General features: G+C 48.5%; 1 protein-coding gene across 1 annotated transcript; it reads left to right on the forward strand.

Moving 5' to 3' along the window:
- Positions 1 to 585: 585 nt before the first annotated feature.
- On the forward strand, positions 586 to 92,651 carry DYNC1H1 (dynein cytoplasmic 1 heavy chain 1). The gene is made up of 78 exons (XM_025393104.1): positions 586 to 1,005; positions 11,981 to 12,068; positions 15,935 to 16,108; positions 16,346 to 16,601; positions 16,909 to 17,095; positions 19,560 to 19,831; positions 19,923 to 20,150; positions 22,464 to 23,540; positions 24,239 to 24,418; positions 25,334 to 25,483; positions 29,456 to 29,602; positions 32,409 to 32,549; positions 32,913 to 33,089; positions 33,224 to 33,334; positions 33,419 to 33,538; positions 35,267 to 35,506; positions 37,974 to 38,129; positions 38,270 to 38,383; positions 38,921 to 39,031; positions 39,111 to 39,320; positions 39,502 to 39,648; positions 40,496 to 40,662; positions 40,751 to 40,924; positions 42,150 to 42,315; positions 42,717 to 42,905; positions 42,997 to 43,191; positions 43,843 to 44,125; positions 44,966 to 45,066; positions 46,136 to 46,295; positions 47,806 to 48,049; positions 48,556 to 48,739; positions 49,011 to 49,223; positions 50,452 to 50,690; positions 51,188 to 51,344; positions 53,980 to 54,207; positions 54,723 to 54,953; positions 55,217 to 55,357; positions 55,619 to 55,852; positions 55,941 to 56,147; positions 56,236 to 56,357; positions 57,171 to 57,336; positions 58,660 to 58,823; positions 60,925 to 61,054; positions 65,185 to 65,318; positions 65,784 to 65,898; positions 66,000 to 66,161; positions 66,236 to 66,450; positions 66,554 to 66,758; positions 68,144 to 68,317; positions 68,424 to 68,543; positions 68,752 to 68,872; positions 72,555 to 72,750; positions 73,295 to 73,412; positions 73,499 to 73,714; positions 74,207 to 74,419; positions 74,545 to 74,672; positions 77,026 to 77,179; positions 79,651 to 79,797; positions 79,889 to 80,039; positions 80,189 to 80,442; positions 80,560 to 80,694; positions 80,787 to 80,881; positions 81,368 to 81,542; positions 81,719 to 81,794; positions 82,651 to 82,811; positions 83,084 to 83,195; positions 83,299 to 83,359; positions 83,455 to 83,578; positions 83,677 to 83,790; positions 84,918 to 85,088; positions 85,315 to 85,532; positions 85,636 to 85,739; positions 89,279 to 89,490; positions 89,977 to 90,130; positions 90,929 to 91,071; positions 91,203 to 91,371; positions 91,578 to 91,705; positions 92,290 to 92,651. Exons 1-78 carry the CDS (start codon positions 750 to 752, stop codon positions 92,416 to 92,418), a joined length of 13,941 nt encoding a protein of 4,646 aa, XP_025248889.1. The 5' UTR covers positions 586 to 749; the 3' UTR covers positions 92,419 to 92,651.
- Positions 92,652 to 106,338: the final 13,687 nt, after the last annotated feature.

Genomic DNA, 106,338 nt, shown 5'->3' on the forward strand with positions numbered 1-106,338 from the left:
TACACTGCCCTGAAGGCCCCCTCCCCACTTGTCCCTTTCCAGCCTGGCAATGGGACCCTCTGAGCACGCCCCTCATCTCCTCCCCCTCTGAAAAGTATCCTCAATCTCCCCGTCTATATCTAATAACACATCTGTCGTGCCTATATTTTGGTACCTGATATGTAGTCATTCATTCATTGAGTGAGAGAACATTCAATGAGAGGTTAAGGGCTTAGAACAACACCGGGCACAGGCTAAGCGCTCATTAAACGTTAGCTCTCGCCAATAACATCACTCATTCACTATAAAGTTTCTCTGGCTGTGTGCTATTCGCTGAGTCCACAGCAGTGAAGAAGACAGACACGGCCCCGGACCAACCTCGCCGAGCCCAGGGACCGAGCCAGGACGTTGAGCCAAGTCCGCATCTCTAGAACTCACAGTGCGGTGGATGCGGGCCCCGCCCAGCGCGGAGACTACAAGTGCCAGAAAGCTGCGCGGCGGCATCGCCGGGCCCGCCCCCTGCGCATGCGCGACGCCGTGACGCCAAGGCCGCGAGCGAGCGCGGGTGGCTGCGGCGGCTGCGCCGGCGGGGCGGGGCGGGGCCAGCTGGCAGTGGGCGCCTTTAGGGCGGAGCCGGCTCCGGCTTTCCTTAGTCCGCCGTGGGCTAGCGGATGGTCCTGCTTCCGGCGGCCGTTTCTGTCTCTTGCTCGCTGTCTCGCTGAGTCGCGGCCGCCTTCTCATCGCTCCTGGAGGGTTCCGAGCGCGGCGCCATGTCGGAGCCCGGGGGCGGCGGCGGCGAGGACGGCTCGGCCGGCCTGGAAGTGTCGGCGGTGCAGAATGTGGCGGACGTGTCGGTGCTGCAGAAGCACCTGCGCAAGCTGGTGCCGCTGCTGCTGGAGGACGGCGGCGAGGCACCGGCCGCGCTGGAGGCGGCGCTGGAGGAGAAGAGCGCCCTGGAGCAGATGCGCAAGTTCCTTTCGGATCCGCAGGTCCACACGGTGCTAGTGGAGCGCTCCACGCTCAAAGGTGCGGAGCCGCGGAGGGCGGGGTCGCCAGGGCCAAGTCTCGCGGAGGGCAGGGCCTGCCAGGTCCTCCGGGGCCGCAGATGTCCCTGGGATGGGAGAATCCCGACGGCTGCAGATGACCCCGGGATGGGCAGAGCCCGGCGGCCGCAGACGTCCCGCCGGCCGGGTCCCCAGGGCCGCAGACGCCCCGCAGAGGCCGACGCGGCGCCCGGGGCTCGCCCTCGCCACACGCACTGCCAGGCCCGGAGCCCCCAGGGCGCCCCGCTCCTCGTCGCGGGGAGGGGAGAGGAGTCCCCGTCTGCCGTCACCCAAAACAATGGGGTCGCTTTGTCTGCTCGGGCCTCTCAAGATGGCCGAGTTGGGTGGAGACAGCGTCTCCCTGGGCTGAGCGCGGGCGAGGCCGCATCCCTGCCTCCAATGTCACATGAGCTTTTCGGTTTCGATTTGTGTCCAGGCCAAGCGGCCTTCAGGAGGGATGTGTCGGGGGCAGACCTGCGGAGCCGGGGGCAGCCGGGGTTCTGGTTCTGGAGGAGGTCGGGTGGGTGTCCCAGCCGTGCCTTGTGGGGACCAAGAGGCCGAGGCCCACAGAGCGACGGTGCCAGCCCCGGGCCTGCGAGCATCACTGTTGTAGGTAGATGCTCTCACAGCATCCTTGCTGAACAAGTGTATCCTGATTTTACACCTGAGAAAACTGAGGCTCAGGTTAAGTGATTTCACCCAAGGTCACCAGCTAATCCTAGTCCTGAGACTAGACTCAGTATCTCAGTTCCCTGTCCATTGCTTGTTTTCACTGATCATACCTCATATTTGTTTAATGCTTCGATGATCCTAATGATAACCCTGTAATATTTGAGTCTAATTTTACAGATTTAAAAAAAAGGTTCAGGTTAGGCTTCTAGCAGGGGGAAGAGGCAAGAGTTAGCATATTCCAACTGTCTCCTCAAATAATGATCGCCCACCAGCAAGATTACATTCATCTAAGTCTGGGGCTTGCCTGCAGGCAGGCTTTCTCATGGTTTCATTACAACCACTTTGTAGCCCATTACAGCCACTTTGGGTGTGGCATGTCCATCTAAGAACCCAAGGATGATGTCCAAGGTTAGCCTCTAAGGATTGGAGATTGTCTAAAAATGTTTGCCAACAAGCTTCTTAAAATTTCAAAAACCTGTGTGGTTCTGTCAGTAAGAGAAACTGTATTGTCTGCCCCATCCTTAACACACACTGTGTTTCTGATAGTTTGTTTCTTTCAAAGGCTATTCTTACTGAGAAGATGCTTCCCTGTAGCCTTGGTTTCCTGCCAGAGATTAGCAGAGTGTAAAAGAATATTTTTTTCTTATATCCACATGGAATGTTCAAGGCAAATAAACCATTTGAGCATATTTAGAGTATTAATGTTGTTGAGGGTGGTTTACTGTGATGTTTGAGGTTATGTATTCCTGAGTGGAAGCCACAAGAGTTAAAAAAAAAAAAATTAACTCATCTATTCTTTTTTTTTTCCCAAAAAACATACATAGTCATTGTAGAAAATGTAATATACAGCTAAAGTAAAAATCACTGGGAATTGTTTGACCCAGATGTGATCACTGTCAGCATTTTTGGTCTATGTCTTTGTGGTCATTTTTCAATGCCTATTCGTTATTTTATTAAAATATATTTTAATCTGCATTTTTAAAGTTAATTGTATTTTGAGTAGCTTGACCATGGCTAATCCTTGATATTTTTATTGCATAGTTTATGTGTTAGAATCAGTGATTTTATTTTATTTTTTTACCTTGCGTCACCGTTTCTTTTTATGAAAAAAAAAATTTAAGTTTTATACTTTGCTTCTCGAGTGATCACCAGTAATTTGCTTTTTCCAGGCATCTTAAAATTGGATGTTGCTAAAATTATTGGGGTGGGGGACTATGTTTATGTAGTACACTATCTAGACAAATTGTCTCTGTGTTTTCTTATGGGTACCTTTTTTTCTTTCAGCGAAACAAATATGCAGGTATCCAAATCTTGGCTCCATAATGACTTGCACTTTTGAAAGTTGACTAAGGAATGAGACTATCTAAAATTGAAATCCTACCTCATTTCTGTATTTATAACAATCCTTGAAGTATTTCTACCAATTCAACCTGTCTGTAGTTTATTTTTCACTTACAAAAACCTAAGGAAAGATTTTAAAGTTAATCTAGTTTTATGATAGATGGTCTCTCTGTCTTATTAGCAGCCTGGCTACACTAGGACACCTTAGCTATAAGTAGAAACCCGGCACTTTTGGTAGGAGGGCTTTCTTCTCGGTGGCTTTTATGAGTTAGCTTTGGCATTTGTACATTTAATCAAATATGTGCATCCAGTAGTTAATTACAGTGAAAAGATAGGCTTGCATTAATATAGAAAACAGAGCTGAATTATTTAAACTGAATAAAGATCATCAACAATGAAGTCATGTAATTTAATGAACAGTAGAAATTACTTTTATTTATTTTATTCCTTCCCCTTTTTTTGTGGAAGGAAGTATCCAAACACTTGTAATTGAATATGGAAACATTTTTATGTGAAACTATATATATATATTTTTTTGTTTCTTTGTTTGTTTTAGCTACCCCAACTAGCGATAAACTTTTGTAGTTAAAGTGCAGCATTGAGCTGGATGCAGTGGCTCACACCTGTAATCCCAGCACTTTGGGAGACCAAGGCAGGAGGATCACTTGAGGCCAGGAGTTCAAGACCAGCCTGGGCAACACAGCAAGACCCCATCTCTACAGAAAATTAAAAAATAAGCCAGGCATGGTGGTACATGCCTGTAGTCCCAGGTACTGGAGAAGATTGCTTGAGCCCAGCAGTTTGACACTATGGTGAACTAGGATCACACCACATTGCTGCAGCCTGGGTAACAGAGTGAGACCCTATCTCTAAAATAAATCAAGTACAGCATTACCGAAAGTATAGAATAAATGTGAACTTAACAACTTATCTTGACACTGAGGAATTGGAGAGTTTGTGGGAAAAAGGGATTGTTAAGTTATAGCTCTCATTTTAAAAAGAGAAACCTTTCTATAGTTCCTGGCCGGTAGGAAATTATCTTCCTCATAGTATACTTAACAGTATGGTGACAAAACAGGTGTTCATTACTTAATGAGCCATTTTATGTTAATGATGTTTTTGTAGCATTTTTTACTTCAAGGACCATTTTTTGGTTGTATATCCCCATTGGTTGGGAATACTTCAGTTTGCAGCTGATGGAACTGACGTTTCCATGACTTGTCTGTGCCCTCCAGCTTGTTCATGACCTGCCTGGAATCGGGTGCCAGGTTGGTTGGTCTGTATGAGCGTGTGTAGTTTGGGTTGTTTGTTTTTGGTGGTGAGAGGGTTTTGTTTGGTTTGAGACAGGGTCTCACTCTGTCACCCAGGCAGGAGTGCAGTGGCGCAATCTTGGCTCATTGCCACCTCGGCCTCCTGGGCTCCCAGTTCATTTTCTCGTTTTTTTATGGAGGTGAGGTCTCACCATGTTGCCCAGGCTGGTCTCGAACTTCTGGGCTCAGGTAATACTTCCACCTCTACCTGCCAAAGTGCTGGGATTACAGGTGTGAGCCACCACACCCCTCTTGTTTGTTTAACGCTGCAGTATTTGAGACCTGGAATATTTTTTTTTGAGACAGGGTCTCACTGTTGTCCAGGTTGGAGTGCAGTGGCACAATCTCAGCTCAGAACATCCTCAACCTTCGGTCTCAAGCGATCCACCCATCTCAGCCTCCCGAGTAGCTGGTATACAGGCACACACCACCATGCTTGGCTCATTTTTTATTTTTTTGTAAAGTCAGGGTCTTCCCGTGTTGCCCAGGCTGGTCTGGAACTCTTGGACTCAAGTGATCCTGCTACCTCAGCCTCCCAAAGTGCCGGAATTACAGGCGTGCGCCGTGACATCCAGCCTGAGGATTTAATTCTAAAGGGTGAAGAAATGTAATTTAATCAATGTAATCTCCAACACAACATATCAACATGATTTCATGCGTTTAGAGGAGAAATGTTTTCTGGTTAAGTGGAAAATTGTGCTGATGGCTTCTGCAAGACCTTTCTAAAGCAGCTTTATAGTGAAACATTTTATTTAGAAATCTGGACCTTCTTTCTTCAGTTTACTGTAATCCACATTCACTGGGGAGAACTCGTATTGATCCCTGTGACCTGGTTTGTTCTAGGGCGCTCAGTTCTTTCTGTCCCAAGTAAAATCTGGATTGAGCAGTGCCAGATACAGGCCATACAGTGTTGCTCCAGTACCTGCAGCTCCAGCAGACACAGAGACGGGGAGCAGACTCAGATGCTTCTTGGCCTGACCGAAGATCTGGCAGTGCATGTTTGCACCAGGGGCCTCCCGTTGAAAAGGAGAGAACACCTAGCTACCAGGCTCTGGACTCAGTGGTATCTGCATGTCAGGGAGGCTCTTACTGCCGCATGCCATCACACTGTGGGACACACAGTCTGCAGCAAGATAAATTTGAACGTGCCGTGTAGCATACTAAACGAAATTTATGTACAGCAAAGGGAAAACAGTTATCACTTTTTTTAAAAAAGTAAACATGGATGAAAATTGCGTGTCAGCATTGGAGAATGTCAGATTGGGAGCAACAAGAGAGATTTAGTCCAGCCCTCATCTTTCATGAGTGAGGAAACCAAAACCCTAGGATTTTAAGACACAATTGGGAAAAGGATGTTCTAAGGACGGTTCTGAAACCTAAACACTCATCTCTGCAGTGCCGTGGTATCTGTCATTTCTTTTGAATTAGTAGTAACTTGAAAAGTACCAAGTCTTAAGTTAGTTAGGTGTTAATAACTTACTAGGTTTTTTAAAATTCTTTCTCTTTTCTTTTCTGGAAATACCAAAATGAACTCCAGTTTACATTAAATGTAACTATTCTATGGGGTTTCGTGCTCCCTTCGTACTCCTAATGATGTTACAGGGAAGTTCTCAGGTTGAGAAGAATGCTCTGACTTTCTCGCCATGTTCTGAGCCTTGTACCAGGGCAGGGAGTGGTTATGGTGAAGAAGTCATGGCCCCTCAGGAGGATGAAAAGGTGGACGTCCATGTGACAAGAGAAAGCACCAGAGACAAGAAAGGGGAACACTAAGGCAGGAAAAAAAGGGAGGCCATGTATAATAGTGATTGACCAGAATAATGTGGTATTAGTATGTTTGGGATTTATTTTATTTATTTATTTATTTATTTATTTATTTATTTTGAGACGGCATCTTGCTCTGTTACCCAGGCTAGAGTGCAAGTGGCGTGATCTCCACTCACTGCAACCCCTGTTTCCTGGGTTGAAGTGATTCTCCTGTTTCAGCCTCCTGAGTAGCTGGGATTACAGGCATGTGCCACCACGTCTGGCTAATTTTTGTAGTTTTAGTAGAGATGGAGTTTCACCATGTTGGCCAGGCTGGTCTCGAACTCCTGACCTCAGGTGATCCACCCGCCTCAGCCTCCCAAAGTGCTGGGATTACAGGCGTGAGCCCCTGTGCCCGGCCCATGTTTGGAATTTTAAAAGGGAAAGAAGACAAGATAAAGAGAACCCCCGGAACATTTAACATGCAGTTTGGTAGTACACGTGGGCCAAAGGAAATGAATGGCTTCGAGACCAGGAAGAGACTTGCTCTCTGGCTGGGAGAAAGTTTGGAAGGAAGAGTACATGAGTGAATGAGCAAGGGTGCAGGAGTTGGGCAGCCTCACCTGGCACTTTACCAGTGTGCTTTGTCCCTTTTCCAACTGCCCGTTCACCAAACTTTGAGAGGGCGTGCCCTGTCTACTCAGGAGAGGGCCGTATCATTCTTTTTTGAGTGCGGTGGTGCAGTCTCAACTCACTGCAGCCTCGGTCTCCTGGGCTCAAGAGATCCTCCCGCCACAGACATGCACCACCACGCCCTGCTAAGTTTTGTATTTTTTGTGGAGATTGGGTTTCACCGTCTTGCCCATATGGGTCTCAAACTCCTAAGCTCAAGTGATCCACCCACCTTGGCCCCTCAAACTACTGGGATTACAGGCATGAGCCACTGGGCCCAGTCGAGAGTGATATAGTTCTTAAGGTAATCGAAATTGCATAGTTTTTATATTTCATTAAGACATAATGCTGGCTGGGTGCAGTGGCTCACGCCTGTAATCCCAACACTTTGGGAGACTGAGGCAGGCGGATCACTTGAGCTCAGGAGCAAGACCAGCCTGGGCAACATGGAGAAACCCTGTCTCTACAAAAAATACAAAAGTTAGCCAGGCATGGTGATGCACACCTGTAGTCCCAGCTACTCAGGAGGCTAAGGTAGGAGAATCACTTGAGCCCAGAGAGGTCAAGGCTGTGATGAGCTGTGATTGCACCACTGCACGCCAGCCTGGGTGACAAAGTGAGATCCTGTCTCAAAAAAAAATAAAACAGATGTAATGCTTACGTAAGTCATAGTTTAATGATACAAATTACTACTAGTTTGAAATACATTAAACTGTCTTTGAATAAAAGTAAACACACATTAGTGCCAAATGCCATTTTGAACATCTCTAAAAATTCAGTAAACCCTCAGAAGTTGACCAAGAAAGTGTTCACAAGTTGTTGTAATGTGTCAGTATTGCTTGCAGGGAAGGAGCTCATGAAGCAGGCCCAGTACTTTGATTCTTTGACTACATGGACAGATAGTACAGTATTGGTCTGTTACATGTTAACAGTAACTTTGTATTAACTAGTAACCGCCAAGCATAAGGAAATGGATTCAAATTTTACTGAAAGTGATATTAACTAATCAAACTTGCAGATTGTGTTTGTATGTAAGCTTCTAAATATAACAGGGTTAATAGCCTCTTTGTTATTAAGAATTAATAACAAAAAGAAAAAAAGAAAAGTAGAATGTCAGATTATTATTTGATGGCAGTTTTTGAAACTGTCCTAAATTGCGTGACTGTAAATGAGAGTCAGACATACTCAACTGTGTTTGATCCGTGTCTTTATATAGGGAATATGCACAAAAAGACTTGTCCAAGATGTTTTCTGTGACTGATTCATAGCGACTTCCATAAGTTATTATCAAGAGAAGTTAGAATTTAACAAAGCAGCAGGGAATATCTATTTGCATGATCATTGTTTGAGGATTATGTCATCGGGTGTGCCTTCCTGAGCTGAGGCAGTATTCTACTGCATTGCAGTATTCCCAGTGCAGAGCTAGAGCTCTCGCCACACAGCGGTGACTCATCTCTTGGAATGGCGCCTAGTTCCCCTAACCCGGTTTGCATTAGGAAGTGCAGGCCACATGCTCAGATGCTGTGTCCTGACTGCACATTTTCTGCGTTATTTTATTTGTACCAGTGATGACTCTTTATGGGGGGGAAGAAATGATTCAGAGTTAACAAGCCATATTTTTAGTTGCATCAGTGATTTCCTTTGATCTTTATAGAATGTTAATTTTATTTTCTGTGTGTTGTTTTGGTGTTATTTTGATGGCATATTTTATATACGTGGTAGAGCAATGTTATGGAGAGTTCAGAAGATTGAGGGAGAAAATCGTCGCACTACTTTGACAGCTGTTTCAGTTTGGAGATAGTTCTTTATTCTCTGTGCTTGCATTTTACAGGTCGTAATCATGTGTGGCTGCTTTCAGGCAGTGTGATTTCTCTTGTGGTCTAGCTACATTTGAGTGGTTAGAAAAATTGGTTGATTTCTTTAGTTTTTTTAATGGTCATTTTAAAAAAGAGCAAGTATCTGGCATACTAGAATGTTCTGTCGCCTACTCCTTCCTCTTCCTAAAATTATATTCAAATATATCCAAAACAATAATTTGGAAAAATTATTGTTCTCTTGATACATACACTTTTTTTTCTTTTATTCGAGACCAATCTCAGCTCACTGTAACCTCTACCTCCCAGGTTCAAGCAATTCTCTCGCCCCAACCTCCCACATAGCTGAAATTACATGCGCCCACCACCATACCCGGCTAATGTTTGAATTTTCAGTACATATGGGGTTTCACCACGTTGACCAGGCTGGTATTGAACTCCTGATTTGAAGTGATCTGCCCGCCTCGGCCTCCCAAAGTGCTGAGATTACTGGCATGAACCATTGCGCCTGGCCAGATAGACTAATATTTTATACTCTTTAGTGTGAATTTTGTATTTGTCTCATCTTAAAACTAAGGAAGCAAGGGTTGGGGGTAATGACTCATTCCTGGAATGCCGTAATGCCAGGCCGAGGCATGAGGATCTCTTGAGCCCCAGGAGTTTGACACCAGCCTGAGCAACATAGAGAGACCCCGTCTTTAGAAAATGTTTTAAAAATCCACTGAAGGTGGTGGCTTGAGCGTGTGGTCCCAGCTGTTTGGGAGGCTGAGGGAGGAGGATCTCTTGAACCCAGAAGATAAGGCTGCAGTGAGCTCTGATGAAGCCACAGCATTCCATCCAGGGTGACAGAGCAAGACATTATCTCTAAATAAATTAATTAATTAAAATAAAATGCTTGCAGAAGGAGCAAGATTTTTAAAACAACAACTAAAGAAGCAAATAGCTTTTGCTCAGACCCTATATAACCAGGTTTCATAGTTTTTAGTGCTTAGTGAAACCTTATAGACCACCTAACTCAATATTCTACTGCCTGTTCCACCGCCCATTGTACACCTCACAAATTTGAAGCCCAGAGAAAGAAAAATGACTTTCTCAAGGTCATATATCTTCTAAGCAATAGAACTTGATCTGTTAAAACTACTGCCCTTTCCTTTTCTTTCTTTCTTTTTTTTTTTTTTTTTTGAGATGGAGTTTCACTCTTGTTGCCTGGGCTGGAGTGCAGTGGTGCGATCTCGACTCACCACAACCTCCGCCTCCCAGGTTCAAGCAATTCTCCTGCCTCAGCTTCCCAAATAGCTAGAATTACAGGCATGTGCCACCATGCCTGGCTAATTTTGTATTTTTAGCAGAGACGGGGTTTCTCCATGTTGGTCAGGCTGGTATCAAACTGCTGACCTCAGGTGATCCACCTGCCTTGACCTCCCAAAGTGCTGGGATTACAGGGGTGCGCCGTCGCGCCTAGCCTTCCCTTTCTGTTACATGACTTTTAAAAGGTGAATCAGCCGGGCGCGGTGGCTCACGCCTGTAATCCCAGCACTTTGGGAGGCCGAGGCGGGCGGATCACAAGGTCAGGAGATCCAGACCACAGTGAAACCCCGTCTCTACTAAAAATACAAAAAATTAGCCGAGTGTGGTGGCAGGTGCCTGTAGTCCCAGCTACTCAGGAGGCTGAGGCAGGAGAATGGCGTGAACCCGGGAGGCGGAGCTTGCAGTGAGCCGAGATCACGCCACTGCACTCCAGCCTGGACGACAGAGCGAGACTCCGTCTTAAGAAAAAAAATAAAAACAAAGGTGAACTATGTATAAAATAATCATGCTAAATTAGATTGTAATTTTTGCCAATATATATTTCATACAGTACGTCATTGCAAAGATAATTTGACTAGAATGCTTAGGTATCGCGTGGATTAGTACTAGATGTAGAGATTTATTTTCTATTATACTTTTCTTAGTTTTTCAATCTTGATTTTTAATTTAGAAATTTGGTTCACATGCTTCTTGAGGCTCTCTTACTATTAATTTCCAGTAAGCTTTTTTAGATTTAAATTTTATTATTAAAAAACTGAGACATGGTTTCACCACGTTGTCCAGACTACTTTCATACTCCTGAACTCAAGTGATCCACACCTCAGCCTCCCAAAGTGCTGGGATTACTGATGTAAGCCACCACACCCAGCCTCCGTAAACGTTTGAAAATGACTGCCATGTGCGTATTGTACTGTGTGGAATCTAGCGTGGTCTCTGCCTTCCAAGAGCTCACAGGTGGGGAGGAAGATACATTCATAAGTCAAACCCAGAGCAGACTCAGATTAAGTGCTGTGGTGCAGCGGAGGGCAAGGCTAGACGAATGCTTCTCAGTGACCCTGGGGATGTTTCTCTTCTCTTCTCTTCTCTTCTCTTCTCTTCTCTTCTCTTCTCTTCTTTTCTTTTCTTTTTTTTGAGATGGAGTCTCCCTCTGTCGCCCAGGCTCGAGTGCAGTGGTGTGATCTTGGCTCACTGTAAGCTCCGCCTCCTGGGTTCACACCATTCTCCTGCCTCAGCCTCCTGAGTAGCTGGGACTACAGGCGCCCGCCACCACGCCCGGCTAATTTTTTTGCATTTTTAGTAGAGTTGGGGTTTCACCATGTTAGCCAGGATGGTCTCGATCTCCTGACCTCGTGATCCTCCCGCCTCAGCCTCCCAAAATGCTGGGATTACAGGCATGAGCCACCACGCCCAGCCTGGGATGTTTCTTCATAGTTTTCTTGATTGGGATTTGCCTTGGGCCTGGCCTGGATGAAAACTGGCCATGCTACATCGTGGCGAGGAGCCTGGACTTTGGAATCACAAACTTCTGAATTCTCACATTGTTGCTTCCCACCCAAGTGTCTGTGGGCACGTTACTGATATTCTTTAAGGAGAAAACAAGGATAATCATAGTCACACCAACCCCATAGGGTTAAATGTAGCTGTAAAGTGCTTCGTAAAATGCCCATCACACAGGTGGTGCTGAGTGAACAGCTGAGCAGAATATTCTTGAGAGCAGGGGCGGAAAGTGTCTCCTGTGTTTGAAGCACAATGGATGAGCCTCCTGGGATGAGACGCTGAGAACTTGGCCATAGCCTGTAGCGGCTAGCACTGCCCACGGCCAGGCCCTGTTCCAGTGCTTTCAAGCGCCAACTCAGTTATCCTTGCAGAAGCCCTGACATGCCTACACTACCCCACTGCACAGACAACCACCTTGCCCAGAGTCACACAGCAAAGTCAGGAGTGAGGGAAAAAACGGATGGGAAGGGAAAAATAGTGCCAAGTCATGTAGGTGTTGGTATGTCAGGTTGTGAGTGGGGAGAAGATATTGTCTAAACAGTTGATAAATAAGAAATTGGAAGTGTTGATATTAATTTGATATATTTATTATGATTTGTAGAGGACGTCGGTGATGAAGGAGAAGAAGAAAAAGAATTCATTTCCTATAACATCAACATAGACATTCATTATGGGGTTAAATCCAATAGGTGAGTAGTATGAATATTACCATTATCTCAGATTATAAATTTGTGAGAATTAATATGAATCTTTTTTCTTTTCAAACTCGGAAATTCTTACTAAGAAAATTAATAGAAATCTTTTTTTTTTTTTTTTTTTTTGAGATGGAGTTTCTCTCTTGTTGCCCAGGCGGGAGTGCAATGGCGCAATCTTGGCTCACTGCAACCTCCACCTCCTGGGTTCAAGCGATTCTCCTGCCTCAGCCTTCCAAGTAGCTGGGATTACAGGCATGCACCACCATGTCTGGCTAATTTTGTATTTTTAGTAGAGACGGGGTTTCTCCATGTTGGTCAGGCTGGTCTTGAACTCCTGACCTCAGGAGATCCGCCTGCCTCAGCCTCCCAAAGTGCTAGGATTACAGGTATGAGCCACCACACCTGGCCTAAAATTAATATAAATCTTAATTGATTCAGACAAACACATTAAGAAAACACTCAAGCCCGCATGGAGGCTCACGCCTATAATCCCAGCACTTTGGGAGGCTGAGGTGGGCGGATCACCTGAGGTTGGGTTGAGACCAGCCTGACCAACATGGAGAAACCCTGTCTCTACTAAAAATACAAAATTAGCAGGGCATGGTGGTGCATGCCTGTAATCCCAGATACCTGGGAGGCTAAGGGAGGAGAATAGCTTGAACCCGGGAGGCAGAGGTTGCAATGAGCCGAGATTGTGCCATTGCATTCCAGTCTGGGCAACAAGAGCGAAACTCCGTCTCAAAAAAGAAAAAAGAAAATGCTCAAAAGATTTCTGGTCTTTAAATTCAGTGTCTTTGATTTCATCTCTTCAAATTGGGATTTCCAAGACAATATAAATTATAAAGTATTGTCCTTTTAATTGCCATATCATGGCATTTACCTTCTGTTTGAGCTATAATATATGTAGCATGTCTGATAATACTCTCAGATCACAGTCGGCCGTCCATATCTGTGGTTCCACATCTGCAGATTCAACCAACCACAGATAGAAAATATTTGCAGGAAACAAGCAATACGTATAGTACAAAAATAAAAAAGAAAGCAAGTAAGAAACAGCTAGTGTAACAACTATATAGTTTTTTTGTTTTTGTTTTTTTTTGAGACGGAGTTTCGCTCTGTCACCCAGGCTGGAGTGCAGTGGCCGGATCTCAGCTCACTGCAAGCTCCGCCTCCCGGGTTCACGCCATTCTCCTGCCTCAGCCTCCCAAGTAGCTGGGACTACAGGCGCCCACCACCACACCCGGCTAATTTTTTTTCATATTTTAGTAGAGACGGGGTTTCACCATGTTAGCCAGGGTGGTCTCGATCTCCTGACCTCGTGATCCACCCGTCTCGGCCTCCCAAAGTGCTGGGATTACAGGCGTGAGCCACTGCGCCCGGCCAACAACTATATAGTTTTACGTTGTGTTAGGGATTTTAAGTAATCTAGAGATGATTTAAAGTATACTGGAGGATGTGCATAGGTTATCTGCAAATACTGTGCCATTTTACATAAGCAACTTAACATTTGCGGATTTTAGTGTCCCAGGGGAATCCTGGAGCCAATTTCCCACATACACCAGGGGACAACAGGATGTCTGATTTTTCATTATTACGAATAACTAGTAAACATTTTATGTACAGGTTTGATTCTTTTTAGGATAAATCCTAAAGACAGCATTACTAGTTCACATGCAAAACCTTAAAATTTTTAATGCATGTTACCAGATTTTCCACCTTTCAGAAAGATTGTGCTAATGTATCCTAGTAGATATATCCAGATTTAAATATGTAAATGTCATAATTGATTCTGCATTTTTAAAACTTATTTTGAGTAATCTCAGGTTACAGAAGAGTTGCGTGAATAGTATATAGAACTCCCAGATATCAGTTGTTAATGTTTGCCACTTTTGCATTATCATTTTTCCCCTGAATCATTTGACAGTTAGTTATAGACAATATGCTCCTTTATCCCTAAATACTTGTGTGTATTTCCTAAGAATAAAGACATTCTCATTCATAGCCTCAGTACAATGATCAAATTCAGGAAGTGTAAGATTGCTGCAGTATTATTCTCTAATTACAGTACATGTTCAGATTGTCTCAGTGATGTCCCTTATAGTAATTTTCCCCTGATTCAGAGTCCGGTCCAGGATCACACTTTAGTTTCTTGTCACTCTAAATTCCTTTAATCTGGAGTGGTACTTCAGCCTTTGTGTACCTTTTATGACACTGACATGTTTGACATTTGCACACGAATAGCTTCATGGAACTGTTGGGTTTGCCCGATGTTTAGATTCAGGTTATACGATTTTGGCAGAAATACTATTGTGACTTCGTTCTTTCTCAATATGTTACATCAGAAAGCTTCATTTACTTTACAGTTATATGAAGTTTTTTGGGGTTGTTTGTTTTGAGACAGAGTCTCACTCTGTCGCCAAAGCTGGAATGCAGTGGGGCGATCTTAGCTCACTGCAGCCTCTGCCTCCCAGCCTCAAGCGACCCTCCTGCCTCAGCCTCCTGAATAGTTGGGATTACAGGCGCCTGCTGCCACACCTGGCTAATTTTTTTTTTTTTTTTTTCTTTTTGAGACGAAGTCTCACTCTGTCGCCCAGTCTGGAGTGCAATGGTGCAATATCGGCTCACTGCAACCTCTGCCTCCCAGGCTCAAGTGATTCTCCTCCATCAGCCTCCCGAGTAGCTGGGATTACAGGCATGCACCACCATGCCCAGCTAATTTTTGTATTTTTAGTATAGATGGGGTTTTGAAGTTTTCAAATAACTTTTTGAAGTTATTCGCCCACCTCGGCCTCCCGAAGTGCTGGGATTACAGGTGTGAGCTACTGCACCCGGCCTAATTTTTGTATCTTTAGTAGAGATGTGGTTTCGCCATGTTGGCCAGGCTGGTCTGGAACTCCTGACCTCAAGGGATCTGCCCACCTTAGCCTCCCAAAGTACTGGGATTACAGGCGTGAACCACCACACCTGGCCTGTGAAGTATTGTGTATAAAGTACTGGCAAGGGAATTAGAAAATTCAAATTTTATTAATTACCTTAAAAACCTTAATTTAACAAACTTTGAGTGCCTGTTGTGTACAAGGTGTGGCAGTAGGTATAGAGTAATACACAAATAAAACCTGCAGTATAGAGTAACACACAAAGAAAGAAAACCTGTTTCCGTTCTCAAGAAGCTTGTCTTTGGGAGAAAGATTGGCAGATACGTAACTAATTGTAATGCTTGTCAAAATACAATGGAAACATGAAGATTGGAGAGACTGCTTCTGATTAGGGGAAGCCCACGGAAGAGGTCACACTGGAATTGAGTTTTGAGGGTTAGAATTTCAGCAGATGAATATAGATTTCGTAAGCAAAGGCACAAAGCACATGATGTGTTTAGGGAATGGGACATCTGGTCTAAGTGGTGTCTCAGGGTGGGAAAAAGGATACATAGCAGGAGGTGAAACAGGAAGAGTTGAGTAGGACCAGGCTAAAGGGAGCCTGGAATGCCCTCTTGTCACTTTAACCAGCGAGCAACTTTTGTTTACTTAGTACAGTAAATAAATGTTACAAATTAGTGTAAGATCAGATTTAAGTACTACTTGGCTCGTAACTTGTATTTCTAGGGCAGGTTAGTTTTAGGCCAATATTATGAATTCAACCCATGTATGAGACAAGTTAACTTTGCCTGGTTTCGTGTTTGTTCACATTCTATAACCATAACCTTGATTCAGTAGCTCTCACGTATGTACTAAAGAAAGACAAGCAGTGCATTTCACTATTAGAAAAACAACACTTCAGTATATTCTTAGTATGATTTTTAAGTTAATAAGCCTAATTAGGAGTGTAACTTTTCTAATTTCTTGTTTTATTTTTCTTTTTAGCTTGGCATTCATTAAACGTACTCCTGTGATTGATGCCGACAAACCCGTCTCTTCTCAGCTCCGGGTCCTTACACTCAGTGAAGACTCGCCCTACGAAACGTTGCATTCTTTCATTAGCAATGCGGTGGCTCCTTTTTTTAAGTCCTATATTAGAGAGTCTGGCAAGGCAGACAGGTAAAAACCAGTTTTCTTCTGTGGTTTGAATGTTATATTTCACTTAATGTTCATGAGATAGTGTAGAACTCAGTGTAAAACTTGGGAATTGGGAGGGTAAAGCTAGTGAACCAAGGGGATATAAACCCTGTGCATTAATAAATATGTGTGTCGTTGCTATTTGACAGACCTGAAATGATAGACTCTCCTTGGAGACCAATAGCACACTAAATGTTGACGTATGCAATGTCATTTCAGGGATGGTGACAAGATGGCTCCTTCGGTTGAAAAGAAGATTGCAGAACTCGAAATGGGACTGCTTCACTTGCAGCAAAATATTGAAATTCCGGAAATCAGCCTGCCGATTCATCCCATCATCACCAATGTTGCAAAACAGTGCTATGAGCGTGGAGAAAAGCCGAAAGTTACAGACTTTGGTGATAAGGTTGAAGACCCGACATTTCTTAATCAGTTACAGTCTGGAGTCAACCGCTGGATCCGAGAAATTCAAAAAGTAAGAGCACAGGATTGAAAGTTATGTAAAATATGTTACTCTTTAATATGTTTGGGTAAGCTGATCTGGATTTTGTCAGTGAGGTAAATTACATGGTAACGTGTTAGTGGTGCCTCCTCTTGGTGCTGAGACTGTTCAGTGCAGGACGAGCCTTGGTCTAGGCGGAATGGTCAGGGGACAGCGTGAGATTGCTTCAGTCGGCACCCTGATAGAGCATTGAGCATAAAATTGCGTTGTAATGCATGTGTTTAGTTAACGATATCTCTACCTTTAGTGAATACCCTTGGATGTTATTTTATTTTCAAAGGTGACCAAACTGGATCGAGATCCTGCATCAGGAACTGCCTTACAGGAAATTAGTTTTTGGCTAAACTTGGAACGTGCGTTATACCGCATCCAGGAGAAACGGGAGAGCCCGGAAGTTCTCCTGACTCTGGATATCTTGAAACATGGCAAGCGCTTCCATGCCACCGTCAGTTTTGACACTGACACAGGTAACAACTAGAACTAATAATCTGATCAGTAAGTTATTGATCTGGCTTTTATGAGATCTTACTTGATAATTTAAATGAAAACTATAATTTTCATAGATGTACTGTCATTTTTAACGATTTCCTGTTTTACATCACATCTTATCTTTTCCCTCAGTTCCAAGTAATGAAAATTATTCTCCTGCACACTTAGCTTTCCCCTTTCCCTTCAGGGGTTTTAAGAATGTGAAACAGTCTCTAGGTATGAGCACAGATTCCTTCTTGTTTCCCACTGCGCGGCTCCATGAGTCATCTCCATGAGTCGGCTGTACTATTGGCACAAAGTCAGGTGTGCTTTTGACAGGCCAGGCAAGAAGGTGGTTTCATTAAAGCAGTTCTGTTTGCCCAGAGGGTTGTGGAAAAAGAACTAGTCCGTACCGCTTTCTCTTCTTCTTTTTACTTGCCCCTTTCTCTTCTTTGTCTTCCTTCCTATTCTGATAAGTGGCCAAAATGAATTCAGTTTTCTGAGTGGAGAACAGTGCCAGTGATGTTGTTTTGTTTTGTTTTGTTTTTATTTCTTTTTAAAATTTATTTTTTTTAAGAGATGGAGGTCTCACTTTGTTGCCCAGGCTGGAATGCAGTGGCATGATCATAGCTCACTGCTGCCTAGAGTTCCCAGGCTCAAGCAATCCTCCCACCTCAACCACCCAAGTAGCTGGGACTACAAGGGATGCACCGCTATGTCCAACTAACTTTTTAATTTTTGTAGAAATGGGGACTTGCCATGTTGCCCATGCTGGTATCGAACTCCTAGTCTCAAGCAGTCCTCCCGCCTTGGCCTCCCAAAGTGCTAGGATTACAGGCATGAGCTACCACTCACAGTCATTATTATGATTATTTTTAAATTCTTTTAAAAACTTTAAAACTTGGCTGAGCTGCGTGAGCACGTACTAGCTCTACAGTGTTTGAACAGGAGGCATTATTAGGCATTTCTGTTCAACTCTGTGCTCGCAGAAGACGTGTTAGAACAAGTAATTAAGACAGTAGCTGTTGTCATGTTCTCACTTCCCCCAAAAAACGTGTGGTACCCGCGTCTTAAATGTCAGAGGAAACTGCAAGTAGAAACCTTCCGGTTACTTCGATCACATTGCACGCGTTACCTGCACATTCGCTATGCTGAAATGTATACTTTGATTTTTTTAACACCTCTGAAACCTTTGTGTTTTTCCTAATACTTTTTTTGATCTTATGCCAAAGAAAGTCAATAAATAGATTAGGATCCAAGCACTTTCGTGATTCCATGTCCGTAGTTAGTAATACATTCACCTAAATTAAACTATGAATGTAAAACTTAAATTTTAATGTTCTCACGGATAAAATTTTAGTTTTTCTAAGCTTAATTGTGACTGATAGAACGTTAAAATAATATAGAACAGGGGTCCCCAACCCCCAGTCCCCAACTGGTACCAGTCCGCAGCCTGTTGGGAACCAGGCCATACAGCAGGAGGCCAGCAGCAGTGAGAGAGCGTTACTGCCTGAGCTCTGCTTCCTGTCAGATCAGTGGCAGCATTATATTCTCATAGGAGCACAAACCCTGCTGGGAACTGCGCACGCGAGGGATGTAGATTGTGCACTCCTTGTGAGAATCTAATGATCTATCCACTGTCTCCCATCACATCACCCCCAGATGGGACCGCCTAGTTGCAGGAAAACAAGCTCAGGGCTCCCACTGATTCTACATTATGGTGAGTATGTAATAATAATAATAATAATAATAGAAATAGGCTGGGTGCGGTGGCTCATGCCTGTAATCCTAGCACTTTGGGAGGCTGAGGTGGGTGGATCATGAGGTCAGGAGATTAGGGCCATCCTGGATAACACAGTGAAACCCTGTCTCTACTAAAAATACAAAAAACTAGCCGGGTGTGGTGGCGGGCGCCTGTAGTCCCAGCTCCTTGGGAGGCTGAGGCAGGAGAATCGCTTGAACCTGGGAGGCGGAGGTTGCAGTGAGCCGAGATCACACCGCTGCACTCCAGCTTGGGCAACAGAGCAAAACTCCGTCTCAAAAAAACAAAACAAAATAAAATAATAGAAATAAAGTGCACAATAAATGCAATGCGCTCAAATCACCTGGAAACTACCCACCCCGCTGCCCCCACAACCGTCTGTAGAAAAATCGTCTTCCATGAAACTGGTCCCTGTTGCCAGAAATATTGGGGGCGCTGATGTAGAAAGCAAAGCAAGGTAAATTCTCTGAGGCTGCCACCTTCAGCCTTTAGAGTATATGTGAGTTGGCTCGTACTCTTAAATAAGCAAAAATGGAACAACGCTAGGGTTATCCTGTTAATAACGTTTTTTCAAACGTGAGTGGTTTTTGTCTCGCTAGATCTTTTGCAACATCAAAATGTTCCATTGTAATTGCACATTTTAGTTTACTTAGTTTTGTTACTTTATGTGAAAACCATTAACTCTTTCTCTGTTAATATAGGTCTAAAACAGGCTTTGGAAACCGTGAATGACTATAATCCTCTGATGAAAGATTTCCCTCTGAATGATTTGCTGTCTGCCACAGAGCTGGACAAAATAAGACAGGCACTTGTTGCCATTTTCACCCATTTGAGAAAGATCCGAAATACAAAATATCCTATTCAGAGGGCACTGCGTTTAGTGGAGGCAATTTCAAGAGACTTGAGTTCTCAATTACTCAAAGTATTGGGTACTAGGAAATTGATGCATGTTGCTTATGAAGAATTTGAAAAAGTAAGTTTGAATATATTAGAAAACTAACCTCAAGACATTTAGATGAAAATATGTCTTAATAATAAGCCTCATTTTTGAAATTATATCCTAGGTTATGGTAGCATGCTTTGAAGTTTTTCAGACTTGGGATGATGAGTATGAGAAACTTCAGGTATTGTTGAGAGACATCGTCAAAAGAAAAAGGGAAGAAAATCTGAAGATGGTGTGGCGTATCAACCCTGCCCACAGGAAGCTGCAGGCTCGCCTTGACCAGATGAGGAAATTTAGACGCCAGCATGAACAGCTGAGAGCTGTTATCGTCAGGGTCCTGAGGCCGCAGGTATGATTTGCATTCTAAAAATTTGTGGGTTTTTTTGTTTGTTTGTTTTTTGAGATGAAGTTTCACTCTTGTTGCCCAGGCTGGAGTGCGGTGGCGCAATCTCGGCTCACCGCAACCTCCGCAACATCCTGGGTTCAAGCGATTCTCCTGCCTTAGCCTCCCGAGTAGCTGGGATTACAGGCGCCTGTCACCATGCCCGGCTAATTGCTTATATTTTAAGTAGAGATAGGCTTTCACCATGTTGGCCAGGCTGGGCTTGAACTACTGACCTTCAAGTGATCCACCTGCCTCGGCCTCCCAAAGTGCCGGGATTATAGACGTGAGACAGCGTGCCCAGCCTGTTTTTGTTTGAGACGGTCTCATTCTGTTACCTAGGCTGGAGTACAGTGAAATGATCTTGGCTCACTGCAGCCTTTGCCTCCCAGGCTCAAGCAATCCTCCTGCCTCAGCTTCCTGAGTAGCTGGGACTATAGGCACACCCCACCATGCCCGGCTAATTTATTTGTATATGTAGCAGGGGTGGTTTGTAGAGGAGGGGTCTCACCATGTTGTCCAGGCTATTCTGGAACTCCTGAGCTCAAATGATCCGCCCATCTCAGCCTCCCAAAGTGCTGGGATTACAGGCATGAGCCACCACGCCCTGCCCATAAGCATTGTTTTAATGTGTTTTTTGAAAAATTACTTCTTTTTGTTGTCCTTAGGATCTAGTGATTGTGTATTTATGTGTGTTTGTGTGTGCATGTGTGTATATATATATATTTGAGACTGAGTCTCGCTCTGTCACCCAGGCTGGAGTGCAGTGGTGTGATCTCAGCTCACTGCAAACTCTGCCTCTGGGGTTCAAGCAATTCTGCCTCAGCCTCCAAGTAGCTGGGATTACAGCTGCTAGCCAGCATGCCCAGCTAATTTTTGTATTTTTAGTAGAGATGGGGTTTCACCATGTTGGCCAGGCTGGTCTGGAACTCCTGACCTCAAGTGATCCACCCGCCTCGGCCTCCCAAAGTGCTGGAATCACAGACGTGAGCCACCATGCCCAGTCCATCCAAATCTTAATTAGTGTTTTCCATCCATTTGTCCCTTCCTCCATCTTGCAAGGACCCTAGAGTCAGACTTCCTGGGTTCTAAATCCTAATTCCACCATTTAGTAGCTCTGTGACTGGAACACTTTATTTAATCTCTTTTTCTGAGAGTCCTCTTCTGTAAAACATGGATAGTAATTACATATACCTGAGATTTATTAAAATAATTAAATGAGTAATTTCTTTATATATATTTTTTTCTCTTCTGAATTTATCTTTCATTTCTCTTTGTTTTCTGAGACGGAGTCTTGCTCTGTCGTCCAGGCTGGAATGCAATGGCATGATCTTGGCTCACTGCAACCTCCACCTCCCAGGTTCAAGCGATTCTCCTGTCTCAGCCTCCCGAATAGTTGGGAATACAGGCACGTGCCACCATTCCCGGCAAATTTTTTGTATTTTTAGTAGAGCCGGGGTTTTACCATGTTGGCCAGGCTGGTATTGAACCCCTAACCTTGTGATCCATCCTCCTTGGCCTCCCAAAGCGCTAGGATTACAGGCGTGAGCCACTGCACCCGGCCTATCTTTCATTCTTCTTCACCAGTTCTTCTTTAAAAAAAATCTACTCCAACGAAACCATATTGTCTGAAAAACCTTTGTAGTACAGAGTTAAAATATACTCTATAGTATATTACTTGGCTTTGCTAAGTTGTGGTTCTAATGTGTTTGACTCAAAGTTTAAAAATCCGTATTGCTAATTGGTAGCTTTTGTGTGGTATATACAACAGAATTTTAAAAGTCTTCCAGGCATGGTGGCTCACACCTGTAATTCCAGCACTTTGGGAGGCTGAGGTGGGAGGATCACCTGAGCCCAGCAGTTAGAGGCTGCACAGAGTGAGACCCTGTCTCATAAAAAATAAAAATAAAGTTTATTTTATTTATTTATTTGTTTTAAGACAGAGTCTCATTCTGTTGTCCAGGCTGGAGTGCAGTGTTGTGATCTCAGCTCACTCCAGCTTCCACCTCCTGGGTTCGAGTGAGTCTCCTGCCTCAGTCTCCCAAGTAGCTGGGATTACAGGCCTGCATCAACACGCCCGGCTAATTTTTGTATTTTCAGTGGAGACGGGGTTTCAGCATGTTGGCCAGGCTGGTCTCGAACTCCTGACCTCAGGTGATCCACCCGCCTCACCCTCCCAAAGTGCTGGGATTATAGGCGTGAGCCATTGTGCCCAGTTTAAAATAAATTTTAAAGCCTTCATCGGTCAGCATTTCTTGATTACATCTCTTTCTCCTTTAGGTCACAGCAGTTGCACAACAGAATCAAGGAGAGGTCCCCGAACCCCAAGATATGAAAGTGGCTGAGGTTCTCTTTGATGCTGCAGATGCGAATGCCATTGAGGAAGTAAACCTTGCTTATGAGAATGTCAAGGAAGTGGACGGGCTGGATGTTTCCAAAGAGGGCACGGAAGCCTGGGAGGCTGCGATGAAGAGGTACGATGAGAGGATCGACAGAGTGGAGACCCGGATCACTGCTCGCCTTCGAGATCAGCTTGGGACAGCCAAGAATGCCAACGAGATGTTCAGGATTTTCTCGAGGTTTAATGCACTGTTTGTCAGACCTCACATCCGTGGGGCCATTCGCGAATACCAGACCCAGCTGATCCAGCGTGTGAAAGATGACATCGAGTCTCTTCACGACAAGTTCAAGGTCCAGTACCCACAGAGTCAGGCTTGTAAGATGAGTCACGTTCGTGACTTGCCCCCCGTGTCGGGGTCTATCATCTGGGCTAAACAGATCGACAGGCAGCTGACAGCCTACATGAAGCGGGTGGAAGATGTCCTTGGCAAGGGCTGGGAAAATCACGTGGAGGGGCAGAAGCTGAAGCAGGATGGAGACAGCTTCCGTATGAAGCTTAACACACAGGAGATCTTTGATGACTGGGCAAGGAAGGTGCAGCAGCGTAACCTCGGTGTCTCGGGGCGCATTTTCACTATTGAAAGTACTCGGGTTCGGGGCCGAACTGGAAATGTGCTTAAGCTGAAAGTTAACTTTCTTCCTGAGATTATCACACTATCCAAAGAAGTCCGGAACCTCAAGTGGCTTGGTTTCCGAGTCCCACTGGCGATTGTGAACAAAGCCCATCAGGCAAACCAGCTTTACCCATTTGCCATCTCACTGATCGAGAGCGTTCGTACCTATGAACGGACCTGCGAGAAGGTGGAGGAGCGGAACACCATTTCGCTTTTGGTGGCTGGCTTGAAAAAGGAAGTGCAGGCCCTGATCGCAGAAGGCATTGCGTTGGTGTGGGAATCCTACAAACTTGACCCGTATGTACAGCGCTTAGCAGAGACTGTCTTCAACTTCCAAGAAAAGGTATGCTCTCGTGTAATCCTCAGGTGTCCTGGTAATGAATGAGGCACGGTAATAGCGAGCTCAGCTAAAACACCAGGTCTCCCGAAGAAGGCACGCATGGTTGATGCAGCATACGGCCGTGTGAGCTGCAAGGGAGGACGACCCTTTGTACTCACCAGGCTGTTAGATGGTGCTGGGGCTTCAGGGAGGCCATTAAGTAACAACCTGAGTTTAGAAACAAGTGGAGAGCTAAAGGACACAGGAGTCTGACAGAGAGCAGAATGCAGTGTTATTGCTGATGCAGCTGAATGCAGAGCAGGCTCTAGGTCTGCAGCCATGGAGGCCTGCTAATGACCTACCCAGAGCCCGCGGCTGCCAGCAGAGCAGATGCATACGACAGCAAGGCTGGCTCACCAGTCACAGGAGGAGCTGAACAGAGCACGTTTGTTTCCTTCTCCCACATTTACCCGTCAGAGGCCACCCCTTCCGTGAGTGGGAGTAAGGGAAGCGAAGCTGGGGGGGCTCCATGCATTTTCCTTCCCTCTGCAAGGACATGCGAGTGGAGATTAGTGTTCTCACCCCAGCAGCTAGGATTAGCTACTTATGGAAGAACTGCCTGGAGCATTTGTCAATTTATAATACCCGAGGAGAACGTTGTGTGAGAATAAAGGAACAGAGTGTGAGTGGGTATTTTAAATATTAAATATTTCTTCTTTCAGGTGGATGATCTGCTGATCATTGAAGAAAAAATAGACCTAGAGGTCCGTTCCTTGGAAACTTGTATGTATGACCATAAGACATTCTCAGAGATCTTGAACAGAGTCCAGAAAGCAGTGGATGACTTAAATCTGCACTCCTATTCCAATTTGCCCATCTGGGTCAACAAGCTTGACATGGAGGTAAGGGTTAGAATTTGCTTGCGTGTTCCTCCTTTTTCTTCTGCTTACCCTCCAGTAAGTTTATTAGTTTGTCACTAAAAAGTATTTTTCCCTGGAAATTATCTGTGATAGTTCACTTCCCCTCCAAAATCTCTCTCATTTAACTAATGATAGAACTGAATTGTGGCCAGGCATAGTGGCTCATCACGCCTGTAATCCTAGCATTTTGAGAGGCCGAGGCAGGCAGATCGCTTGAGCCCAGGAGTTCAAGACCAGCATGGGCAACATAGCAAGACCCTATCTCTACTATAAATACAAAAACTAGCCAGGTGTGGTGACGAGCACCTGTAGTCCCAGCTACTCAGGAAGCTGAGGCGGGAGGTCACTTGAGCCCAGGAGGCGGAGGTTGCAGTGAGCCGAGATTGCACCACTGCACTCCAGCCTGTGTGGCAGAGTGAGACCCTGTCACACACACAAAAAAGGAACTGAATTATGATACTGCATGTCAGTACTCACATCAAGTTTAAGTTGGAAGCAGGGAGACAAGAGGGAGGAGAAAGTGCTCCCTTTATTTGCTGGATATTTGATAACTTCCTATTTGCCCTTCCTTGCTTTTCTGCACACTTACCAATCCATTCCTTTTCTCATTGGTGGACTTCAGAGAGCACGCCAGAGGAGAGTGCTGGGGAGGAGGATATTTTATAGCAGAGGTTACAGGTTGTGAAGGATTGGTGATTCGGTATCCAAAGATGGAGAACACAGCCTAACAAGTGATCTGCGGCTGGGAGAAAGTGAGATTCTGAGAAGAGAGAGATGAAGGCTTATAGTTAAGAACTGTGTATCTTTGATCTGAAACACCTACCACTTTCTAATTAACTTGCTTTGTGAGCTAACTTTTAGAAGAAACACTATTCTCTGATATAACATTGTCTGTAGATTGAAAGAATATTGGGCGTCCGTCTGCAAGCTGGCCTAAGAGCTTGGACCCAGGTTCTTCTTGGACAAGCTGAAGATAAAGCAGAAGTTGACATGGACACGGATGCTCCACAAGTTAGTCACAAGCCTGGTGGAGAGCCAAAGATCAAAGTGAGTACTTCTGTGGCATTCTATTTGCTAGTAAGTACAATAACAAAACTCTCCCGTTAAAAAGCACCTATGAAAAGGTCACTTAGTGTGGACACCTGGCAGATGCCACCTTAACCAGGTGATGAAGGTCAGCCTCACCCGGGCGATGTGCAGGTGTCATGTGCCCTCCGATGTGATGTGATGGGAAGGGAAGGGCAGGTCACCTCTGCACTCCTTTTCCAAAATCCCTCACTCTCATGCGAGATGTTAACATTAGAGAAAGCTGGTGGAGGATATGTGGAAACTCCTTGTACTTCCCTTGCAACTCTCCTGTAAGTCTAAAATAATTATTTTAAGTCCTAAAAAATGAAAAATTAAATTTTAGAAAAGAAAACTACACTGTGGAAAAAAATGTCTTACCCAACATTCATGCAGTAAATTATTTCAAGAACTGCAGGTAATCCACCAGAAGAAAGTGTTCAGACCGTGACGTTGAAACGTACTCTACTGTTTTAACAAAGGTCTCAGTCCACATCCTTGGGAAGAAGGTGGCACACGGTGGCCACCGCACAGAGTAGTAGTCTGTGCCTCCCGAGCCATCTCTTCCCCATTGGTGTGGAGCTTAGCAAGCTTTCTACACAACTGAATGCTCCTGTCAACTAGCACTGTGTAAGCAGGCCCTATCTGCTGCTGTTGGTGGTGGTTACGCAGGAATCCACCTTACAGTAAGTGTTTGTAGTATTTGTGTTATATTCACCAATAAAAAGGCCTCACAAAACAGTAAAATCTTTGATCTGGGAGAAACAGTTGGCCTTGTTTCCCTACCTACACTTTACCTTTTTATTTTTTTCCCTTACACTTGAAAAATGTTTTCATTTTTGAATATTTCTATTTTTACCTTTGGCTATTACTATTATTGGATATTCATCCCCAGAGCATATTTTTTAGAATACCAAGTCCCAGAGAAGCAAATGAGTGTTTCTGAATTGATACAATTACAGTCATGCACTGCATAATGACATTTCAGTCAACGACAGACCACATATACAATGGTGGTCCTGAAGATTACAATACCATATTTTTACTGTCCCTTTTCTTTTTCTTTTTTTTTTTTTTTTTGAGACGGAGTCTCGCTCTGTTGCCCAGGCTGGAGTGCAGTGGCCGGATCTCAGCTCACTGCAAGCTCCGCCTCCCGGGTTTACACCATTCTCCTGTCTCAGCCTCCCGTTACTGTCCGTTTTCTATGTTGAAATATGTTTAGATACACAGATACTTACCATTGTGTTCCACTTGCCTGCAGTATTCAGTACAGTACCATGCTGTGCAGATTTGCAGCCCAGGAGCGATCGGCCATGCCACGTAGCCTAGGTGGGCAGTCAGCTCTGTCAACTCGACTTGTGTAGGTACATGCTGTAGAGTTTGCACAGTGACAGAATCGCCTAACCGTGATTCTCAGAACGTGTCCCTGTTGTTCAGCAACACATGACTGTCTAGTGGAGACTAAGTTGGAATTCTTGTTTAGCTTAAAGCACTGGCAGGTGGCACAGACTTACCTGACCTTGGTCAACCTAAGTCATTGCCCGACAACTGATAACCTGACTTGTATTACTGCTTCAGTGGTGCTAGTTTCTCAGGTCTCAAGGTCATTATATTGAGACCGTCATATACTTATGTCCCATCAGATGAAGGGACATTCGTTGAGTACCTGTTATCCTTAGAGCACTTTCGTTATCCTTAGAGGACTCACTGGTTTCTTTTCATAAGGAAAAAGTCCCTCTTCTTAAAGAGCACTTTGCAGACGTTTCACTCCTTTTCCAGTAAGTTTGAGGTAGGAGCTTTTACCTTGTAGCAGAGCAGTATTAACATGTAGTTGGTTCACCTGGGAGACAAAGAGGCTGGCCGTGGGGCTGACCGTGTGGATGCAGGTCACACTGAGTATGGGAGAAGGTGTTGTGTAATGTGCTGAGGCGGCCACCTCAGTGGAGAAATGGAAAGACTCAATTTTAAGCTAATGTGAAATCAGAGAATCCTGTAATAAATAAATGCCTTAAGAGTATTCAGAATATGCTTCCATATTTCAAAATATAAAATGTAACATGACAGGAGATTTTGCGTTTGACATTGGGTCTGGGAAGGAAGGGCCAGACCTTGGAACCTTTGGAAGCTGCTGTCACAGGTCTTGCAAGGCTAGGCCTAGGCTTTGGTCTAAAAGGAACATTTAAAAAGTTGCCCTGTAAAGTTATTTGGTGTCATTGACCAATTGCATTCCTGCTAAAAAGCAAGTGGCATCGTTGCCTGGATAATAGAGGATGTGTTTCAGCCCTGAGATGTTCGAGTTGAAGAGCTCAGTTTTCCCTGAGCATTTCTCTATTTTTCCAGTTATCCCCGAAATTTCTATGTATTATGTTTTTGGGGAAGTGAGGTGTGCTCAGTTTTTTAATCTAACAACTAGTTTTGGGGACTTGCCCACATCTCTGGAATTTGAATGGGGATTGTATCCCATTTTACTGTCTTTTAGATTTACATTTACCACGTTTCTCTTCTCTGTTCCCCTTGCCCACTGGGGACTCCTCTTTGGCTCCTTGAAGTTTGATGCTTAGAGTTGGAAGTCCAGCAGGCAGGTGATCATGCTGCAAGCTCTTTCTGGACCTCTGGCAAAGGGAGTGGTCAGTGAAGGCCATCGTTACCTTGGGATCTGCCAGACTGGGGTGTTTTCAGTGTCTGCTGTCCACAGCTCTCCACTGTAATCCGAATACTTTGCCGTGCACTAATCTCTTTGGAGATAAAATTCATTAGTGTGTTACTAAATGTTAATTTTCTTTTGCAGAAAATATAGTACCGTGTCTTAATTAATTATTAATATTTAAAATATTTCATTCCTTAACTCCCTCATTTGCTTTGCCCACAGCCTATTCAGTTCCTTTTTTGGTAGGATTCTGCCAAATGTGTCTCACCCGCTACTGAGATTGTTCAGCCTCTGATGTATTTGTATTGATTTGTTTCTGGTGGTAGCTTGTCCTGAAATGTGTGTAGAAAGCAAGTGTTGTATGATAAAATTGTTGTGTAGTGCGTGCTGTGTGGAGTTCGGAGGAAACCAGACTCAGTGATTAACGGTGCCAGAAAATGCGAGTGGCCAGCCATGGTTCAGACGGCAGTAGTGCTCTTCCTCTTGTGTGGCCTCTTAGACTTCTGTTGCCCTAAAATTCCGTTTTATTGAGAACCCATTTTTCCACCTGGTCTTTCTTGACAGGGTTTTTTTCTATTTTAAACAGTTTCTAAGTAAAATTCTGTATTTCAAGAGTGAAAAAAAAAACACACACACACACAAATTAGCTGGGCATGGTGGTACGTGCCTGTAGTCCCAGCTTCTTGGGAGGCTGAGGCAGGAGAATGACTTGAACCCGAGGCGGAGCTTGCAGTGAGCCGAGATGGTGCCACTGCACTCCAGCCTGGCAACAGAGTGAGACTCCGTCTCAAATAAAACAAAAATTAAACCAAAACAAAAATTAGCTGGGCGTGATGGTGCATGCCTGTGGTCCCAGCTACTTGGGGGGCCGAGGCAGGAGGATTGCTTGAGCCCAGAATGTCAAGTGAGCCATGTCGCCACAACACTCCAGCCTGGGTGAGAGAGTGAGACCCTATCTCAAGAAAACAAAAACCAAAGGACTTGGCATGGTGGCTCACGCCTGTAATCCCAACACTTTGGGAGGCTAAGGCAGGTGGATCACCTGAGATCAGGAGTTTTAGACCAGCCTGACCAACATGCTGAAACCCATCTGTACTAAAAATGTATAATTAGCTGGGTGTGGTGGCACATGCCCATAATCCCAGCTACTTGGGAGGCTTAGGAGAATCACTTGAACCCCGGAGACAGAGGTTGCAGTGAGCCAAGGTTGCACCATTGCACTGCAGCCTGGGCAATTTCTGTCTTAAAACAAAAAAAATTGTATTGCAATAGATTGCTGAGTAAAAAATGAAACCTTTCTTTCACAGAATGTTGTTCATGAGCTAAGAATAACCAATCAGGTAATCTACTTGAATCCGCCAATTGAAGAGTGCAGATACAAGCTGTATCAGGAAATGTTTGCCTGGAAGATGGTTGTCCTGTCTCTCCCCAGGATCCAGAGTCAGAGGTACCAGGTAAGCCTTTGGCGACTTGAAGCACACGCCTCTGACCAGGCTTCTCATGGGCTCGTGATACCACTTCTTCATGGGGCTTCTTTACGTAAGCTCTTGATGTTGTTTACAAACTCCAGACATCCCAGGGGAAAGTTAGGGAGGCTTTTTGTGCCCTGACCTTTTTTTCCAGCTAGTTACTTGGCATTTGTAGCTTGGTCTCAGTAGTCTCTTTGAACTTCTGTCCATGAGCTTCTTTGGGAATCTCAATTCCTGCTTCTCCCTCTCCTCCCCACCTCCCACTTTTTATTAGGGGAATTTTAAAACGTACACAAAAGTTGAGGGAATCAAGAGCCCCCCACCACACAGCTTTATCAACATGTGGCCAATGTTATTTATATTTTCTTCCCTACCTCTCCACCCCCACCAGATTATCTTAAAGCAAATCTCAGATATAATATACTCGTGGTAAATTTTTAGAGCAAAAGGAAAGCTCAAAAGACCATTTAGTCCCCAGTGTCACTTCTAAACAGAACCAGTGGCTTTCAATAAAAAGATGGCACAACTTCTGCTATTGCAGACTCTTCCAGAATTTAGTGATCTTGTTAAGACATTATCCCTTTTCTTAACTTTGAACATAAACTCAGATCTTTTAGGATTTTTTTTGAGGTAGTTAATTGCCTATGGCTAAAATCATGGTAGTGTTTCACCGAATCACCTAATGCTGGGCACTGTCCAGCTAATCAGAGCCAAGCTCTGGATATTGGCTTCTGCCCTTCAAGGAGTCCACATACAATCCTTAGCATCTTTCTCATCATGCTTCTGTTTTTAACCAGCCTCGTTTCTGTTTGCATCATTCTCTTGCTTATCTCCAAATTTAACAAACTAAAGCCAGCAGTCTCCTTGTTCCCTAGAGCCCATCCCCTCACTCTTGTTCAGCTGTTCTTCCCTCTCTTCTGGGTCTTCTTTCAGTACCTAAACGGGACCCCACGTCCCCTGCAATCTTCATAAGGAAGCTCCCTTCTCAGGCGCTCATCCAGCCTCCTCCAGCACTGCTCTGTGTGATCGCCCGCGGTCCCACCCTGCTGACTAGTGGGCTTCTCTGTCCTTGCCTCACCTCTTAACTGCAGGATTTGATGGAAGCTGCCTCCTGCGTGATGCACTGGACTCTTCAGAACACCGTGCCTCCTGGTTCTCCTCCCACTTCAGTGGCTAGTCTCCTTTATTGGTTCCTCTTTTGCCTTCCCCTTAAACTCCCTCTAAATGTTCCATTCCCTCTCCACTCCTGTGCACCGTCTTTGTGGTCTCATCTAGTCTTATTGACTTTAAATGCCACCTGCAAGCTGACAGCTCTGTGTTCATATCTCCAGCTGACCTTTTCTCCCGATCCAGGCTTGTCTGGCCAGCTGCCAGCATGGCATCTCCACTTGGCTGTCTGGGAGTGGCGTCACACTGAGCACCTCTTGAGCCTTGCCTCCCCGAGTTTGATCTTCCCTCAGTCTTTCACTTCCCATCCTTCAGCTCATTCAGGCCAAAAATCGTGGTGGTGTCCTTGACTCCCATTGTGTGTCTCTTGAAAATGAATGCTGAGCTGTTCACTGGACCCACTCCGTACAAGATACCATCACCTCTCACTTGAATTATTAATGTTCCCTCCTATCTGTTCTCTCTGCCTTTGCCTCCCTAAAATCTGTTTTCAACACAGCAGCCAAAGCAAGTCTTAGATTCTGAGTCAATCCTGACACTCTTTTCAGAGCCCTTGAATGACTTCCTATCTCACGCATGAAAACCAAAGGCCCAGCAGCTTGCTGGGCCCCGTGTAATGTGCTGCTTATTGTTTCTCTGACTTCAGCTGCTGCTGCTGCTTCCTTCACTGGCTCTGCCCCGTCACACTGCAGTCTTGCTGGTCCTCAAACATGCTGGTAGACTCTTGCCCCTACGCCTTCACATTTGTTGATCTCAACTCAGAATCCTTGGAGGCAAATATTCACAACTTACCCCTCCCCTCTTCCTGGTTTCTCGCAACTTTCCCCTTCTCAGCGAGGCCTTTCCTGACCTCACTATTGAAAATGCAGCCTTCAGGCCGGGCGCGGTGGCTCAAGCCTGTAATCCCAGCACTTTGGGAGGCCGAGACGGGTGGATCACGAGGTCAGGAGATCGAGACCATCCTGGCCAACACGGTGAAACCCCGTCTCTACTAAAAAATACAAAAAACTAGCCAGGCAAGATGGCGGGTGCCTGTAGTCCCAGCTGCTCGGGAGGCTGAGGCAGGAGAATGGTGTGAACCCGGGAGGCGGAGATCCGGCCACTGCACCCCAGCCTGGGCGGCAGAGCGAGACGCCGTCTCAAAAAAAAAAAAAAAAAAAAAAAAGGAAAATGCAGCCTTCCCCGTGCTGCGCCCACACTCACTCTGCTCCGTAGTTACCTCTCACCACCTGACATTCTGGCTGTTTTGCTTATTCCCTAATCACATCTCTCCTCCCGTAGAGTGTAAGCAAGCAGGGGTTTTTTTATCTGCTTTTTGTACCTAGAATAGTGTCTGGCACATAACAGGCACTCAGTTAAAATGAGCAAATGGCTTCATGCACTCTTCAGCTGTTTTTGCATTGCCACATTTCTCTGTTGTCATTAATGTGTCTTGTATTGGTTTGATAAATTAAATATAAGTAGGCTTTCTGGTTACTTGTGGCCAGGGTAAGTGGATGTTACCCCTTAAATGCCATTTTGGCCATGAGCTTTTTTTCAGTTCATTTTATTTAAGTAAAAGGTGACACTTAGATTACCGCTTTCATATATACTACTTGCATTCATTTCGGCTTTGGTTGGCCAGGTGGGTGTACATTACGAATTGACTGAGGAAGAGAAATTCTATCGGAATGCTTTAACACGGATGCCTGATGGCCCTGTTGCCCTGGAAGAGTCGTATTCTGCTGTCATGGGCATTGTAACTGAAGTTGAGCAATATGTCAAGGTAAGAAACTCCTAATTTCATTCAAATATGCATATGATCTATTCTAGACGCTTAAGAGTACAAGATATAAAGAACATGGAGCTAAAAGGTCTTGACTGTATGTGTGGTTCGCTGGATTATATTTGCTCTTTCAAAGCAGAGAGTAAATGCTAGGATACATCTTTTGGAGTTTTAACCATGACATTAGAGAATAGTAAGTTTTATTCTTTTTTGATATGAAAATTCTGAGAATCTCAAATGAGAATTTCTCTAACAGTGGTGAAAGACATAAACCTTCTTAATGGAAAATGTGAACGTCAGAGGTGCTAGTATTCTACAAAATGAAAACTCAAACTATTACTTAACTGTGTTCTTCATTTGCAGGTTTGGCTTCAGTATCAGTGTTTATGGGATATGCAAGCTGAAAACATCTATAACAGACTTGGAGAAGATCTCAACAAATGGCAGGCTCTCCTGGTCCAAATAAGGAAGGCCAGAGGAACCTTTGACAATGCGGAAACCAAGAAAGAGTTTGGACCAGTAGTTATAGATTATGGCAAGGTGAGCACTGCTGTCTAGTTGAAAGGTATCAAGGGAAGTGTAAAAGCAATATTTCTGTTAGACTGATACTCATTGGAAGGATAAATGCCAGCAGAAAAGAGCTGATGATGTGTTGTGTGCTGTTTCACCCTCAGGTACAATCTAAGGTGAACTTGAAATATGACTCTTGGCATAAGGAGGTTCTTAGCAAATTTGGGCAGATGCTAGGATCAAACATGACGGAATTCCATTCCCAGATCTCAAAGGTGAGGACATAAGATTCTGTCTCTGTAACCAGTCTACTGGTAAACCCCGGCTCTCTGATGAAATGCTCCCCTCTCTCTGAACAGTCCCGCCAAGAGTTGGAGCAGCACTCAGTAGACACAGCCAGCACCTCCGACGCAGTGACCTTCATCACCTATGTGCAGTCTTTGAAACGGAAGATCAAGCAGTTTGAGAAGCAAGTTGAGGTGAGCTCTATGAATATTTAAAAATTTTCAGCTGGGCGCCATGACTCACGCCTGTAATCCCAGCAGTTTGGGAGGCCGAGGCGGGCGAATCACAAGGTCAGGAGATCAAGACCATCCTGGTTAATGCGGTAAAACCCCATCTCTACTAAAAATACAAAAAATTAGCCGGGTGTGGTAGCGGGTGCCTGTAGTCCCAGCTACTCGGGAGGCTGAGGCAGGAGAATGGCATGAACCTGAGAGGCGGAGCTTGCAGTGAGCCGAGATGGCGCCACTGCACTCCAGCCTGGGCAACAGAGAGCAAGACTGTCTCAAAAAAATAAATAAATAAAAATTTAAAAATCACACTAGATCTCTAGTTTAATTTGGCTTCTATAGTATTTTGCATTCTGAGAGAATGACCTGACTCAACCCTTAAGGCACTCTTTTCTTAGTATGGCCCACAGATCATTTCTATTACAACAGCCTGATGTGCTTGTTAAAACTCAGTGCAGGCCAGGCATGGTGGCTCACGCCTGTGATCCCAGCACTTTGGGAGTCTGAGGTGGGCAGATCACCTGAAGTCAGGAGTTTGAGACCAGCCTGGTCAATATGGTAAAACCCCATCTCTACTAAAGATATACAAAAAATTACCTGAGTGTGGTGGCATGTGCCTGTAGTCCCAGCTACTCGGGAGGCTGAGGCAGGAGAATCGCTGGAAGCTGGGAGGTGGAGGTTGCAGTGAGCTGAGATCGTGCCAGTGCACTCCAGTCTGGGTGACAGAGCGAGACTCCATCTCAAAAAGCTAAATAAATAATGAAAAACTCAGTGCAGATACTTGGCATCTGGGTTTTTCTGTTTTTTGTTGTTGTTTTCCGAGATGGAATCTCGCAGTGGTGCAATCTCGGCTTACTGCAACCTCTGCCTCCCAGGTTCAAGCAATTCTCCTGCCTCAGCCTCCCAAGTAGCTGGGATTACAGGCGCCCACCACCATGCCCAACTAGTTTTTGTATTTTTAGTAGAGACGGGGTTTCTCCATGTTGGCCAGGGTGGTCTCGAATTCCTGGCCTCAGGTGATCTGCCCGCCTTGACCTCCCAAAGTGCTGGGATTACAGGCGTGAGCCACCATGCCTGGCCAAGTATCCTTTTAATAACTTGGAATAAAGGGTGAAGCCCAGCTCTGCCTTGCTTTGTATCCTGTCCAGGGCCATCTGGATGCAGTGGAGTGCAGCACCCAGACTAGCTGCAGTGGGCTCTCAGAGGAAGTCGCCCTCTGGCCATGATGTCTTAGGAGGAATGGTTTTAGGAGAAGAGCAGATGTATTGATCTTGTGTGTTTTGTTTTGTTTGAGGCAGCATGTCACCTGTCACCCAGGCTGGAGTGCAGTGGCAGGATCCTAGCTCACTGCAGCCTCAATCTCCTCAAACCTCCTCAAATCTCCTCATATCTCCTTCTCAGCCTCTTGAGTAGCTGGGCTTACAGATACATGCCACCATGCCCAGCTGATTTTTTTATTTTTAAGTAGAAACGAAGTCCTGCCATGTTGTCCAGGCTGGTCTTAAACTCCTGGACTCAAGCAATCCACCCGCCTCAGCCTCCCAAAGTGCTGGGATTACAGGCGAGAACCACTGTGTCCGGCCAGTCTTGCATGTTTTATAGCTATCGAGTGCCTTCTCTTTCATGGGGCTCTAATTAATAATTTCTATCATTGTTATAGAAGAAAAAATTTGATTTATTTGTTAACTCTCAAAGCTCTACCGCAATGGCCAGCGCTTACTGGAAAAGCAAAGATTCCAGTTCCCACCTTCCTGGCTTTATATTGACAACATCGAGGGAGAGTGGGGAGCCTTCAATGACATCATGCGGCGAAAGGACTCTGCCATTCAGCAGCAGGTGGCAAACCTGCAAATGAAGATTGTCCAGGAGGATCGGGCCGTGGAAAGCCGCACCACCGACCTGCTGACTGACTGGGAGAAGACCAAGCCTGTCACGGTGAGTCCCGCCTGTTGGGGACCCAGGAGGCTCCTCACCCAGCAGTGTGATTTGGTGACTTTCTTTCAAGCCTAAAAGTCCTTGCTGTGACTGAGCTTTCCAGTACTGAAGACTCTTTTCCTTTTTGTAGTTAAAAAAGCAGATGGAGATAGTAAATGTGAAAATATGAAGCCCAGCTTAGACCTCTTTTTACCCAGAATGGCATTCAGGAGCTGGTTTCACGGATTAAAGTTTTTCTGTTCTTAGATCATTCATTCTCTTACGTAGATATGCACAGAAATTAGAATTTAATTTCCTGTAGACAAAGGCCAAGCTTCCCACTGCTGCTGCTAGTTAATTAGATTTTGGTTGGATGGTCTCTGGTTTTGCCAGTGCTGCTGGTGGGTAGTGGGGAGGCAGGTTCTGTTGCCATCGTTACCATAGCCATTAAACCTGCCACCACTCAGAAACTGCCACATCCACTCTTCTTCTTGCATTCAAGCGTTTATTGAGCCCCAGCTGTGTTCCAGGCATTGTTCTAGGTCGTGGAGATATAGCAGTGAGTGAAAAGGACAAGAGCCTCCTACCTTCATGGAGTCACGCTCAGTGAGAGAGAGAAAAAATGAGCCAGAAGAGACAGGCAAGGCAGGTGGTAGTGCTGCTGCGACAGAAGTAGATGAGAGGACGCTGGCTTGGTGGCTACTGCCATGCCGGGGAGGGTGGTGTGGAAGGGGGCTGGCAACTCGTGCTGATGGCGGAGGCGATAGTAGATAATGGTGTGTTTGGTTTACTGGGAGTGGAATTCAAAATTGTATGTATTTTATGTTCTGCTCCCCTTGTTATTTGTATTGGTGGTTTCCTAAGGGCGCATGAAATTATCTGGAGAGCGTGTAAATGCAAATGCCTGGGCCCTCTCCTCTCTACATGCGGATCCCGTTGGGTTATCATGGGTCCCAGGCGAGTGGTTTGTTTTCTTTCTAATTTTCAAATTTTTAAATTTTTATTTATTTATGGAATATAAGCATAGAAAAGACAAATGGAAAAGATGTGAACGTATTTTGAATATTAATCTTTTTCTCATTTGGGGATGTAAGTTTCCTACAGTAGGCCAGTGACAGATTGAGCCTTCCACAAAGATCTGCTGGTGAATGTCTCATCCTGCCGGTAACCGCTCCCGTGCTGCTGGGCCCCTCCCTGCGGGTTCTGCTGTGTCCTTGGTTTTTAATTTTGATTTGATGGTCTCTGCTTTTGCCAGTGCTGCTATTGCTGCTAGGTTATGAGTGCTTGCTCCAGTGGAGGAGTTGAGTAGTAATAGCAAGATTCTGGTCATCAAAATTTGAATATTTTTTATCACCTCACCTTGGTGCCAGTAATGTGTTAGAGTTAAAATTTTTTTTTTTTTTTTTTGAAACGGAGTCTTGCTCTGTCGCCCAGGCTGGAGTGCAGTGGCGCAATCTCAGCTCACTGCAGGCTCCACCTCCTGGGTTCACACCATTCTCCTGCCTCAGCCTCGCGAGTAGCTGGGACTACAGGCGCCTGCCACCACCCCTGGCAAATTTTTTGTATTTTTTAGTAGAGATGGGGTTTCACTGTGTTAGCCAGGATGGTCTCGATCTCCTGACCTCATGATCCACCCACCTCGGCCTCCCAGAGTGCTGGGATTACAGGCGTGAGCCACCACGCCCGGCCAAAAATTTTTTTTGAGGCAGAGTCTCACTATGTCGCCCAGGCTGGAGTGCAGTGATGTGGTCATAGCTCATTGAAGCCTCTGTTTCCTGGGATCAAGCATTGTAGCTGGAACTACAGGTGTGCTCCGCCATACCCAGCTTACTGTTTATTTTTAGTAGAGATGAAGTCCCAGGCTGGTCTGAAACTCCTGAACTCAAGCAGTCTCCCTGCCTTCGCCTCCCAAAGTGATAGGATTACAGGCGTGAGCCACTGCGTCCAGCCTAAGTAAAATGTTTTTTGATATCTTGCCTTAGTAGAAAACAGCAATATTTTGTACACCTCTCAACAGTTATCAAAATGAAAAGGAAGTATGCCAATAGTAGTGTTAATGCTGAAGTAGAGTCTGTTTCTGGTGATTTCTCATTCTTCTCTTAGCTAGGTGACTGATGTAACAACTGTGTTCTCTGGGGAGGATATGGCTGGCAAGCCCCGGGGGTTTGTCCTCTTATATCACTGGGGATGTGCACTTGAGACCGAGTCTGTGCTGCCTCTTCTCCCACCTTCTAGGGTACTGAGTAAGACAATGGCTAAATCAAGAGATGCTCCACCATTCTATTTTATGTAAAATATTGATGTAAAAATTAAATTCACTACTGTACACACATCCAAAGTAGACATCTTGTTGAATGTTTCCTTATGAAGATGTGTGCAAAGAATCCGAAATGTCCAGAAGCCCTGTGGGCTCCATGCGCCATCTTAAAGCCTCAGTGCTCATCTCTCCCGAGACGTTGTGCTCCAATTCTCTGTGCTCTGCTTTCAGGGCAACCTTCGCCCAGAAGAGGCACTTCAGGCTCTCACCATATATGAAGGGAAGTTTGGTAGGCTGAAGGACGACAGAGAGAAGTGTGCAAAGGCCAAGGAGGCGCTGGAATTGACAGATACTGGGCTTCTCAGTGGCAGTGAAGAGCGCGTGCAGGTATGAACCACTGGGGAGGGGTGGAGAGTCCCGCTCCCCACCCGGACTCTGCCATTGACTTTGTTCATCTCCGGGGCCCTGCCAGATTCTGGGGCCATTTCTGTTTCCAAAGTCAACTGCTTTACTACTCTCAATCACAGGTGGCCTTAGAAGAATTACAGGACCTCAAAGGCGTTTGGTCAGAACTTTCTAAGGTTTGGGAGCAAATCGATCAGATGAAGGAGCAACCCTGGGTTTCAGTACAGCCTCGAAAGGTATATCTCATGAAATCGGTGTTTGTGTATGTCTGTTTTAACAGTTACAGACCTTATTTAGGAACGTGACAAGCCAAGTTTGTGTATTTGTATTGTGAGTTCATAAGATATCACTTAATGTCCTGCATGTCATTTACATTATTTGTCCAGAATATTGTAAAACTTATTTTGAAACCTTTTTTTTTTTTTGAGACGGAGTCTTGCTCTGTCCCCCAGGCTGGAGTGCAGTGGCGCGATCTCGGCTCACTGCAAGCTCCGCCTCCTGGTTTCATGCCATTCTCCTGCCTCAGCCTCCTGAGTAGCTGGGACTACAGGCGCCCACCACCGTGCCCGGCTAATTTTTTGTATTTTTAGTAGAGATGGGGTTTCACTGTGGTCTCGATCTCCTGACCTTGTGATCTGCCCACCTCGGCCTCCCAAAGTGCTGGGATTAGAGGCGTGAGCCACCGCGCCCGGCCTGAAACCATTTTTTAAAGAAATATTTCCATTTAAAGAAATGCCGGCAAGCTAAATAGCATCTTATGTTTCTCTCGACAGCTTCGACAAAATTTGGATGCCCTCCTGAACCAGCTGAAAAGCTTCCCTGCCCGATTGCGACAGTATGCATCCTATGAGTTTGTTCAGAGGCTTCTGAAAGGTTACATGAAGGTGGGTGACCAGTGTCACACAGTGATGAGTGTCCGTCAGAAGTGCACCTACACAGACACTTCGTTTACTTTCTCCACAGATAAACATGCTGGTGATTGAACTGAAATCTGAAGCACTTAAAGACCGCCATTGGAAACAGCTCATGAAAAGGCTTCATGTTAATTGGGTTGTTTCTGAGCTAACCCTTGGCCAAATCTGGGATGTTGACTTGCAGAAAAATGAAGCTATTGTCAAGGACGTACTGCTTGTGGCACAAGGGGAGATGGCTTTGGAAGAATTTTTGAAGCAGGCAAGTAATAAGACTGAACGGCTGCTTTTATGTTGTGTTCCGGGCTGTTACATGGATCTGAGCTATGTAAAAATGGAGCCTTGTCATCTGTGGTCCTTTTGGTTCTCATAGTGCTTGGTCCCTTGTGCAACTAGTGGATGCCCACATATTGATAATGTGCGTCTTTCTGGTTTGAATTCAGATACGAGAAGTGTGGAATACTTATGAACTAGACTTGGTTAACTATCAGAACAAGTGCCGCTTGATCCGCGGCTGGGATGACCTCTTCAACAAGGTCAAAGAGCACATCAACAGCGTCTCGGCCATGAAGCTCTCTCCGTATTACAAGGTGCTGTCGCTGGGGAAGGAAGCTTGCCCTCCCCACCAGTGGTCTCCCACACTTTCACTGTGATACCTTTTCACTGACAGTTACTAGGTACCTGTTTTTTATTTTATTTTTTGAGACAGGGTCTCACTCTGTCTTCCACGCTGGAGTGCAGTGGTACGATCACAGCTCACTGCTGCAGCCTTGACTTCCTGGGCTCAAGTGATCCTCCCACCTCAGCCTCTAGGTAGTTGGGACCACAGGCACATGCCACCATACTGGGCTAACTTTTTGTTTTTTGTAGAGACAGCATCTCACTGTATTGCCCAGGCTGGTATTGAACTCATGGGCTTAAGCAGTCCTCCTGCATCGGCCTCCTGAAGTGCCAGGATTACAGGCGTGAGTCACCACAGCCAGTCAATACTTGTTTTTTTGTTTGCTTGCTTTTTTTTTTTGTTTTTTTTTGGGGTGGAGTCTCGCTCTCACCCAGGCTGGAGTGCAGTGGCACCATCTCGGCTCCCTGCAACCTCCGCCCCTGGGTTGAAGTGATTCTCCTGCCTCAGCCTCCCAAGTAGCTGGGATTACAGCTACGCGCCACCATACCTGGCTAATTTTTGTATTTCAGGTCGAGACAGAGTTTCACCGTGTTGGCCAGGCTAGTCTCAAACTCCTGACCTCAAGTGATCCACCCACCTCGGCCTCCCAAAATGCTGGGATTACAGGTGTGAGCCACCTGCACCCATCTACTTGTTTTTTACCATGTGAATGAGATTACTTCATGAGATCCTGATCTGCATTTTTCAGTGAGTTTTGGCATGTCTGTGAGTAAAAGGGTTAGCAGTTTACCTCTGCCCTCTTGTCTGTCCACCAGGTTTTTGAAGAGGATGCACTCAGCTGGGAAGATAAGCTGAACAGGATCATGGCTCTCTTTGATGTGTGGATTGATGTGCAGAGGCGGTGGGTCTACCTGGAGGGTATCTTCACAGGCAGTGCAGATATCAAGCACCTGCTGCCAGTGGAAACCCAGCGGTTTCAGAGGTATGGCCTCCAGCCTGAGAGCCAGATTTGCCAGCAGCTGGTAACTACTCTGTGCAAAGGCTGACGCATGTTTTAATTTCATTTGTAGCATCAGCACTGAGTTTTTGGCTCTAATGAAAAAAGTGTCCAAGTCTCCTCTTGTTATGGATGTTCTGAATATCCAGGGAGTACAGAGGTCTCTGGAAAGATTGGCAGACCTGCTAGGAAAGATCCAGAAAGCATTGGGAGAATATCTGGAAAGAGAGCGGTCATCTTTCCCCAGGTAAGATCCTTGCTTTGACTTGGCCTGGAGTCAAGCTGAATTTCAGTTGTGCATTTTTCCAGCTATCTCCTTTCCCTTCTGGGCCTCTGTTAGTTTTGACATCAAGGATTTTGTTAGCCAATAATACATATAATGATTACCATTCCCTTCCCTGTCATGCAGTGATTACTAATTGTACCTACCTTGGATTTTTTAAATTGTCCTACCTTGGATTTCCTAAGTCTTTAATTTAACTATCATCTACCCTCCAAGGCAGCTTGCATGACATCTCTTCAGTGTTTATCGCTGGCAGTTTTCTTTTTTTTTTTTTTTTGAGATGGAGTCTTGCTCTGTCGCCCAGGATGGAGCACGTGGTGCAATCTCAGCTCACTGCAACCTCCTCCTACCAGGTTCAAGTGATTCTCTTGCCTCTGCTTGCTGAGTAGCTGGGATTACAGGTGCCCGCCACCACACCCAACTAATTTTTGTATTTTTAGTAGAGATGGGGTTTCGCCATGTTGGTCAGACTTGTCTAGAACTCCTGACTTCAGGTGATTTGCTCTCCTCGGCCTCCCAAAGTGCTGGGATTACAGGCATGAGCCACCGCACCCAGCCTCTGACAGTTTTCTGAGTGGCATCTTTTCCTTTCAGAGTAGTTTGCTTAGGCTGAATTGGACAGATTTTTTAAAAAATTGGTTAATAGGCTGGGCGTGGTGGCTCACACCTGTAATTTCAGCACTTTGGGAGGCAGATCACCTGAGGTCAGGATTTTAGGATCAGCCTGAACAACATGGTGAAACCCTGTCTCTACAAAAATACAAAAGTTAGCCAGGCATGATGGTGGCTGCCTGTAATCCCAGGTACTTGGGAGGCTGTGACCGGAGAATCGCTTGAATCCGGGAAGCAGAGGTTGTAGTGAGCCGAGATTGCGCCACTCCACTCCAGCCAGGGTGACAGAGCAAGACTCCGTCTCAAAAAAAAAAAAAGAGTTAATAAAGTAACTTACTAAGGCAGATGACATGCAATTCTTTGCATTCGTTGAACTCCTCTTACCTCAAGATCTTGTTAGGTAAGTGTGTATCTTTTGCCAAGGACTGGAAGAAATTTCGATGTGATTTGAATTTGGGCTGGAGATTGCCACCACCAGCCACATCTTCTTTCCCTTCCTGCAGTTTGAAATTTTGCCTTGATTCACCTTATATGTGTATATCATATTTTAGCAACTTGAGTGTTATTTTAATTTTAGGTTCTATTTTGTGGGTGATGAAGATTTGCTTGAAATCATTGGAAACAGCAAGAATGTCGCTAAATTACAGAAACATTTCAAGAAGATGTTTGCTGGAGTTTCGAGCATCATCCTGAACGAGGATAACTCTGTTGTTTTGGGTATTTCATCTCGGGAAGGAGAGGAGGTAAATTTCTGTTTGTAACTTTTAAAACTTCCCTCAGGCCGGGCGCGGTGGCTCAAGCCTGTAATCCCAGCACTTTGGGAGGCCGAGACGGGCGGATCACGAGGTCAGGAGATCGAGACCATCCTGGCTAACATGGTGAAACCCCGTCTCTACTAAAAAATACAAAAAACTAGCCGGGCGAGGTGGCGGGCGCTTGTAGTCCCAGCTACTCGGGAAGGCTGAGGCAGGAGAATGGCGTAAACCCGGGAGGCGGAGCTTGCAGTGAGCTGAGATCCGGCCACTGCACTCCAGCCTGGGCTACAGAGCGAGACTCCGTCTCAAAAAAAAAAAAAACTTCCCTCACATTTTTGCACACCTCGTTTAAAATTGTTACTTTAATTTTATTTCTTCATTTATTTCAGGTTCTGTTTAAAACTCCTGTGTCAATTACTGAGCATCCCAAAATCAACGAGTGGCTCACGCTGGTAGAGAAGGAGATGAGGGTCACCCTGGCCAAACTGCTGGCTGAGTCTGTTACGGAAGTTGAGATTTTTGGTAAAGCAACTTCAATTGACCCAAATACCTACATCACTTGGATTGATAAATACCAGGTAATCTATAGTAGAAGTGAGTGGGCTCATGGTGAAAACGCGGACCAATCTTTAAAATGATCTTTTGGGATCTTGTTCCTGTGTCTTTCAGGCCCAGCTTGTGGTTTTGTCAGCCCAGATAGCCTGGTCTGAGAACGTGGAGACGGCACTGAGCAGCATGGGCGGAGGTGGAGACGCCGCGCCCTTGCACTCCGTGCTGAGCAATGTGGAGGTCACCCTCAATGTGTTAGCAGACTCTGTCCTCATGGAGCAGCCCCCACTCCGAAGGCGGAAGCTAGAACACTTGGTTAGTCTCGCACCAGACTCCTTCCTTACCAGTTAGACTCTTACACCCTCAACCACGCAGTTAAGTGGAAATCATGCTTGAAAAAGGTTTCAGATAGTATCAAGGAGAACAGTGGACAGTGTACGGATATCCTCTGAGGGTGGGCATTTGGCTCCCTGTCCCTATTGAAAGGTAATCTCAGGGGCATGCGGGGGTTACATGACATCACGGTAGAGAGGAAGGGATCAACCTTGGTCAGGATCTCTTGCTCTTTCCCGTCATCTCCCCAGAGAGGTGGCCACAGCAGTGCTAAGCTGCACGGCGTGGGCAGTGCCTGCTCCGAGTCCCATGGTGGCACATGGCAGACTCTTAGGACAGACATCAGAAAGCTAGTCTTCCATCATGTTTTAGGATAGCTGCAGAATTTTAAAATGTTTAAAGCCAAGTGTTTCTGTTTCTTTGTTTTTGCTGCAGCTCTGGGTTCTATGTAATACCATCTCATGAATAACATTTCTCTCATCTCTGAAAGTGAATTTGCCTTTTGGAACATTTACTGAAAGCCATTGTAACTGGACCTAGAACCTCAGTTTCAGTTTAACAATCCACAACCCCCGAGAATGCACTGTATTGCTTTAGTGTAGATGAACTTTTAAAGTGACTGTCTCTCTTCAGATTACAGAGTTGGTTCACCAGAGAGACGTTACAAGGTCCTTGATCAAAAGCAAGATTGACAACGCCAAATCTTTTGAATGGCTCAGCCAGATGCGATTTTACTTTGACCCTAAGCAAACTGATGTGTTACAGCAGTTGTCAATTCAAATGGCAAATGCCAAATTTAACTATGGCTTTGAGTACCTGGGTGTTCAGGACAAACTGGTCCAGACCCCCCTCACTGACCGCTGCTATTTGACGATGACACAAGCCTTGGAGGCCAGGCTGGGGGGTTCCCCATTTGGTAAGTTCTTCCACAGATCTGGACAGATGGAATCATGCATTAAAATGTTTGAAGATAAAACTAAGGATTTGAATGCACTTCTTTTTTTTTTTTGAGATGGAGTCTCTGTCGCCCTGGCTGGAGTGCAGTGGCGTGATCTTGGCTCACTGCACGCTCTGCCTCCAGGTTCAAGCCATTCTTCTGCCTGAGTCTCCTGAGTAGCTGGGATAGCAGGCACGCGCCATCACTCCAGGCTAATTTTTGTATTTTTAGTAGAGATAGGGTTTCACCATGTTAGCCAGGCTAGTCTCGAACTCCTGACCTGGTGACCCACTCACCTCAGCCTCCCAAAGTGCTGGGATTACAGGCGTGAACCACCACACTCGGCCTGAATGTACTACTTAATTATGTGGTGTGTACATTCTAAAATCTTAAATTTGTTTGCATTTATTACTACTTTGATTTTTTTTTTGAGATGGAGTCTTGCTCTGTCACCCAGGCTGGAGTGCACTGGTGCAACCTTGGCTCACTGCAACCTCCGCCTCCCGGGTTCAAGCGATCTCTTGCCTCAGTCTCCCGAGTAGCTGAGACTATGGGCGTCCACCACCAAGCCCGACTAATTTTTGTATTATTAGTAGAGATGGAGTTTCACCATGTTAGCCAGGCTGATCTCGAACTTCTGACCTCAGGCAGTCCGCCCACCTCGGCCTCCCAAAGTGCTGGGATTACAGGCGTGAGCCACCGCACCTGGCCACTACTTGGATTTTTTAAATGAGTTGCTTTTTATAGTTATTTTAAAGCTAAAGATATGGTTTCAGTTAGGTAATGGACTCAAGCATTCTGTTGCTTTTCTTTAAACAGGACCTGCTGGAACTGGGAAAACAGAGTCTGTCAAAGCTCTTGGCCATCAGCTTGGACGGTTTGTTTTAGTTTTCAACTGTGATGAAACCTTTGATTTCCAGGTGAGACGCTTTATGGGATCCACCTAAAATCTAATGCCCTGCGGGGATTGTTTGGGGAATATCAAGCTCGTACCTGTGAAAGCCATTTGCGTTGCAGCTCAGCATGGTTTGTATGGCCTCCTGAGTCCTGTAGTAGCGATAGGTGTTATTTTGAAGTGTTTGAGGTGTCCAGCATACATGCTTTGAAGTTGACTTTAGTTTCATGTTTTCAAAGTTAGATCTTTAGTGTAATATTTTTGTAAAATGTCGGTGTTTTGAAGACATTTTTAGTGCCTGTGTCTTGGAATAAGCACATGTTATGGAGGAGGTTTATCTTTATTCGACAAAAAGTGATAGAATAAAAACAGTAGCTTTGTCATTGAGATTTTATTGGCACAGAAGGAAAGAAGGTATTATACTTTTCATCTGTCATGATAATGGCTATTGTTCATGAAGTAACTGCTGTGTGTGGGCACTGGGCCCCTCACCTGAGATGTGACTCTAATTTATCCTTCACAACCACCATGGGAGGTAGGTAGTATTATTCCCATTTCAAAGATGGGGAGATATGCGTTTCAAAAAGATGTGACTTGCCCAAGGCCAAACAGATCGTCAGAGTCAGGATTTGAGCCCTATGAAGCCAGCACTGAGGCAGGTGGTATGGGAGTCTGCTCAGGCCACCATATCCAAGCAGCACAGGCTGTGTGGCTTAACAATAGAAATGTATTTCCTCACAGTTCTGGAGGCTGGGGAGTCCAAGATCAAGGTGCCAGTCGGGTTCAGTTCCTAGTGAGGGCCCTCTTCCTGGCTTGCAGATGGCTATTTTGTCCCCACAAGGCCTTTCCTCGGAATACAAGCATGGAGAGTGTTCTGATTCCTCTTCCTCTTCTTATAAGGGCACCAGTCCCATGGATAAGCGGCCCAACCCTCATGGCCTCATTTAACCTTAGTTACATCCTTACATGCTCTTTTGCTAAAGACAAACCCACTAGGGTAAGGGCACCAACATACTAATTTGTGGCAAGGGAGAGGGGGAGACAATTTAGGGCACAGCAGGTGGTTTTAGCTTCTTTCTTCCTCTCCTTTCCAGGCAATGGGCCGGATCTTTGTGGGCCTTTGCCAGGTGGGTGCTTGGGGCTGCTTTGACGAGTTCAACCGCCTGGAGGAGCGGATGCTGTCAGCTGTGTCCCAGCAGGTGCAGTGCATACAGGAAGCACTGCGTGAACATTCCAGCCCCAACTACGACAAGAGTAAGACACCTCTTCTTCAAAGATTACTTAGAGAATGTAGAGAGAAATTCCCTTGTGAACTGATTTTTTACCTCTTGGATTAGAAATAGGAATTTAGCTCACAGGAACTCACTATTATAGGCAGTATAGTGAGCCGTGGTTAAAGACGGAAGGTAAGAAACCCAGGCCAGGCGTGGTGGCTCACGTGTGTAATCCTAGCACTTTGGGAGGCCAAGGCAAGCAGATCACTTGAGGTGAGGAGTTCAAGACCAGTCTGGCCAACATGGTGAAACCCGTCTCTACTGAAAATATAAAAATTAGCCTGGCGTGGTGGTGCACACCTATAATCCCAGCTACTCGGGAGGCTGAGGCAGGGAGAGTCCCTTGAACCCAGGAAACAGAGATTGTAGTGAACTGAGATCATGCCACTGCACTCCAGCCTGGGCCACAGAGCAAAACTGTTCCCCCCAGAAAACCCAGGACTGTTCTGCGTCACCGCTTTCAGTCCTTGTTCCAGGGCAGCAGCATAGAGGTTTCTATGTCCCAGGACAACCAAACACCTGAACAGTCCTTCCTCAGCCAGGCAGATGCCCCCGTGCTCCCTTACAGCTTGTGTGTGCCCTCCATGGCCTTTGCCACGGAATGAGTGTGTCCTCTGGTGTGGGCCCTCGGTGCCCCCTCTTCCTTCCCACGTCGTCAGAGAGCCAGCCTCCCCAGCCACCTGTCTGGCCAGTGTTCTGCCATCTGTCTTTGGAAACAAGCCCTTTATCACGATAGGAGCAGCTGTCAGAGAGGCCCCAGGGACCACGTCCCTTCCCGGTTCAACACAAAGGCCCAGCATATGGGTCAGGGAGGGTGGGATGCTGAAGGAGGCAAACATTGAGGTATTGGGTAGGTGTGAAATTCTGTCTTAGGTACACAGTGTAGCTTTTAATGTTTCCTTTTATTGCATAATAACAACTTGCCTTATGGAGAATTCCCCAGACCTCCTAAGTGAAACAAAAGGAGTGGGGAAGAAAGCACAGCACTTGCCTTTGCGATCGGTGTTCTCTTAAGGCGAGAATACACTTTGTTCCAAAGTGGCTCAGAGGTGCTTGGAGGTTTGGGGTTCTTTTTGTTTTGTCGATGCTAGGAACAGGTAATTCCCATGATCTAAGCCAGTCAGTGTCGCGGCATTTATTCCTTTTTATTTTTGCACATTTGTGGACTGCATCTCTATCTTGAGTTCTCTGTGACACTCAGTGTTGTGTTGCCCAAATAACATAGTGGTCTCTGCCTCTGGTGGCTTGACCTGGGACACGTGCACGTGAGGTGCATGGGAATGGGTCCACCTGGGCTGGGAGAGCGTGGCTGGTGGTCCCTGAAGAAAGGCCAGAGAGCAGCCCCCCAGGAAGCCTCTACTCCAGCTCCCTGGGAGAACAAGAGCTTTGTCTGTTGTTTTAGAGACATTTTAGAATGGGGTTTTTTGTTTGTTTGTTTGTTTGTTTGTTTTTTAACATTTCTAGCCTTAACACTGTCATCTCGTTCTCAGCCTCTGCCCCCATTACTTGTGAGCTGCTGAACAAACAAGTCAAGGTGAGCCCGGACATGGCCATCTTCATCACCATGAACCCTGGCTACGCGGGCCGGTCTAACCTTCCTGACAACTTGAAGAAGCTGTTCCGGAGCCTGGCGATGACCAAGCCCGACCGGCAGTTAATCGCCCAGGTCATGCTGTACTCACAGGGCTTCCGCACTGCTGAAGTGCTTGCCAACAAAATCGTCCCATTTTTTAAGTAAGTAGCCTAGAATTCTTCATAATCATATTTCTTACATGTGATAAATGTGCCCATTTAACCTTAAAATTTTTTTTTTTTTTTTTCTTTTGAGACGGAGTCTTGCTCTGTCGCCCAGGCTGGGGTGCAGTGGCATGATCTCAGCTCACTGCAAGCTCCTCCGCCTCCTGGGTTTACGCCATTCTCCTGCCTCAGCCTCCCGAGTAGCTGGGACTACAGGCGCCTGCCACCTCGCCCGGCTAGTTTTTTGTATTTTTTAGTAGAGATGGGGTTTCACCATGTTAGCCAGGATGGTCTCGATCTCCTGACCTGGTGATCCGCCCGTCTCGGCCTCCCAAAGTGCTGGGATTACAGGCTTGAGCCACCGCGCCCAGCCAACCTTACAATTTTTATGTGTAATGATGGTACGTCTTTCAAAATACCCATCTCTGATTTCTTGACACTTGACCCTATTATTGTTTAAAGTATACTGTTTCTAAAGAAAGCCTTTTATTTTTCTTATCTAGACTATGCGATGAGCAGCTATCTTCCCAAAGCCATTATGACTTTGGTCTTCGGGCTTTGAAGAGTGTGCTGGTGAGTGCAGGCAATGTGAAGAGAGAGAGAATCCAGAAGATAAAGAGGGAGAAAGAGGAACGAGGGGAAGCAGTTGATGAAGGAGAAATTGCTGAAAATCTCCCTGAACAAGAGGTTCGTTTTGATCATTCAAACCTTATACATTATTTAAATTTACCTTTTTAACATTTAAGCCATGACTTGTGGGTTCTTCTTGTGGTTCACATGTCTTGGGATGACTGGAATCGACTGCAATGTTGGCCCGGTGAGTTGAGTGCACAAATGTGGGCTAGTGATGGTCGCACCCTTTGTTCACCAACAGTTACCGATCACGCACCTCCTGGGGATGCAGCGGGCGGCACTTAAGCCGTGCTCCACTGCTCACAGCCCAGCCCTCTCCCCATAGATTCTGATACAGAGCGTCTGTGAGACGATGGTGCCGAAGCTGGTGGCAGAGGACATCCCGCTGCTCTTCAGCCTCCTGTCGGACGTGTTCCCTGGAGTCCAGTATCACAGGGGTGAGATGACTGCCCTTCGAGAAGAGCTGAAGAAAGTGTGTCAGGAGATGTATTTGACATATGGAGATGGAGAAGAAGTTGGTGGAATGTGGGTTGAAAAGGTAACTCGGATTGTTTCCTTGACCACTGCCCTCACAGACCCTGCTGGCCTTAGTGTCCAGTAATGACAACCATGGGCCCTTTGATGAAACTGTCCACAGAGGCTGTGGAGGTGCATAATATGCTTTATGAAGATTTGCCCAAGGCCTATTTGAATTTTTTGTTGTTGTTGTTTAAATAAAGAGGAAACAATACTTAACCTGAAAATTTTACACGATACAGTTCGATTTCTGAAAATGCTAAGTGCATGACTATTTTGGAAAGTTGTTTATGCTGGTAAAAATTCTGCTTACAAGACTTTCCAGTGCCAGAGATGAACAGCCTAAATTGCTGATCAGTAAGTAGTTTACATTCTGTATTGGCTTCTTTTCTTACTCTATGTGATTCATTTAAGAAAAAGTTTATTGTTTACACAAGCTGTGTGTGTTTAGCCTGAGAGACGCTGTACGGGATTGAACATACAGCTCATCCATTCAGTCTCTCGTTGTCCTTGGCGGGATCTGATGTGTCCTTGTTGAGGCTGCTCGTTGGTGTCTTGTCCCACTGGCTCCAGCCTTCCTGACTTACTAAAGAACTCGCCAGTTTGGAAATGTTTGTTTTAGATGTGGCCTATGTAACATCTCTCCAGTTGGGGAGTTTCAGTACTTGCCTTTAAAAATCCATAGATAGCGCGGTGGCTCACGCCTGTAATCCCAGCACTGTGGGAGGCCAAGGCGGGCGGATCACGAGGTCAGGAGATCGAGACCATCCTGGCTAACACGGTGAAACCCCGTCTCTACTAAAAAATACAAAAAACTAGCCGGGCATGGTGGGGGGCGCCTGTAGTCCCAGCTGCTTGGGAGGCTGAGGCAGGAGAATGGCGTGAACGCAGGAGGCGGAGCTTGCAGGAGCTGAGATCGCGCCACTGTACTCCAGCCTGGGCGACAGAGCAAGACTCCATCTCAAAAAAAAAAAAAGAGAGAGAATCCATAGATAGGTGCTTGTAATCCCAGCTACTCGGGGGAGTGAGGCAGGAGAATCACTGGAACCTGGGAGGTGGAGCTTGCAGTGAGCTGAGATCATGCCACTGCACTCCAGTGTGGGCAACAGAGAGAGACTCCGTTTCAGAAAAAAAAAAAAGAAGTCTACACGTAATGTTTCTTGCTGACTTTCACAAGAGGTGGCTGAGCGAGGAGCTGGCCCCATTCCTCCTCTGGGATGGTCACTGTGCTGGTCTGTTGGGCCCTGCAGGTTCTCCAGCTCTATCAGATCACCCAGATCAATCATGGCCTGATGATGGTGGGGCCCTCGGGAAGTGGGAAGAGCATGGCCTGGCGTGTCCTGCTGAAGGCGTTGGAGAGACTCGAGGGTGTGGAAGGTGTGGCCCATATCATCGACCCCAAGGCCATCAGCAAAGACCACCTCTACGGAACCCTGGACCCCAACACCAGGGAATGGACAGATGGGCTCTTCACACACGTGCTGAGAAAGTACGTCTTCTTTGATCTCGTTTGTGTTCTCCTGGATGTGGGCCCTACGTACTTTGCTCTCACAAGAGCAGAGTATACATTATTTTCAACCAAAGTCTGAGCAAATTAAAGGTCACTTCAAACCATCATAGGTAAACATGCCTAATGTTGAAATCTTGATTGGCTGGGCGCGGTGGCTCACGCCTGTAATCCCAGCACTTTGGGAGGCCGAAGCGGGCAGATCACGAGGTCAGGAGATCGAGACCATCCTGGTTAACACGGTGAAACCCCGTCTCTACTAAAAATACAAAAAAATTAGCCGGGCATGGTGGCAGGCGCCTGTAGTCCCAGCTACTCGGAAGGCTGAGGCAGGAGAATGGCGTGAACCTGGGAGGCGGAGCTTGCAGTGAGCCGAGATTGTGCCACTGCACTCCAGAATGGGCGACAGAGCAAGACTCCGTCTCAAAAAAAAAATCTCGATTTAGTCAGCAGCTGTTTTAAAATCCTTCCCCGACCAGGATCATCGACAGCGTGAGAGGCGAGCTGCAGAAGCGCCAGTGGATCGTCTTCGATGGCGATGTGGATCCAGAGTGGGTTGAGAACTTGAACTCAGTGCTGGATGACAACAAGCTCCTAACTCTGCCCAATGGAGAGCGCCTCAGTCTTCCACCCAATGTAAGTAGCCTTTTGTATGTCATCAACTGAATAATTCCTTTTGGCCAACTAAAATTCATATGCTAGCTAAGTGCAGATCTGGAGTCGTGGACCCAGATTCCGTGGAGTAGCGATCATTGTGTAAGTAATTTTCAAAGGCAGCATCTCAACTGCTAGATTTTTTTTTCCATTTCCATGGCTAATGAGAAACATTTTAATAGGTTTTATTAATGGCTTTCTATCACTTATGGAATAATAAGCACATTCTGTGATTATCGGTTAACCTTGTATGGTGGGGTTGTCGTTAGGGTTTCTTAAGCTATTATACATCTAAAGAGTTGGGAAAATGAGAAATTTGGAATGGGGCTTTCTAGGCTGTCCCTTGGGAAATGAGTGCATGGTGCAGGTGCCTGACAACACCTACTGATCAATAAACAGCCAGGCCCGGTGTAGATTTGCACTGAGTCAGACCCTGTTGTAGATGCTGAAAGAAATCTACAGCAGTAAGAAAGCAAGAAGACAGGCCGGGCGTGGTGGCTCACGCCTGTAATCCCAGCACTTTGGGAGGCCAAGGCAGGTGAATTACGAGGTCAGGAGATCGAGACAATCCTGGCTAATATGATGAAACCCTGTCTCTACTAAAAATACAAAAAATTAGCTAGGCGTGGTGGCAGGCTCTTGTAGTCCCAGCTACTTGGGAGGCTGAGGCAGGAGAATCGCTTGAACCTGGGAGGTGGAGGTTGCAGTGAGCCAAGATTGCGCTACTGCACTCCAGCCTGCGTGACAGAGCGAGACTCTGTCTCAGAAAAGAAAAAAAAGCAGGAAGACAAAAGCCCTTGCTCACGTGTGATGCTTAAAATGGACAAACAAAATGAATAGTGATTGGTGCAAAGAAAAAAAGAAATGGAAAGTGAGCTGTCAGGTGTTGGTGGGGGCTGGAGGTTAAAATGTGAAGCCTTCCCTGTGAACGTGGTTTGAGCAGACACAGGGGAGTGAGGGAGTAGGTTCCAAGGCTCCCAAGTATTCTGGGCAAAGGAACACACAAGCAGGAGTAGCAGGTCTGGGACAGAGGCCGGTGTGCATGAGGACAGCAAGGGGCAGTCAGCTAAAACAGAGAAGACTAGGGAGGACAAGTCAGGGCTGAGACCAGAGAGGAAACGAACCAGGTCAGGGGCCCTGGAGGTCATTGTGGGAGTGTGAGTTTGTACACTGGGCAAGCTGGGATCCATGGAGCAGCCTGGCAGGAGCGATGTTCCGTGGTGTATGTCCACAAAGATCCGTCTGGCTGCCGTTTGGAGAATAAAGAGGGCAGGGTGAAAGCCAGGAGGCCAGTTGAAGGCTGCCTCAGTCCTCCAGGCATCAGGGACGGGGTGAGCTGGCAGCAGCAGAGGTGCTGAGAGGTGGCTGACTGTGGTCGGAGTTTAAAGCATGCATGGGATTTGCTGAGGGACTACATGTGAGTGTGAAGGAAACAATTCATGGATGATGCGAGGTTTCTGGCCTGATCAGCTTATGAGCCTTCAACAACAAAGCTTAGGATTGGTATTTATCTCAGCTTCAGGAACCAGCCATGGATTCTGAGTACTGTCTGAAAGTGCACTTACTCCAACAACTCGAGTTCCGCTCTGACAGCTGATCAGTAGAGTCTAACTGTTGTCAGAGGAGATTGAGCTCCTCGTTACAGCTCCGGGGTTAAGACTCTGGAGTCCGACCACCTGCTTTGAATCTCAACCACTGACTAGCAGTGGGACCCCAGCAAGTCACCTGCGCCATCTTTAAACTGGAGGTGAGGCCGGGCACAGTGGTTCGTGCCTGTAATCCCAGTACTTTGGGAGGCCAAGGCAGGTGGATCATCTGTGGTTAAGAGTTTGAGACCAGCCTGACCAACATGATGAAACCTTGTCTCTACCAAAATGACAAAAAACGAGCTGGGTGTGGTGGCGCATGCCTATAATCCCAGCTACTTGGGAGGCTGAGACAGGAGAATCGCTTGAACCTGGGAGGCGGAGGTTGCAGTGAGCCGAGATCACACCATTGCATTCAAGCCTGGGCAACAGGAGCGAAACTCCATCTCCAAAAAAAAAAAAAACACTGGAGACACAGCATGCCTGCCTGGTCATGCCTGGTCAGGTTGTATGAGACTGGAGGGATCCAGGCCCAGTGCGTACCCAGGACGCAGTCACTACTGACATCACCCTTGGAGGGGCTGTTGCTTCTGTGCCCTCAAGAACAGTGGGAAACCTTAAACACGGTGGTCTGCCCTGCTCTTCTCCCTGCCACACACACTTGTCCTGCCCAGATTCCTGTAGAGAGAATGGTGAATACTGTAGTGATATGAGCTGTAGGTGTTGTTTTTTTTTTAATAAGTGCAGAAAAAAAATTTTTTTGAGACAGGTTTTCACTATCACCCAGGCTGGAGTGCAGTGGCATGATCTTGGTTCACTGCAACCTCCACCTCCCAGGCTCAAGTGATTCTCCTGCCTCAGCCTCCCAAGTAGCTGCAATTACAGGCACACGCCACCATGCCCGGCTACTTTCTGTATAGGAAAATTAAGTTTTAAGTCACCTTTTCAGTGTGTATATAGGTGAAAGAATCTTAATGTCCAGGTTTTTTCTAAACCTATGTCATTAAATCTGCTTAATGTTTTCTTTCAAGGTGAGAATAATGTTTGAGGTACAGGACTTGAAATATGCGACCTTGGCCACAGTGTCGCGCTGCGGCATGGTCTGGTTCAGTGAGGATGTGCTGAGCACCGACATGATCTTCAACAACTTCCTGGCCAGGCTACGCAGCATCCCGCTGGATGAAGGGGAGGATGAGGCACAGCGGCGGCGCAAGGGCAAAGAGGATGAGGGGGAGGAGGCCGCTTCTCCCATGCTGCAGGTACGCCCAGGTGGAACCTACACATCATGACGCGAGGGTGCTAGGATGTTCAGATGTGGTCTCACTATGTTGCCCAGGCTGGTCTTGAACTCCTGGGCTCAAGCAATCCACCTGTCTTGGCCTCTCAAAGTGCTGGGATTACAGGCGTGAGTCTCAGCCAAGTGTTGTGTAATCAATGTTGTCTTCCGCCAGCTTAAACAAGGAAGCCCGGCTGTAGCAGCTACAAATGTTAAAAGTCATGTATGGGAAAATTTACCGAATTCTTTTCATTATCTTACTTTTCTCTATAAATTGATGGAAGACTGCTCTTTGCCATGTTCAGTGGGAAAACCAAAGTTCCTGGGAAGCAGGGTTTTTGAGAACCACCAAGGTGAAGGAATGAGGATTGGTCACCGAAGTTTCATCCAAAATTAGTTTTCCAAGGTCATATGACCTTCTCCTGGGACCAGGTTAGAATCCATGAAACTCGCCTGCCTTTTGAAAGATAGTTAAGTATCACTCATTCCACTTTCCAGATCCAAAGAGATGCAGCCACGATCATGCAACCGTACTTCACGTCCAACGGCCTGGTCACCAAGGCACTAGAGCACGCCTTCCAGCTGGAGCACATCATGGACCTAACGCGCCTGCGCTGCCTGGGCTCGCTCTTCTCCATGCTGCACCAGGCCTGCCGCAACGTGGCGCAGTATAACGCCAACCATCCCGACTTCCCCATGCAGATCGAGCAGTTGGAGCGCTACATTCAGGTCAGGGGGCATCAGGGGCTTCACAGAGCTCACCACTGCGCCCGACCACAGGTCCGAGGACCTCTGAAATGCTGCACCTGTGTGGAGGTGCTCTCTCCTAGGGGAGGGCAGAGCCTTCGTTGAGGGGCTAGGAAAGGTGCAGTGGGTGTCTGTGATGCAAGAAAACTGGGAGCCACTGTCTTTTTGGTTAACTTTGCCGTAAGTGTCTTTCTTTTGTTGTTGAAATTTTGTAAAAAATCAAAGTTTAATTCCTCTTTTAATAGCGATATCTGGTTTATGCCATACTCTGGTCCCTGTCTGGAGACAGCCGGCTAAAAATGAGAGCAGAGCTGGGTGAATACATCAGAAGAATCACGACCGTGCCTCTGCCCACTGCGCCCAACATACCCATTATCGATTATGAGGTGAGCATGCGGTTACAGCCCGTGTTGATTTAACTCGTCCTGGAACAACCTGACCATGGACCTTGAGTATTTTTTCTTTTCATTGTATTCCTTTTCATAGAAGGACTTTATCCTTTTAGTTTCATGTGTTAGCAAAGAATGCAGATTAGCCTGACCAATTCCTTCCTTATTCTGAAAGCTCAAGTTTGTGTTCAGGTAAGCAAACCTCGTGAGGAGACACCTTGGTTCCAGCCTGACTCACACTTCCATCTCTGTGTGTAGGTGTCCATCAGCGGAGAGTGGTCTCCGTGGCAGGCCAAGGTGCCTCAGATTGAAGTGGAGACGCACAAGGTGGCAGCCCCTGACGTCGTCGTGCCGACACTGGACACAGTCCGCCACGAAGCCCTCTTGTACACTTGGCTGGCCGAGCACAAGCCCCTGGTCTTGTGTGGCCCTCCCGGGTCTGGCAAGACCATGACACTCTTCAGCGCCCTCCGGGCCTTGCCTGACATGGAGGTAAAGAGGCCAGGAGGTGGACAGCAGAGCTTTTGGTGTTGAGCGGGGGGTTGGTCTCACAGTGTGGTTTTGTGTCTTCCCTCCAAAGGTGGTGGGTCTCAACTTCTCCAGTGCTACGACGCCAGAGCTGCTTCTGAAGACTTTTGATCACTACTGCGAGTACAGGCGCACGCCTAACGGGGTTGTTTTGGCTCCTGTTCAACTTGGAAAGTGGCTGGTGTTGTTCTGTGATGAAATCAACTTGCCAGATATGGATAAATATGGGACGCAGAGGGTCATATCCTTCATCAGACAGGTTTGTTTCTGTCCACAAGGCCCTTCCTGCCCCACAACGTCTCTTGTTCACGTTTTGCTCCTAATGTAGTACCTGTCCATTCCTTCAGATGGTGGAGCACGGAGGCTTTTACCGTACCTCAGATCAAACGTGGGTGAAGCTGGAGAGAATCCAGTTTGTTGGGGCTTGCAATCCCCCCACAGACCCTGGAAGAAAGCCCCTCTCACACAGGTAAAACAGCTTGGTAGACTGCTCTGCTTCACACACACACAGCTCCAGGATTGCTGTACACACAGCTCCAGGATTGCTGTAAACACAGCACCACAAAAACCTGGTTTTGAGAATAAAAACAATACTGCTTATCATGGGTTCCTCTTGGGTTACTTCTCTGCTGTAATGCCAGGAAAACAAGTTAAAAATAAAAGCGTTGGCCAGGCGTGGTGGCTCACGCCTGTAATCCCAGCACTCTGGGAGGCGGAGGTGGGCAGATCACGAGGTCAGGAAATCGAGACCATCCTGGCTAACATGGTGAAACCCCATCTCTACTAAAAATACTAAAAACTAGCCGGGCGAGGTGGCGGGCGCCTGTAGTCCCAGCTACTCGGGAGGCTGAGGCAGGAGAATGGCGTGGACCCGGGAGGCAGAGCTTGCAAGTGAGCCGAGATCGCGCCACTGCAGTCCAGCCTGGGCGACAGAGCGAGACTTCATCTCATAAAATTAAATAAAATGAAAGCATTGATCTCTTGGTAGTGATGAACTGCTCCAGACTCATCTGTAGAGCCAAGATGAGGCTGAAATAAGCCTCGGTTATTTTCTCATCTTTGCTGGTTTCTTTTTCAAGTGTTTTCCATCGACTGTTATGTGTCGGACCCCAAGCCTGAGCAGTGTGTGTGTGATCTCAGCTAACACTGATGTCAAGTCTGCATAGCTGGGTTAGGAAGCGACCTCCAGACAGGGCCCTGGCAGGGCGACTCCACTGGCACACTGCCCCTTCCCTGGAGCCGCTGTCAGGGAGGGGCGCTGAGCTGGGCTGTCTGTGCACAGGTTCCTGCGTCACGTGCCTGTCGTGTATGTGGATTACCCGGGCCCCGCCTCCCTCACACAGATCTACGGCACCTTCAACCGCGCTATGCTGAGGCTCATTCCATCCCTGCGGACGTACGCAGAGCCACTCACTGCTGCCATGGTGGAGTTCTACACCATGTCTCAGGTACGCAGAGTTTCTTTGCTCTTCCAGAAATTGTTTTCCTCTCATAATGAAGGCACTCTATTGGCCAGGTGTGGTGGTTCACACCTGTAATCCCAGCATTTTGGGAGGCTGAAGTGGGTGGATCCTTTGAGCCCAGGAGTTTGAGACCAGTCTGGACAACATGGCAAAACCCTGTCTCTACAAAAAGTACAAAAAATAGGGGGGCGTAGTGGTGCATGCTTGTAGTCTCAGCTGCCCAGGAGGCTGAGGTGGGAGAGTCGCTTGAACCTGGAGGCAGAGCTTACAGTGAGCCGTGATTGTGCCACTGCACCAGCCTGGGCGGTAGAGTGTGAGACCCTATCTCAAAAAAAAAATGAGAACTCTGTTGAAAAAGATTGGACTTTATTCAGAGATGTTATCGAGCCGAGAGACTTTCTCCAAAGTCTGTCATCAAAGTCACTTTTCTCTGCAGGTACTAAGACTGCTGCCATTTCCATGTTTAATCATTGTCCGATACGTGCGTATGTATGTGTAGATCATTATCCGATGCGTGCGTATGTATGTGTAGATGATGAGAACAGAGGCTGTGCAGTTTCTAAATGTATAGAAAGGCTGTGTATCTGCCAGATTGCTCTCAGGATGGTGGGACCAGCTACACTCCCACCAGCAGCACCTGCTTCCCTGTGTTCTGCAGCATTTAAAAAAGAGTCATTAACAAAAATGTTGTTGCCCATTTGGTGAGCAGTGACTCTCGTCGTTGCTGTTGGCATTTGTCTGTTGAGCCTCCCATGGAGCGCTGGCTGCGGGCATGAGTGGGAGCCGCCGACCTCCCTGCTGTGTCTCCCTCGCTCTTCATGCTTTGGGACAGCTTGCTTGTCATAGGTGGCAGATGCTTTTTCCCAGTATTTAATTTGCTTTTAATTTTGAGCATTTTCAGAAGGATTTTTTGTAGTTTCATTGTTTAAATGTTTAAATCATGAAATAAAATGTATTTCAGCATAAAGTGAGCAGCTTGAATCTAACTTTGTTCTGGACGGTTATCCAGTTGTTCCAGCATTGTTTACTCATGTGGAGACGGAGTCGCACTCTGTTGCCCAGACTGGAGTGCACTGACATAGTCTCGGCTCACTGCAAGCTCTGCCTCCTGGGTTCAAGCGATTCTCCTGCCTCAGCCTCCCTAGTAGCTGGGACTACAGGCGCCCGCCACCATGTCCAGCTATCTTCTTAAATATTTCAGGGTCTGGGTTCTTTAATGTAAACATATTTTGCCGCATTTTACCTTTTGACCACTTCTCTGTGTCCTAAGATATTGACATGTAACTTCCATTTTTCTCATTCCCATAGGAGAGATTCACCCAGGATACACAACCTCACTATATCTATTCACCCCGTGAAATGACTAGGTGGGTGAGAGGCATCTTCGAAGCACTGAGACCTCTGGAGACCCTGCCTGTTGAAGGCCTCATTCGGATTTGGGCACATGAAGCTCTGCGTCTCTTCCAAGATAGGTAAGGGAAGCCGAGGATCCAGCTGGGGTCTTTGCAGGGGTGGCCTGCTTAAGTTAGAGCCAGGTGGTGCCAGTGGTGGAAGGAGCGTCAGTCAGGGCAGCCTCCCGTCTGGACACTGGTCACAGTCGCCCCAGGGTACCAAAGTCACAGTGCACTGAATGCACCAGCTGCCCACCACTGTCTGCTTACGCAAGGCACTTTCATAAACCTTGTGGCCATGAACAGGGTACTTTTTTTTAAAGATACACCATAGAAGTCAAAAAACAGGGCACTTGAATACACCTTTTAAACTGTCAGGTGGGACCACACAAGGTAGCAGCTGCCTGTGATAACCTTCCCAGAGCACGGGTTCACTGCTGAGTTAAAAGGCCTCCCAGCAACTGCCCACTGTACATGCTCCATAACCACCATCCCTCTTCCTGACTCTCAGCCTGTGTTCTCATCAGAGGCTTTGCAGCTGGAGCCCTGGGGCACTGGTTTTCTCTTTTACCTGTTGCCCACTTGGATCAATTCTTGTTTTGTAAGTTTTGAGTTTTTCTAGTTAAGTGACCAGTACTTAAGGGAAAAAAATCGCTAACGGATGACTGATCAGCATCAACTGTGTAGGTTTTGTGGTTTGAATCGCAGTAAGATGACTTGGCAGATGGTGCCCTCCAGACTAAGAAATGCTTAAGTGTTGGGCAGCTGTGCTTCTGGACCAGGTGTCATCCCGCAGGTTTTCCTATCATTACTGTACAAGAAGTCTCAGAATACTGCCTAGTTGTAATCACTGGCTTTCAAACCCGACTCCTTGGGGTTCTTGGGTAATACTGGGCACATTACTGAGAGCCACTGTAAGAGATGAGCAGGCAAGGCAGAGTACAGAGCGTGTTGGCTGTGGCAGCCCTGTTTTTATTTCTTATTGGAGTTCTGCTGCTGTTTAAACGGTCTTTGGTTGTTGTTGCTGTGTCAACTACCTTCACTCTCCCCTTTTCAATTAAAAAAAAAATTGGCTGGGCATAGTGGGTCACATCTATAATCCCAGCACTTTGGAAGGCCAAGGCAGGAGGATCCTGGAACCCAGGAGTTCAAGGCCAGCCTGACCAACATAGTGAAACCCCCATCTCTAAAAAAAAATGAAAAATTAGCCAGGTGTTGTGGCATGTACCTGTAGTCCCAGCTACTCGGGAGGCTGAGACAGGAAGGTCGATTGAGCCTGGGAAGCTGCAGCTACAGTGAGCCATAATTGTGCCACTGCATTCTAGCCTGAGTGACAGAGCAAGACCCTGTCTCCCACAATATAATTTTCACAGATTTCTAATACCACAGAGAATTTTGTTTAAATTCAAATGTAGCAACAGCGGTTGTGCTTACAAATTCATATTGGCTTCAGTAAGTAAGTATATACCTGCCTTCAGTAGACCCTCACCTGGTAGCCTACATAGGAGATCTTACAGTCAGCTTCTCAAAAGGTCCTCACACGGCAGGGCAATCACAGTCTCACCTGCTTGCCTTGTAGTAAGTCAGTCTTACACCTCTAAAACTACATATATCACAGTTCCCTTTTTTTGTTTGTTTTTTTTTTTTTTGAGACAGATTTTTATATTTTTAGTAGAAACAGGGTTTCACCACATTGGCCAGGCTAGTCTCGGACTCCTGACTTAAAGTGATCTGCTTGCCTCTGCCCCCCCAGAGTGCTGGGATTACAGCTCGAGACTAGCATGGCGAAACCCCATCTCTACTAAAAATATAAAAATTAGCTGGGCATGGTGTGGCACACACCTGTAATCCCAGCTACTCAGGAGGCTGAGGCAGGAGAATCGCTTGAACCTGGGAGGCAGAGGTTGCATTGAGCCAAGATTACACCACTGCACTTCAGCCTGGGCAACAGAGTGAGACTCTGTAAGTAAGTAAGTAAGTAAAGTAAATAAATAAATAAGTAAATAAAATTTCAGGTTGCCTAAGCTGTCATGAGTTCAGCTTCTTAGGTTTGTCCATGCATAGTAAAGGAAGATGTGTGATAAAGACTGCATCCTTTGGAAGAGCCCACAGCACCCACAAACATGGTGCCTCTTCACCATGGCCTGTAGTTACCCAAATGCACATGCTGCTCTCCCCACAGACTCGTGGAGGATGAGGAGAGGCGCTGGACTGACGAGAACATCGACACGGTTGCTCTGAAGCACTTCCCTAACATCGACAGAGAGAAGGCAATGAGCCGGCCCATCTTGTACAGCAACTGGCTGTCAAAGGTAGCAGACTCGCAGCGTTTTAGACGTCCTTCTTGTTCTGCTGTCCCTTTCTAATTCTAACCAATTCTAACCAATTATCTTCTACTCAAAAATACCTTTGGGCCAGGTATGGTATCTCACATCTGTAATCCCAGCACTTTGGGAGGCTGAGGCAGGAGGATCACTTGATCCCAGGAGTTTGAGCCCAGCCTGGGCAACATAGTAAGACCCCATCTCTACAAAAAAATTTGAAAATTTAGCCAGGCAAAGTAACTCACGCCTATGGTTCCAGCATCTTGGGAGGCTTGAGCCCGGGAAGTCACAGTGAGCTGTGATCACACCACCATACTGCAGCCTGGGTAAAACAGCAAAACCTTGTTTCAAAAAATACTTTAAAAAACAAAACATTGGCCGGGCGCAGTGGCTCATGCCTGTAATCCCAACATTTTGGGAGGCCGAGGCGGTGGATCCCCTGAGGTCAGGAGTTCGAGAACAGCCTGACCTACATGGAGAAACCCCGTCTCTACTAAAAATACAAAATTAGCTGGGTATCGTGGCGCATGCCTGTAATCCCAGCTGTTTGGGAGGCTGAGGCAGGAGGATCTCTTAAACCCGGGAGGCAGAGGTTGAGGTGAGCTGAGATTGCGCCATTGCACTCCAGCCTGGGCAACAAGAGTGAAACTGTGTCCCAAAAAAAAAAAAATACAGTGAGGTGCAATGGCTCACGCCTATAATCCCAGCACTTTGGGAGGCCAAGGCAGGCAGATCACTCGAGGTCAGGAGTTCGAGACCAGCCTGGACAACATGCTGAAACTCCATCTCTACTAAAAAGGCAAAAATTGCCGGGCGCGGTGGCTCAAGCCTGTAATCCCAGCACTTTGGGAGGCCGAGACGGGCGGATCACGAGGTCAGGAGATCGAGACCATCCTGGCTAACAAGGTGAAATCCCGTCTCTACTAAAAATACGAAAAAAAAAAAAAGACAAAAATTAGCCAGGCATGGTGGCACATGCCTGTAATCCCAGCTACTCGGGAGTCTGAGAATTGCTTGAACCCGGGAAGCAGAGGTTGCAGTGAGCCGAGGTCATGCCACTGCACTCCAGCCTGGGCAACAGAGTGAGATTCTGTCTCAAAAATAAAAAAGAATAAAAACTTAAAAATTGAGTCCAGCTGGCCGGGCGCAGTGGCTCACGCCTGTAATCCCAGCACTTTGGGAGGCCGAGGCGGGCGGATCCCAAAGTCAGGAGATCGAGACCATCCTGGCTAACACGGTGAAACCTCGTCTCTACTAAAAATGCAAAAAATGAGCCGGGCGAGGTGGCGGGCACCTGTAGTCCCAGCTAGTTGGGAGGCTGAGGCAGGAGAATGGCGTGAACCCAGGAGGCAGAGCTTGCAGTGAGCCGAGATCATGCCACTGCACCCCAGCCTGGGTGACTGAGCAAGACTCCATCTAAAAAAAAAAAAAAAAAAAAAAAAAGTCCAGCTTGGGTGACAAAGTGAGACCCTACCTCAAAAAAACACTTAAAAAACAAGAAAAATCTCTTTGTCCTGAAGTGCACTACAAATGAGGCTGCCGTTACGTCGGTGATGGGCTATGGGTTTGCAGTCACTGATGCTTTAGGGCAGGAACTCCCAGGAGTATGGCTGGCTGCTGCTGGGGTTCGGACTTCTGTGTGAGGGTCAAGCCATTGGATTGCCATCTGGTAGAAGGTGTTGCTTCAGTGGGTTTACAGTGAAAGAAATCTTTGCTTCACAAATTTGTTTTCACATTCCTCACACTGAAAATAGGACAATTGTGAATAACTTGTGTGAAAATGTTTCATGTGCTAAAATACTAGATGGAGTTCACCTCTCCAGAATAGCTGTGAGTTGTCCTTTTTCTCTGAAAAGGATGAGGATGTTTACTGAGTTACAGTCTTCACTTGCATTTCATTCAGTAGCCCCAGGTGATAGACATGAGTAAGAGCTTCCTTTAGGGAGCTCCCCCTCCAATGGAGGAAAGAGCGGGACAGAGGGAGATAACTCAGGCTGGGAAGAGATTTCTGGTAGAGTGACCCTTGCATTGGGTCTTCATGTGTTTAAGTCTTCTTCAGTGGCTTTCAGTGAAGTTCAGCTTTCTCTAGAAGGGTTCACCACGTCAGGGAGGGCGTATGAGGCAGAGGGCCTGATAGGAGCCCGGAGTAGTAAAGTGGGTGTGTTCAATGTTGGTAGAATTTTCTATATATTTTAAGACTCTAGGTACCCATTCTTTTTCATATATAGGAAACATCTCCCTGTGGCTTATCTTTTTTTATTCTTTTTTTTGGAGACAGTCTTGCTCAGTCACCCAGGCTGGGGTGCAGTGGCATGATCTCGGCTCACTGCAAGCTCTGCCTCCCAGGTTCACGCCATTCTCCTGCCTCAGCCTCCCCAGTAGCTGCAACTACAGGCACCTGCCACTACGCCCAGCTAATGTTTTTGTATTTTTAGAAGAGACGGGATTTCACCGTGTTAGCCAGGATGGTCTCGATCTCCTGACCTCATGATCCGCCCATCTCGGCCTCCCAAAGTGCTGGGATTGTAGGCGTGAGCCACTGCGCCCAGCCATTTTTTTACTCTTTCTAAGATCTTTTGAAGAACAAACGTTCTTAAAGTGTATCTTTCAGGCTGGGCACAGTGGCTCACACCTGTAATCCCAGCACTTTGGGAGGCCAAGGTGGGCAGATCACCTGAGGTCAGGAGTTCGAGACCAGCCTGCCCAACATGGTGAAACCCCGTCTTGCCAAGGCGGGTGGATCACGAGGTCAGGAGTTCGAGACCAGCCTTACCAACGTAGTGAAACCCATCTCTACTAAAAATACAAAAATTAGCCTGATGTGGTGGTGCGTGCCTGTAATCTCGGCTACTCAGGAGGCTGAGGCCGGAGAATCACTTGAACTCAGGAGGCAGAGGTTGCAGTGAGCCGAGATTGCACCATTGCACTCTAGCCTGGGTGACACGGAGACTCCGACTCAAAAAAAAAAATTTGCCAGGCATGTTGGCATGTGCCTGTAATCCTCCCAGCTACTTGAGAGGCAGGAGAATCACTTGAACCCAGGTGGAGGTTGCAGTGAGCCAAGATCAGGCCACTGCACTCTAGCCTGAGTGACAGAGTGAGACCCTGTCTCAAGGAAAAAAAAAAAAAAATAGATGGATCTTTGAAACCCTTAATCACGTCTCTAATTGAGTTTGTGTATGGAGTGAGCAGTGGCTCCATTTTCAGTTCTTTCCTTGTGTATGCCCCTTATCCCAGCAAAGTTTATTAAATAATAATTTACTCCACAGTATCAGTCTGTCATCATAGTTTCCCTGTGTGCATAGGTATCTGTTGGTTGTTCTCTGTGCTAAAACCACATGGTCCTGATTATGGTAATAAGTCTGTTTAATAGGGCAGGCCCAGACCAAGTGCAGTGGCTCATGCCTATAATCCCAGCACTTTGGGAAGCCAAGACAGGCAGATCACAAGGTCAAGAGATCAAGGCCATCCTGGCCAACATGGTGAAACCCCGTCTCTACTAAAAACACAAAAATTACCTGGGTGTGGTGGCGCACACCTGTAGTCCCAACTACTTGGGAAGCTGAGGCAGGAGAATTGCTTGAACCCTGGAGGTGGAGGTTGCAGTGAGCTGAGATCGCGCCACTGCACTCCAGCCTGGTGACAGAGCGAGGCTACTCTCAAAAAAAAAATTGGGCAGGCCCTCACACCTGCTTCTTTTTTAGAGGGATCTTTCCTGTTCCAAATGAAATGCAGAATTGACTTGTCAGGTTGCACCAAGACAGTAAGCACCTCCCACTAGTGAGGTTTCGCTGGGGATTACGTTGAACCTATGGTTGAGTTTGATGGAACTGACATTTTTACAGTAGAGCGTTTTTCCCTCTGTGATCAGGGTATGTCTCTTCATGTATTGAGGTCATCTTCATTGCTTTTTGGTGAAGTTCAGTTTTCTCTATAAAAACTTTTCATGTTTTTAGATCCATTTCTAGTGAATTTATATTTTTTTGCTATGTTGTAAATGATACCTTTTTTTGTTGCATTTTCAACAGTTTCTTCATGGTATGTGGAAATACAGTTGACTTTGGTCTAATAACTAACATTTTTTCTAAGTAATTTGGGTATTACTTTTTTTTCTATAGGATTACATCCCAGTAGACCAAGAAGAGTTAAGAGATTATGTCAAAGCTAGGCTGAAGGTCTTTTATGAAGAAGAACTTGATGTTCCGCTGGTCCTGTTCAATGAAGTCCTAGACCACGTGCTGAGGATTGACAGGTGGGCTTTTTTGTTGTTACAGGCCCGCCTCTCGCCTAAGCTGCTCTTGAGTAAGTGTGTGTGCCGGCTCACGCCAGGCCTGATGCTGTCCTACCACCTCCACCTCAGCCTTCTCTGCCAAGCAGCTTCCCCCTTCTCTTCTTTCTAAGTCCAGCTTAGCCTTCCTCAGTTTATCCCAAGCAGAACTTCATTCTTCCTCCCCCCAGCACTGCATGCCTGCTATGATTAGGGCCCTTTGACCTTCTGCTAGGATTGCATTAGTCTCATGTCAGTCTGGAGGACAGGACCATGTCTTACCGGCCTTTGCATTCCTCCTGGACCTCACAAATAACAGTTGCTCAGCAAACGTTTAATATACGAGTTCAAGTTAAAACATGTCCGAAATACTGTAGACACTAGATATGAGTCAAAAGGGGAATAAGGCGTTATAAGCCTTAACATTGATCAGTTCTCATAATGTTTCAGAATATTCCGTCAACCTCAAGGCCACTTGCTTCTGATTGGTGTTAGTGGAGCAGGAAAAACTACCCTGTCTCGTTTTGTCGCCTGGATGAACGGTTTGAGTGTGTACCAGATTAAGGTGCGTCTGGTTGGTGGCCTCTTAATCCCAGCAACAGATTCTTGATGTGTGTGCAGAGCTCAGTGAGTAGGAATGGACCTAACTTGCCTCTGCTTCTGTAGGTCCATAGGAAGTACACAGGGGAAGACTTCGATGAAGATCTGCGGACAGTATTGAGACGCTCTGGCTGTAAAAATGAAAAGATAGCATTTATAATGGATGAATCTAATGTATTAGATTCTGGATTCCTGGAGCGAATGAATACCCTTCTGGCCAATGGAGAGGTAATTAGGTGACGTGTTGCGTTGCGTTACGTATTACTGGGGGACCAGTAAGTCAGCCCTGTGCTGTTTCCCAGGTGCCTGGTCTCTTTGAGGGAGATGAGTATGCCACCTTGATGACGCAGTGCAAAGAGGGGGCACAGAAGGAAGGCCTGATGCTGGACTCGCACGAGGAGCTCTACAAGTGGTTCACCAGCCAGGTTATCCGTAACCTCCACGTCGTGTTCACCATGAACCCGTCCTCGGAAGGACTCAAGGACCGGGCAGCCACATCGCCAGCACTTTTCAACAGGTATGCGGACCTTTACTTGGCTCTGGGTCAGGAAAGTCGGTGTCCTTCCAAGGGGCAAAGCCTGCCCTTCATAGCTGTTTTGAAACGTGGGCCTCTTTCTCAGGTGTGTGTTGAATTGGTTTGGAGACTGGTCCACCGAAGCACTGTATCAGGTTGGCAAAGAATTCACAAGTAAGATGGACCTGGAGAAGCCAAATTACATCGTTCCTGATTACATGCCAGTTGTGTATGATAAACTGCCGCAGCCACCATCCCATCGGGAAGCCATTGTGAACAGCTGTGTGTTTGTTCATCAGACTCTTCACCAGGTGGGTTCAATTTTCAGATCAACACATAAAACACAAAACTAACCATCATGCTAACATAAAACTAAATTGCTCTAAAAATAGACCTTAAGGCCAGGTGCAGTGACTCATGCCTGTAATCCCAGCACTTTGGGAGGCCAAGGCAGGAGGATCGCTTGAACCCAGGAGTTCAAGACCAGCCTGGGCAACATGGCGAGACCTCATCTCTACAAAAAATAAAAATAAAACTAGCCGGGCCTGGTGGTGGGCACCTGTAGTCCCAGCTACTCAGGAGGCTGAGGTGGGAGGAGGTTACATTGAGCTGAGATCACACCACTGCAATCCAGCCTGGGCAACAGAGCAAGATGTAGACTCAAAAAACCATAAATAGACCTTAGGAGGGCACTTCATATTTGACATTGTACTGTTATTTGTAAAGGAAATAGTTGTTTCTTACCTCTTGCCTCCTTAACAACGTCTCATTCTTGTCACTGGGCTGCAAATTCTGGAGCCATCTAACACTTTAGTGCCCCCACTGACTCTGCCTCTAATAAAGTGACCTCCTTGGCCTGTTTCTCCCAGTGCTGCTCTATGTTCAGGCCCTTACTCCCTCCTGTAGACCAGGAATCAGCACACTTTCTCTTTAAAGAGCCAGATCGTAAATGTTTTAGCCTTTGCAGGTGGAGTAGTCTCCAGCACAGCTACTCAGTGCTGCCATTGTAGGGCAAGAGCCTCCAAAGACCATATATATGTGAATGGGTGTGACTGTGGCCAGTAAAACCTCATTACCGAAAAATGCAGGACTTGGCCTGCTAGCCGTATTTTGCTAATCCTTGCTATAGATTTTCTGTAATAGAAGCTTTCAGTCTACTCCTCTCTCCCGGAAGAGGTTTGTGACATCCATTCTGAGCTTGTAGGTGTCCTGCTGCCCAGTCCCTGCAGGCCGTCTCCATTGCCCTTGGAATGTCTTCTGGCCCCAGCTTCCCCTGGTAGTCTGATCATCTTGCTGTGCTCCAGAAATCAAGGGACCAGAGCAGCTTCTCACGTCAGGCCTGCCTTGCCCCTTTCTTGCTTGTGTCATTTCTTATTAATAAAAGGTGGAAGCAGGCTAGCTAACCTTTCTGTAGTAACTGACATTTGTGATGCCTTTCACATAAAGTACACCTCTAAAGTTGGCATAATCACCATCCTCAGTTTAGAGAAGTTCAGGGGCTTAGAGAAGTTTGGAAGTGTAGGGGGTGTCTCGAAAGCTCTAAGTGGCTGAGCTGAGGCCCAACTCGAGTGTTCTGGCCCCCGAGGGCTGGGCTCCTTCTGTCATGTCACACCCGTCTGCCAAGGCCAAACTTGTTTTCTGAGGTTAAGTCACAGAGTTTCCCGAAGAGTGAGAAGATGTAACTGTTTTCTGAAAGGCGAATGCTCGACTAGCAAAGCGAGGCGGCAGAACTATGGCCATCACCCCTCGCCACTACCTGGACTTCATCAATCACTACGCCAACCTGTTCCACGAGAAGCGGAGCGAGCTGGAGGAGCAGCAGATGCACTTGAACGTGGGGCTCAGGAAGATCAAGGAGACAGTTGACCAGGTGCGCCACAGGCACAAATTCCTCACGGGAGTGAGCTGCAGTGAGGAGCCCTTTCCATGTGATCTCTGCACGTTTCTCGTCTCAGAGTGTGGGCTTTGCTCTTTAGGTAGAAGAACTGCGTCGCGACTTGAGGATAAAGAGCCAGGAGCTGGAGGTAAAGAATGCAGCAGCCAATGACAAGCTGAAAAAGATGGTGAAAGACCAGCAGGAGGCTGAAAAGAAGAAGGTATGGCGTCAGGGAATTCTGCCTGTACGGACTGGGCATTTTCAGTCTCCAATGAGACAGTAGGAACTGTAGTTCAAAATGGGTCTTAGGGTTAGAGAGTGTGAGAGTGTGTGAGTGTGTGTGTGTGTTGGCAGAGTGAAGAATGTTGTTTAGAATTTACTCAGCAAATTAATGCTTAACCCATACCTAAGCCATCCTTCCTTTCTAGGTTATGAGCCAAGAAATCCAGGAACAGCTGCATAAGCAGCAGGAGGTAATTGCGGACAAACAGATGAGTGTCAAAGAAGATCTTGATAAGGTGGAACCTGCTGTCATTGAGGCCCAGAATGGTATGTAAAGACTGTCAGAGCTTTGACGTCTAGGAAGGGTGCTCTTCCTCAACATTACTGTGGAGTTCAGGTCACTGAACATCGCACACACGCTTCCCTCAAAGGTTCTGGTTATGTATGTTTCCAAAAATATCATTAGTAACCATCTGAAGCTTTTTCTGAGTGCTTGAGACTGTCTTCATCTCTTAAAGCAAAGTTCCTATAAAGCTAGATTGTATGTACCATAGTAAAACCCCTCTCATAAAAGAAACTTCACAATATAAGCTTTATGTCAATAATACATTTTTAGAGATCTGCTGATAATAACATAAATATGCTATTTATCCCTGAGTTGAATTTCACCAAGAAATACAAAATATTCAGTGTGACTGTCTTGTAATTATTTCTGAGTGCTCTGGCCATGACCTAGTTGCTAATTTAAGTATTGATAGCAGTCACTTACTTCTCTTTTTCCATTCCTTACATGCCTATAAGATGCTATAGAAATAGGGCAGGCCTGGCGCGGTGGCTCACACCTGTAATCCTAGCACTTTGGGAGTCCGAGGCGGGCGGATCACGAGGTCAGGAGATCGAGACCATCCTGGCTAACACAGTTACACCCCATCTCTACTAAAAATACAAAAAATTGGCCGGGCGCGGTGGCTCAAGCCTGTAATCCCAGAACTTTGGGAGGCCGAGATGGGCGGATCACGAGGTCAGGAGATCGAGACCATCCTGGCTAACACGGTGAAACCTCGTCTCTACTAAAAAATACAAAAAACTAGCCGGGCGAGGTGGCGGGCGCCTGTAGTCCCAGCTACTCGGGAGGCTGAGGCAGGAGAATGGCCTAAACCCGGGAGGCAGAGCTTGCAGTGAGCTGAGATCCGGCCACTGCACCCCAGCCTGGGCAACAGAGCAAGATTCTGTCTCAAAAAAAATACAGGCCAGGCGCGGTGGCTCAAGCCTGTAATCCCAGCACTTTGGGAGGCCGAGACGGGCGGATCACGAGGTCAGGAGATCGAGACCATCCTGGCTAACCCGGTGAAACCCCATCTCTAGTAAAAAAAAAAATACAAAAAAATAGCCGGGCAAGGTGGCGAGCGTCTGTAGTCCCAGCTACTCGGGAGGCTGAGGCAGGAGAATGGCGGAAACCCGGGAGGCGGAGCTTGCAGTGAGCCGAGATCCGGCCACTGCACTCCAGGCTGGGCGACAGAGCGAGTCTCCGTCTCAAAAAAAAAAAAAAACAAAAAAAATAAAGGCCGGGCGCAGTGGCTCAAGCCCGTAATCCCAGCACTTTGGGAGGCCGAGGCGGGTGGATCACGAGGTCAGGAGATCGAGACTATCCTGGCTAACATGGTGAAACCCCGTCTCTACTAAAAATACAAAAAACTAGCCGGGCGTGGTGGCGGGCGCCTGTAGTCTCAGCTACTTGGGAGGCTGAGGCGGGAGAATGGCGTGAACCCGGGAGGCGGAGCTTGCAGTGAGCCGAGATCGCGCCACTGCACTCCAGCCTGGGAGCACAGCGAGACTCCGTCTCAAAAAAAAAAAAAAAAAAATACAAAAAATTAGCCAGGCGTAGTGGCGGGCGCCTATAGTCCCAGCTACTCGGGAGGCTGAGGCAGGAGAATGGCATGAACCTGGAAGGCAGAGCTTGCAGTGAGCCAAGACACTGCACTCCAGCCTGGGCAACAGAGTAAGACTCCGTCTCAAAAAAAAAAAAAAAAAAAGAGAAAGGGCAATAACTTGCCACCCTATTTTAGTTTGCAGTTTATGCAGTGATTAAGACTGCTGTCAGCCAGGCAAGGTGGCTCGCATTAATCCCAGCACTTTGGGAGGCCGAGGCAGGAGGATTGTTTGAGGCAGGACGACCTTAGTTTGAACTTAGGAGTTTGTGACCAGCCTGGGCAACATAGCAAGACCCCCATCTCTATTTTAAAATAAATGAATAAATGAAAACAAAAGAAAAAAAAACAGTGCTCTGTTCTTGCCCACTAGTATTTAACCAGTTTCAAATAACCCACATATCTGTAGTTTTTACCTTATACAACAAGATGAATTCAAAGGCACCATCCAAGCTATAGATTTTCATTCAGAGTTGGATTTGGACGGTAATTTTTTTTTTTTTTTTTGAGATGGAGTCTGGCTCTGTCGTCCAGGCTGGAGTGCAGTGGCCGGATCTCAGCTCACTGCAAGCTCCGCCTCCCGGGTTTACGCCATTCTCCTACCTCAGCCTCCCGAGTAGCTGGGACTACAGGCGCCTGCCACCTCGCCCGGCTAGTTTTTGTTTTTTTGTGTGTTTTTTTTTTTTTTTTTAGTAGAGACGGGGTTTCACCATGTTAGCCAGGATGATCTCGATCTCCTGACCTCGTGATTCGCCCGTCTCGGCCTCCCAAAGTGCTGGGATTACAGGCTTGAGCCACTGCGCCCGGCCTGGATGATAATTTAATGTAGTTCTCACCTTCTAAATAATTACTTAAAATTGATCTACAAAAATTTCAGCCTGGAAAACTTTTTCAGTGTATAGCAGTCGTGGGCCATTGTTTTTGTTTTGCTTTGTTCGAGACAGGGTCTCACTCTGTCCCCCAGGCTGGAGTGTAGTGGTGCAACCGTGGCTCACTGTAGCCTCAGGCTTCCATGTCAGGCGATCCTCCCACCTGAGCCTCCTGAGTAGCTGGGACTATAGGGGCGCACCACCACATCCAGCTAATTTTTGTATTTTTTGTGCAGTCAGGGTTTTGCCATATCGCCCAGGCTGGTTTCAAACTCCTGGGCTCAAGCGACCCACCTGCCTCAGCCTCCAGAAGTACTAAGATTACATGTGTGAGCCACTGTGCCTGGCAGCCATTGTTTTAGAACTGTTAACTCCACATCTTTACTCATCCCTCGAAATTGTAGCAAATTTAAAATGTCTGTTGAAATTGTATGAAATAAATGCACAATTACACTTAAAAATATTCTTGTCAGGGCTCAGTCGCTCACGCCTGTAATCCCAACACTTTGGGAGGCCGAGGCGGGCAGATCACCTGAGGTTGGGAGTTCAAGACCAGCCTGACCAACTTGGAGAAACCCCACCTCTACTAAAAATACAAAATTAGCCAGGCATGGTAGTGCATACCTGTAATACAGCTACTTGGGAGGCTGAGGCAGAATTGCTTGAACCCGGAAGGCAGAGGTTGCATTGAGCCGAGATCATTCCATTGCCCTCCAGCCTGGGCAACAAGAGCGAAAACTCTGTCTCAAAAAAAAAAAAAAAAATGCAAAAAATTAGCCAGGCGTGGTGGCAGGGGCCTGTAATCCCATCTTCTTAGGAGGCTAAGGCAGGAGAATCGCTGGAACCTGCCTTAGGAGGCTAAGGCAGAGGTTACAGTGAGCTGAGATCGTGCCACTGCACTCCAGCCTAGGCAACAGAGCTAGACTCTGTCTCAAATAAATTATTGTCTCAAATAAATATTAAAGGTAATATCCTGCTTTTTAAGGAATGCTTGCATTTTGTAAGATCTTCGTAATCATTTAAGAGATCAGCTACTTACCCTATTCCAGAGGGTTTAATACAGAAAAGTCTCTCATTTCTTAGCTCTTCTGTGCAGCTAGCTGTCCTTTCTCTCATTGGAGTTGGAGCTCCTGACTGTTTGGTTCATTCTCACCATGCTTTACTCTTTCTTCTCCCACCCATCGACCCTCATCCACTCCTGCTGCCACTCAGCTGTGAAGTCGATCAAGAAGCAGCACCTGGTGGAGGTGAGGTCCATGGCCAACCCTCCTGCTGCGGTGAAGCTGGCGCTGGAGTCCATCTGCCTGCTGCTGGGGGAAAGCACCACGGACTGGAAGCAGATCCGCTCCATCATCATGCGGGAGAACTTCATCCCCACCATCGTCAACTTCTCTGCAGAGGAGATCAGGTGAGAAAGTGGAAGTGCCAAGGTATTGCCAGAAATTGAAATCAGTTGTTTAGGCCAGGCACAGTGGCTCACGGCTCTAAAACCAGAACTTTTGGAGGCCAAGGCAGGTGAAGTGCTTGAGCCTACGAGTTAGAGACCAACCTGGGCTACATGGTGACACCCTGTCTCTACAAAAAATACAAAAATGAGCTGGGTGGGGTGGCATGCACCTGTAGTCCCAGCTACTTGGGAGGCTGAGGTGGGAGGATTGCCTGAACCCAGGGGATCGAGGCTTCAGTGAACCGAGATCACGCCACTGCACTCCAGCCTGGGTGACAGAGCAAGACCCTGTCTCGCTTTTTAAAAAGAAAGAAATTGTTCAAGTGTTGAGAGCACATTTCCAGCTTTTGCCTGAGAACCAAGGGTCAGTCTCGCTCATCCCCAGTGGTCAGTCACTGGGGCAATGAGATGACAGCTGGCTCTGGTCTCTTCCATTTTAATTTTATGAAAACTCTTCCTTGCTTTTGTCCCGCATGTGCTTAGAAATATCATTCCTCTCTTACAGTGACGCCATAAGGGAGAAGATGAAGAAAAATTACATGTCCAATCCAAGTTACAATTACGAAATTGTTAATCGGGCTTCCCTGGCTTGCGGCCCTATGGTGAAATGGGCAATCGCACAGGTGATTAACACAGCCAAGAGCTCCCATGTGAAAGATAACCTCATTTTCTGTCACTTAAATAACAGTTATCAATTGGTTCTTCCCAGCTTAACTATGCAGACATGTTAAAGAGAGTGGAGCCCCTACGCAATGAGCTGCAGAAGCTGGAAGATGACGCCAAGGACAACCAGCAGAAGGCCAACGAGGTGGAGCAGATGATCCGAGACCTGGAAGCCAGCATCGCCCGCTACAAGGAGGAATACGCCGTCCTGATCTCAGAGGCCCAGGCTATCAAGGCAGATCTGGCTGCTGTCGAGGCAAAAGTAAGATTATCATCATTCATCCTCAGTCTTTCCTGCTGTGGAAGCAGAGATTGACACACTTTAACACACGCTGCATGTACCATGCTGGCCTCAGTGAATTCGCTCTGTAACATCTGTAAGGGCCCAGAGGACTTTCTTCCTGGAAAATAATACACACTTGAGTATTCACTAAGTGTTGTTAATTCGGATAGATTGATACAAACTGGATGCTTTACAGCCATTGAATCCCCCACCGGCAGCTCCAGACCTGTTTGCTCTGCTGCCTGAAGGCCTCACTCCGCACGCAGCCTCTGCCCCGCTGAGATTCTGAGTCGTGTGTGGTCATTAGTTATGTATGATCTGGGTCTTATCTCCTTTGGGATTGTGAACAACTTGGGCACGTTTCTAACCCACCCAAAACCCTGCACATGATGTGGATGAACCAATTTACAGGATTCGGTATAAATCCTGAAAGGCCTGATCCCTGAGCATCTTGTTCGGTTCTCCTTTTAGGTAAACCGAAGCACTGCTCTTCTGAAGAGCTTGTCTGCTGAACGTGAACGATGGGAAAAAACAAGTGAAACTTTCAAAAACCAGATGTCCACCATTGCTGGGGACTGTCTCTTGTCGGCTGCGTTCATTGCCTACGCGGGTTACTTTGACCAGCAGATGCGTCAGAACTTGTTCACTACCTGGTCCCATCACCTCCAGCAGGCCAACATCCAGGTGAGAATCGCGGGGATTCAGAAAGGATGTGCGAGCAGCGTGAGGCAAGCTGGTGTTTAGTGCACAGTTAGAACGCCCCATCTGTGGCTTCGAAGAGGAGGAAAGGTAACGGCCTCGCCTTTCAGTTCCGTACAGATATTGCCAGGACGGAATACCTTTCCAATGCGGATGAGCGTCTTCGCTGGCAGGCCAGCTCCTTGCCTGCTGATGACCTGTGCACAGAAAACGCCATCATGCTGAAACGGTTCAACAGGTACGAGCTCGGGTGCCAAGGAGAGGCTCGGGAAGAACGTGGGTGGTGATCTTGAATGTTGTTCAAAATACACCCTTGTTTGAAGAGAGGACTAGAAAATGGGACGTGGGCATATGGTGCTGGCAGCTTGATGCTCCTCTGACGGTGGGGCGTGTGCTGTTCTCTTTATTGTCAAGTGTCTGAGTTACTCTGCAGTGAATGCTTCTTGTAACCTTCTAAAATTGATTGGCAGGGGCCAGACACAGTGGATCACGTGAGGTCAGGAGTTTGAGACCAGCCTAGCCAACATAGTGAAATCCTGTCTCTACTAAAAATACAAAAAAATTAGCCAGGCGTGGTGGTGTGCGCCTGTGATCCCAGCTACTCAGGAGGCTGAGGCAGGAAAAACTCTTGAACCCAGGAGGCAGAGGTTGTAGTGAGCCAAGATCACGCCACTGCACCCCAGCCTGGGCAACAGAGCGAGACTCCATCTCAAAAAAACATAAAAATAGGCTGGGCATGGTGGCTCACACCGTGATCCCAGCACTTTGGGAGGCCGAAGCGGGTAGATCACGAAGTCAGGAGTTTGAGACCAGCTTGGCCAACATATCTACTAAAAATACAAAAAATTAGTGGGGTGTGGTGGCAGGCGCTTGTAGTCCCAGCTACTCAGGAAGCTGAGGCAGGAGAATCACTTGAACCCGGGAGGCAGAGATTGCAGCAAGCTGAGAGCGCGCCACTGCACTCCTGCCCGGGTGACAGTGCGAGACTCCATCTCAAAAAAAAATAAATAAAAATAAAATTGATTGGCAGGGTTGTGTTTGGGGGTGGACATTCAAACAGTCCTCTGTTACAAGAACTGAAAATAGCTAGTTAAAGGGGAAGTGCTGCCTGTTTTTCTGTTTAGGAAGGATAGAATAAGAACTGGGACGTAACTGCAGTGAAGATGGGCTAGGTGCTGAGAGGGCGCCATGTCTCACCAGGTGGCGCCAACAAGAATATGAATCGATCAGTACACCCTGTGCACAGGGCTAGATTTGCCTAAATGACCCTTTCACCTAGGAGTTCCACTTCTAGGTGTTCATTCAACAGTAGCTTGGCCTGTGTACAAAATGGCTAATCTAAGAGCAAGTGTGTCCCAGCTGAAGACTGGAGATAACTCAGATGGCCCTCCTGAGGGCCCACCACGCTGCGGTGCTGGGTAGTCTTTGCCGACACAGGACATTCGAATACAGGCTGGACAGGTGCAGAGCAGGCGGTAGAGGCCTCCCCCGAGGCCACAACACCCACACTGACACATGTGTCTGTAAATGCTTAGACCTTCTGTGTAAAGACAGACGAGAAACTGGTAAAAGCCATCACCTGGGGAAGAGACTTTGGGGACCAAAGAACAGGGTCCAAAAGGCAGGGCAGCGTGGTTCTTCTCAGCATATGCCCTTTGATAGTTTGAGTTTTGTAGAAGCTTGTGTGTATTACCAGCTGGGTTTTTTCCACGTTTTAACTGGCTAGACTATAGGTACTTCACATTAGCTTCTTTGTGCCCTTCTTTCCGCATTTGTAGAGTGGTTTGATAACAGTGTCAGCCTCGTAGGGCTGTTAGAAGGATTACCTGAGATAGTGTCTGTAATTTGACACAGTCCTTGGCAATTTAAATTCTGTGGGCCGGGCGCGGTGGCTCAAGCCTGTAATCCCAGCACTTTGGGAGGCCGAGGCGGGCGGATCACGAGGTCAGGAGATCGAGACCATCCTGGCTAACATGGTGAAACCCCGTCTCTACTAAAAATACAAAAAAAACTAGCCGGGCGTGGTGGCGGGCGCCTGTAGTCCCAGCTACTCGGAGGCTGAGGCAGGAGAATGGCCTGAACCTGGGAGGCGGAGCTTGCAGTGAGCCGAGATCGCGCCACTGCACTCCAGCCTGGGTGACACAGCGCGAGACTCCGTCTCAAAAAAAAAATAATAATACAAAAAATAAATAAATAAATAAATAAATAAATTCTGTGTAAAGTTAATCCCTTGGTGCTGCTCAGCGTCGGTGTTGATACCGGCTGTCTAGAAGGATCGTAAATATGAAAAAGCTATTCTAACAGTGCCAGATGCTGAGGGAGGACGATTGTCCCAGAAGAAAAAGGATTTTTAACCATGGCCCTCCTGGTATATGACTCAAGCTACCTCCTCATGCCAATAGTTCTTCAAAAGGATGATGTGATGTTAGCATTAAGCATGTAAGCTTTATTGGTAAACCTGAAAACGTCTCTGGAAAGCACCCTCGGGTGGCGGTAACAGCCTGTCCCTCTCATCAGGGACTTGGCTGACCATGATCCTGTGCTTTTCCCATTCAGTGTTTCAACCTTCTCTTCTGTGGCCTCATCCTCAGGTATCCCCTGATCATTGACCCCTCTGGACAGGCCACAGAATTCATTATGAATGAATATAAGGATCGTAAGATCACACGGACCAGCTTCCTGGATGACGCCTTCAGGAAGAACTTAGAGAGTGCACTGCGATTTGGGAACCCCCTTCTGGTCCAGGTTGGTGTTGACCTTTGAATTCTTGAAACACCGCATTCAAGAGTGAATTCCTTTTTGGGGGCTGCATTTAGTTTTCAACTTTGTAAGACTTCACGTTGTATCAGAAGGATAAAGCTTTGAGATGGTTCTATAATAGATAAATTCGGCAGAATCATTATTTGCATTTAAAATTCTATTCAGTGGTGGGGCGAGGTGGCTCATGCCTGTAATCCCAGCACTTTGGGAGGCCGAGGCGGGTGGATCATCTGAGGTCAGGAGTTCAAGAAAGCCTGGCCAAACCCCGTCTCTACAGAAAATACAAAAATTAGCTGGTTGAGGTGGCGGGCACCTGTAGTCCCAGCTATTTGGGAGGCTGAGGCAAGAGAATCATTTGAACCCAGGAGGCACAGGTTGCAGTGAGCCGAGATTGTGCCACTGCACTCCAGCCTGGGAGACAGAAAGAGACTGTATCTCAAAAAAAAAAAATTATATTCAGTACAGCCATGAAAAGCAAGAAACAGCCAGGCGTGGTGTCTCATGTCTGTAATCCCAGCATTTTGGGAGGCCAAGGCAAGCAGATCACAAGGTCAGGAGATCAAGACCACCCTGGCCAACATGGTGAAAGCCCATCTCTATTTAAAATCCAAAAATTAGCCGGGTGTGGTGGTGCACACCTGTAGTCCCAGCTACTCCGGAGGCTGAGGCAGGAAAATTGCTTGAACCTGGGAGGCAGAGGCTGCAGTGAAACAAGTTCACGCCACTGCACTCCAGCCTGGGTGACAGAGTGAGACTCCGTCTCAAAAAAAAAAAGAACTAGAAAAATGTTCAAGGCCGGGCGCGGTGGCTCAAGCCTGTAATCCCAGCACTTTGGGAGGCCGAGACGGGCGGATCACGAGGTCAGGAGATCGAGACCATCCTGGCTAACACGGTGAAACCCCGTCTCTACTAAAAAACACAAAAAACTAGCTGGGCGAGGTGGCGGGCGCCTGTAGTCCCAGCTACTCGGGAGGCTGAGGCAGGAGAATGGCGTAAACCCAAGAGGCGGAGCTTGCAGTGAGCTGAGATCTGGCCACTGCACTCCAGCCTGGGCGGCAGAGCGAGACTCTGTCTCAAAAAAAAAAAAAAAAAGAAAAATGTTCAAGAAACAAGAACAAGGAACATGTTCCTTTGCAGGAACATGGATAGAGCTGGAGGCCATTATCCTCAGCAAACTAATGCAAAAGTGGAAAACCAAGTACCAGTTGTTCTCACTTATAAGTGGGAGCTAAATGATGAGAACACATGGACACATAGAGGGGAACAACACACACTGGGACCTTTCAGAGCATGGAGGGTGGGAGGAGGGAGAGGATCAGGAAAAACAACTAATGGGTACTAGACTTATAACCAGGGTGGTGGAATAATTTGTATAATAAACCCCCATGACAAGTTTACCTGTGTAACAAACCTGCACTTGTATTCCTGAACTTAAAAGTTAAAAATTTGTTTTTAAATAAAGCATGTAAGGTCACTAGGAAGCATCAGATTTGCAACAAGATGAATTCATTATGCAAATTGAAAAAAATTTAAGAAATGAAATACAATGCCGTTCAGACGGTCTGTATCAGCACTGTCCCCCAGAACTTTTCTTCAGGGGCAGGAATGCTTTATGGTCCACACTCTCCAGTGTGGTAGCCACTAGTCTCAGGTGGCTTATACTGAGCACTTCCCACGGCTAGTGTGACTAGGAACTAAGTGTTTAATTTTTTGTTTGTTTTTTTTTTTGAGACGGAGTGTTGCTCTGTCTCCTAGTCTGAACCTCCCAGGTTCAAGCAGTTCTCCTGCCTCAGCCTCCCAAGTAGCTGGGACTACAGGCATGTGCCAACACCCCCAGCTAACTTTTTAGTATTTTTAGCAGAGATGGAGTTTCACCATGTTGGCCAGGCTGGCCTTGAACTCCTGACCTCAAGTGATCTGCCTGTCTCAGCCTCCCAAAGTACTGGAATTACAGGCATGAGCCACCACGCCTGGCTGAGTTTTTAATTTTAGTTAATTTTTTGGGACGGAGTCTCGCTCAGTCACGCAGGCTGGAGTGCAGTGGCGTGATCTCAGCTCACTGCAAGCTCCGTCTCCCGGGTTCACGCCGTTCTCCTGCCTCAGCCTCCCAAGTAGCTGGGACAACAGGCGCCCACTGCCACGCCTGGCTAATTTTTTGCATTTTTAGTAGGGACGGGGTTTCACCATGTTAGCCAGGATGGTCTCGATCTCCTGACCTCGTGATCCGCCCACCTTGGCCTCCCAAAGTGCTGGGATTACAGGCGGGAGCCACCGCGCCTGGCCAATTTTAGTTAATTTAAATGTAAGTAGCCACACATAGCTAGTGGCCACCATACACAAGTGGTGGGTGGCTTTTGGGAAGGTATGCTTATCTAAAGTAGGACAGCAACATAGCATTTGGGTGAAGATAAAGTTACAAAGCCCTGGCCATCAAGTTCCACCCGTGTGCTGTGCAGGATGTGGAAAGCTACGATCCAGTTTTGAACCCAGTGCTGAACCGTGAAGTGCGGCGAACAGGAGGGAGAGTGCTGATCACCCTCGGGGACCAGGACATAGACCTGTCGCCATCATTTGTCATCTTCCTGTCCACCCGGGATCCAACTGTAAGGAATGGGACTCTTCTTCAGGGAAATCTGGCAGGATTTGGTTTTGAAGCTGAATTAAAACAGACTGTTCTGTTATCTATTTTGGCAGGTCGAGTTCCCACCAGATCTCTGTTCCCGGGTTACTTTTGTAAACTTCACAGTCACCCGTAGCAGTTTACAAAGCCAGTGTCTAAATGAAGTACTTAAAGCAGAAAGACCTGATGTGGACGAGAAACGATCTGATCTTCTTAAACTTCAAGGTAGGATCTGGACCTGTGGCTGTTAGATGGTTGGTGCAGGTGAAGGGGCTGAACTTTTAAGTGACTAGGATGTTCCACGTTTGTGGCAAACGCTTCTGAGAGCGTACCTTTTGAAGTATTATTGCAAACTCTGGATGTTTTCATTTAAGGGGAATTTCAGCTCCGTTTGCGTCAGCTGGAAAAATCTCTACTGCAAGCTCTGAACGAGGTGAAAGGGCGCATTTTGGACGACGACACCATCATAACCACTCTGGAGAACCTGAAGAGAGAGGCTGCAGAGGTCACCAGGAAAGTTGAGGAGACGGACATTGTCATGCAGGAGGTGGAGACCGTGTCCCAGCAGTACCTCCCGCTCTCCACCGCCTGCAGCAGCATCTACTTCACCATGGAGTCCCTCAAGCAGGTGGGTGCCTTGGCGGCGCAGAGGCTGGCCGGCCCCTGCACAGTAGCTCCTCGGCCACGCAGAAGTTCGGCGGGTGCCAGGGGAGCTGCCTCACGGCTGCCCACTGCTTCCTTTCAGATACACTTCTTGTACCAGTACTCCCTCCAGTTTTTCCTGGACATTTATCACAACGTCTTATATGAGAACCCGAACCTGAAGGGCGTCACCGACCACACACAGCGCCTGTCCATTATAACGAAGGACCTCTTCCAGGTAGAGAGCGAGGTCCTCAGCCGCTCCCCGGCGGGGGGAAGCAGGGTGCGGCTTCTCTTATGGAACAACATCGTCTCCTGCTCTTGTCCCAGGTGGCATTTAACCGAGTGGCTCGAGGCATGCTGCATCAGGACCACATCACCTTTGCCATGCTGCTGGCGAGAATCAAACTGAAGGGCACCGTGGGGTAAGAGCACTCACGCCCGCAGGAGGATGCCATCTTGCTGGTGGCCCACAAGGGTTTCATGATCAGATACGTGCTTTTATTTTTTCTTTATTTTTTCTTTTATTTTTTGAGATGGAGTCTCCCTCTGTTTCCCACTGGAGTGCAGTCGTGCAGTCTCAGCTCACTGCAACCTCCAACTCCCAGGTTCAAGCAGTTCTCCTTCCTCAATCTCCTGAGTAGCTGGGACTACAGGCGCCTGCCACCACCCCAGGCTAATTTTTTTTGTATTTTTAGTAGAGACAGATTTTCATCACGTTAGCAGCCCAGCCTGGTCTCAAACTCCTGACCTCAAGTGATCCGCCTGCCTTGGCCTCCCAGAGTGCTGAGATTATAGACATGAGCCACTGTGCCTGGCCTGTTTTTTTTTTCTTTAAATCACAACTGTTATTTTAGTGACAGTGGGAATGAACATGAGGGACCCTAGCTAACCTGTTGCACCCTTCGCAGGGAGCCCACCTACGATGCAGAATTCCAGCACTTCTTGAGAGGAAATGAGATCGTCCTGAGTGCTGGCTCCACCCCGAGGATCCAGGGCCTGACTGTGGAGCAGGCGGAGGCGGTGGTGAGGCTGAGCTGCCTTCCCGCGTTTAAGGACTTGATTGCAAAGGTTCAGGCAGACGAGGTGATTGTTCTTTTGAATGTTCCCAGTGAAAAATGTCGGCCTTTTCCCAGGAAATGTCAGGAATCGCATGTTGTATAAAACCCAGAATATCGTGTCTGCGCTCTCGCGTCAGACTCTTGCGTCAGTCCCCCGAGGCCGGCCCTGCCCCATGGGTGCTTCCACTGTTGTCTCCACAGCAATTTGGCATCTGGCTGGACAGCAGCTCCCCGGAGCAGACCGTGCCCTACCTCTGGAGTGAAGAAACACCTGCAAGTAAGCCCCGCTGTGGTTTTCTTTCTGAACCTGAATGTAAAGTTGGGTTTTGCTGCTTAAACGGATGCTTTCAAAACATGCAAAGTTACTAGCCTGGGCAGCATAGGGAGGCCCCATCTCTACAAAAAATACAGCCTTGGCTACACCTGTAGTCCCATCTACTCGGGAGGCTAACGCAGGAAGGTCACTCGAGCCTGGGAGATCGAGCTTGCATGAGCCACTGCGCTCCAGCCTGGGCAGCAGACAGAGACCTGTCTCTGAGTGAGTGGTCACTGATGCCCAAGATAAGTGTTTCAATGTTAAACTTTTTAAGGAAACCACTTAGGGAGATCGCTTCTAGATAGGTGTTGGCTTAGAGGTAGATCAGAAATTTCCAATTCCTATTCATCTCATGCTTGAAGACCATAAGAGAACGAGGTGGGGAGCTCCTGCCTGATGGTAAGGAGTTAACTGGCTGTATTCACGCTGCAGAGGAATGGAATGCCATCAGCCGGTTTTGAGTGTGTTAGCCAGACCCTGGGCTAGCCAGGCTGAGAGGAAGTGTCACACTGTGGAGGGCAGAGCGTGGACCCCTCCTGAGTACCTTCAGCTGTTTTCAGGAAGTCAGCAGGTGTTAGTGTAGTAATTTAAAAATCAGCAAACGGCACCTTGTCCTATGGAGACATCCAGGTGGTAAGGTGTTCTCATAGGTGTGTCCACAGGGCTCACGGAAGGCACAGGAGATGTGGCTGACTTTCCTGATTTGAGCTGATCCTGAAATACTGCGTGGGTGCTTTGGGAAGAACGCTGCAGGCAGGGGAGGGCGTCTCCAAGTCCTTGCTTCCACCCAGCACCCACCCCTCTGTACCTGTTTCAGCACCCATTGGCCAGGCCATCCACCGCCTGCTCCTGATCCAGGCTTTCCGGCCCGACCGCCTGTTGGCCATGGCCCACATGTTTGTTTCAACAAACCTTGGGGAGTCTTTCATGTCCATCATGGAGCAGCCGCTCGACCTGACCCACATTGTGGGCACAGAGGTAATGTCCTGATACAGCTGAGGCGTCTCAAGAGACTCCACGCCCACCTCCCCAACCACAGCTGTCAGCAGCCCTGGCGTCTCCTGTCACTCCAGGCTACAGTCTGCTCCTAAGACCAGGAGCTCACTGCAGATTCTCAACCGGCTGTGTGGTGCCCACACCTCTGGACCCCGAAAGAACATCTCAGGCCCCTCACTTGGGGTGCTCCTTTCCCTTAACAGGTACACACTATTTGCTGGCACTGCTGTAACTTCTGCCTTCTCTGTTTGCAGGTGAAGCCCAACACTCCTGTCTTAATGTGCTCTGTGCCTGGTTACGACGCCAGTGGGCATGTCGAGGACCTTGCAGCCGAGCAGAACACGCAGATCACTTCAATTGCAATTGGTAAGGGCGCTTGATGGGCTTCATGGGCTGGAGCCCTGCAGGATTCGTGGTGGGCATTGATGTCCGCGGCTGCCGCTGCTGACACTAAGTCTCCTTGCGCCAGGCTCTGCAGAAGGCTTTAACCAAGCAGATAAGGCAATCAACACCGCTGTGAAGTCGGGCAGGTAGGCCTGTTCTCTTTGGCTGAAGAAAGCCTTAGTCCCCAGGCATTCAGGCAGGCAGCCTGGCGTGTTGTGTGACTCTCACGTTGTGTGTGCAGGTGGGTGATGCTGAAGAATGTGCATCTGGCCCCAGGGTGGCTGATGCAGCTGGAGAAGAAGTTGCATTCCCTGCAGCCGCATGCCTGCTTCCGACTCTTCCTCACCATGGAGATCAACCCCAAGGTGGGTGGTTGAAGGGGTGGAGACGTCGCAGGCTGGTGTGGCAGTCCTGTCGGCGCCCGTGTCCACACCCGAGTGTAACGGGCCGCACTCTCCCTCAGGTGCCGGTGAATCTGCTCCGTGCGGGTCGCATCTTTGTGTTTGAGCCACCACCAGGGGTGAAGGCCAACATGCTGAGGACGTTCAGCAGCATTCCCGTCTCACGGATATGCAAGGTAAGTACCTTGTCCTCCTGGCGTGCTTTCTCCATAGAAGCCGAAGCCCAGTCCCATCACCAAATGCAGAAGTGGGTCCCTGGGCGTCCCAGAAGTGCCATGCGGTGAATTGCACAGGTGCTTTTGCTTTTCAGCTGTAGGTAAAATCTCCTTCCTTGGCCAGGCATCGTGGCTCACACTGGTAATCCCAGCACTTTCGAAGGTCGAGGCAGTAGGATCATTTGAGCCCAGGAGTTCAAGACTGTCTGGGCAGGCCAGGTGTGGTGGCTCACTCCTGTAATCCCTGCACTTTGGGAGGCCTAAGTGGGCAGATCACTTGAGGTCAGGAGTTTGAGACCAGAATGGCCAACATGGTGAAACCCCATCTCTACTAAAAATATAAAAAATTAGCCAGGCGTGGTGGTGGATGCCTGTAGTCCCAGCTACTGGGGAGGCTGAGGCAGGAGAATTGCTTGAACCCAGGAGGCGGAGGTTGGCAGTGAGCTGAGATCGCACCATTGCACTCCAGCCTGGGCGACAGAGCGAGATACCGTCTAAAAAAAAAAAAAAAAAAGACCTGTCTGGGCAACATAGTAAGATCCTGTCTCTCTCTCTAAAATTTCCTTCCTGTGAGCAGGTTGAAAAGTAAAAGCCATGTTTGATATGGGGTGTGATTAGGTGCTAGCGGAGCAGAGATGCCCACCCACGGAGAAGCTGGGACTCAGCGTTGTGTCCCCAGGTGGCAGACAATCTCCTCTCCCCGAGCACAGGCCCCCGGAGACCAAGCAGAGCCCTCCCAGGTGCCAAGTGAAAACCAAGACTCTTGGGCAAGAGAAGGGCAGGGGTTTCGTTCTGTCAATTCTGTTCTATTTTGTGCCATATCCACCTTTTCTGACATTCTTAGAAACTCTGTCTTCTGTAGATTTCTTATTGGCTGAATAAATTCTCCGATGGCCTCATTGGATGACATCTCTATTAATAGAAAAGTTGGCATACTTTTCTCCTAGCAACAGTACTCATGTGAATTTGCTGCTATCATCAGGATGTGGAGAGCTCTTTGTAAAGCTTTGACTCTGACCTAGCCTGTGTGCTGTTCTCGGAGAAGTGCTGCTGTCTAATGACTGTACTCGGTCACTTTCCTCACCCAGTCTCCCAACGAGCGTGCCCGCTTGTACTTCCTGCTGGCCTGGTTCCATGCCATCATCCAAGAACGCTTACGATACGCACCACTGGGGTGGTCAAAGAAGTATGAGTTTGGAGAGTCTGACCTGCGGTCAGCTTGCGATACAGTGGACACGTGGCTGGACGACACAGCCAAGGCAAGTGTGGGCTGTGCCAGGACAGGCAGCGGATGTGCACCTGGGAAGGACTCTGCAGGGCGTGGTGCTGAGAGGCCAGACTCAGCTTGGAAGAGCGAGCTGACCCCTCGTGACCGCCAAAGCCTAGCGGGCCATGGGGAGTGAGGAGGAAAGCTGTGCCCCTCGAAAGGGAGCCCCGGGCATGCCCGCCTCCGACCACACACGAACCCTGCTTTTCCTCCCCCAGGGCAGGCAGAACATCTCACCGGATAAGATCCCGTGGTCTGCACTAAAGACCTTGATGGCCCAGTCCATTTATGGCGGGCGCGTGGACAACGAGTTTGACCAACGTCTGCTCAACACCTTCCTGGAGCGCCTGTTCACAACCAGGAGTTTCGACAGTGAATTTAAGCTGGCATGCAAGGTCGACGGGCATAAAGATATTCAAATGCCAGACGGCATCAGGTATGCTACTGCCTGCTGGAATGGAGACAGTTGTGACGTCAGAGCGTCTGGTGTCACTCAGAGGTAGCCTCTAACATCGTTTCCAAACGCACTGGTTTTCTAGGCGAGAGGAGTTTGTGCAGTGGGTGGAGCTGCTCCCTGACACGCAGACGCCCTCCTGGCTGGGCCTGCCCAACAACGCCGAGAGAGTCCTCCTTACCACACAGGGTGAGTGACAAGGGTCCTCTCCACGCGCGGGGGGGTGGCGAGGGTCCTCCCCTCATGTGGGGTGGGTGGCGAGGGTGCCCACATGTGGGGTGGGTGGCAAGGGTCCCCACACACAGGGTGAGTGTGCACTGCTGTCCCAGGGCCCTCCCTGGTTATGCTGGGTGTGGCTCTGTCAGCCTCGGCCTCCCTGCCAGTCTTCAGCTGCTCCTAGCTCCACTCGGAGGGGAGGCAGAGGAAAGAATTGGCTCTAACAGGGATCTTTTCTGCAGCATCAACTCAATTCTAGAGAAGAGCCTTGATATTTATGTAAATGAGCCTAAAAATAACATTTAGATTTCCATCTCATATTGAAAAGCAGTTACTGGCTGGGCACAGTGGCTCACACCTGAATCCTACCACTTTGGGAGGCCAATGCGGGCAGATCACTCGAGATTAGGATTTCCAGACCAACCTGGTCAACATGGCAAAACCGCATCTCTACTAAAAATACAAAAATTAGGTGGGCATGGTGGCAGGCACCTGTAATCACAGCTACTCAGGAGACTGAGACAGGAGAATCATTTGAACCTGGGAGGTGGAGGTTGCGGTTAGCCGAGATCACATCACTGTACTCTAGCCTGGGCAACAGAGTGTGAGACTCTGTCTCAAAAAAAAAAAAAAAAAGGCTGGGTGCAGTGGCTCACGCCTGTAATCCCAGCACTTTGGGAGGCAGAGGTGGGTGGATCACCTAAGGTCAGGAGTTCGAGACCAGCCTGGCCAACATGGTGAAATCCCATCTCTACAAAAAATACAAAAATTAGCCGAGTGTGGTGGCAGACACCTGTAATCCCAGCTACTCGGGAGGCTGAGGCAGGAGAATCGCTTGAACCCAGGAGGCGGAGGTTTCAGTGAGCTGAGAATGCACCATTGTACTCCAGCTTGGGCAACAGAGCGAGACTCTGTCTCAAAAAACAAAAACTGTTTCTTTTTTTTTCTTCAAGAGTTGAAAAGTACCTGATATTAAGGGATATTTTAAAACCATTCATCTTCCCTAGAATTTTTTAGCAGTCTTTTTTTCCTTTTCACTTACAAGATGTTTTCTTCAAGACTTCAAATGCTGTGAGCCACAAGAGACCTTAGAAATTCTCTAACCCAGTGTCTCTCACAGTGTGGCTCCCAAACCAGCGGCAGTAACCTCCCCAGAACTTCTTAGAAATGCAGGTTCCCGGCCGGGTGCGGTGGCTCACGCCTGTAATCCCAGCACTTTGGGAGGCCGAGGCGGGTGAATCGCAAGGTCAGGAGATCGAGACCATCCTGGCTAACAACAGTGAAACCCCATCTCTACTAAAAATACAAAAAAAAATTAGCCGGGCGTGGTGGTGGGCGCCTGTAGTCCCAGCTACTTGGGAGGCTAAGGCAGGAGAATGGCGTGGGCCCAGGAGGCAGAGCTTGCAGTGAGCCGAGATCACACCACTGCACTCCAGCCTGGGTGACAGTGCAAGACTCCGTCTCAAAAAAAGAAAGAAAGAAATGCATGTTCCCAGGCTCTGCCCAGACGCACTCCATCAGGACTAGGGACAGGCCCAGCAGTTGGCCTTCACAAAGCCTCCAAGCACTACACATGGGGTTGACAGTGGCTGATCAAATCTCGACTTTTTGTTACGGGGAAAAATCACGAAAAGCAAAGAAGACAAAGGGGTTGCTGAAGCTCACGGCTAGTTAACAGGATAGTATCAGGCCACTTCTTTAGTCCTGTAGGCAGAACTTCCAGTTATGGGGCTTGACTTTCAGCCGAGGCCACCCTGCAGGGCATCTGTGCCTCCTGTGAGAGCAGCCGTCTCCCACGGAGGATGTGCTTGTAGAACAGCTTCAGGCCCGCAAACCCAGCTGCCCGTTCAGAATGAACACATAAGACGGTTGGCAGCTGAGTCATGTGGAGCTGGCGAGGAAGCCCAGGAGAATTGGAGCCCTGGGCACCAAGCATGCTTCCAAGGGTGGGGCAGGGGCATTGGCTCCTACAGAGGCTTGTGCTTAGTACTGGGTGTCACATGCCGGGAGCCCCAGTGTGGCCCTGCACAACTGGGTCCCTGTGAAGGACCCCTCAGGCCTATCATGTCTGCTCTTTGAGCACTGTGCTGTGCCAGCACTGTGCAGGGGACAGCACACCCGTCACCTAGTCCAGTCCCACTTAGAGCACAGCAGCAAGGCCCAGGCCCTGCCTCCCTACGGTGCAAGTCCCAGAGGCAGCGCTCTTGGGAGCCTGACATTCAGCACTCTGTGTCAGGGGCAGGAAAGGGGAGCTGCCCTAACCCAGAGATCCACCTGCCCCGCATCATCACCAGTCACATCCCAGAGAGGGCAAAAGCCAGGTGCCATGGGCAGGTCTGGAGGGAAAGCCGGGCGACCTGGGCGGGGCCGGAGGGAAAGCCGGGCGACCTGGGCGGGGCTGGAGCACACTTACAGGCACCACAAGGCTCGGGGTAATCCCAGCCACATGGTGGCAGTCACAGGTCAAGGGACACCATGGTGACCAGTTTTCTGAGTTAAGAGGGCAGGTGGCACCCCCTCCTGGAGCCCCTCTCGAGCACACACTCATTCATGGTCGGGCACAAAGCGGGCTGGGGCTTGGCCCAGGTCTCCCAGTGAACCCAGGGTCCTGAAGAGCCTTCCTTGAGTCTTTGGACTCAGGCTGCTGGTTCAGTTTTTTTGTTTTGCTTTGAGACTGAGTCTTGCTCTGTCACTCAGACAAGTGCAGTGGTGCAATCACAGCTCACTGCAGCCTCAGCTTCCTGGGCTCAAGCCATCCTCCCATCTCAGCCTCCCAAGTAGCTGGGACCACAGGTGCCACCACCACACCTGGCTTTCTCATTTTTTATAGAGATGAGGGTCTCACTATGTTGCCCAGGCTAGTCTTGAACCCCTGAGTTCAAGAGATGCTCCCGCTTCAGCCTCCCACAGTGCTGGGACTGTCGGTGTGGGCCACTGTGTCTGTCTTGCTGGGTCAGTTTTAATAGTCATGTACTTGACCTGGTAACAGTTTTTTCTTCTGTATTTGTCTCGTTAGCTTTCTGGTCAGGCCGTTTTCTGTGCTTTAAAAACATATACGACTGGCCAGGCATGGTGGCTCATGCCTGTAATCCCAGTACTTTGGGAGGCTGAGGCGAGCAGATCACCTGAGGTCAGGAGTTGGAGACCAGCCTGGCCAGCATGGTGAAACCCTGTCTCCACTAAAAACACACAAAAAAATTAGCTGGGCCTGATGGCGCGTGCCTGTAATCCCAGCTACTTGGGAGCCTGAGTCAGGAGAATCACTTGAACCCAGAAGGCAGAGGTTGCAGTGAGCCAAGGTCACACCACTGTACTCCAGCCTGGGTGACAGAGCGAGACTCCGTCTCTCTCTCTCTCTATGTGTATATATATATATGACTGAGCACCTTTCAGATTGCTGCAGTTCCCAGTGCAGACTCACCACGTGGCCTTTACATTCAAGTCCTTTTTCCCTCTGATTTCTTACCTGTCCCCTCCCTCCCTCCTGCTGTGACTGTGGGACTCTGGGCCAGGTGTGGACATGATCAGTAAGATGCTGAAGATGCAGATGTTGGAGGACGAGGACGACCTGGCCTACGCAGAGACCGAGAAAAAGACCAGGACAGACTCCACGTCCGACGGCCGCCCCGCCTGGATGCGGACGCTGCACACCACCGCGTCCAACTGGCTCCACCTCATCCCCCAGACGCTCAGCCATCTCAAGCGCACTGTGGAGAATATCAAGGTAACTGGAGGGTGGCGGGCCGGCCAGGTCCCAAGGTCCCAGGTGCTGGATATGGTCACGGACCATCATTCCGTCGACCATTGGTTCCATTGTGCTGGACAGAACGTGCTCACACCCATGTCACCTCAGGGCAGGTGTCCAGCTGAGCCCAGGCATTGGGCAAAATGAGTTGGTCCTTTTGAAGTGGACTGAAAACACTCCCGAAGATGGTGAGATAGGCAGACAGCTTCCAAAGCGAGCGACCGCAGCCCTTCCTCCCGAGAGGGCCGCGAGAGCTGCGACTCAGGCAGGGCCTCGGCGGGTTTCCGAGCAGCCTCGGCCTCACACAAGCTCGATTCCAAGTCACGCTCTGCCAGAGCTGTCCATGACTCTGGACAGGTCGGAAGCTCTGGGGCTCTCCCCGGAGGCCAAGTTACTTCTGTTTGATCTTTCTGCTGGAGACAGAACCTCTTCCTAACTTCTCTTCACCCTTTTGAACGATTTTAGGATCCTTTGTTCAGGTTCTTTGAGAGAGAAGTGAAGATGGGCGCGAAGCTGCTTCAGGACGTTCGCCAGGACCTTGCGGATGTGGTCCAGGTGTGCGAAGGAAAGAAGAAGCAGACCAACTACTTGCGCACGCTGATCAACGAGCTGGTGAAAGGTGCGTGAGACGCCCAACTCACGGTGTGGCCTCCGGCGGGCACCTTGGCCTGGGGCCTCCTTGGCCTGGGGCCACAGCCTGGCCCAGCCCAGCCACACAGCCCCACGTGCATGCGGACAGCAGGCCTGGGGGTTTCCCTCTGAGAGCAGCTCTGTGCTCTTACCCTCAAGGTGGGCGGGGGGAGGGGCAGGGATTGGAAATGCTGAAGAATTTGTTTTTCTTCTGTGCTGGTTCGCTGAATGTTGACCAAAATCTTTACACAACTTCTACAGTTTTTTTAGGGGTCTTCCAAGACAGTGAATGGGGAATGTGGTGGTCCAGGACAGTGACAGACGGTAGTAGGTTACGGCCTGTGAAGAATGGGCATCCCCCAAGATAGTGGAAAAGCAGGGGCAGGCGGGCGTGGGGGGCTTGTCCAAAGTTGTGGGGAGCCCCCAGCATCCTCCTATTTGCCCCAAAAGCCCTAATCACCAGGAACACCGAGCCACTTGTGTGACATGAGTTTATAGCCGCAGTTTTACTTGAATGTGATTATGGTCGTCCAGACAGACACACCTGGACTAATTTGACCCTAGAAATTGCACGGTTCTGAGACATGCTCGGGACCAGCCTGAGTTAGAGCAGATACGGAGGTGAGGGCGGCGCCCAGGGCATAAAGCGCAGCCTGGGAAAGGCAGCAGGTGGAGCCGCCAGCCGCCTGTGTGGGCAGCCAGGATGCCGGAGCACTTGCAGATTTGCCACATCTGTGCTGGGGCAGTTGTGAGAGCTGACGCCCTGCGCTCTGTGCCTTGGCTGCAGGGATCTTGCCTCGGAGCTGGTCCCACTACACGGTGCCTGCCGGCATGACGGTCATCCAGTGGGTGTCCGACTTCAGCGAGAGGATCAAACAGCTGCAGAACATCTCACTGGCAGCTGCGTCTGGTGGCGCCAAGGAGCTAAAGGTGAAGGCGCTCCTGACGAGTCTGGGGTGGTCAGCAGCTGTCCTGGGCTGGGGTGGGAGTGGCTCTGGGGACAAACACAGGGCCCAAGTCTGACCTGAGCTCCTTCCCCCGGGGGCTGCCGCTTTCCACAGAACATCCACGTGTGCCTGGGTGGCCTGTTCGTGCCGGAGGCGTACATCACTGCCACCAGGCAGTATGTGGCCCAGGCCAACAGCTGGTCCCTGGAGGAGCTCTGCCTGGAAGTCAACGTCACCACCTCCCAGGGCGCCACCCTGGACGCCTGCAGCTTTGGAGTCACGGGTGAGTGGAGTCTCACAGGAAATACCGGCTCTTCTCTGCAGGTGACCTCGGTGGCCTGAGACCACTGTTCCCAGATACATGCACTTAGGGTGACCCGCTGGTGGTCGGGTGGAGCCGCTGTGTTTGGCAGCCTCTGGGAGCCCTGTGACGGGGTTTGTGTGGCCGTCGTGGTCACCTCAGCCTGGGTTTTGGCTTCCGCCTCACAGGTTTGAAACTTCAAGGGGCCACGTGCAGCAACAACAAGCTGTCGCTGTCCAGCGCCATCTCCACCGCCCTCCCCCTGACGCAGCTGCGCTGGCTCAAGCAGACCAACGCCGAGAAGAAGGCCAGTGTGGTAAGGAAGCGCTGCCTTTCCGGGGTCTCCCGCAGCGACCCCTGCAGTAACCACGGGCAGAGGCGCCTCCTTTTTTTTTTTGTTTTGTTTTTTTTTTTTTTGAGACGGAGTCTCGATGTGTCTCCCAGGCTGGAGTGCAGTGGCGTGATCTCGGCTCACTGCAAGCTCCGCCTCCCGGGTTCACGCCATTCTCCCGCCTCAGCCTCCCAAGTAGCTGAGACTACAGGCGCCCGCCACCACGCCCGGCTAGTTTTTTGTATTTTTAGTAGAGACGGGGTTTCACCATGTTAGCCAGGATAGTCTCGATCTCCTGACCTCGTGATCCACTTGCCTCGGCCTCCCAAAGTGCTGGGATTACAGGCTTGAGCCACCGCGCCCGGCCTGAGCCACCGCGCCCGGCCAAGGCGCCTCCTTTTCTACGCCTGGGTTCTGCTGCACCTGGAAGTCAGGTTCCTAGAGCAAAACCATTTTGCACCTGTCCCAACCTCTCTCTTGCCAGGGCCCCCATCAGCTGTCCCTGGCAGTCTTCCAGTTTTCTTACTTTTCCCTGAAGCCACCAGTAAACCCCTCTGCTTCTCCTGCAGGTGACCTTACCTGTGTACCTGAACTTCACCCGTGCAGACCTTATTTTCACCGTCGACTTTGAAATTGCTACAAAGGAGGATCCTCGCAGCTTCTACGAGCGGGGTGTCGCGGTCTTGTGCACAGAGTAGAACTAAACTTTTCTAGCTGCCCCTTTCTGTAATAGTGAAAGTTGTTATTTAACATTTATTCATTATTAAAATGTTTGGAAGGTCTGAGCTTGACAAGAAAGTGGTTGGTTCGAGGTTGGAGGAAGCTGAATGGAATCTGACGGTTGGGAGTGGTGGAAGTTGGGAGGATACCAGGAGGTATTTGAGAAGGCCGACGGCAGGGCTCCTTTGAGGAAATAAAACACTAAGCATGAGCCGACTCCGCCTCTTCTTTCTCACCTTCGTCCAGGGCAGAGAGCCTTGCCTTCCACGCAGCCCCGGGAGGGCAGCCCACGGCAGCCATGCCCCTCCCCACCTCGCTTGCATCATGAGTTTGCTCCAGAGCGGCCACAGCACTCATGAATTAAGACCTTCAGACCCCTTCTCAGACACAGACGCAGCCAGATGTGGCTCTGGAAGCCCTGGGGCCCGGGCACAGTGGGTCACGCCTGTAATCGCAGCACTTGGGGAGTCTGGGAGTTAAAGACCAGCCTCGGCAATGCACTGAGAGCCCGTCTCTACAAGAAATTAAACCAGGGATGGTGGTGCACACCTGTAGTCCCAGCTACTTGAGGGCGGAGGTGGGAGGATCACCCAAGCCCAAGAGGTGGAGGCTGCAGTGAGCTGCGATCTCACCACTGCACTCCAGCCTGGGCGACAGAGTGAGACCCTGTCTCAAAAAAAAAAAAAACCCAACCCCCAACCGCTCGTGTTCTTGGCCGGGCCCCAGGACTCGGCTCCAGACAAGGGAGTTTCCTGCTTCAGATGAGGGAGTTGCCCATCGCCACCCTAGCACATCCATTCCCACACAACCTTCCAGTGGTGGCGATGGCAGTGGCCCATACAGCTGGCTGGCTGCGTCTCACGTTCACGGTGCTGGAGGTGACGAGTGTGCTACACCCGTGGAAACGGCCTTCTGGCATCTCAATGTCTTTATTTATTTTATTTATTTTATGTTTTTGAGATGGAGTTTCGCTCTTGTCGCCCAGACTGGAGTGCAGTGGTGTGATCTCGGCTCATTGCAGTCTCCACCTACCGGGTTCAGGTGATCCTCCTGCCTCAGCCTCCTGAGTAGCTGGGATTACAGGCGTGTGCCACCATGCCCAGCTAATTACTATATTTTTAGTGGAGACAAGGCTTCACCATGTTGGCCAGGCTGGTCTCAAACTCCTGGCCTCAAGTGATCCTCCTTCCTCAGCCTCTCAAAGTACCGGGATTACAGGCATGAGCCACTGCGCCTGGCCATATTCTTGTATTTTTTATAGAGATGGGATCTCGCTATTTTCCCCAGGCTGGTCTCAAACTCCTGGCATTAAAGGCTCCTCCTACCGCAGCCTCCCAAAGTGCTGGGATTATAGGCGTGAGTCACTGAGTTCAGCCCCTAAAAACATTTTTCTTTTTAGAGACAGGGTCTCACTCGTTGCCCAGGCTGGTATGCAGTGGCATGATCATGGCTCACTGCAGTCTCAACCCCCTGGGCTCAAGTGATCCTCCCACCTCAGCCTTCTGAGCAGCTGGGACCACAGACACGCACCACCACATCGGCTAGTTTTGTTATTTTTTGTAGAGATGAGGTTTCACCATGTTGCCCGGGCTGGTCTCGAACTCCTGAGCTGAAGTGATCCTCCCACCTTGGCCTCCCAAAATGCTGGGATTACAAGTGTGAGCCACCACACCCAGCCCCTGAAGACATTTTTTACGTGCACTGACATCAGCTTTGATCAGAGGAGCCCCTGCCCCTTTTGGGCTGGGACCCCTTCCTGGACTGAGTCTGCCCGTCTTGGATGAGGCCACGCACTGCTGCTTCCTGTTCCTTTTCTCAGGCTCTGCAAGGAAGGGCTCCAGCTTCCTCTTGGAGAAGGGGATTCTGAGCCCCTCTTCTCTGTCACTCCTGAACGTAGGTGGTGGCCATGCCCCTCGAGCTCTGCTTGACACATGTCTGCCAGTCTCAGGGGCTCCATGGGAGTAAGGAAGGACTCGGCAGCCCTGGGTGTCTGGTCCTCCTCCGTCATCCTCGAGTCCTCAGGCTACATGTCCACATCATTGGCTTCCGGGGACATAGGGGCCCAGCTGGCCACTTTTATGACAAGAATTGGGGTTTTTGGTGACAGGGCGTCTACTATATGAAGTTTCTCTGGACTCTGACTTCGGTGTGTAGGAAGCCACTGTACAGCTCATGCCACCCAGAGAGCAGTCATTGCAGCTCCAGTCGGAACGACCGGGGGTGTCTTCCAAATCGCCATCAACAAGATCTGACAACTGAGGACAAAAGTGTTTCTCAGTCCAGGAGCAGTTCCTCGAGGCGGAGTCAAGTCTAACATGCTCACACGCGCTGACTCTTCCTTCTGTCACTGAGGCTGGTTTTTGCAGGCTCTGCCTTGCAAATGAATTTTTCTTTCTTTTTTTTTTTTTTTTTTGAGACGGAATATTGCTCTGTCACCCAAGCTGGAGTGCAGTGGCGCAATCTTGGCTCACTGCAACCTCCACCTCCCGGGTTCAAGTGATTCTCCTGCCTCAGCCTCCTGAGTAGCTGGGACTACAGGCGCCCACTGATTTTTGTATTTTTAGTAGAGACAGGGTTTCACTGTGTTGGTCTGGCTGGTCTTGAACTCCTGACCTCAGGTGATCCACCCACCTCAGCCTCTCAAGGTGTTGGGATTATAGGTGCGAGCCATCGCACCCGGCTGACTTTTTCTTTGTTTGTTTGTTTGTTTGTTTTGAGATGGAGTCTTGCTCTGTTGCCCAGGCTGGAGTGCAGTGGCGCTATCTTGGTTCACTGCAAGCTCCGCCTCCCAGGTTCACGCCATTCTCCTGCCTCAGCCTCCTGAGTAGCTCGGACTACAGGCGCCCGCCAGCACGCCCAGCTAATTTTTTGAATTTTTAGTAGAGATGGGGTTTCACCGTGTTAGCCAGGATGGTCTCGATCTCCTGACCTCGTGATCCACCTGCCTCGGCCTCCCAAAGTGCTGGGATTACAGGCGTGAGCCACCGCGCCCGGCCTCTTTGGGTTTTTTTTGTTTGTTTTTGGTTTTTTTTTTTTGAGACAGTCTGGCTCTGTCACCGAGGCTGGAGTGCAGTGGTGCAACCTCACCTCACTGCAGCCTCCACCTCCTGGGCTTAAGTGATCCTCCCACCTCAGCCTCCCCAGACTACAGGTGCCACCACCATGCCTGGCTAATTTTTGTATTTTTTGTAGAGATGGAGTTTCACCATGTTGCCCAGGATGGCCTTTAACTCCAGGGCTCAAGTGATCCACCCACCACAGCCTCCCAAAGTGCTGGGATTACAGGCATGAGCCATTGTGCCCAGCTGCAAACGAATTTTTATAAATGCGTTAGATCAATATTCATATCACCCAAAAACAGCCTAAGAGCCCACCATCATTGGGGACTCCGCTTTGTTTCCACCAAGCCCTCAACCCAGTGCTGGGCACGGACCTGGGAGGCTTGGCCCAAACCACCCTGCCCTCCGTTGGCAGGGCCGAGCTCCGTCTTTTCCTCTCAACAGCTCTTCCAAAGAGCAAGGCAGGATTTTCCTGGTGAGGGGCAAATGAAGCTGAGGCCAGACCCACCCCTGAGTCTTCCCTCTGCCACATCCAGGACCTGATGGGCGTCCTGAGGGGGGCCCCACCTTCACACTGAAGGCTGCCGCCAAGGTGGTTGGCAAGAAGCTGAAATGGGCATTTAAGTCCGAACCTTGTTTTCAAAGGTGCCCATTTCCTGTTCTCAAAGCAATGCACCTAAGAAGCAATGGCAGGTGGCGCAGCCTACCCCCAACCCCCAGGGCCACCCAAACACCAGTTAGGACAACACCATCGCCAACAGGGGCTTTGCAGAACTTTTTTTTTTTTTGAGATGGAGTCTTGCTCTGTCGCCTAGGCTGGAGTGCAATGGTGCGATCTCGGCTCACTGCAACTTCCGCCTCCCCACTTAAAACAATTCTCCTACCTCAACCTCCCAAGCAGCTGGGACTACAGGCGCCCACCACTATGCCCGGCTAATTTTTGTATTTTTAGTAGAGACGGTTTCACCATGTTGCCCAGTCTGGTCTCAAACTCCTGACCTCAGGTGATCTGCCCACCTTGGTCTCCCAAAGTGCTGGGATTACAGGCGTGAACCACCATGCCCGGCCCTCTTGTATTTTTTTGTAGAGACACAGTTTTGCCATGTTGCCCAGGCTGGTCTCCTGGGCTCAAGTGATCCACCTACCTTGGCCTCCCAAAGTGCTGGGATTACAGGCCTGAGCCACCGCGCCCGGCCCAACCTTATTATTACTGAAGTCACCTTGTTACACACAAACATCTGCAATTCCTCCTGGTCACTCCTGGACTTCTCTTTCCTTTTTCTTTTTTTTTTTTTTTTTTTTTTGAGACAGAGTCTCACTCTGTCACCCAGGCTGGAGTGCTGTGGCCGGATCTCAGCTCACTGCAAGCTCCGCCTCCCAGGTTTACGCCATTCTCCTGCCTCAGCCGCCTGATTAGCTGGGACTACAGGCCCCACCACCTCGCCCGGCTAGTTTTTTTTGTATTTTTTAGTAGAGACGGGGTTTCACCAAGTTAGCCAGGATGGTCTCGATCTCCTGACCTCGTGATCCGCCCGTCTCAGCCTCCCAAAGTGCAGGGATTACAGGCTTGAGCCACCGTGCCCGGCCTCCTGGACTTCTCTTTCCTAGCCAAGGTCAAAGTAGGCCTTAAGGAGGACCCTGGAGGAGAAGCCCCCTCCTCTTCACTTCCACTTCCTCTCTTCCATCCCTGGAAGTCGGCTTTCTGACCTCAGAATCCCAGCTGTCTTCTGGACTCAAGTGACAAGTCACCTAAGTGACAGGTGCAGTGTGCGCTTCATGACCACCACTCTGCTCCTCCTGCAGCAGTGCCCCGCCCCCGACACAGCCAAGGCTAGGAACACCCGGACCCAGGGTGCGTGGCTGTGTCTACAAAGGCCTCCTCTTTGAGGGGGACACGTGGGGTGCGGGTGGGGCGATGAAACAGGATTGGCCGGGCCTCGACAGTCACTGAAGCTGGTAGAGTATGACCCCGTGCTCTCCTGTTGGAGTCACTGCCCCTGCGCCAACAGCCACCAAACCTCCACCTCCAATTAAGCTCCACCCCCGTGTCCCCACTGCCCTCCAGACATCTGGTCAAGGCCACCCCTCGACCTGGCCAAGGCTCCACGCACCGCCCTGGTTTCCCACTCTGCCCAGCCTCGTCCTGAGGTCTCTAATGGGTTCTTCCGATTCCACCTGTCCAAGGTAAAACCCTGAAATTGTCCCTGCTCCTTGGCGGCACCTCCAGGTATCTCGTTGCTCAGGCTGAAATGCTTCCCAAGGCCCTGGCTCCTCCTCCTTCCAAACCCCACAGGCGGCTGATTAGCAAACAGTGACTCTAACCTCGAAACATGTCCAGAATTCAGCCCCATCTCCCCACTTCCCTGCCTGTCCTGGGCCCCGCTATTCCATCTCGATCTCTGCCCTAGCTCCCCGCTCTGGCCCCCAGCCCATCGTCCACTCTCAGACTGGAGCAATGCTTGTGAATTCCGAATATCTGAGACAGGTCTCAGTTAATTTAGAAAAGAAGTTTATTGGCCGGGCGCGGTGGCTCAAGCCTGTAATACCAGCACTTTGGGAGGCCGAGACGGGCGGATCACGAGGTCAGGAGATCGAGACCATCCTGGCTAACACGGTGAAACCCCGTCTCTACTAAAAAAATACAAAAAACTAGCCGGGCGAGGTGGCGGGCGCCTGTAGTCCCAGCTACTCGGGAGGCTGAGGCAGGAGAATGGCGTAAACCCGGGAGGCGGAGCGTGCAGTGAGCTGAGATCCGGCCACTGCACTCCAGCCTGGGCAACAGAACGAGACTCTGTCTCAAAAAAAAGGAAAAGAAGTTTATTTTGCCAAGGTTGAGGAAGGGCACCCACGACACAGCCTCAGGAGGTCCTGACATGCGCCCAAGGTGATCAGAGCCCAGTTTGGTTTTATACATTTTAGGGAGGCATGAGACATCCATCAACATACGTAAGTAAGATGGATGTTGGTTCAGTCTGGAAAAGGCGGGAAGCCTCCAAGTGGGGAAGAGGCTTCTAGGTCACAGGTAGGTGAGAGACAAACGGTTGCATTCTTTTGAGTTTCTGGTGAGCCTCTCCAAAGGAGGCGATCAGATATGCACTGATCTCAGCCAGCAGAGGGATGACTTCGAATAGAATGGGAGGCAGGTTTACCCTGAGCAGTTCCCAGCTTGACATTTCTCTTTAGCTTAGTGATTTGGGGGCCCCAAGATTTTTGTTTTCACATGTTGCTAAACCCCGCCACGCAGCACGCCAGAGAGGCTGATGCCTCGCCACACCCCAACTCCTGCTGCAGCTCAGCCCACCCGCGCCTTCCACCTGGCCAACCCCTCCTTCCAGCCAGTCTTTACTCTAGGGTGACCCTTCCCTGAGGCCCTCCTGGAGTCCCCTCCTCATATTTCAACACACGTCACACACGCACAGGTGCACACATGTGCACACGCACACACATGCGCTGCACAGATGCACACACGTTCACACATACGCACTGCACAGATGCAGACACACACACACTCTGCACTTTTCTCTTTGGTCCTTGCACTCTGTAACGTGCTCACATCTTCCTCCTCTATCACAGTTAGGGTCAGGATCACTCCCTCCCAACTGACCAGTGCTCCAGGCCTGGGGCTCGGCTGCTTTGTCTCCAGCCGTGTCCCGGAAGCCGAACATGGCTCTGAGCAGGCAGGGGTGCTCAGCAGGTATTTGCTGGATGAATGAACACACGCACATCCCAGAGACCACTCACCTAACACGCCCCAAACCAAATGCCTTTCCCCCAGAACGTGCCGCTCTGTCTGCAGTGTTCCTTGAATGCCCCAAAATCACTAAGCTAAAGGAAAAGGTCAAGCTGGGGCTTGACTTTTTAGTTAACTCCTTAGGGCAACTGCTTAGGGCAAATCTGCCTCCCACTATCCACGAAGACTCCTGAGCCTGAAGCCACAAAGCTTCCACCGGAGGCTGAATAGCTGACGGGTCTAGAACCAGACTCCCTGGGTGAAACTGCCTTTGCAAAATGATGGCACTGAGGGAAATCTGATGTGGCCGACCCCATCTTGCTTCTAGCCTCTCAGCCTTGCTGTCTTCACTCGTTCCTAGGAGTGGGTCAAACTAACTTTGGGAGAAATTTAGTTGGAGTTTGAATGATAATAGCCCTTCCCCATACTAAACCGCCCTTGTAAAACTAATGAAAGGCCACCAAGAGCTGGCGCAGTGGCTCACACCTGTAATCCCAGCACTGTGGGAGGCTGAGGCGGGCAGATCACGAGGTCAGGAGATTGAGACCATCCTGGCTAACACAGTGAAACCCCGCCTCTACTAAAAATACAAAAAATTAGCTGGGCCACCATGACGGGCACCTGTAGTCCCAGCTACTTGGGAGGCTAAGGTAGGAGAATGGCGTGAACCTGGGAAGCGGAGCTTGCAGTGAGCCAAGATAGTACCACTGCACTCCGGCCCCGGGAGAAAGAGCGAGACTCCGTCTCAAAAAAAAAAAAAGGCCGGGCGCAGTGGCTCACACCTGTAATCTCAGCACTTTGGGAGGCCAAGGTGGGTGGATCACGAGGTCAGGAGATGGAGACCATCCTGGCTAACACGGTGAAACCCCGTCTCTACTAAAAATACAAAAACAAAATTAGCTGGGTGTGGTGGCAGGCGCCTGTAGTCCCAGCTACTTGGGAGGCTGAGGCAGGAGAATGGCATGAACCCGGGAGGCGGAGCTTGCAGTGAGTCAAAATCAGGACACTGCACTCCAGCCTGGGAGACAGCGAGACTGTCTCCAAAAAAAAAAAAAAAAAAAAGGCCACCAGGTTAGAAGGATAAGAGGGCCCTGAATTGTGCTAACGGTTGGTCTTGGTCGGCTTAGTTAAAACGATTACCAGTCATTGTTCTGGATGTCACAAGAATTGCAACTTCCCCAATCACTCCTGCAATTAAGCTAAGATTGGCCTTTTGAGATGTCTTTAGGATTTTGCCTTTCTGATAACAGGATGGCCCCAGCCAGAACATGACTCAACCAGTCCTGTGGTCCCCGCCCAGGAGCGGACTCAGTGCCTGAGGACCATTTTCCACACCCCTACAGTTCCTTCCCCAACCAGGCAGCAGCACCCATGCCCTAGCCCCCCACCCACCATACTTTCTTTGAAAAACGTGTAACCTCCGAGCCTTTGATGAGACTGACTTGAGTAATAACTGTCTCCTTTATGGCATGGCCAGCCTCATGTCAATTAAACTTTTTTTTTCTTTTTGAGACAGTCTTGCTTTTGTTGCCCTGGCTGGAGTACAGAGTGATCTCGGCTCACTGCAACCTCCACCTCCAGGGTTCAAGCGATTCTCCTGCCTCAGCCTCCCAAGTAGCTGGGATTACAGATGTGTGCCACCACACTCAGCTAATTTTTGTATTTTTAGTAGAGAAGGGGTTTCACCACATTGGCCAGGCTGGTCTCGAACTCCTGACCTCAGGTGATCCACCTGCCTCGACTCCCAAAGTGCTGGGATTACAGGCGCAAGCCACCACGCCCGGCCTCCTAAACTCTTTTTTTAGTGCAATGCCATGCACTAAAGTGGATTGATTTTGTCTGCACAGCCGACAGGAAGAACGCATTGAGCAGTGACATGACTCCAAAAAACAGATCTGCCACCAACCCAGCTGTGTGACTTCAGACATCTAAAGTGGCTTCTCCTAGCCTGTTTTCCCATCAGTAAATCTGGACAAAACAGTGAGGAGTCCCCACAGGTGAAGAGGTTTTCATTTCATTGGCTACCCCAAGGTAAACATTTCACTTCAACATCCAACTTCCCACTCCCACACAAATCACTGCCCATGAAAATCACGAGGCTCAAAGGATGCCCAGTCACTGGAAAATTGCATTTTAAATAAGAGCATCACCTGTCACCCAGGGCAGTGGAAGTCTGCATGCCGCACACAGTGTCTTTTTTTTTTTTTTTTTTGAGACGGAGTTTTGCCCCTGTTGCCCAGGCTGGAGTGCAAATGGCGTGATCTAGGCTCACTGCAACCTTCACCTCCCAGGTTCAAGCGATTCTCCTGCTTCAGCCTCCCAAGTAGCTGGGATTACAGGCACCTGCCACCACGCCCGGCTAATTTTGTATTTTTAGTGTAGATGGGGTTTTTCTCCATGTTGGTCAGGCTGGTCTCGCACTCCTGACCTGAGGTGATCCGGCTGCCTTGGCCTCCCAAAGTGCTGGGATCACAGACATGAGCCACTGCGCCTGGCCATCTTTTTTTTTTTTTTTAAGAGAATTTCTTTTCTTTTTTTTTTTTTTTTTTTTTGAGACAGGGTCTTGCTGTGTTGCCCAGGCTGGTCTCAAACTCCTCCCACATTGCTCCCAATGTGCTGGGGCTAAAGGCATGAGCCACCGTGCCCAGCCCAGTGTCGTCTTCTTTGAAGGGAGGGTCTTGTTTAAAATGCTCTCAAGAGGCCCTGTGGAGTGGGTTGAATGGTGACCCCCCACAAAATACACATCCACATCGAAACTTCTGGAACCTGTGAATGTGACCTTATTTGGAAACGGAATCTTTGCAGAAATTACTAAGGATCTCAAGATGAGATCATCCTGGATTTAGGACAGACCCTAAATCCAATGACAGGTGTCCTTATAAGAGAAAGGCAGAAGGAGATTTGAAACACACACACACACACACACACACACACACACACACACACGCGGAAGCAGAGACAGGGGAGAGGCGTCCCCAAGCCAAGGAGTGCCCCGGGCTGCCAGGAGCCACCAGAAGCCGGAAGCAGGGCCTGCAGCAGACCCTCCTTCCGAGTCTGCAGAGGAAACCGGCCTTGCTGATGCGCCCTGTCAGAATTCTAACCTCCAAGACCACCAGGGAAAGCAGAAAGCCCTAGAGGGCTGTTTCCAGGACTGTGAAAGAATCGATTTCTGGGTGCAGTGGTGCACACCTGTAATCCCAGCTACTCGGCAGGCTGAGGCAGAAGAATCCCTTAAGCCCAGAGTTTGAGACCAACCTGGGCAACATAGTGAGAACCCCACCTCGAAAAAAAAAAAAGTCATTTCTGTTGTTTGAAGCCACCAGTTTGTGGTAATTTGTTGGCAGCTATAAGAAACTCCTACACTCTGTGAGGTATAAGAACAAACTGGGAGCCGGGCGCGGTGGCTCACGCCTGTAATCCCAGCACTTTGGGAGGCAGAGGCGGGTGGATCACCTGAGGTCAGGAGTTCGAGACCATCCTGGCCAACATGGTGAAACCCTGTCTCTACTAAAAATACAAAAATTAGCCGGGTGTGGTGGCAGGTGCCTTAATCCCAGCTACTTGGGAGGCAAGGCGGGACAGGAGAATCATTTGAATCCAGGAGGCAGAGGTTGCAGGGAGCCGAGATCAGGCCATTACACGCAAGCCTGGGGGACAAGAGAGAGACTTCTCTTAAAAAAAAAAAAAATTATAGAAGTGGTGGCTCACACCTTTATCCCAGCACTTTGGGAGGCTGAGGCGGGCGGATCACGAGGTCACGAAATCGAAACCATCCTGGTTAACACAGTGAAACCCCGTCTCTACAAAAAATACAAAAAATTAGCCAGGCTTGGTGGCCGGAGCCTGTTGTCCCAGTTGCTCTGGAGGCTGAGGCAGGAGAATGGCGTGAACCTGGGAGGCAGAGCTGGCAGTGAGCGGAGATGGCGCCACTACACTCCAGCCTGGGAGATAGAATGAGATTCCGTCTTAAAAAAAAAAAAAAAAACGAATTGGGTGCTTTGAGAAAAATGACATCATCTAGACTGGATGCAGTGGCTCACGCCTGTAATCCCAGCACTTTGGGAGGCTGAGGCGGGCGGATCACGAGGTCAGGAGATCAAGACCATCCTGGCTAACACAGTGAAACTCCGTTTCTACTAAAAACACAAAAAATTAGCCGGGCGTGGTGGCGGGCGCCTGTCGTCCCAGCTATTCCGGAGGCTGAGGCAGCAGGAGAATGGCGTGAACCCGGGAGGCGGAGCTTGCAGTGAGCCGAGATTGTGCCACTGCACTCCAGCCTGGGGGACAGAGCGAGACTCCATCTCAAAAATAATAATAATAATAATAATTAAATGCCTGTCAACCAGGCAGTAAGAGGACAAAGATAACAAGGGCTTTCCCCAGACAGACCAAAGCCCCAGGCGCGCTGGCGGCCTCCCTCCCCGAGACTGGACTGACCGGGTTCCCGGGGCGCCAGCCCTGTAACCCCACCCCTGCAGCCACGCCCAGGGGAGCGGCGGCCGGTAGGGCCAGGCGGCTGCAAGGCCAGAAACGCCTCCCAGCGCTCCTACCTGGGGTCCAGAAGGCGGAGTGTAGTCTGGGGAGCAGACTCCGGAGAGAAGAGCAGGGGAGACGGGGGTCCCAGCCGATGCAGAATGGTCTTTCCACAAAGAGGGGTTAGCAAATGTACTCTCCAGACCTGTCCCCACCCTCCATACCATCAGAGAGCAAAGAGAAAATCTTTCAGGCCCCCACCCCAGGCATGGTGGTGAGTGAGGATTCAGAACAGATGACCTCTGCGTTGACCTCTAGGCTGCCCTCAGGTTCAGACCAGTGCTTAACTCAACGCTGCGTTTCTGCCTTAAAGGAAAAACGTGATTCAGGAGTTCCCACTTAACAATATTTAATGATTCGCCAATAGTTTTAGTTCAAAACCAGACATCCTTTCCTTGCAATGTGTGTGAAAGAGTTCTCAAGCTCCTTCTCCCCAGCGTAAGACTCAGACCCCTTCGTTCCCAGGCAATACTGAAATGCTCTCGGTTCCCCGCATGCTGCATCTTTACTCCTCCACCCACCTGCGACGGTGATCTGGTTTAGGCTTTCAGTATCTGAGCACCTTTTCTGGATCAGCCACCAGGGAAAACCGGACGCCCTAGAAGGCCGTAGAGGCCCGTTTTCCCAGGATGAACACACACACTTCTTTTTTTTATATATATTTTTTTGAGACAGAGTCTCACTGCATTGCCCAGGCTAAAATGCAGTGGTATTATATCGGCTGGCTTCAACCTCTGCCTCCCAGGTTCAAGCAATTCTCCTGCCTCAGCCTCCCGAGTAGCTGGGATTACAGGTGCACGCCACCTCGCCCGGCTAATTTTTTTTTTTTTTTTTTTTTTTGAGATGGAGTTTCGCTCTTGTTGCCCAGGCTGGAGTGTAGTGGCGTGATCTCAGCTAATTGCAACCTCCCCCTCCCAGGTTCAAGTGATTATCTCGCCTCAGCCTCCCGAGTAGCTGGGATTACAGGTGCACGCCACCTCGCCCGGCTAATTTTTATTTTTTTTTATTATTTTTTTGAGATGGAGTTTCGCTCTTGTTGCCCAGGCTGGAGTGTAGTGGCGTGATCTCAGCTAATTGCAACCTCCCCCTCTCAGGTTCAAGTGATTATCTCGCCTCAGCCTCCCGAGTAGCTGGGATTACAGGTGCACGCCACCTTGCCTGGCAATTTTTTTTTTTTTTGAGATGGAGTTTTGCTCTTGTTGCCCAGGCTGGAGTGCAGTGGCGTGCTCTCACTGCAACCTCTACCTCCCAGGTTCAAGGGATTATCTTGCCTCAGCCACCTGAGTAGCTGGGATTACAGGCACCCGCCACCACACACAGCTAATTTTTTTATTTTTAGGAGAGATGGGGTTTCATCATGTTGCCAGGCTGGTTCAATCTCCTGACCTCAGGTGATCCGGCCGCCTCAGCCTCCCAAAGTGCTGGGATCACAGGCGTGAGCCACCATGCCTGGCCTAATGTTTTATTTTTTGTAGAAACAGGGTCTTGCTATGTTGCCCAGGCTAGTCTTGAACTCCTGGGCTCAACCAATCCTCCGGCCTCAGCCTCCCAAAGTGCTGGGATTATAGGGTGAGCCACTGGCACCCAGCATAGTCTTGAAGGAGTCACATCCTCACTCCCATGGGGTGGGGACACCCTCATGCTCTATGTGTGAGGAGTCGTCCTCACTTCCCCAGGTGGGTCAGACTGCCTTGGGCCTCTCGGCGCTGGGAGCCTCTTCTTGATGGTGGCAGCCTCTCCAGCGGCCCACACACCTGGCTGGGGCACCTGGGCACACTCTCGCCCAGCACGTCTGCACCCATCTGTACCGAGACCCAGGCTGGGCCAAGCTTCCTCCGTTCCCAGAAAAGCAGCCCTGAATTCAGCCTGGTGTAGCAAGTAATTGGTCCATGATCTCCAACTATGAGCACAGCGTGTTGTTACTCAAGCTGGCGCCATTGTGAATCCGGGCTCAAGATCAGTTTGGCCCTGGAGGTGACGCTTATATAAAGTCTTTGAGGCTGAGGCTCCAGGGCCGTCAGAGAGCACAGGGCTGCCGCTCTGCACTTCCCTCTTGGATGGGATGTCCATTTTGTTCCCAGAGTGATCACCCAGGAGTTAAGGGTTGCGGGGGTCCTGCTGTTCAGCCTGTATGATGTTGCTGTCTCCACGGCAACCCAGCACGGAAGGGCCCCACCAGCCCACCCAGGCCCTCCTCCATAGGCCCTGCTGCTCCTCCATCCCCCTGCCTGTTCCCTGCCAGCCCTGCCCACAGCCCAGGCCCCAGCAAGGCTCCTCAGATTCCTCCTGTCCACGCTAAGCCGCCTTTTTTTTTTTTTTTTTGAGACAGAGTCTTGCATTGTCACCCGGGCTGGAGTGCAATGATGCAATCTCGGCTCACTGCAAGCTACGCCTCCCAGGTTCAAGTCATTCTCCTGCCTCAGCCTTCCAAATAGTTGGGATTACAGCAGCCGGCCACCACGCCCAGCTATTTTTTTTATTTTTAGTAGAGACAGGGTTTCACTATGTTGGCCAGGCTAGTCTCGAACTCTTTTTTTTTTTTTTTTTTTTTTTTTTTTTTTTTTGGGGGGTCCCCC

This window comes from Theropithecus gelada, chromosome 7b (assembly GCF_003255815.1).
Source record: "Theropithecus gelada isolate Dixy chromosome 7b, Tgel_1.0, whole genome shotgun sequence".
Taxonomy (NCBI): Eukaryota; Metazoa; Chordata; class Mammalia; order Primates; family Cercopithecidae; genus Theropithecus; species Theropithecus gelada.

Coding starts and splice junctions, on each gene's coding strand:
- DYNC1H1 (XM_025393104.1), top strand. CDS start 750: ATGTCGGAGCCCGGGGGCGGCGGCGGCGAGGACGGCTCGGCCGGCCTG. Junction 12,069..15,934: donor TATGGGGTTAAATCCAATAG/GTGAGTAGTATG, acceptor TTTTCTTTTTAG/CTTGGCATTCATTAAACGTA. Junction 83,360..83,454: donor ACCGCTGTGAAGTCGGGCAG/GTAGGCCTGTTC, acceptor TTGTGTGTGCAG/GTGGGTGATGCTGAAGAATG.